Source organism: Puma concolor, chromosome E4 (assembly GCF_028749965.1).
Source record: "Puma concolor isolate L17-30 chromosome E4, mPumCon1.1.hap2, whole genome shotgun sequence".
Taxonomy (NCBI): domain Eukaryota; kingdom Metazoa; phylum Chordata; class Mammalia; order Carnivora; family Felidae; genus Puma; species Puma concolor.
In genome coordinates, this window is record NC_141683.1 from 57,986,255 (window position 1) to 58,129,607 (window position 143,353).

The window sequence follows — 143,353 nt, forward strand, 5'->3', positions numbered from 1 at the left end:
AACTTACATACTGAAGCCGGGGCAGGGAACTTCGCAAAACTAAGATAACTTTTCTAGCATTAAGCTACTCACACACCCTCAATCACTTAAAAAGGAAAAAAAAAAGTTTTATTTGGGCCCCTTGAACCCACGTTTTTGCTATGATTGTGTCTTCTTCCTTCTTAGTGGTCAGCATAGTACATGACACAGAAAAGGTATATGTTAAATATTTGTAGAATAAATATTAGTGTGTAACAACATGAAGTTTAAATTTTGCAACATTTGTATAGTGTTCACAGTTTCCAAAGCGATGCCAATATTCCTTAAAGCACGGGTGTCATGATGTCTGTTGGCGATTTAAATGATTTCCGCATTGACAGTGGAATATTCTGCGTGGGTTAATTGGTTGAAGCTATGCCCTAGACGCAGCATTCTAGTAATCAGGAATCTACACTCCAGAGGTTGCTAGCTGGAATCATTCCAGAAAGGCTACATTCCAGAGATGGAGCTACAAACACTTTAGCCAACTGGATCGCTGATGGCACTGGATGCTTTGCTAATTATCATGATGAGTGTCAGAAGTGAGTATTTATTGGCAAAAGTAACAACTTATTAATTATCATGATGACTAGTAGAAATGGGCTCTCAAAAGAATTCAAGCTGGGTGAATTGTTTAAAATATTTTAGAAAATGCTCTCCACATCTGAGTGAACAGGGTCTAAAAATTCAAGGTGTCCTCAGCCTTCGGAGATTCCATTTGAGGCTGCATCCCTAATGGTGCTGGCTCTACCACTGGTCTGTAAGATCTCTGGTTGCCAGATGGTGACTATGTGGCATCATCCACAGGTGGCCCAGAAATGTGATGTGCTGCCCAAGGAAGCCAAAGGGTGGAGGGAGGGAGGTGAACCCGTTTCTGCCTCTCAACTTTCTAGTGCAAGGTGGTGGTCACACGGCCTCGGGCTGTATTCTCCAAAATGGTGGTCACTACCCACAGGTGACTACTGAGCATTAAAATATGGTTAGTCCAAATTGTAAAATATACATAGCAGATTTTGAAGACAGTACAAAAAATGTCAGTAACACAGTATTTTTTTTTTTTTTTTTACTATTGAATGCATATTTAAATGACAATCTTCCGGATATACTGTGTTTAAATATATTAAAATTAACTTCACCTCATCTTTTTTTCTTTAGTAAAAGATTTAAAAGTTTTAAAGGCTTAAATCTTTAAAGATTAAAAAGTTTTAAAAACATGAAAAGTTTTTAAGGTGGCTTCTAGCGAAGTTAATATGTGGCTTGAATTCAGTTTCTATAGGCCAGTGCTGACCCAGAATAGACAGCTCAGCCATTGTCAAGCTTATCCGGCAGATTAAATACTGTATGTGCCTACCTCCCAATAAACATGCGTTTAATACATTTCTGAATATGGAGCAAAAGTAGGCCTAGTTGCTTTCTTTTAACCTCAGGAGGAAATTATGGTGTCCTTATCCATCTTAAACCTTTTCAGCGACCAGAAACTTTCAGCTCCAGAAAGAAACTACAAGTTTTGGATGATCAAATTATTGAGGTCAGCTGTCAACTGTGAGGTTGTATTAAGCAGTAGTGATGGCTGCCACTACTGCGATCATACAGATGAGAACAGGGAAACACACACAGAATCCTATTAAGTAGAAACCATTAACAGGTACCATTAACATGATTAAGCCCAATGTACGCTGAATTAAGCGTAACTTCAAACTTCCCGACTCAAAGGTTTAAGCTTGAACCACCATCACCTCCGCCAGCTTCAGCCGCAGTTCCGCACGACTTCAGCCCACGCGGCGCAACCAATCGCGGCTGCGGGGGTGAGTGACGTCACTCTCCTAAAAGTCCAGGCCAATTTCCATACTTCTTTTCTGCGACCAGCCCCTTTACTATTTGTTGGAGGCGACGGCGGCCATTTTGGATTCGGGCGGGTGTCAAATTAAAACCGCGCGGCTAAAAGCCTAAAACTTACAATCAAGACAAACTCGCGAGTTCAACTCAAACGCCAAGAGAGGAGACATCTTCACAAACCAGCCAGGCCGCTGGGAGCAGGGCGCGAGGTGCCGACCGGCACCGGCGCCCACACTCAAGATGGCGCCGGCCTGAGCGTCACCTGTGCCGCCTCTCTCTCTCTCGGTTCCGGGTTCGTTCGCCTCAGTGGTGGCGTCGGAGGGCTGAAGGCTGGCGTTCTGTCCGGTTTCCGGACCCGTCTCTATGGTGTCGGAGGGAGCATACCCCCCGAAGATTTGTGGGTGTAGTGGCCACAGCCTCACAGGGTAGGCGAGGGTGGCTGGTGTCAACAGGGGGCGAAGAGGGGACCGGAGCCAAGACCCTCGGCCGCCTCCCCCGCCGGCCTCCCGCAGGTAACAGGGAGCCCTGCGCCGCGTCCTCCGTCCGTGCGGGACCGGGCCGCGGGAGAGGGGCCGGGCCGGGCGCGAAGACGGTGGGCGCGCGCCCCGCTCGCGGGTCCGCGCTCGGCGCGGCGCCGCTGCCGGTTGAGATGTGCCCTCCGCCTCCGCGCAGCCTCCCCCTGCTTGGTGCGGGGCGCCCTTCGCCTCTGGGCTTCGGGGGCGACTCCCGCCCGGCGCGTTGCTGGCGGCCGGAGCCAGCGAAAGAAGCCGCGGAGCCGGGCCTCGCGGGCAGGTGTGGAAGGTTAGGGGCCAGCGAGCGGGAGCGCCGTCCCCGCCCACCCCGAGCCGGGTCGCGGTGGGACCCCGCTGGCCCCCGGGCAGCCCTCCCCGCCGCGGGTCGGGCGAGTGTGCGCGGTGCCGCCGGAGCGGTGGGAGCCGGGGGTCGCGCCCGCGCCGGGAAACCGCCTGCGTTCCTGCTCCAAGACGAGTGCCGGGCCCCCGGAGGCCCAGCCGGCTCTGTCCTTGCCTAGTGCCTTTTTTTTTTTTTTTTTTTTTTTAGAATAAAGATGAAACATTTCTCGGAAGAGCGTGTTTAGGAAACCATGTGAATACTGAGTCGGGTCCTGAATTCTGGAATCACCGTTACTGCTGTTTTTAAGGACCTGTGTGCGTACCCACGTAACATTTCAAATCCTAGCTGAAATCATACTTACTTGTTTTGGTCCGTAAAGGCGTCTTTACGTATTGCTGGTCAGCTAGCAATGCTGGACTGAGTTCATTACAGAGAACGTGTACTTGAAACAGATCACAGCAAAGGGCCCGTGTAATGTTAGCACCAGATAACAAAGTATCGATGAGTATAGGGCGTCCTTAGAACTCACGATGCAAGCCTTTGTCTTTGGAACCTCCAAGCTAAGAGAGCTAGAACCAAGATCATCTCGATTAATTGCTGTGGAAGAACAGAGGGAGAGAGAGTTCCCCAGATGACATCGATTTCTTAGTAGGAGTTGCCCGGTGACCTAGACAAGCGCTTGCATAATCCACAGGTGGCCCAGAAATGTGATGTGCTGCCCAAGGAAGCTAAAGGGTGGAGGAAGGTAGGTGAACCCATGTTTCAAGAGCAGACCTTGCCGACCCAACATCATATTATAGAGAGAGGGGATGGTAAATTCTGCAGAATATCCATGCTCTCCTTTTCTGTCTTCTTGTAACTTTTTTTTTTCTCGTGACTTCTTGACTTCAAAGCAGACAACAGCACATCTTTTTGTTGCCACCTGATGAAGTTTGCCCTGCACTTAGGCTGTAATCCTACTCTAATGTGAGCATTGCAGTCCTGATGTGGGAAGACTTCTGTCCACGTTAATCACGCTTTCCAAACAGTAAAATGGCAGCCTTTGTCCCAAGAAAGGGAGTCTCGTCTTGCCTTTTTTCTTTTCTTTCTCTTTTCTTGTTTTTAATGTCTGTCGATTTTCAGAGAGAGAGAGTGCGAGTGTGAGCAGCAGAGGGGCAGAGAGAGGGAGAGAGAATCCCAAGCAGGCCCCGTGCTGTTGGCGCAGAGCCTGACATGGCCTCGGTCCCACAAACCATGAGATCCATGACCTGAGCTGAAACCAGGAGTCAGAAGTTTAACTGACTGAGCCCGTCAGGCGCCCCCCCCCCTTTCTTTTTTTTAAGTTGTATTTCTTGGGGTCTTAGACCCAATATATCCACTGCTAAGAAAAACTGGTTTTAACCGCTTAAAGCTTTCCTAACTCTAGGTGTCGTTGGGCCCAGTGTTCTGGCAACGACGTAGTTTGCTATCGAGAAATGACTAAACTATATGTCCCTTGCTGTGCCTCTGCCGAGTGCCATTCAGTCAGCCAGAGCACCGCCCCTGCATCCTGGTGGCCGTCTCATCTCCTTTGAGGACGAATGCTAAAACTACACGAACACCGTGCTTTCCTCCCAAGAGGATTTTCATTTTCTTGCAGTTCCCCGTGTTGGTTTTGAAAAGCTGTATTTTGCGGCTAAGAGAGAAGGAAGTTAGACTGGCCTCCGTTACACACTCTTCAAAGTAACACTTCTCTGACTAATGCCTCCGTTCTCACAGAGGAGTTCTAGAGAAGTAGGCATTTTCTGCTGATGAAATGGCAGCTGGGGTCAAAGAACATGGACCACTCAAGCTGCCCCCTCATGCCAGCCCTGGTTGTAAGGCTGTCCACGTGGCGGTGAGGAAGTGCATTTCCAGCTGGGCTTCTGGAAGCCTCGAGATGGAGGGTAGTAATGCGCCCCTGCAGATCTGACGAAGCTATTCCCAGTGTTTGCTCTTCCTTCTGCCAGTTGCCTTCCTCTGTGCTTGCCAAGTTTCTGCTGCTTTGTGGCTTTGGCCGGCCATGGCCCTGACTCCACCTCGTGGCATCCTTTTATCTTCAGCAAATAGAAATATGTCTTGCGCGTTCAGATTCCCGAGGCGGATAAAGACCTGGCCGGGGGTCCTAGAGATGGCTAATGTGTGAATTGACTGCCCTTTGGCCCAGGGTAGGCACCTGACCCATTAACTGTGTCCTAGAGGAGAGGGGCAACGTCCAACTACTCAACGTGACCTTCGCTGTTCAGCAGGGGGTGTTGTCACAGGTACCATGCCGTCTCCAGAACAGGGGAGTTAACGGGAGCTGGTTTTCTCCGTGGGCCCGGGTAGACCCTTCATTTGTAGTCCCGGTAGAAAGGTGAGCGTTACACGTAGTTCGGATACTTGGCATTTTTAATACTGTTTATCCCCCTGCTGTTGTTAAGGTCAACTGCAGAATAGGGAGGAGCCCAGTGGATTTGTTACAAAGACGAGTTCGTTCTTATCCTCAGAAGTATTCTTGGATTTTTGAACAGTTTCAATTTTAGATAGTTTTAGCTTTGTCCATGTTGTGTTCTTTATATAACGATGTGTGTGGGTCTGTAGGCACTTGGAATTCTCTGTTTTAGGCATGTGTCTTCAGCAGCCCCTCATACTTTGGTAACACAGAAAGTGTTGTGTGGAACTTCTCTAAAGTGGAACAAAAAAATCTAAGTAGAGGGTCTATGTATAATGATTGTTGGGTGTGTGTTTGTTCAAAGGGTGCAGTTTTTAAACTGAAATTTTTAAAGGTCTCTAGAATTTTTGGCCATGTTATTTAGAACTGGCAACTTCTTACCACGTCCACCAGAGTTAGTAAGAACTCTTTTTATGTTTTATTTTTTCTATTATGGTAAAGCCAGAACTGCAGACTGACTGCCACAGATTTTTCAAACGTGTGTTATTTGGCCCGTACAGGTTTAAACACATTCGAGCCAGCACTGAAAAATACGGAGATTTCCACATAAATATTCAGGCTCTTGGATCCTTATGATAAATGACCTGATCTGGCAGGCCTGGCTGGGACATTGTGACGGCCACTCCCTGCAGAGTGCAGGCCTTGTCAGCAGGTGCCTGTCACACGCAGGGCCCTCTGCTCCTCCCCCAATACTGTGGGGCCACTTTGCAATGCCTGCTGTAGCCGTGGAAGTTTGTACCCCCGTTGTAAAGAAAGGTGTGTGCTTAGTGTAGAAGGTTTGGAAATGCAGGTGCATGTCTGTCTGTGACTTCCTCGTGATCCGACACAGACAGCAAACCTCTATTAATACTTGAGCATTTTTTCAGGCCTTTCTATGTCTGTGTGTATCTGTATGTATATAGACACATACACAGATACAACTTTATTGAGGTATAATTGATGTGCAATAAACTGAACATATTTAAACCCTACAATTAAAAGTTTCGGGGGCGCCTGGGTGGCGCAGTCGGTTGAGCATCCGACTTCAGCCAGGTCACGATCTCACGGTCTGTGGGTTCGAGCCCCGCGTCAGGCTCTGGGCTGACGGCTCGGAGCCTGGAGCCTGTTTCCGATTCTGTGTCTCCCTCTCTCTCTGCCCCTCCCCCGTTCATGCTCTGTCTCCCTCTGTCCCAAAAATAAATAAAAAACGTTGGAAAAAAAAAAAATTTAAAAAAAAAAATAAATAAATAAAAGTGTCGGTATTTGTTATCACCTTTAACCATAATCAAGTTAGTGAGTGAATCTATTCCCCCACAAGTCTCCTTACACCCCTTGCAATCCTTTCCCCTCTCCTGGTCCCTGTAACGGGGCTCCTACCCCAGGCAACCACTCATCTGTTTTCTATCACTGCGTTTTCTAGGTGTTCCTGTCTGTGTGGGTTTCTTAGCATCTGGGATGATACAGTTTTGCACTTTCCCCTTTTTACCTAGCCCGACTTTGAAGAGCAGTGGGAGCGCACCCTTCCTTCCTTCCTTCCTTCCTTCCTTCCTTCCTTCCTTCCTTCCTTCCTTCCTTTTTTTCTTTCCTTCCTTCCTTCTTCTTTCCTTCCTTCCTTCCTTTCCTTTCCTTCCTTCCTTCCTTTCTTTCTTTTTCTTTTTCTTTCTTTCCTTCTTCCTTCCTTCCTTCCTTCCTTCCTTCCTTTCTTTCTTTCTTTCTTTCCTTCCTTTCTTCCTTCCTTTCTTTTTCTTTCTTTCCTTCTTTCTTTCTTAGTTTCTTTTTTCCTTTCTTCCTTTCTTTCTTTTTCTTTCTTTCTTTCTTCCTTCCTTTCTTCCTTTCTTTCTTTCAGTTTATTTACTTATTTTGAGAGAGAGGAAAGGTGCAGAGAGTGAGGGAGAGAGAGAATCCCAGGCAGGCCCTACACTACCAGCACTGACACTGACTCCGTGCTCTAACCCACAAACCGGGAGATCACTACCTGAGCAGGAAATCAAGAGTCCCAAGACTGAGCCACCCAGGCACCCTCTTTCTTATGTTTATTGTCATCGTGTTCAGCGAGTTGTCTCTATCCCACTGTTTTCCTGGTGCTCCCGGGCCTTTGCCCAGCGCGTGAACTCTCCATTTGTTAACACGTTTTTCATCATTGAGAGAACTACTCTCCAGTTTGTTTGGTTCTTGTTCTAATTTTAAGTTATTATAGACATACAGCAGTTTTCTCATTGGTGAATAATGACGTTTTGCAACAGGCTCCTGTGAGGCAGGATATGCGAGCAGGTTAGGGAGCGCGGGTGATCTTATTCTGGTTTTGATCAGCTGGCGCTGTGAGCGTTCCGTGAGAGAGAGAGAGAGAGAGAGAGAGAGAGAGTGTGTGTGTGTGTGTGTGTGCGTGCGTGCGTGCGCGCGCACATGTGTGGGGGGAGGGTCGCGAGGGGCAGTAACTGCACGTGGCCTGGTAGGTGCGTTTTCTCGTAGAGCCTCAGTTGTTCCTTGACAGGCACCGCCGGTGACTTGGGGCGCACTTGGCCAGCATTTGGCGTCCTTGTTGTGGGCGGCCTGGCCGATGGGGACTGGAGGGCCGGGTGGGTGGGTGGGTGGGTGGGAGCGGCGGGGCCCCCGCACGCAGTGATCTCCCCTCCCCCCCCCGACCCCCTGCAGGTGGAGGCTTATGTGTGCAGGTGTTTTCCTCCTTCCTCAGCTGTGCCGGGCCTCCCGGCGGAAGGCATGGGCTCGGAGAGCAGCGCCCTGAAGAGCTACGCGCTGACGGAGCCCGCGTTCACCCTGCCGGCCGGCCTGGCCGTGCACCCCGCCGCACTGCAGGATGGCCGGCGCGCCTCGGTCTTCGTGTACCGGAGAGACCACGAGGACCGCGTGAACAAGGCAGCCAAGGTACCGCGTGCGCAGCGGCGCTCGCGTTTGTGGGGGGGGGGGGGGTCACTGGCTCGCTTCCTGTTAAGAAATACGAAGCGGAACTTAACGAGGGTCACAGGAGGGCGATCCTGAGGAATCGTGTTTTTGTTCATGATCTTCGTGGTTGTCCTGGGGCGCAGGGGTGGGGGGCGGGGAAGAGGGCTCAGTCGGTTACGCGTCGGACTCTTGACTTGGGCTCAGGTCATGATCTCCCGTTTCGTGGGTTCGAGCGCCACATCCGGCTCTGTGCTGACAGCTCGGAGCCTGGAGCCTGCTTTGGAGTCTGTGCTTCCCTCTCTCTCTGCCCCTCCCCTGCTCATGCTCTGTATCTCTCTCTCTCTCTCTCTCTCTCTCTCAAAAATAAACATTAAACAACAACAAAAAAAGAACATAGTTGTCCTCCCTCATGGGAAAATCTCCAACTTGCAGGACATGTTGGAACCAAAAAGCTTCGGAAAACGCAGGGTGAGAGCTTTTATCATATTGTTTTAGTGAGGAAGTTCGGAAGGTAATTTTCCATGGCTAAATTAAGGTAGAGTTTAATTGAGTTTAGCAAAAATCTGTAAGTGTTGACATTTTGGTAAGTATATGATTTAATTTGTAAAGTTTGTTTATATTTATTTTATGTCTTTTAACTTTTATTTTCATTTTTAGCTTTTTAGTTTTTGCATTTCAGGTTTTAAATTTGAGTATAGTTGTTGACACACAGTGTTAGTTTCAGGCGTACAACATACTGATCCACCTTCTCTATACAACATACTGTGCTCACCTTTAGTGTATTGATGACGGACCTAGAAATAAAGTAGTTTAGAAACTGCAGGTACTATTTTTTCTTTTCCAGGACTATTGTGATGTCCCAGAAAGAATGTTGGCCTGGGTTCTGGTTCTTGCCGAGGGACCTTAGTCGCTTCATTCACTTTTAGAGGCTTCAGTTTCCTCTTCAGGGAGGGGGTCCTCCTGGCTCACACCTTCCAGATGCTGATCCTGGAAGGGGACCAGTGTATTAGCAGGTGCTTGTGCACTGTCGGGGGACCCCAGCCTCTGATTAGAAAACGTGATTGTACCTCGGAATATAATTCAATAGAACAACCCTAAGTGTCTTTATTTTTTTTTTTTTTTAAGTTTATTTTATTTTGAGAGAACACAAGTGTGTATGAGCAGGGGAGGGGCAGAGAAGAGGGAGAGAGAGAATCCCACACAGGGTCCACACTGACCGCCCAGAGCCTGATGCAGGGCTTGAACCCACGAACTGCGAGATCATGACCTGAGCTGAAATCAAGAGTCAGACACCCAGCCACCTGAGCCACCCAGCTGCCCCTGTTAAAACTTTTTATTGTAATTTTGCAAAAGATAAAATGCCTTGCTTCACTGTCGTATTCTTACTTGCAGTTAATATCTGACATACTTCCTATTATCTTCATCTCATAAGGCAGCACGTTTTTTAAGTAAAAAAATGAGGGTGACTGTTATTAGTGAAGTACTAGAGATTTATCATCTTTCTTAGCTTTTTTTCCTAAATAAGTTCATAAGATTATTTAACATTGTTTTGTTTATTTATTTTTGAGAGAGAGAGAGCACAAGCAGAGAGGAGCAGAGAGGTGGGGGGGGACAGACGATCTGAAGCAGGCTCTGTGCTGACAGCACAGAACGTGATGTGGGGCTTGATCTCCTGGTTCGTGAGATCGTGACCTGAGCCGAAGTTGGACGCTTAGCCAACTGAGCCCCAAAGTTTTTTAGCACTATGTTATTCTTTATGATATGTGTGCCAAGAAAAAGTTGAACAACCCAGATCATGGTGTTTTTAAACGAGAAAAGTAAAGCTGCACTGTCGGTGTCTGAGGGCTCATATGCTGCAGGGACTGTGAGTTTGAGACAGAAGATTTCTCCCCCCCTTAGTACAGACCCTTCTAAACCAAGGCTGAGTCTTTTCCAGTACTTTATACTTGTCTCGTCTATTCTTCAGGCCATCTTGTGGCTTTAAATACCTGAGACCCGAACCTGAGAAATTTGAAATGTCTACAAAATGATAAATGATAAGGTTTCAGTGCAGGTCACAGTTCTTGAAAATGTGTCACGTTTCATTGGGTTATAGGACCTTGGTGTTCCTAGATTCCTGAAATAGTAGAACAGTATGTCCAGCTCACCTCACTTTCTCTAGAGTTCAGGCTCCCGGTCCTACCTTTGACGGTTTTGGTGGCCACTTCCGACAGATGGGCAGTGTTTTCCTCGTGTATACTGTTAGGTCGTGAGTGTAGTGTTCCTCTAGTATTATAAATAAACTACAGTCACAATGCAGGGCAGCCTGTGGAATAAGATGAAACATGGTATAACCTTTCTCTACAAAACGATACTAGACGTTCTTCAAGTCCATCAGATCCTATCATTTTATCTTGAAGTCACTAGCTATAATAGTATAATTTTCTCACCGGTGGTTAGGACTCATTTCTGAGGAATAGTGAGGAATGATAACTCCTAAATCAGAGTGTGGTTCCCGTAGTTTGCTCTAATCCCAGTGCTTAGGTGGGACCTCGTGGTGAGGACGAGCTCGTGAATGACCCTGAGTGTATTCATAACCAGGCAGCCACGTTAACTCGAGGAGTGCGTTTGTGGACGCTGTGCACCTGCCTTGGGAGACACTGTGCTCTTCTCCATGACTCAGGCCGCTTTCTGGAAGGGTTGGTCAATATATTTGGGGCTGCACAGTGTGTGGTCATGAGGAAGAAATAGAAGATCGCTTGCCTTCCCCTTGGGGAATGCTTTACTGCTCTTCCTTATATACTGACATGCTCTTTCTGTTCCTCTCCCCCTTCGCCCTTTTTTGTGCTGTTTACAACCCTTATTCTAATAAATCAACTGCCCTCCATTGTCGGCTGGTTCTCTTCCAAGGTTCCTGATCATCATCCATTCAGAAGAACTTAAGAAGTGCCCCCATCCCCCAGGTGTGTTGGGCCACCTCCAGATGGCGCAGGCTCCTTCCCAGCCTCTGCTCTCCCCGACAATATCCAGACTTCAGGTTCTCGTCCTTTCTCTTCTGGTGCTTATGTCTGGCCTTCTGCCCCTGACGAAGTAACTGCTGAGCCCTCTGGTCTCAGCTCCAGGTCCACATTCCCACTTGCCTGTGGAATATCTCTACCTGGATACTCCCTTAGCACCTCAGGTACAGGCTTTCCAACACAGGATTCTTTATCCCTTCCTCTTCCTGCGTTTTATTCCTAGTGTCTCATCTAACCTCTAGCTCGTGGGCATTCAAAGACAGAGTGTGCTTCTGTCTTTGTCTCAGATTTGCATCTCAGCAGAAGAAGCCAGAGTATTTCTCCCTGAGAGTTCTTGCTCTCTCGTTTTAGGCGTCCTGGTTACTTTGTTATATTTCTTTAACAGAATGAAACTATGGCTTGCTTCCTGTCGAAAAACTTGCAGGTGGACGTGAGCTGATAACTACTATGTTGTGCAGTTCCCAAAGTGAAATAGCGAACCAGAGATAGAACTTACAGTAATGAAAAGTTAAGCCGCTAAGGCTTGAATTAATTCTCTGGATAGCTGCGTCCTAACCTGTCCTAAAAAGTAGACGTAGTTTATATTCACGACTTGACTCTCACACCTAATGTCTCTGTGTGGGCCTGGATAAGTACAGATGTTGACAGGTTATCCAGTGCTGCTCCTGTTGAACGATAAAAGTCCTTGCTCGGAATCCTCTGTCTGAGAGGATTCGCCTGGAGCAGAATGGGCGGAACGGGGATGTGATGACGCAGGGGCAGGTACTTTCGGCCCCTCCACAAAGGGGACTCCTTCCACAAAGCCGCCTCCCTCCACCACAAGAGCCGTTGCTCTTTGGTCGATGCTCACTGAGAACATCTCCCAGTCACATCTTGTCACCCCCTCTGTTCTGGAGCAACAGAATCTTGAGTCAAGAAGTGTTTCTTTTTTTTTTTTTTTTTTTTTTTTTAATTTATTTATTTATTTTTAAATTTTTTTTTTCAACGTTTATTTATTTTTGGGACAGAGAGAGACAGAGCATGAACGGGGGAGGGGCAGAGAGAGAGGGAGACACAGAATCGGAAACAGGCTCCAGGCTCTGAGCCATCAGCCCAGAGCCTGACGCGGGGCTCGAACTCACGGACCGCGAGATCGTGACCTGGCTGAAGTCGGACGTTTAACCGACTGCGCCACCCAGGCGCCCCCAAGAAGTGTTTCTATTTGATTCGTAATTGCTGATTTCCCTGTGAGTCTGTATGCATAATTTATGCAAAATATCGTGTGTGCTGAAGGGGAGAGACACATGACGTTCTCGGCCAGTTAAGTGCCGTGTTCAGAATCACGCTATGAGTTATTCCTTTCTGCCTTTATTAAACACACAAGTCACTTTGGACTGAGAATTTTCCTGGGAATGTAGGGTTAAAAAAATAAGCAGATTGCAATTTATTATTTCATGTATTAATTAGGTGAAATTTACTGACTCTGTATTTAATGCCAGTACTCAGCCCGGTGATATTTCTTCTGACTTACTAGTCTGCCCTGACTACTAGAAGCATAAAACTTTTTTACGTACAACCAAAGGAAAATAGAGTCTTAAGAAATAAAAGCTGAATGAATAATTTTTCCTGAACAGGCAAAAGTAAAAACTCAAAAGTGTTCCATGCTGGGTTTGCAGATTACTTGAGATGATTCTTAAAATGAAAAAAATATGAAAGAGGTTGCATAATTTTATTCAGAAACCATAGTTCCAAAGACCCTTGCAAGCAGTTCTGTCCACTTAAGCTCAGACATTCAGCCAACTTGCTAGCATGACTCTTGGCTCATCTGGGTCTTTGTTGTATTTGCGTCTATATGTACTAATTAATAGTTCATATTTAAACTATTAGTTTAAGAATTAAAGAATTTTCTAAGTATGTATGTATGTATTTATTTAGAGAGAGAGAGAGAGAGAATCCCGAGCAGGCTTTGCACTGTCAGCTCAGAGCCTGATGTGGGGCTCGAACCCACAAACAGTGAGATCATGAGTTGAAACAAAGAGTTGACACTTAACCCACTGAGCCACCCAGGCACCCCAAGAGTTTTCTTAATTATTTGTTATTAGAGTGACTCAGGGAGGGTAACAGCTTTCTTCTTAAAAACAAACAAGAAATCCTACTGGAGCTATTCCTAGAGTTGTCAAAGTTTGGGAGTATTACAAGAAAAGAAAAGAAACTGGGCAAATTCATTTCCTCAGAAGATTCTCCTGTGGTCTCACCTAATAGGCTAGTTTGAAATGACTGATATAAGCCTTGAACCAGCACTGTGTTCCAGACTCTCATGGGAGCTCGCATTCTTCCAGAAGGTATTTTGGAATGTTCCATGCTGAGTGCTCATTTATGAGATGAAACCGAACATTATATTGAGGGTTTTTGTCCCAAGTGACGTCTTCCATGCGCCCCCCCCCCCCCCCCCAGTGTGATGACAGGTTTACAAGCCTTGCTCGGTGTCCTGCAGGTTGCACAGGCTTCTCCCTCTAGCTGCCTCCTGAGGTTTTTTATTTATCTGATCTTCACCAGTTTGATGATAACATGTACAGCTGTGGTTTTCTTTGCTTTTTCCTGTTTGGTGTTCATTGAACTTTTTAAATCTGTAAACTTTAGTATTTGGCTGAATTTGGAAAGTTCTCAGCCATTACAATTTTTATGCCCCCATTCTTTTTTTGGGGGGGGGGGTGGGGGAGTCCAGTTATATACATTAGACCTTTTGTTTTTGTCACATAGGTTCCCGAGGCTATGATTATTTTTAAAAAGAACAGTTGGGGCACCTGGGTGGCTCAGTCGGTTAAGCGTCCAACTTCGGCTCAGGTCATGATCTCGCGGTTCATGAGTTCGAGCCCCGCATCGAGCTCTGTACTGACAGCTCAGAGCCTGGAGCCTGCTTCGGATTCTGTGTCTCCCTCTCTCTCTGCCCCTCCCCTGCTCATGCTCTGTTTCTCTCTCGTTGAATTAGTTTCTAATATTTTATTTTTCCTTTCTAAAATTTCTACTTATTTTGGAGCACCTGGGTGGCTCAGTCGGTTAAGCGTCCGACTCCGGCTCACGTCATGATCTTACGGTTCGTGGGTTCGAGCCCTGCGTCAGCTGTCCACCCAGAGCCCGCTTGGGATCCTCTGTCCCCTTCTCTCTCTGCCCCTCCCCCCGCTCGTGTTCTTTCTCTTTCTCTCTCAAAAATAAACAGTTATTTTTAAAAAATAATAAAACTTCCACTTGTTTTAAATAACAGTTCTTTCTCTGCTGAGAACTTCTATTTATTTTGTAACTGTTTTCCTTTACCTCTAGGGGAGAATGGTTATAATATAATGGTTATGCTGTTTTAAATTCTTTGTGATAATTCTAATATCCGGTGTATTTTGGGGTTGATATTTGTTGATTGTCTTTTCACTTTTTTTGTTGTTGTTAAGTGAGAGCATTTTGGATTGCATACTGAACATTTTGAATGTCCTGTCGCATAGACTCTTGGTTCTGTTTTAATCCTCCGGAGATTGTTGGTGTTTCTAGTATTTGAGGTTTTAACTGCAGGCCGTCAGTCCCCTCAGGTTCGGGCTTCAAGTTTTCCGGCTACTCTCCACCCGCTCTTGCTGTGCGTGGTGCTCAGACCCCAGGTCGTTTCTCAAAACTCTGCTGCGCTGGTGTCGGCCCGCTTTGTCCGCGTCGGTTCAGGACTTGGTCTGAGACCTGTGCGCGGACAGACACCTCGAACGTCTCCTTCTCCAGTCCTTTCGCCTCTGGGATGTCCTCGGACTCAGGCTTGCCGTGGTTCCTTCCCGCCGTTCTTCTGGCCGGAAAGGTGGCAGGGTCTCTGTCAGAGTTCTAGCCACGTTTGCTGCACTGCTGTGCGAGCGGGGCCCGCCGTTGGTGCGCAGCTGCGAGAAATGCCATCCCTCACCCAGGACGTGGACCCCCACGATGTGTCTTCTCCTCATTTTGACTCCGCTCCAGAATCTGAGTGCTTTGTCGAGTTCTCCGGTCATTATTTTGGGCACCTGCTTCAGAGTCGATAGCAGTGATCTTTGGGAGGCCTGGGCTCCTGGGGGGCTCACACTGCCCTAAGGGAGCTGCAGGTCTCCGTAGAGTGACTTAAATGTTGGTAAAGTCAGAACAGGTCACAGATGTTCCTTCACCTTGTTTGGAATTTTGGGGGCAGGGGAGCTGGACAGGACCTTGACTACGAGGATACGTTTTCTGACTTTCACCCCGACTTATGTGAAACTGCCGTCAGTCTGGTCTTGAGTCATTAACTTCACCATCCCTTCTGTTTGTGTGTTTAAAGCATCTGAAGACACTTCGTCACCCTTGCCTGCTGAGATTTTTATCATGCACCGTGGAGGCGGATGGGATCCATCTGGTCACCGAGCGAGTGCAGCCTCTGGAAGTGGCTTTGGAAGTGCTGTCTTCTGCGGAGGTCTGTGCCGGCATCTACGACGTACTGCTGGCCCTCGTCTTCCTTCACGACAGAGTAAGCGGCCCACACGCAGTGTGCTCATAGGCTCTGGTATAGACCAGGTTGGGCGGGGCGGGGGCAGTCATGGGACGTGTTGAAATCCTAAGGCACCGTTCTGACTCAGAAGCTTCCTGATGGAAACCCGCACGTCGGAAGGCACGGGGGTGCCACAGACAGATGGTTTGTGGACGGGCGGTCAGCCCTCTGACCCTGCGCAGTGTTTCCTAGAACTTGACTCCCTTGACGATGGTCTCCCTCGAGTTTGGGGTAAGCCTTTCCCTAAAAATAGCTGCAGCTGTATGACTGTTCTTAAGACAGAGAGAAAGCCTTGACGCTAATGCCGCTGTGGGCATTTCCGGGAGTTTTGTTCCGTTTTAGATTTTGAAGAAAGAAATGACCATTTCTTCAGAAGAGACTTTCCCTTCTTTTCGAGTAGGTGGTGCCACTGAGAGCCAGCCTGTTAACACTGCAGTCAGGTTCACTGTCATGGGGATAAGTGTAGTTCCTCTGTTTACTTCTGGTCTGTTTCTGGACAGTATTATGGAGCTGTTTCTTAATGGAATTTGCATTCTGAAGTAAGAAAGCCTTTGGTCGTCCTCCAAGATTAAAATGACCAGTCACAGGTTAGAAACATTTGCATATGACTCATCTCAGTGTATGTTTTTGGGTTTTTTTCACTTTTCCTATTAATGGGGGACAGATTCCAAATATCACTTTGGATTTATCATCTCTTAAAAGCTTGTCTAAGATGCATATAAAGAATTGCAGGGGCGCCTGGGTGCCTCGGTCGGTTAAGTGTCTGATTTCAGCTCAGGTCATGATCTCACAGTCTGTGAGTTCGAGCCCTGTGTCGGGCTCTGTGCTGATGGCTCAGAGCCTGGAGCCTGTTTCGGATTCTGTGTCTCCCTCTCTCTCTGCCCTTCCCCTGCTCATGCTCTGTCTCTCTCTGTCTCAAAAAAAAAAAACAAAAAAAACAAAAAGCCAAACAAACATGAAAGAATTGTTAGGGCTTCATGTGGAGGTATATTTTCTTTGTTGGAAAAAGTGCGTGCACGTGGTGAAAAGCCTGGACAGTGTGGGAGCACATAGAGGGAAGAGCAAGCCCCCCACCGTGAGTCCAGGACCCCACCTCCGTCCAGGGGCGACCACGGTGATGAGCCTGGTCGTCTGGACATGTTCCGTGTGTGCATAAAGCAAATGTCCCTACGCCTGGTCTCCTTTATTTCTCAAATGCAAAAATACCATCCGTACTATTCTGAACCTTCCTTTAAAACGGATATATATATCTTGGAATGTTTTATATCAAAATATGTACACACTTTTCTGGCAAGTAGGATATTTAAAACGCACTTGTCTACTGAAATGATTTCCAGTTTGGGGGAAAAAACATACACGTACTTGAATTCTGTTCTCATTGCCTTCTTCCTTCTTACTTACTTGACTGTACTATGTTTTCTGGTCCCGTATTCTGTCACATCTGTGCTCTGTGAGATATTTCTAGTGGGCCTTACCATTAGTCCATTTTCCTCTTTTTCCGGCAGAAATTTTTAAGGCCTCCTGACAAGATTTCAGGGGAAGATTTCTGGGTTCGTGCTAGAATGTAGGTGAGAAAGAATTTAGAGGAGAAAGTTAGTACAGCAGCCTAGGGGAGCAAAGATAAACTTCACCTTTAAAGGGAGGCACACGCTCCGGGCCATGACGACGTGTACCTGTGTGCGTACCATCCCTCCTGCCTGGCCTGGAGGCGGGGACGTGCAGAATCTGCGCCCTGCTGTCATGCCTTTATTTCATTAACCTGCCTCACTGGGCAGGGGAGAGAACAGAAGCCTGTCCATCGCGTTTTTCCTTCCCTCCGACCTCGTAATGCATATGCAGGCTTGTTCGGTTTGTCCCTCCTTAAAGTTGTGCTTCGTTTATTATGCCACAGGTGGGCGGACTTGCCTTAGCTTCTTTCGGCGATCAGTTTTTAGTTCTTTAGAACTTCTGCCTCACAGATTCTAGCGGCAGCCTCTTCCTGTTCTTTTTCTCCAGGGGCACCTGACACACAACAACGTCTGCCTGTCATCTGTGTTTGTGAGTGAGGACGGCCACTGGAAGCTGGGGGGGATGGAGACCGTCTGCAAAGTTCCTCAGGCCACACCCGAGGTAAGCCAGGGGACAGGCCCTCTGTGGCACCCGGAATCGGATAGCATTTTAGTGGGCGGTTCTTACCTCGGGACCCTCCTTCGGTGTTCGGGTGATCCTAGCTTTGGACACTGGACTTTTTTGTCGATGCCAGATTCACAGAATTGTAGGAGTTTATTCTTTCAGAGGCTTCCTTTATTCTCGTCTCCTCGATTGGTAGCTCGGGAACTCAAGACCGAGGGGTAAAATGGCTCGGTCAGATTTTTAATTAAATGCTCTCCCCTTCTATTCCTATAATACCCTGTCCTTAATGACACCACTTAATGTTTAATATTGAAATTACCTTTGTGTGTCCGATTTCTTTCCCAGTATTTGAGCTTCTTGAGGGTGCGAGAGTCTCTTTGGCTTATTTTTACATCTCCACCCGGAATAGTGCCTGGCACGCATTAGGTAGTCAGGAAATGTTCATTAACAGCCGTCCAAGTTGTCCGAACCCCTCCATCGTGTGCTAACAGCCAGAGTTAGGACGCGAACATCTCAGCTCCTCGTGGGCTGTGTTGTTGCTGCTTCTGGTACCTCTTAATGGTTTTGCCTGACCAGGTTCTACACGTTGCCCTCCTAGGTTGATGAACCTTTCTGTTCTATTTCTTGTTTTTAATCGTTTTGCACATTGCCACTAGACTTGCTCTTTCTAAAAACAACAATAACAACAACAACAAACCCAGTCCCATCACGGTAGCCGTACTAAAGTGCTGGCTCGTTGGCATACTGACTCAGTCCGGTTCCCCGTTCTCTCGTGGGGCCTCCACAAGGGGGCCATGTTGAATGCGCACCTTCATGGGCTCTCGCCGAGGTCAGACGCTCCTTCTCCCCGCAAAGGTGTTCCTCCGATGATTTCTGCCCCAGGTGGTCCCTTTCTTTTCAGAAGTCACCTTACATCTCAGTACAATGGCTTGTAACTCACTCCTTGACTTCTCTTCCAAATTCTTTACCATGGCGTGTAAGGCCCTTCACAGGCTCTCCCCGAGCCTGCCTTCAGCTCGACCTACACTTACAGTCACTGAGCTCCTCTCGGGCCGCACCCGCACCCCGGTCTACGCAGCTCAGCTGTGCTCTTGGGTGGGCGGTGCCTTTCACCCGCTTCTTCCTGTGTGTGCCTTTCTGTCGCTGAGATGCTTTCTTCCCACGGGCTCTCTGTGGCATGTGAGATGAAGCTGAAGTCTGTGTTCTAGCTCAGTCTCTTTGTGAAGCCCTCCCCTGGGTACTACCCCCGCCCAACGAAATCAGTCTCTCCTTCTGTGCTTCCATATGGCACTCAGCACCTGTTACTGCGGTTCTCAGTTTACATTCTAGGTTGTGAGCACCTGGCTGGCGGCAGGGACTGTATCGTATTCCCTTTGTGGTCCTAGTGCCCTAAGTGGTGTGTGGGACATAGAAGCACTTGAAAACTAATCTTTGAATCGGTGAATGAATGTGCTTGTTCTGTGGATGTTATCTCCGTAGTTGACAAGGTCCTCAACTTTTATATCTCATGTGGCAGAAGGCCTTAAGATTGACCTAATTCAGCAGGAAGATTATTGATAGATTTGTTCTATGCTAGAAAAGGCTATTACTCCTTAATAACTCTGCAGGATGTGAAAGTATTCCTAATTATCAGTATAAGGAAAGCAGGTGCAGAGATGCCTCTGACCAGCAGAGGGCATCCTAAACCAGCTGCAGGGGAGAGGAAAGGGCACTTACAGGTGTTTTCTGCTGAGCCTCGTGCTGTGCCAGGTACTGTATTCACATTTTTTAAGTAGCGAGATTTTAAGTTTGTGTATTTAACATGTGCGTCAGTTAGAAGGCTTCATTGCTGCTTTTTGCATTGCTGGTTGCTTCTGTAACTTGGTGTAAGACATTGGTTCACCAAACCTGTGTATGAATTATTTTCCCTAATTTATTTCTCTGTCTAGTTTCTGAGGAGTATTCAGTCAGTAAGAGACCCAGCATCTATCCCTCCTGAAGAGATGGTAAGATGATATGCTTCAGCTGTAACGAAGGCTTCTTTGTATGAAACTTAAAAGAACCTTTCGTCTGCCCCCTCTTTCTTGGCTAAGTTGTAGATGCCTCATAATTCCTTTGGCCGTGACGGCGTCTGAGATTAATCTTATCACCACAGCAGGGAGCCTTTTTCTGGACAGTCTGCGTACATTTTTGGGTCGTACAGACCCCTGTGTTACCATTAAATACCTCCGTGTGAACAGGGTTGGTGCTTCATCCCCATTTCACGGTCTTGGTGTTCTGTTGGAAGCCCTAAGAGCTGGGGAAGCAGCAGCCCTAGCCGTCCCTGAGCTGCACCCAAGCCACTCGTCTGCCCGCCGGTCGTGAGGTAGGGCTCCAACGTGCACGCAAGCATGATTATTGACGTTAATGATCTTGTCTGACAAAGGTCCATCTACAGATCTCTCCCCTAGGTTGATGAACCTTTCTATTCTGTTTTTGTTTCTTATCTTCACCACCAGCTGCCGGTGAAGAAAGATTATATTTACCAGGACACGCGAAGGCCGTCGCTCCCTCTAAATTTTTTCTTACAATTACCGTAAAACAGACCACGATCCCCAGAGCCATACAGGAAATACCAACCCAACTATAACCTTGAATATAGACCTAAGACTTGAAATAAATCAGGTTGTTCCAAATCAGTACTATGTGTATGTACTAGTGTTTTTCAGACTGACTTGTGGGTTTTAAATCAAGTTAGAGGTCCTGACAGTTATTGGGGGGGGGGGAGGAATAAAATAGAAAATATCAGTAAGTCTGAGTATTGTTTTATAAAAGTTTTGTTACCATTATGTGTATTTATGTGTGTGTGTGTGTGTGTGTGTGTGTGTGTGTACTACCACCACTAACAATAATAATAATAATAAAATTTTTAAAAATGTGGGTTGCCGTCAAAAATATTTTTGAAAGCCACAGACATATATCATATTTAGGCCCTTTTTCTCTTTTGGCCCTTGTTTGATATTTTAAAATCTTTGATAAATTGCATTCCCTCATGGTTTTAAGAGCCTGTAAGCCAGTGTGTGGTACTCTATAGTTGGCTTTGAGTATAAAAATGGGAGAGAGTGCTTCAGAGAAAATGTAGATCGGGTTTCTAAGGCAGATTCTCTAGGTTTAATGATCTTTACTGCTTTTAGTCTCCAGAATTCACAACTCTGCCAGAGTCACATGGACATGCCCGGGATGCCTATTCATTTGGGACATTGGTGGAAAGTTTGCTCACAGTCTTAAGTGGACAGGGTGAGTTGTTGCACTATTACATCCACAGAATAAGCAGGAAGGTCATTCACAGCCTGTTCTGGGTGATTCAGAGGACCACAGTCTTTGACCATAGTAAGGAACCTGTTGCTTACCAGATAACTTGTGTATGGCAGATCTTAACAGCCCTGAGGAAAGAAGCTTTGATTTCTTTGCAGAGTTTTAAAGAATTTTAAGTAGGAACCACTTTCGACTCTGTTTATATCACGTGTTATAATGTTATCAATCGGTATTGGTACTTGTGGTCTAAAGACTCTGTTCCTTATTGAGTCAGCCAAGTAAATGAGTGCTGTTATCGATTTATATGTAACGATCTGAAGAAGAGAGGAGGATTCGGCACTTTTTATTTAATCTGAATCAAGCTGGACATTTCCTTATCTTTATTCTTTCCAAGTCCTTTTGAGTGTTTTCTTCTTGATGTAATTTACTCATTACCTTTTCTTTTGTTGCCCCGAAGAGCCCAGGCTCCTGAACACATTGTTTTCTTCTCTCTTTCGAGCTCTTTGATGGCGCGCCTGGTGGCCTGCTTCATTCTGGTCCAGCCACCCCAGGCCTTAGGTTGTCCGCCCGTTAACAGGCCTGGGGGGGGGTACATGCCTCGTTAGGCCCCTTCCCGGCCTGGCTCGCACTTTGCCGAAGCTTTGGGCACTTCTAACGCAACTTCTTTTACCAGGCTTCTGCAGCATCCTGAAGTTACAAGCACCCTTCGGCTGCTCGCTCTAAATTGTCTCAGCCTGAATACTTGAGAATTAAACCCCATTAAGGCCCTAAGGCATGCCCTGTGGGGAATGAACCCACTACTCCTCTGTGTCTAGAATGGTGGTAATTATGCACCATCCTGGAGAGAATAGAAAACACAGTCATTCAGATAACTTTTCTTGTTCTGTGGGTGAGGAACCCTGGTCCATAAGGCCCTCAGACCAGCCACTTCTTAAACTTCCTCTAGGCCCGAGCTGAGTTACACCTGCCGCTGGGAGATAAGGACACAGAGGTGAGGCCCGTGGGGGTGGGGCTGGATGTGTTGGCAGATGAATTTTCTACACCTGCCAAGGAGTGTGGCTTCAGGTGAGCCGGAAGCTGTTTAGCAACAGCCAGGGCTTTGTTTGTTTGGGCTTTTTACAGGTTGGTTTTTGCTCCCGTCAGTCTCCAGCTATAGAGGTCCTGAAAGGAGGGAGAAGGCTTGGAAACTAACTGTACCTCTGGATTTCAGTTTCAGCGGACGTTCTCTCCAGCTTCCAACAGACCTTGCACTCAACCCTGCTGAATCCCATCCCCACATGTCGGCCGCCGCTCCGCACCTTACTGTCCCATGACTTCTTCAGGTGAGGGCACCCGGCGGGCTTCCCCGGCCGCTCGCAGGTGCCGCGTCCCGTGGTGGGGTTTCGGGGCCCCCGGGTCACACAGTCCCTTCTGTTGGCATAGGAGAGGTCAAGTCACATCCGCATGGGAGGATAGGGGGCGAGAGTGGATTGCCTCTTGGGTTCCTACCACAGGAAGTTCTAGAAATCTTTAACTGTGGTGAAGGCCTGGGTCTGGAAGTTACAGCCAGAGCCCTTAAAAGCCACGCTGCATCTAGTGGGTGGCACCGGTCAGGTAATCGAGAAACTTCATAAACATGGCCGCTCCTTTCTGCTGCCATTGTGTTCTAGGAGTTTGTTGCTGTTGAAAAGTTTTCTTGTCGGGGGAGGGGGAAGGAGCTCGTTTGTCTTCAGGCAGAAGATTGTCGTGTTTGTTTGGTAATGCGTGATGGAAACGCAAGGAAGTCGATTTAGAGGGAGGGGCACAATATAAGGTTAATATTGCCGCTGGATTCAGAGATGGTTTTGGACCTCTCTTCAAGGTTAGTTTCAATTACGTGTCCTCCTTTTCTTCATTTCCGTGACCGCAGAAATTCCGCACGGGTTAATTTCACATTCATGACTTTTAGTAGCAAAACTGATGTTCTGTCCTTTTGAAACTAAGGATCCTTACGTGTCAGCGGTTGGAGAGCCTGAGACAAACCGGAGCGGAGGGAAAGCCGGTGCTCTCCTCCGAGGGGGTGAATTACCTCTCCCATAGGACTAGGGTCCATGTTATTAAATGGGGCACAGGTAGTTTCACTATAATTACTAGGATTTTATTGGCCACTCTGGTTTCAAAGAAACTGTTCAAAACCTTTCCCGTCACAGGAGTCTTTTAACCAAGGTGTTTCTGTGTCCTTTTAGAGGATTCATAGCAATATCTTACTTACCTTGATACAAGGTCTCTACAAAGACTCCTTCATAGCAAATAGATTCTCTCCACTGTTTGATAAAAGAGTTGTTTAGTAAGAATTGTATTTTTGTATTTTTTTTTAAACGTTTGTTTATTTTTGAGAGAGAAAGAGCACACAAGTGGGAGAGGGGCAGCGAGAGGGGGACAGAGGATCCGAAGCGGGCTCCACGCACACGGCACAGAGCCCTGACGCAGGGCTCAAACCCATGAACCATGAGATCGTGACCAGAGCCGAAGTCAGACGCTTGACCAACTGAGCCCTCCAGGTGCCCCCCAAGAATTGTGTTTTAAACAGAGCTGGGAGAGAAAGCCACAACGCACACCAGCTCCCCCTTCCTGAAATCTGACGGTTGCCCGTGAGGAGAAGCCAGCGGGAGGACCCGGGCCGGCATCTCTTGCCGAGGCAGCTGCGCGAACTCGATTAGGCTTCGGTTGTGACATTTGTGCTTTTCTTCTGCTACTAAAGCCAGAGGGAAAGGGGTGCAGGTGTAAATGGGGAGCCCCAGGTGGCTGGCCATGTGGTGGGGCCGTGTGCTGAAGCGTCGGCCCCCGGCCTGTCAGCCTCCTCCCGCCAGACTCGATGCAAGCCGCCCTCCCCCCGGGGGGCCCACAGGCCCCCCTCCCGCCCCCCCCACCTGGCTGAGGAGATGACTGCACGGCTTCCGGCAGGAGAAATGGGGAGCCTCCCGTGACTGGCACGGACATGCCGGTCTCCCCGGCCCCTTTGACGGCTCTCACCAGAGTGGCCTTGAGGTTCAGTGGCTGTTTTGCAATGCTTCACTGCATCGCTTCCATTTCTGCCAGGACGGCTCCGCTCACCACATCCTGTGGCAGAGCAGGTTCCCGTGACTGTGGTTGCAAAAACACCGCCGAGGTGGCGGGCGTCGGTGTGCCCACCATGTGTGCCGGAGCCTGAATCCTCTTCGCACATCTCTTTGCTTTTCTTAAGACGCCAGATGCTCCACGGGCTCATTCGCAGTATTTGTCTCTTGAGCGACTCAGTTATAATAGAGTCTTCTTTTTTTTAAGAGGTTTTTTTTTTTTTTAAACGTTCATTTATTTTTTTGGAGAGAGACAGCGTGCGCACGGCGGGGAGGGGCACAGAGAAGGAGAGGGAAGGAGAGAATCCCAGGCAGGCTGTGCTGCCAGCGCAGAGCCTGACGTAAGGCTCGAACTCACAAACCACAAGATCGTGACCCTGAGCAGAAATCAAGAATCCGATGCTTAACCAACTGAGCTACCCGGGCGCCCCTATATAATGGAGTCTTCGAACTGGCAGAGGAGAATGTTTCCTTGAGTATTTTTACAGCCCGGTCTGTGGTTATGGCTTCAGTATTGAATACACCTTCTCTAATTTGCCATCCTGCATGTTTTTTTTTTTTCCCTTTGGCATTTAGGAATGATTTTCTAGAAGTTGTGAATTTCTTGAAAAGTTTAACATTGAAGAGTGAAGAGGAAAAAACTGAATTCTTCAAGTAAGTCCAGAAAGTTAAGGGCTTAAAATTCAGTACCTTGGGTTAAGTCCGCGTAATGACTCATCTCCGGAGAGATGAGTCCGACGTTTACTTTCTTGGACAAAGTTTTTTGAACGTTGCCTGCGTGTCGGGCTTTCTGCTGGGCCCTGGGATGGCTAGTTAGTGCTTAAGCGGTGACCAAGCTCGCGGGGCGTCCCGACGGCCCAGAGGTCGAGGGAGGAGGTGGTTAGAGAAGAGGTGTGGCAGGCAGAGGGCACCGCGAAGTAACGCACGGAGGCGTTGTGCCTCGTGTACGGAGCAGCAGGCAGGCGGGTGAGTCCGCGCGTTCCCACACCGCAGTGGGTGAGAGGTGGGCACCCTCGGACGCGGCCGTGAGGAGCATTGCCGCTGTCTGTGAGCGGAGCACGCGGGCTGTGAAATGGTCGGTTCTCCCTGGAGGCGGCTCCCTCTGTTGCCCTTGGAGGGCGCAGAGTGATTTCTTACGGGACTTGGGTCGGCCGGTGGCCTGTGGTGGGCCTCGATGGGAGGCCCGAGGTGAGGCAGCGACGGTACGAGGAGGACGACACAGATGAGCCCCGCTTCTAATGCTGGCGAGGCCGTGGCGATCGTCACCAAGAGCGCCGGAGGATACCCGAGGAGAGGCCCTCGCGCGCAGGGAATGTGAGGAGCTGGGTGTTCAGGGCGTCGGCGTGAAGGGGTCGTGGGACTCTAGACAGAGATGCGCGTGGGCCTTTGACCAGGTGGCCCTGAAGCCGGGGCGAGACGCGCGCAGCCGATGAGCCGGAGAGGAGTATTGGGGTTCACTGGCCTGCCGTTGGTGACGGTTTCCCGGAGAAAGCGGTAGCATGGGGGTCACGGCACGCCCAAACTGACCCTGGGGCCCCCACCCAGCCTTCTAGGACGGTGGTCGAGGAATGAGACGGAGCGGCGATGGCCGGAGGAGGTGCGGGGGAGGCCGGGAAGGCTGGCGTCCTCGGCAGAGTAAAGCTCAGGAAGGGCAGGGGACGCCGGCAGGCGCCCAGAGAGCGCCCCGTCTGAGGAGCTATTTGAGGGCGTGGCGTGGGGAGCCCAGCCGCGCTGGCGGAGATGTGCTCGGAAGGCAGGCGAGAGCGCGGACACTGGGGAAGACCTGCGGGAAGGTTTGGAGAAGGGCCAGCGGAGAGTAGCCGAAGAAGGGGGTGGAGTCGGGAAGGATTTTTTTTTTTTTTCAACGTTTATTTATTTTTGGGACAGAGAGAGACAGAGCATGAACGGGGGAGGGGCAGAGAGAGAGGGAGACACAGAATCGGAAACAGGCTCCAGGCTCTGAGCCATCAGCCCAGAGCCCGACGCAGGGCTCCAACTCACGGACCGCGAGATCGTGACCTGGCTGAAGTCGGACGCTTAACCGACTGCGCCACCCAGGCGCCCTGGGAAGGATTTTTTTTAAGGGCAGAAGAGCCGTGAGCACGTTCGTGGGCCGGGGCACCGGGCTCGCAGAGGAGGGCAGCCCCACTGGGGGTCCTGGAAGGGGCCTGGATGCCAGGGCGACAGCTGCATGGGGGTGGCCATCGGAAGAGGTGGCGGGAACCGAACGAGCCCGGGGGAGCCCTGTTGACGGCCTCTCCGCGCAGCAGGAGCAGGACCATCCGCACAGGGTGGCTGTGCAGCGGCCGTGATACTGTCCCTCTCCCCCCCACCCCCCATTACCTGTGTGTTCTTGATAGAGGGCTTTGACGGGTGTGACGTTAGGGAGTTAGTAAGAAAAGCCTGAATTTTGTTTCCTATGGAAACTTCAGATAATCTAACATCCTGCATCCTTCGTAGCGTGGATGGGACCTTGTGTGTGCGCTGGCGGCCTTGTCTCGCACCCCTTGCGTTTTTTCTTAGATCCCCTGCATCGGCTGTTCACCTCCTCTGGCCACGTTTCCCTGTGCCTCCCTCTGACTGAAGTAGGGGAGGGCTGCGTGTGTCTACACTGGACGAGGAAGTGGCTACAGTGGCACCACCGGCTGCCCAGGCTTTTCTTCTTTCCCCTCAGATTCCTGCTGGACAGAGTCAGCTGCTTGTCCGAGGAGTTGATCGCCTCGCGGTTGGTGCCTCTTCTGCTTAATCAGTTGGTGTTTGCAGAGCCAGTAGCCGTTAAGAGTTTTCTGCCTCATCTGCTTGGCCCCAAAAAAGGTGAATTTTTTTCAGAGGATTATTGGTAATTAAGGACTTCGGGTGTTATTAGTCCTTATTTGAGCAGACTGAGATTACTGCATGGTGTAGTTAGAGTATGGCTCCAAAAGAGTCATTGATCCCTGAGGTGATTATCTTGACTCAAACCTGGGTACCAGAGCCCACGGGGTAAATAAGAAGCATCTTCTTGGAGAGTCAGATTTATTGTAGAAGGTGGTATATTGGGAAAACCATACATATACACATACACACACGCACACATAAACACGTAAGATTCAAGTATGCAACGCGCATGAAGTTTTAAGATAAGGCGTACGTCCTCACAGGGCTTTTGCATTTGCAGTTAGGCCTGTGCCTTCTTTTTTTTTAATGTATTTTTTTAACGTTTATTTTTGAGAGCGCGCACGTGAGTGGGGCAGAGCAGAGAGAGAGGGGAACAGAAGATCTGAGGCGGGCTCTGTGCTGACAGCAGAGAGCCCAGTGTGGGGCTCAAACTCACGAACCGTGAAATCATGACCTGAGCTGAAGTCAGAAGCTTAACTGACTGAGCCACCCAGGCGCCCCTTTAATTTTGTTTTTTTTTTTTTTAGAGAGAGTGTAAATGGGGGACGGGCAGAGGGAAGAAAACCTTAAGCAGGCTTCACGCTCAGCGCAGAGCCCAACACAGGGCTCAATCCATGACCCTGGGATCATGAGCTGAGCTGAAATCAAGAGCTGGACACTCAACTGACTGAGCCACCCAGGCACACCTAGGCCTGTGCCTTCTGGCTTCCCAAGAGCAACCCACTTATTTTATATTTTCAGTGGAAAGACTGAAAGGCAGGAGATGACTTTCCTACCTGGAGCTCCAGTTTTTTTCTGAATGTGCAATTAAGGTTATTATTCTGATACTCTGTAACTTCATAAGCACTGTAGATGGGAACGTACCAGGTTAGAGAATTTATTTTCTTAAAAGATCTCCACCCAACAAAGCAGCAGCATAGGTAACTGTTTTACAGCATAGAATTTTGTTACAGCCTTTGTTATTCCCTGAGGGTTTTTGTTTCTGTGTCTGTTTTCAGTTCAACTGTAGCCGACACACATGACATCCGTCTCAGGTCCTGGAGTTTTTCTTCCCAGCTGCCATCCCTTTACTCAGTAGATCTTAGATGGCGGTGTGCTTCTGAATCACCTGGTGACCTTTTTAAAAATGTGCCTGTATGGCCGATCCACTGATGGTGGGACAGCCGGGGCAGGACTATATATGTATTTATTTATTTGTAAAGGCCCCCACATGATTGTGACGGCGATCTCTGATCACCGCTACCATAACTGGCAGGAAGAGAGGACCGCCCGGCATCAAATCCCATTGTGACATTTAACACCTCCTGGTTCTGCAGATGAAATTGCAGCCACGGTCCTTGATCTACCCTAGTATATGAAATTCCTCACTGGTTAAACACAGATGTATAAAGAGTTACTGATTCAGGAGTCCCTTAAAATACGCAAGCTTTCTCTGTTGCAGGTTCAGCGTGGCACAGTATTTCACAAGGCAGAGCGTGTTTAAGGTCGTTGACCCTTGAGTAATCTGAGTCAACCAGAAAGGTGTCCTTTGCTTTGGGGCCTAGAATGTGTGGGAAGCTCTGGGCTCAGTTTCTAAATTATCCTTCATGCTCCTTTTGCTGAAATGAGCATTTGCTTCTTCACACGGAACCGCCTCTGATCGCGGGGTAGACAGCGCGCGGGGAGAAGTGCCTTGCCTGCTGTCGCCGGCCCTGTTCCGGTCGCGGGTGATCCCTGTGCTGCTGCAGCTGTTTGAGGTGCACGAGGAGCACGTGCGGATGGTGCTGCTGTCTCACCTGGAGGCCTACGTGGAGCACTTCACTCCGGAGCAGCTGAAGAAAGTCATCCTGCCACAGGTCAGAGACGGCCGGCGGGCGCGGGCTGGACGGCCGCTGCTAGTTTGGGGGCTGAAAGGAGGGGGCGGGTTCGCAGCACTGAGGTGATAGGTTAGGGGGTCGGGAGGCCCCCGTCGGGTTGAAAAGCTCCTCGGATACCCAGGGCTGAAATTCAGACTGCGTTCCCGTCCCATTCACATAGGCAGATCGATTAAGGTGTTTGGTCTTAAGCTGGGAAAAACCGTAGTTCTGTTTGCTAATTCTTTTGTTCGTTTGTTTTTTTAAGTTTATTTATTTATTTTGAGAGAGAGAGAGAGAGAGAGAGAGGGAGCACAAGCAGGGGAGGGGCAGAGAGAGAGGGAGAGACAATCCCAAGCAGGCTCTGCACTACCAGCACAGAGCCCGATGTGGAGCTCGAACTCACAAACTGTGAGATCGGGACCTGAGCTGAGGTCAAGAGACAGACGCTTAACCGGCTGAGCCGCCCAGGTGTGATTCCTTGGGGAAAGGACCAAGAACCCTTTGTGGATGTTTTGTGACAGAAAGTATACGTGTATACTTATAATTAAGTATAATTAAATACCATATACAATATGGTATAAATACCATATACCATATTTAATTATGGTATAATTGAATACCGTAAACAAATTAAAATATAACCGAGAGGAAGATGAGATTATTCCTACCAGTGGTTTTCAGACTGTCTATCAGCCTCTGGGGAACCAGGTAATGAGTCACCCACTCTGGGGCTCTGGTTTATGTCGGTTTGCCATGGCTGACCTAACAAATAACCACAAACTGCATGGCTTAAAGCCGTAGAAATTCTCTCCCGGGTCTGGAGGCCGGTCTGAACTCCAGGTGTCAGCTTGACTCCCGCCGGTCCCTGCTGTGTCTTGGCTCGTAACTCAGGCCCATCCACTTCGTGGGACTTAGGGCCCACTCTAACCCAGGGTGACCTCATTTTAAGGCCATATTCTGGGTTGCTGCAAACTTTTAGGAGATAATATTCGACTCAGTAGGAGTTCTTTATTTCTTTATTTTTTAAATTTATAGCCAAGTTAGCATATAGTGCAACAGTGATTTCAGGGGTAGATTCCTTAATGCCCCTGACCCATTTAGCCCATCCCCCCTCCCACAACCCCTGCAGCAACCCTCCGTTTGTTCTCCATATTTATGAGTCTCTTATGTTTTGTCCCCCTGCCTGTTTTTATATTAGTTTTGCTTCCCTTCCTGTATGTTCATCTGTTTTTTATCTTAAATCCCTTATATGAATGAAATCATATGATATTTGTCTTTTTCTGACTATTTCGCTTAGCATAATACTCTCTAGTTTCATCCACATAGTTGCAAATGGCAAGATTTCATTCTTTTTGATTGCCAGGTAATACTCCAGTATATGTATATACCACATCTTCTTTATCCATTCATCCATCGATGGACATTTGGGCACTTTCCATACTTTGGCTGTTGTCGATAGTGCTGCTGGGGGTGCCTGTGTCCCTTCGAAACAGCACACCTGTATCCCTTGGATAAATACCTAGTAGTGCAATTGCTGGGTCATAGGGTAGCTCTATTTTTAATTTTTTGAGGAACCTCCATACTGTTTTCCAGAGTGGCTGCATCAGTTTGCCTTCCCACCAGCAGTTCAAAAGAGATCCTCTTTCTCCGCATCCTCGCCAACATCTGTTGTTGCCTGAGTTGTTAATATTAGCCATTCTGACAGGTGTGAGGGGGTATCTCATGGTGGTTTTGATTTGTATTTCCCTGATGATGAGTGAAGTTGAGCATTTTTTCATGTGTCAGTTGGCCATCTGGATATCTTCTTTGGAGAAGTGCCTATTCATTTCTTTTGCCCATTTCTTCACTGGATTGTTTTTTGGGTGTTAAGTTTGATAAGTTCTTTATAGATTTTGGATACTAACCCTTTATCTGATACGTCATTTGCATATGTCTTCTCCCATTCTGTCAGTTGCCTTTCAGTTTTGCTGATTATTTCTTTCGCTGTGCAGAAGCTTTTTATTTTGATGAGGTCCCAGTAGTTCATTTTTGCTTTTGTTTCCCTTGCCTCCGGAGACGTGTTGAGTAAGAAGTTGCTGTGGCCAAGGTCCAAGAGGTTTCTCCTCTAGGATTTTGATGGCTTTCTGTCTTATGTTTAGGTTCTTTATCCATTTTGAGTTTATTTTCGTGTCTGGTGTGAGAAAGTGGTCCAGGTTCATTTTTCTGCATGTCGCTGTCCAGTTTCCCCAGCACCATTTGCTGAAGAGACTGTCTTTATTCCATTGGATATTCTTTCCTGCTTTGTCCAATATTAGTTGGCCACACATTTGATGGTCCGCTTGTGGGTTCTCTATTCTGTTCCATTGAGTTGAGTGTCTGTTTTTGTGCCAGTATCATACTGTCTCAATGATTGTAGCTTTGTAATACAGCTTGAAGTCTGGGCCTGTGATGCCTCCAGCTTCAGTTTTCTTTTTCAAGATTGCTTTGGCTATTCGGGTTTTTTCTGGTTCCATACAAATTTTAGCATTGTTTGTTCTAGCTCTGTGAAGAATGCTGGTGTTATTTTGAGAGGTATTGCATTGAATATGTAGATTGCTTTGGGTAGTATTGACACTTTAACGATATTTGTTCTTCCTATCCAGGAGCATGGAATCTTTTTCCATTTTTTTGTGTCTTCTTCAATTTCTTTCATAAGCTTTCTATAGTTTTCAGTATGTAGATTTTTCACCTCTTCGGTTAGATTTATTCCTAGGTATCTTAAGGGTTTTGGTGCAACTGTAAATGGGATCAATTCCTTGATTTCTCTTTCTGTTGCTTCATTCTTGGTGTATAGGAATGCAACCGATTTCTGCGCATTGATTTTATATCCTGCAACTTTGCTGAATATGGATCAGTTCTAGCAGTTTTTTGGTGGAATCTTAAGGGTTTTCCATATAGAGTATCATGTCACCTGCGAAGAGTTAAAGTTTGACTTCCTTCTGGCCAATTTGGATGCCTTTTATTCCTTTGTGTTCTCTGATTGCTGAGGCTAAGACTTCCAGTACTATGTTGAATAACAGTGGTGAGAGTGGACATCCCTGTCTTGTTCCTAACCTTAAGGGAAAAGTTCTCAGTTTCTCTTCCCATTGAGGATGATATTAGCGTTGGGTTTTTCATATATGGCATTTATGATCTTGAGGTATGATCCTTCTGTCCCTACTTTCTTGAGGGTTTTTATCAAGAAAGGATGCTATATTTTGTTGAATGCTTTCTCTGCATCTATTGAGAGGATCATGTGGTTATTGTCCTTTCTTTTATTGATGTGATGTATCACATTGATTGTTTTGCAAATATTGAACCAGCCCTGCATCCCAGGTATAAATCCCAATTGGTCGTGGTAAATAATTTTTTATTGTATTGTTGGATCCGGTTGGCTAATACCTTGTTGAGGATTTTTGCATCCATGTTCATCAGGGAAATTGGTCTGTAGTTCTCCTTTTTAGTGGGGTCTTTGTCTGGTTTTGGAATCAAGGTAATGCTGGCTCCATAGAAAAAGTTTGGAAGTTTTCCTTCCATTTCTATTTTTTTGGAACAGCTTCAAGAGAGTAGGTGTTAACTCTTCTTTAAATGTTTGGTAGGATTCCCTTGGAAAGCCATCTGGCCCCGGACTCTTGTTTTTTGGGAGATTTTTGATTACTAATTCGATTTCCTGACTGGTTATGGGTCTGTTCACATTTTCTATTTCTTCCTGTTTCAGTTTTGGTAGTGTATATATTTCTAGGAATTTGTTCATTTCTTCCAGATTGCCCATTTTATTGGTGTATAATTGCTCATAATATTCTGTTATTGTTTGTATTTCTGCTGTGTTAGTTGTGATCTCTCCTCTTTCATTCTTGATTTTATTTATTTGGTTCCTTTTTCTTTTTGATCAAACTGGCTAGGGGTTTATCAATTTTGTTAATTTTTTTAAAGAACCAGCTCCTGGTTTCATTGATCTGGTCTGTTTTTTGTTTGTTTTGTTTTCTTTTTCGATAACATTGATTTCTGTTCTAATCTTTATTATTTCCCGTCTTCTACTGGTTTTGGGTTTTATTTACTGTTCTTTTTCTAGCTCTTTTAGGTGTAAGGTTAGTTTGTGTATCTGAGACCTTTCTTCCTTCTTTAGGAAGGCCTGGATTGCTATATGCTACCCTCTTCTGACCGCCTTTGCTGTGTCCCAGAGGTTTTGGGCTGTGGTGTTACCATGTTCATTGGCTTCCATGTACTTTTTTAATTTCCTCTTCAACTTCTTGGTTAGCCCATTCATTCTTTAGTAGCATGTTCTTTAGTCTCCAAGTATTTGTTATCTTTCCACATTTTTTCTTGTGGTTGATTTCAAGTTTCATAGCGTTGTGGTCTGAAAATATGTATGGTATGATGTCGATCTTTTTGTATTTGTTGAGGCTGAAATGTGTCCCAGTATGTGGTCTATTCTGCAGAACGTTCCATGTGCACTGGAGAAGAATGTGTATTCCACTGCTTTAGGATGAAATGTTCTGAATATATCTGTTAAGTCCATCTGGTCCAGTGTGTCATTCAAAGCCATTATTTCCTTTTTGATTTTCTGTTTAGATTAGCTGTCCATTGTTGTAAGTGGGGTATTGAAGTCCCCTATTTTTATGGTATTATTATGAATGAGTTTATGTTTGTGATTAATTGATTTATGTATTTGTTTGCTTCCACATTTGGAGCATAAATGTTTACAATTGTTAGATCTTGGTGGATAGGCTCCTTGATGATATAATGCCCTTCTTCATTTCTTGTTACAGTCTTTATTTTAATGTCTAGATTTTCTGATATAAGTGTGGCTACTCCAGCTTTCTTTTGGCGACCATTAGCATGATAGATGGTTCTCTATCCCCTTACTTTCAATCTGAAGGTGTCTTTAGGTCTAAAGTGGGTGTCTTGTAAACAGCATATAGATGGGTCTTGTTTTCTTATCCATTCTGTTACCCTATGTCTTTTGATTGGAGCATTTAGTCCACTGACGTTTAGAGTGAGTACTGAAAGATATGAACTTATTGCCATTATCTTGTGTTCAGAGTTGGAGTTTCTGGTGGTGTTCTCTAGTCCTTTCTAGTCTGTTGTTTTTGGTCTTTTTGGTTTGTTTGTTTGTTTTTGTTTTTTGTTTCATCTTTTTTCCCTTCAAAAATGCTCCTCAAAATTTCTTGCAGGGCTGGTTTAGTGGTCACAAACTCCTTTAATATTTGTTTGTCTGGGACATGTTTTATCTCTCCTATTTTTTTTTTTTTTTTTTTTTTAATTTTTTTTTTTCAACGTTTATTTATTTTTGGGACAGAGAGAGACAGAGCATGAACGGGGGAGGAGCAGAGAGAGAGGGAGACACAGAATCGGAAACAGGCTCCAGGCTCTGAGCCATCAGCCCAGAGCCCGACACGGGGCTCGAACTCACGGACCGCAAGATCGTGACCTGGCTGAAGTCGGACGCTTAACCGACTGCGCCACCCAGGCGCCCCAAGAATTCTTTATCCAACAAGGCTGTCAGTCAAAATAGGAGAGATAAGGGGCGCCTGGGTGGCGCAGTCGGTTAAGCGTCCGACTTCAGCCAGGTCACGATCTTGCGGTCCGTGAGTTCGAGCCCCGTGTCGGGCTCTGGGCTGATGGCTCAGAGCCTGGAGCCTGTTTCCGATTCTGTGTCTCCCTCTCTCTCTGCTCCTCCCCCGTTCATGCTCTGTCTCTCTCTGTCCCAAAAATAAATAAACGTTGAAAAAAAAAATTTTTTTTTAAAAAAAAGAATTCTTGGCTGCATATTTTTCCAATTCAGCACATTGAATATATCCTGCCATTCCTCTCTGGCCTGCCTAGTTTTTGTGGATAGGTCTGCTGCAAACCTGATCTGTCTTCCCTTGTAAGTTAAGGACTTTTTTTTCCCTTGCTGCTTTCATGATTCTTTCCTTGTCTGAGTATTTTGTGAATTTGATTATGATATGCCTTGTTGATGGTTAGTTTTTTGTTGAATCTAATGGGAGCCCTTTGTGTTTCCTGGATTTTGATGTCTGTGTCTTTCCCCAGTTTAGGAAAGTTTTCCTCTATGATTTGCTCACATAAACCTTGTACCTAATTCTCTAATTCTTAAATTTTGCTTTTTTGCCTTAGTCTCCCTCTTTTTTCTGCTTCATTGTTCTCCATAAGTTTGTCCTCTATATCACTGATTCTCTGCTCTACTTCATCCATCCTTGCCACCGTGGCAACCATTCAAGATTGCAGCTCAGTTATAGCATTTTTTGTTTCATCCTGACTAGCTTTTACTGCTGTTATCTCTGCAGAAAGGGATTCTAATCTGTTTTCAACCCCAGCTAGTATTCTTATTATCGTGATTCTAAATTCTGGTTCAGACATCTTGCTGGTATCTTTGTTGATTAAGTCCCTGGTTGTCATTTCTTCCTATTCTTTCTTTTGGGGTAAATTCCTTCATTTCATCATTTTGAAGGAAGAAAAGGAATCAGTAAAAAAAATTTTTTTAAGTAAAAACAACACAAAAAAATCAAATAATGCTAGATCCTAAGTGTATTTTGGTCTGGTTGTTTAAAGGAGCTTGGTAGATTCAAGAAAAAAGGAAAAGAAAAGAAAAAGGAAAAAAGAAAACAAAAGGAAAACGTTTGAAAATTAGATATAATGAATACAGTGAAATAGAATAAAATGAAATGATGGAAGTAAAATAGAATTTAAAAAATTTTAAAAAACGTAGTAGGAAAAAGTTAAAAATCTTTTTAATAAAAATGGAAAACAAAAATGTTTTGTCTTTATTCAAAAATAAAAAAAATTGAATAGATGGATCAGTGAACAGACTGAAATATGATTGAAATTACATCCGTTTCCCCTAAAAGTCAAACAATGAAGTTTGTAGTGCATAAACTAAGCAGGCGGAGAGATTCTTGTTGTTCCTCAAATGTGCGGTTGCCTTTTGAGCAGGGCTTAGTGTAACAGCTCCATTCTCCACTAGGTAGCACTGCTTCACTTACTGGGGAGGATTGTTTTGGCGCACGTAGGCATGTATGCGCATGTGCGGGTGAGATGAAAATGGCATAACCCAGCTACCCGGTCTCACCCTGTCTCTAGTATCAGAACTCTGTGTTCTTCCCGACTGGCATTCAAGCCTCATTTGTCTCCAACTTCTGTCCACTCCCCGCTTTTATACTGTTCTTGACCAAGCCATCAGGCTGCCAAGCAGCACCTCCTCCTGAGTTTTATCTCAGATGGTGGCTGTGTTTCCCATCCCCTCACTTCTGAGGGACTTTGGCTTTGACCTGTTCCTGACCCTCTGGGGGAGGGTCTCACCAAGCAGTGGCCGGGTGCCCACCTGCCCCAGAAAAAGTTCACGTGATTGTGTAGCAGCGTTTCAGTGATTATGGAAAATCACAACGCACATCTGGCACCAGGCTTCCCCCTTATCATCCTTGTTCCAGTGAATGTGGTTCTTCAGGGTCCGGTGGCACCTTTGCCTGTGTGGGGGCCACACAGCCTCTACCAAATGTCCTCCCAGCAGGGGAACCACCTCTCCTTCTGTGGCCCGTGGCATCCTCAGGCCACACACTCTGCCCCTGGGGATTCGCCCTTCCCACCACAGCACCGCCAGGTATTGAGCTGTGGAGCCTCAGACTCTGCGCTCCCCCTTTTTAGAGCCTCAATGGAATTTAAACCCTCTCCTTTCTCCCCTTTTTTGTTCAGTCCCTTGTGTACTCTTCCTCTTCTCTCCACAAGCAAAAACAGCTCCCTGCCCTCTGCGGCTTCTCTCTCCCCCAGCTCACCTCTCTGCACCATGTACCTGCTGAGTTTTGTGGTTCAGGTTGTGTGTATCGTTTTGTTAACCCTCAAATCGGTTTTCTACATGTGCAAGATGTTTAGTGTTAATCTGGCTGCATTTCAGGGACAAGAGACACAAAAAAAACTTTCCTTGCTGTTCCGTCATCTTGGCCCCTCCCTCAGTATGAGGTTTTAACAGATTTTGTCAGCCATGTGGTATCTTTCAAATAATTTGTTTTCCTATGAGATTAATTTATTTATAAATTATTTGTAAGGCCTGGTTTTATGCCAGGTCTTGTACAAAGGTCCTGGGGCCATAGGGGTATATAACACACCTTGCTTTCAAGGAGCTGGGAGGTGGGAAAGATAGGTGTTTGTCACCTGTTGCTGTACAACCACCCCAAAACTTAGTACCTAAAACATTTTTTATTTAAAAAAATTTTTTTTAACATTTACTCATTTTTGAGAGGGAGAGACAGAGCATGAGCAGGGGAATGGCAGAGAGAGAGGGAAACACAGAATACAAAGCAGGCTCCAGGCTCTGAGCTGTCAGCACAGAGCCTGACGTGGGGCTGGAACTCATGAACCATGAGATCATGACCTGAGCTGAAGTCGGATGCGTAACCGACTGAGCCATGCACGTGCCCCAAAAGTCATTTTTTTTCTCGGAATTCTTTGCATTGACTGGGCTCAGGTTGGGAATTCTGTTGCTCCACATGATGTCAGCTGATGAGCAGTCCCCTGGGGCCCATTGAGGCCAACGCACGCAAAACGGTTCCTTGACACCTTGAAGGGGATGGCTGGGCCTCTCTCTCCACGTGGTCTCAGGATGTCTCGGGGCCTCTGTTCCCCTTCGTCCCATCTCCAGCGAGGGAGGTGGACTCCTTACAGGGCTGCCTGGGGCTACCAGAAGTGCCAGGGCAGCCTTCTGGAGGCATAGGTTAGGAGTGGACAGTGTCACTTCTGTTATGTTCTCCTGGTTCGAGCGAGTCACAGAAGTCAGCTGAGGTTCATTAAGAGTGGGTTTGCATAGGGCATGGATACTGGGGGACCACGGGGGCCTGGCGGGCTTTAGGGTCAAGCAGCACAACATGGCACTTGGTGCTTCCATTTGCAGCAGTAATTGTTACCCTGATGTAGTTGTCTCTGAACATATAGACGAGGGACGAAGCATCCTCCCTCTGAGAGGAGTCCTCCTACGTCTCAGAATTGGCCCTGAGCTGAGGTCAAAGAATGTGTAGGTTTTCAGTGTGTGAAAGACCGTGAAGACTCTTACTGGAGTTCTGTCCTATGTAGGGGAATAGCTTGGCCGATTTTTATGCGCTAGAAAGTTCCTTTTGGTAGTAGTGTGGAAGATGGACTGTAGGAGGGGAGAAGAGGTAGGAGGCTGTTAGAATAGTCCAGCTAAGAGAAGGCAATGTGTGGGGGACATATGACAGTGGTCATGGGAGAGGGACATATAAAGGGTAGAAGGGTAGGACGCAGCTGCTCACGAGAGAGGAGAGGCTTGAGGATGACTGAGGTTTGTGGCTTGGGTGGTTTGTTATTGTACAGTTAGCCTACTTGATGGAATTCTCATCATTTGTGAAAGAAACACTTTATTTGTACAGCTTTGTTCTGAGAACGTGCCTGATTTGTTAGCATTGGACCTGAACATCATCTTAGTCTTGTTGGAAGTCTGGATCTTAGATAAATGAGGAAACTAGAAACTAGAAAAATTAAACGATTGGTCAGTCTAGGTGTCTGCAGTTAGCCCCTCTGCCACAGTTACGGACTCTTGTCACTCGGCGTCTTTTGATTGGAGCATTTAGATTCTCCCAAGAATTTGGAAAATCCTCTACAGCAATACTACCCTGAACACCCCGTCTTAGCCGATCTGACACTGAGCAGAGTCAGGCCTGGTTGGTATTTGCTGGAGTCCTCCTGGGAGTACTGGGTGCTGTCGGCTTAAGAGACTGGAGATCTCCAGAGCACTCAGCTGCCTTTGTTCTGGGGCGGGAGCTGACAGGCATCATGAACAAGCCTAGAACCTTTCATAGCAATTCAACACAGTAATTTTATGCGATTTCCAATAGATTTATTTTTGCTTTTATTGTGTTTTCTACAACGTGTGGGTCTGTGATTGATTGGGAGGGGGACCTATTGGGCCTTGCCCACCAGTAGTTTGACAGCTGCCGACTCGGAGCACGCGTGTAAGAAATGAAGTCATCTGAACAAGCGCGGTCTGATTGCAGCCCAGGTGCTGGTTTATGGGGAAAAAGACAGGCCGTGTGGTCGTGTGCACTTACCACCTGATTTACTCCTAGGTCTTGCTGGGCCTGCGTGATACCAGTGATTCCATTGTGGCAATTACTCTTCATAGCCTAGCAGTGCTGGTGTCCTTACTTGGACCAGAGGTGGTTGTGGGAGGTGAAAGAACCAAGATCTTCAAACGCACAGCCCCAAGTTTTACTAAAATGGTGGACCTTTCCCCAGAAGGTAAGAATGATTAAATGGGCTTTTTATTTTAAATATTGTTGTTTTAATGAAATTTTTAACATTATACAAGTAAGGCAGGTGGGTTGTCTTCAGTCAGAGGATAGAAACAACTGTAAAGAAAGCATAATTTCCCTCTCCCGGTTCCTTCTGGGTGTATAAGGTAATCAATTTTAATAGTTTAGTGGGAATCTTTTCTTCCTTTTCTTAGGCCCATAAAGATACACAGGTATCTGTGTATACACACACACACCCACGTATCAGATTTTTTAACAAAACAATGAGAAAATACTGTGCCCAATTCTACAACTTAATTTTTTCGTGTAGTGCCTTTTCGGGGACTCATCTCCAGGTCAGTATGTAGAAATGTCACTTTTTTGACAGCTGCCTAATATTTCATTGAATATATTTCATTTAGTGATTTCCCTGTTGATGGATATTGCTTTCATTTCTGGATTTTTAGCCACTGCATTGCTGCAGTCGATGTCCTTGTACTTGTATCTTGATGTAGTTTGCCTTTTATTGCTAGAGGATAAGGTCCCACAAGTAGACTTACTGGGTCAAAGAATATATTTAAAATTTTCTGGATACTCTCTGTCAGTTTCTAAAGGTTGTAGCAGCTCTTAACAACACTAGATGTTTAAGTCCTTTTGATTTTGATGGCCTCTTAGGTAAGTAGCTGTTGACTTTTAAGAACTTCAAGAAATACTTATTTCTGGCATATTCCAATTGGATATTACATGGCACGTAGCAATAATTGCTGGTCTTTATAGGTTGTAAAAAGTCAAGAATAAAAATTTTGTATCAACGGCATTGCTTCTTTGCTCCTTGATACAACCCTGAATAGGATGGTGACCTTGTTAGGAAACACGGATCTCCGATTCAGTTCTCACGGATGGTGAATTAGCACAGAAACCGTTACAGTAGAAAAGAACTATCAGATAGACTTTTCTCTAATTCTCATGCCAGGAGAATTTTTTATTTTATTTTATTTTATTTTATTTTATTTTATTTTATTTTATTTTATTTATTTTTTAATTTTTTTATTATTTTTTTAATTTTTTTAATTTTTTTTATTATTTTTTTAATTTTTTAATTCAAATCCAAGTTAGTTAACATATGGTATAATGATAATTTCAGGAAGAGAATTTAGTGATTCATCACTTACATAGAACACCCAGTGCTCATCCCAACAAGTGCCATCCTTCATGCCCATCACCCATTTAGCCCCTCCCCCCACCCAACACCCTGGCAGCAACCCTGTTTGTTCTCTGTATTGAAGAGTCTCTAATGGTTTGTCTCCCTTTCTGTTTTTATCTTATTTTTCCTTCCCTTCCCTATGTTCATCTGTTTTATTTCTTAAATTCCACGAGTGGAATCATAGGATATTTGCCTTTCTCTGACTTATTTCACTTAGCATACTTTAGTTCCAAAAAGATTTCATTCTTTTGATCGCTGAGTAATATTCCGTTGTATATATTTACTACACCTTCTTTATCCATTCATCAGTCGATAGACATTTAAGACTCTTCCCGTACTTTGGCCATTGTCGATAGCGCTGCTGTAAACATGGAGGTGCATGTGCCCCTTTGAGTCAGCATTTTTGTGTCTTTTGGATAAATAACCTAGTAGTGCAGGTGCTGGATTGTAGGGTGGTTCTATTTTCAGCTTTTTGAGGCACCTCCACACTGTTTTCCAGAGCACTGCACCAGTTTGCATTCCCACTAGTGGTGCAAGAGGGCTTCCCCTTTCTCCGCATCCTCGCCAACATCTGTTGTTTCCGGAGTTGTTCATTTTAGCCATTCTGACAGGGGGGAGGTGGTGTCTCCTTGTGGTTCCAGGAGGGTTTTTAAAGCAACGCTGGCTTCCTCAGGTTTTGATAGGTCCAACTCTTCTTGGTGCTGATGAAATCATTGTCAGTCAGGAACTCGAAGAGGGTGACGAAGCTGCTCCCTCACTGACTAGGATATGTTTGGAGCACGTTGAGTGAATGGAGTCTGTGTGGTACCAGGTAGTTTTGTTTTGTTTTTTGTTTTCAAGCAGAGTACACCAAACAGCAAATGAGAGATTTATTTTATTTCATACCAGAGGAATCTGTAGGGGAGGAAGGGTTTTGGGATGCAGTTTTGGGATAAGGCTGGGGGCATCAGTCTCTGAGGGCAGCTTTGTTGCATGTTGAGTCCCCACTCCAATCTGTTTTATTTATTGGATGCAGTTTCCTAATTGTGGACTTTCTATAAACTGTTGACCTATAATCTTAGTAAGAAACCAAAAAGGCACCAAAGTAGAACAGATGAATTTTTTTTTTTTAATTTTTTTTTAACATTTTACTTATTTTTGAGACAGGGAGAGACAGAGCATGAACAGGGGAGGGTCAGAGAGAGGGAGACACAGAATCCGAACCAGGCTCCAGGCTCTGAGCTGTCAGCACAGAGCCCGACACGGGGCTAGAACTCACAGACCGTGAGATCATGACCTGAGCCGAAGTCGGCCACTTAACTGACTGAGCCACCCAGGTGCCCCGGGATGAATTTTTATTAAAATAGATTTTTCTAAAGACTTTCAGTGACTTAGCTAAGCTCTTCATCCATGATGGCTGCCGAGCCCTGGTGACTGCCTGCATTTCATTTTTTGACGCATTTCAAGTTTACAGTTAAGAGTGGACCTTCTTCTGAACAACATGGGGGAATGCTGGGGAGGAGCATGTCCATAGGAGGGTACCCTTGGACTTTTTTTTTTCCCTCCTTCTCCCTTGCAGTTTACCTATATGGTCAGACTTAAGAATATGGGATAATAGATTTATGAAAAGGGAAGAGAATTGGAGAAGGGAACATTGGTAAGAGACACTGGTAGGCCCTCGCGGGGAGGATGGTAAGCAGAAGCAAGCAAGAAGGTGCTGGGCTTGTAGAGGTCAGACCCTGCAGGGCCCGGCAGGCCTCACTGTGATGACTTACCCCAGGCCCTTCCAGGAAGAGGAGGTACTAAGCCAAAAATTTTGCTGGAAACTTTTTGACCAATGTCCACTGTGGAGTATGAACTTTTAGGTAAACTGTTAAAGACAGCATTTTCTGGAAACAACTTTTTTCCCCAATTGGAAGTTAAATGTCTATAGCATAAAATTTACCAATTTTAACTGTCTAGTTTTGTAGCGTTAAGTACATTCACGCTGGCGTTCTTGTACTCTCGGACTTTTATTCTTAGTAGAATCAATTATGGTTTTAAATCACCAAAGTGTTCAAGAGCCGTTAACTCTTATAAGCAGGTATCCTAAAGGTTCTGTCTAATCCAGCTTCTCAGCTAGCTCTTGAATCCTTTCGAGTCCCTTACCGCCACTTAGACACTCAGCCCGTCCGTAAACACCCGGAGGACAGGCGTCCATTCCGTAACAGGTGTTTCTTCAGATATTTGAAGATGCTCTCTTCCTGCAACTTCTCTTTTGTCTGTGTTAAATACACCCATTTCTCTTAACTGTTGCCCACCTACCCTGTTAGAACAAGAAGCAATTTCTTAGCCCTTTTACTTTGGGGAGTTTTTATGTATCTTTATACTGTCCCATGTACGTCGTCATCTGTAGCCAGCAGGCTCAGATGCGCCAATCTTGGAGAACCCCTCCTCTGGGGTTTTTCTGGCAGCACGCCCAGCAGCAAGAAGCATGTGCAGAGCGATTGTTCCAATACTCTTACACAGACAGGGAGAAATACTCCATTTATGTAGCTTTTCCACTGTTTGGATGAATGTTTTCCTGAGTATTAAGTTTTAAATTCTGAAAATTAAGGGCACCTTGGGAATACTGAGGCTGATTCCTCGTATCACTTCGGACTTTGTAGTCAGCTGGGGTCTCATCTGCTTTTCCTGGACTACAGGGTACCTACCGACCGTTTCTTCGTGACTGGTGAGGAGAGCTGGTGACGGGTCTTCGGTGCAGCATTCTCCAAATTGGGTCCGAGGAGGACAGTTTTGTTAGATGGCAGTAGGTTTTCTGTGAGAGACAGAGTGGCGTGGTTACGTTTGGGAAAGCGTTAGGAGTAGCGTCCGGCCGCGTTGCACCAGACTCCACGGCTTTGCCCACGTTTGAGAAATCTCTTTAAAATGAGGGTATGTCCGGTTGAGCACATGACACTTTTTGGGGGTGACACTGCCTGGCTTAGAACCTTTCTCTGTTTATAGACAGTTAGCCAACAAACGTTGAACATCTGGGAAAGGATCGGACGCTCCGCCTGCTGCTTGGTGTGCTTCCCTCAGAGTTCAGGTTAAGCATTTGAGTAACTCAGTTCTGTTACGTTCTGTGGGGATTCTTTTGTAGCTACAGTTTAGTAGCCTGGATATTTCTATGAAATGAGAGCCAGACCTTGTGTGCGTGTTAACCTTTTCCTAAATATATGGCTTGCTCTTAACATTTTATGAGGGTAACTTTTGTACTTACCCCCACAGGTGATCAATATTCTCAGCCTATCAAATTCCCCATGAACGGACTCTCCGATGTGAAAAGTACCTCAGGAGACCGTGAAAACTTCCCATCAAGTTCTAAGAAGTCTGAGGAGTGGCCCGACTGGAGCGAGCCGGAGGAGCCTGAAAACAAAGCTGTCAGCATACAGATTGGTCCCGCGGAACCCCGCGATGCCTCCACATCCCCGCTCCCTAACTTGAACACGGAGGAGGCGTCATGGGATGACTTTGAGCCCAGCAGCTTAGACAGTGAAACAAACGCAGGAGGAGGAGTCCCCGTTGTGAGACCTGGGGCCGCAGGGGGACCTGAGCCCATTCCTGCCTTGTTTTCACTCACTGAAGAGCCCAAGCCTTCGAAACCCGGCCTGTGCCAGAAGGCCGGTCTTGCGCCAAGCAGGGATGACCCGGGCCACACCGAGCCCCCAAAAGTGTCACCAGAAGGACGCCTTAAGGTTCCATCTGAACTGGGTTTAGGAGAGGAGTTCACCATTCAAGTGAAAAAGAAGCCAGTACGAGATCCCGAGTTGGACTGGTTTGCGGATATGATCCCAGAAATTAAGCCTTCGGCTGCTATTCTCATTTTGCCTGAACTGAGGACAGAAATGATGGTTTCCGGCAAGGATGACGTCCCACCAGTGATGCAGTTTTCCTCGAAATTCGCTGCAGCAGACCTTACCGAGGTGAGGATCGGTAAATCGCGTCGCTAGCGTCAGGGTGTCCTCGTCCGTGCCGGTTGCCCGGTCTCGTTTGTCACGCCTGCCGTTTTCCCAGGGAGGGAAGCGACTGACGCGCTCAGCTGCTTAAAATGAGGATACGGGCAGTTCCTGTACCCGAGGGCTTTCCTTCCCTAGAAGGATGTAGCGTGCTCAGCAAAGTGTTTAACTGGCCACTGGTTATGACCAGGATAATCTCTTTATGGGCAGAGGGATTAAGCCAAGAATAGGGTGTCTTCAGATTGATTTTGGATTGATACGGACCTCGGGAGGTTATCTTACAAAGCTGCGGCTTTATGATTCTGGAACCAAAGCGATCCTCCCCTCAGCTTCCTGTTCACAGGGAGGGAGGGAGTGTACTGAGCACGAGGAAGTCTGTTCTGGCGTCGAAAGGCAAGCGTTAGGCTCCTTTCGATTCGGAAATGACTGGTTTCAGCAGGCTGCCCTTGGTTTGCTTTATCTTGCTGCAGGGAGAGTCCGAAGGCTGGGGAGACGAAGGGGAGCTGAACTGGGAAGATCACAACTGGTGACAACGGGCGGAACTTTAAGGCAAAGGGTTTCTTTAAAAAATCCAACTAATACCTCAAAAGCGGGCTCTGCAGACCGGAAAACCCAGAAGCACCGTTTTCCCCACCTGTGCCAACTGAAGCGTGAGCTCCCGAGTGGCGGTCGGCGCCCCGGCACCGGTCCTGTGGAGGGGCCTGAGCGCGTCTGCCTGAGGCCAGTTTCTGTGAAGGGCAAGCAGCCGTGGAAAGGTTGAATTTACTGCTTGTTTTCCAGGACAATTCCAGAGGTAAAGAAAATAAATACAAAAATTCAAGCTGATTAGCTTAATTCTGTGCCATTTCTTTAACAGAAGAGTAAGCTTTACTACGAGATACAACTTACTGAAAAAGTTTTAGCTATAAAGTATATAAATGATTTTAGATTGCTGAGGTTTCCTTAGGCAGCTTATTTATTTGTTTACAGATGTACGAGTGAGGGGCCCTGTGGGGACCTGGGCAGTTCCTGACTGTTCCACATGTATCACGTTGTACCAAAGCTCTTCATGAGAAACCTCCCCCCTTGACCTGTTCTCTAAATAAATGTCCAATAAAGACTATTTTCGCTAGATTCAACTTTACAAAAGTTGTTTTATATGTGCTAGAAAACGCATAGTTCCATCAGTGCATTCATTTACAAAACACAGAGCAGGCTGACAAAGATGACTGGGGGGGGGGGGGGGTGGCCCAGTCCGTTCAGGGGCCACCTGAGAGTACAAGTCGTTTTAGCCTATCCATCCTTTCTTGGAGCATCTCCAGTTTCACTACAAGCCAGTCTGGAGCAGGAGACTTCTGGAGTAACAGTTCCACCGCCTCCAAGGCCACGGACGCCGCCTGTAGTGCTGACCCGCACTCTTCTTCCGCAGGGAGCTCACGACGGGCTCTTTTTGCGCAAGGCTGGCAAATGAGAAAAACCTGCGATAAGTAATGCCATGATACCCATCTCAAAGATGATAAAGAACTTTCTTTCTGGAGTTCTGAAACTGTCAAGTTTTATGTGCTAATTTTATTTAGTCATTGGTTCACCAGGGGAGGAGGGAACCACCACCCCTGCAATCACCTAGAAAACTCTGGGAAGGCATTTCTGGTTAGTTCCACCAACATTAGGGCCCAAGGAAAGTAAGAGAAACGCCTGCCCCATCCAGTCATTTCCAGTGAGTTTCTTTGGGATTATCTTGCAATCTGTCCTGACAAAAAAGCCCCAAGTATGAATTTTCTAAATGGTTCCAGTTTACTTTTTAATGCTAAGTTTATAAATGAGGAGCGCTGTGGTCTTTCGGAAACTTTTACGGCCAATTCCAGAAACCGTCAGGCTTTTAGCATCACCGCACTGGGGTGGGAACTGGGGCTGAGCCACCTTTTGTGATCACGGCCTTCCTAAGGAAGGTCATAATAAATTCGAGAGAGAAAAAAAAAAAACATGCACAAGCAGGGGAAGGGCAGAGAGAGAAATCCCAAGCAGACTCCGTCAGTGCAGAGCCCAATGTGGGGCTTGAACTCACAAACCATGAGGTCGTGACCTGAGCCAAAACCAAGAGTCGGACATCCAACTGAGTCATCCAGGGCCCCATGGTCATAATAAATTCTTGGGGGCTTATTTACACTGATATGTAACTTTCAGGCTTGAAATCTGTAAAACTAAGTCTTTCCTGAAAACTAGTTATAAACAAACTTTTCTTTTTACAAAAGTTACAACTAAACTCACCAGAATATCGTTCATTTGGACTGCGATTCTATATACATGTGTGTATCAGTGCTCAAAACAATATTCTGAATATCCTTAGGGGTATCAGATTTCTGCCTTTTAATAGGTAGATGTGATTTCTAGACACTGCCCAGAATTATCCGGCTGGGTTGATGAATGAAACAAGGGATCAGCCTAAGCATTTTGGAAGGTGAGTTCATTGGTTTTCCATGGTTCAGAAACTACTGTTTGTCACTTCACTGATAACAAATACAGAACTTTCCCAAAAGTTACTACAAACAATTGAAAGTCCTGTTGAAAGAGTAGGGATAGTATGATGTTAAAACTTATTTGCAAGGGTGCCTGGGAGGCTCAATTTGGTTATATGTCCGACTCTTGGTTTCGGCTCAGGTCATGATCTCACAGTTCGTGGGTTCAAACCCCACACCAGGCTCTGTGCTGACAGTGTGGAGCCTGCTAGGAAAGAAGAAATGTGATTTTTAAAAGAGCAGCTACTGTAAAACAGAATTTTACATTTCTAGATCTATTTGATTATATTTTAAAAATATTTTTGAGAGAGAGAGAGAGAGAGAGCGCTTGAGAGGGAGAGGGACAGAGAAAGAGAGGGAGACATAGGATCTAAAGCAGTCTCCAGGCTCTGAGCTGTCAGCACAGAGCCAATGGGGGCTCAAACCCACAAACTGTGAGATCATGACTTGAGCCAAAGTTGGTCGCTTAACCGACTAAGCCACCCAGGTGCCCCGATGTGATATTTTGATATTCAATAGGCCAGGAACCATCCTGTTTTTTTTTTTTCACTTTTATCAGTAAGAAGGGCAGAATTTCTCTTAAAGCTTGACCCATACTATAAAGTCCATACCTGTAAAGATGACCGCTTTGCTTCTTCTACAGCGACGTTAGCAAAGCGTTCCCAGAAAATGGCTTTTTCCTGTTTCACACGTTCCACCCTGGCAGCCGTGGTTTCATCTACAAACCCAGTCTGCCACAAATCGTGAAAAATCAAGTAAACACCAAGCATTCTCTAACAGAAAATGCTGTGATATTCAGAAAATGAGAAGATGCCGTGCATGTGTGTGTAAGCACCCAGTATTAAACTATTCTGGCTTAGCCTGTGAGCTAGGCAGGTTTTGGAAGGTGGACTCATCTGTAAATGCACCATCTTCGTGTGATTTGGATAAAATCACTCTCCAGTGTTCTCCTTCCCTACAGAAAAGCCAAAGTGTCTTCTTTCCAGGAAAAACTGATAGTCTGCGAACCTTCATTGTACAGGGTGAGAAACTGGTAAAAACAACATGTACGCACATACTTCACCAGCTGATGTGTGAGGTATACGTGCGTATAAACAGCCACATGGCCCAGTTTAATAATGGGCGTAGTACAAAAAAAAAAATCAGTAGTTGAGCATAATGCACTTTCTCTGGTCTTCTAAAATCCGTGGCTTAATGTTCTGCTGGTGTTGCAATTAGCCCCTTATGCCCCAGAACTGCCCCCATAGAAGTTCCAAGGTGTGCACAGACATGGGAGCCAAATGACTCAACAGTTGGGTTCTAACTATTAAAAACAGCTTTAGAAATGTCACAGTTTGGAAAACTAGGTCTTTGTTGGCGCAGGAAAGCCGTGTAAAATTCTACGTAAATGAGAGGAGTAAACGCGGCCTCTCAGGCTCCCGGTTCTCCATGCGAATCTAGGAGGGTAACGTTCGGGGTCCCTCGGTCCTCTCACTGCCTGAACTCACAGCGACTCCGCCCGGTCTCTGACCTGTCATCTGGCCCTGGCTGTTTAACTTGTGTCACCCGTGTGCTGAGCACTATGAACAATTTAAGAAGATACTTAAGTCGGTTACAATCATACAATTTTAAAAAATGACGAAATATGTGATCCCACTATTTTGATCTACATAAATAAATACCTTCTCCAGAAAGGATACAACTTTGTTCTTGGTTTCTTCGGAACTGAGACACTGTGGGACTATCTCTTCATGATTTGTTCCCTATCAAAAGATTGATAAACGAGATCGATTTTAATATATTTCAACAACTTGCAAAGACAAATACATGAGTTTTAAGAGCAACTTAAGAATGCATTTTAAAAGAAAACTATCCGAGGACACTCAGAAGACCATCAGCTCACAGTCCCTTCAGGGCGCCTCAGGACAACGCAGCGTTCTGCACGGGCACGGCACTGTGAGCTTTAGTCACCTCTGCCCGGTCTCTGGGCCCCTTATGAGCACAGGCGTGACTGCACAGCGACAGGCAAGAAGGCTCACCTTCTCCATGGACCTGAGCTCGCGGGGCTCTGTGTTTATCTCCCTAACTCCTACGATAGTTTGAGATGAAACGTGTTACTCATTTCAAACTCAGAAATACTGTCTGGAAGACAGTGTCCGAGTTAGTAGGCCTGGTCTGAATGCTCGGTTCTGGTTGTTACCACCCTTGACCTTAGGAAAGTCCCTTCATTTCTCTATGCTTCATTTTTAGATCCTGTAAAATAGATCGTTAGCAATACTTCCTCCAGCAGAAAATTTTAATGACCAAGATCAAAAGTAGCTCAATAAATGTTTCTAGAACATTTTAGAATATTGCAAATATTAAACTGTTTTGGAGGTCACTATGATAGGTTGGTCTTATAATTACCTGGGCAAACTGAGTAAACGCCTCTAACGTATGTTGTTCTAGGATCCAGTTCCTGTCAGCTAACAGTAAGGCAAAAATAGAAGATAGGTTGGGCAGAATTTTGTCCTACAAAGAGAACCAAACCTTATTAGAGGAAAATCTCAGTAGAGTACATTCACTCTTCTTTATTTATTTTGAGAGAGAGCACGAGTGAGCAGGGGAGGGGTAGAAGGGAGGGGAGAGAGAGAATCCCAAGCAGGCTCCATGCTGTCAGCAGGAAGCCCGATGAACTGTGAGATCATGACCTGAGCCAAAATCAAGAGTCAGACACTTAACCAACTGCACCATCCAGGTCCTCCAATATTCACTATTCTTAATGTCAGGTTTCCTTAATTCTGTCCCCGTTAGGTCATGTCACTCCTTTGTTCAAATGCTTCCAACAGCTTCTCATTTCCTTCGGAGTAAAGGCTGAAGTCCTTACAATGGCCCGGAAAGCCCCACTACCGGTGTGTTAGCTCTACTGGCTTCCCTCCATGTATCAGACACGCTCTCAAGAGGGATCAGGCTTACGATTTCCCCTGAGTGCAGGACGCTTCCCCCAGATACCCGCATGGCTTGCTCTCTCAGCTTCAGGATTTTACTCACAGCTCACCTCGGTGAGGACACCACTGCCAATAACCCGTTTAAAACTGTACCACATACACATTCTCTCTTTCCCACCCTTACTTTCTTTCTCTCCAGAGCACATACAATATTTCATATGCTACATCACTCCTTCTTAGTTGCCTTCCGACAGGCTGAGGGTGGATATTTATTAGTTTGTTCATTAATGAATCCCCAGTGATTAAAACAGCACCTGACACACAGCAAAAACTGAGCAATATTTTTCTTGAATAAAATGTCATCTCCTGGCTTTAAAGGCTCTTATATGCTGATCAATCCACAAATTTTTCAGGCCTTTGCTCTGGGGAATATATAATTTCTGCTAATAAACCATTTGTTCCACAGCATCTGGGCCCATCAGGGTGCATACCTATTCATGAATGAGACAGTATTTCGGAATTTATCTTATGCTAAAAAGACAGCTCGAATGCAAACATCTTTGGATACTTCTGTCCAGAGTTTAAAAGAAGCTGTCAATATCTACCTTTCTCTCATGAAACATAACCTTGTGTGTGAAAACAGTATGATACCATTTACTTGTGAGCAAATAAGAGCCCTTTAGAAACTAGCCAGTTAAATGTTTCTATTGCAAAGATTTTAATATCTACTGAGATAACATCCATCATATTTTTGCTCCAATTACATGACAAGGTTGTCATCACCCATGGACGTGAAAAAAGCCAACTATCTAGACTGACCACAGTAATAAGGAAGGCAAAATTCAGTTCAGGAGGTTGTATCTGGAAATGAAGTAGTATATTGTCAGACCCCTGCAGTATAATTTATACGTAAATATCCATTTGCCAATTATATATACTTTGCAACATTTTAAAAACATGGTCTTAACAAGTTCTTTTTCATGGATATAAAACCAAGAGTATATACAGTTTGATAAATTACCCAATTTCCTCATTATATACTATTCCCTAGAAGACAAATGTCTGCCTTCCTCAGAGACGTTGTGTACTAAAGGCCAACTGGAATGAGACTCTCAGGCTACCGCCAACTCTAAATTATCTGTATGTCAAAATGTATTTTTCTAAAAAGAAAAAAACTTACAATGAGTTCTATTTTGACAAAGTCATCCTCTCTTCACAAAATACATCCCCCCCCAACTTTCATTGTCAACAATCCACAGAATTTCAGACAGAAATCAGAAGCCTGAAAATTTTACTAATTCTTACAGAGATTTTGTTAACAAAAGAATTAAAGAATTTGGGGAACAAAAGCATGAAGAATATTACCTGGATAGCTTGAGGTATAAAAAAATTTCCCAGAGAAGATACAAAATCAAGCACTGCCAAACAAACATGGTCAGGAGGCTCTAATTTAAGCAGTGAGGTCTGCAAAGTTACTACCTAAAGTGGCAAAGACCAAAGAACAGTTAGAAATGAAAACAAGTATTTTGTAGAGACCTAATGAGTAAGATTTTGATGGATGTGTGGAAGGGAAAACACAACAAAACCCAAAACAGCTGAACACTCAACAAAGCCTACACTTCACAAGTGGAATTTGAAGAAAAACAAATGCCTGACCCAATTATTACAGTATTCATCCTCCCAATTGCTGTTAAAAATAAAAAAGTATCTTCCTGAAAAACTACATACCAGTGCTCTCCTTTCAAATCCTTAATAGTTGTTCTGTATTATAAATTATGGTGACGGAAATTCATTATTTAAAGCAGGGATCGGCAAACTTTCTACGAAGGGCCAGGTGGTAAATACTTTAGGCTTTGTAGGTAGTATGTTCCCTGCTGCATACTCCTTGTTTTTTTTTTGTTTTTTAGTTTTTATTTTACAAACCTTTAAAAATGTAAAAATCATCCTTAGCTCTTGTCCTATAAACAGGAAGCCATAGTTTGCCAATCCCTGGTTTAAAGGAACACAGAGATAAAGTCTCCTATAAAAGAAGCAACACCTAAATGAACAATTTACTTATGCTGAAATTTTAGAACTTTAGTCATGTGGGTTTTTTAAAGGTAGACACAATTCTATCAAAATTATCCATATTTGATTTTTCAAAAAAGATTAGAAACTTCAGAATCCACAAAGTCTGAGTCAATGATTTTACTGTATTCTCATTCTCTGTAATTTAGTTAATCCATGTTATGCATATAGAATTTGTAATTTACTTACTATAATACATATATACATATATTTAATATAATACATATACATATGTACATATATACACATATACATACACATATACATATTATGCATATATAAATATGTAATTTAAAACTGCACCTCATTAGTATGTATTTGTTAATGTCAAGTTGTGAATGTGCACAACCACTAACCAAGCTACTAAAAAACAAAGTGTTAGTAGTTCTGCTTTCCAGCATATACGGTCCTGTGATAAGCTATTATTCCTTCCATCCTCCTCCAAGGAATGATTAGTTTTACCTCGTAACTGTTTATTTCTTAATGTGCCTGTAAGCTTAAGCCAACTCTCGATTTGGGGGATCAGTTCTGTCCAAGATGGACTAATTCCAAAGCCTCTGAATCATTTCAGAGAAGATGGAGGCCTTTTGCCGTCTCCTCTCTGTATCGGCTTAGAAACGCCAAAGGCAGGCAGTGACTAGGCAGCATCAAAAGGATCCCCCCGACAGTGACCTCGTCCTGCCTGCTCCAGCCATGCAGGCTGGGGGCCAGAGAGAAAATTCAGTAGTCCTTTACGTCAGAATCATGCTTTCAAAGAGACTGTGAAGATGGTCCCTAAGTCCACATTGCTTATATTCTGCACTCCCACAGCTGCTGAAATACATTTGAGCACGGTCTGCATGCAAAGTTCACACATGAGCTAGGACTCCTGGCCTCAGAGATGTTCTGGGGCAGTTAAAGCTTGGACTATTTGGCATCAGGGAGACAGGGAAGAACAGATATGGGCTGAACCAACAGCCTGTATCCTAACCATACTCTACTGGATGAGTGAAAGAAATGAGGGGACCGCCCTAAGATAAAGCAAACCTGTGACGTCTACATTCAGTCCAGCAGGAAAGGGGGAACAAGCAAACTGAGCAACAAATCGCTAAAAAGGGCTGTTTCTACAAAGCTATTTTAGGTCATACCAGTTCAATAATTTCCTCAGCAAAGTATCAACAATTTGTTCACTGTTCTTACCTGACTTATCAGAGGAGGATCTAGAGTTTGAATGAAAAATCCCAACAGTGAAAGTAAAAGGCTAAGTGTCTGTCGAACATAAGGTTGACCTGTTACCTTAAATACGAAACACAAAATAATTTTGGTGAGAATTTTCAATTACATGAAAATAGCTACCTTTTAATGAACATTTGTTATACACTAGGCGATATGCTAAGTGTTTTATATTACCTCACATATACCTTCTAACTCTACGAAGTAGCTCTTACTACCCTCACTTTACCAAAAAATAAGAAAAAGGGGCAGAGAGGTTAAATAATTTGCTCAAGATCACATGACCAGAAATTCCATTTCTCTTCTCTGTAACTGTGGTTTCTATCATGATATGGTAAGCTAGATCACCAGCAGAGAGATCCTCAATGAATATTTACTGAATGATTTGTGAGGATTGGGGGAAAGCACTTCCTGAAGTTCAAATACTAAAGAAGGGAAATTTAACCATATGTAAATTTTAATGATAAAACATTATCTGCAAAACCATTTCTATTATTTACCAAAAGTGTGAATGTTGCCTTCAGCTTCCAGCAGCTGGCACTACTCAAAGAAAACAAATGTCCTATTTAGATTTTTAAACTAAATGTCATTTGGAAACCACAATCATCTGTGGGACACCCATCATCCCAATTCTAGCCTGTCACCTGGCCTCTGCCATCGCTGGGGAAGAGGAACACAAAGCAGCCATAGCCATCCACTTGTCCCTGCCGCCTTTAGGCCAGGTCACTCTCCACTGCCCAAAAGATTTCATGGAAGACCCCAGAACCACAGAAACAGGCTATACTAACCCAACAGAGAAGAGAAACAATACCAAGAAGGGTTTGATTTTTTTTAATAGGGTCCAAATGGTCATGAAAATAGTTAGCTGGACTGTCAGTCACTCTACTAGGCTCTAGTTTTACTACTGGAATCCTGTCACACTCAAAAAGAACTGGTTCAAAGAGCACAAATAGGTATTTTAAGTTCTGATTGCAAGTTCTATCAAGCACCTAAAGAAATTACATACATTTCACTCTACAGGGAAATTTTGGTGCTATTCTTTTTTCAGTGTTTCATTTGTTCTCCGGAGAAATTATCAGCTGCTTTCCTTACCAGCGTAGTGTTTAAAAATGCCCAAAGCTGACTCCCGATTTCCAGAATTGCAGTCTGCTGTGCAATATCCAAAGCTTCACTAGCAGAATTACACACAGCAAGCAAAGCAGAAAGCTGTGTGTTCTGTAAGTGGAGACAGAGGGAAAGAACTGAGGTTAGATCCCAGTCTAAAGGAGCCGAGGCCCCAGAGGTTATGGATAACTTGTAACTCTGCATAAAAACCTGTGGCCAATGTGTGTTCTAAGACCCAATGCCATCTTTTCAGCTACTTCATTAAAACATTTTATTAAAAATAATTTTCCTTATAGACAAACATCTGCTTCATTTTCTACATATTTTTTTCCTTTTAGGTTAAAGTTTAATATCAAAATGGAAACAGCATTGTATTTTAATACAATGATACAGACTGTCCATATAATCAAGCTAATTTTATAATATTCATCAACTAGAGTCTATTTTTTTCACATGACACACCTAGCAATCTTTTACCATTACTAGATTTTTATTATTGCTGTTGTTTCATAATTAATCTTTAAAATTCCTCAACAACACTCTGCATTCAATAAACAAAGACAATACTTGAGAAGTACACTATCTAGAACTTGAAACTAAAAACCGTCTTATCTGGATCTGCTCTTATCTATATATGGAATCTCTCTCTCTGACTGGCCAGGAGTGCAGTGGGCTGCACGTAATGATTAGTAACAATGCCTTTAACCCATCATACTTCAACAACATTTAAGTTTGAAGGATTAGCACACAGCTTTTTATTTAAGATTTACCTATTTCCTTCTACAAATAAGCATGTAAAATGACCTGCTGAAATAAAGTTTTGGTCAGGGCAAAGATATATTCAAGTTTAGAAAACAGGTGCATTATTTTGCCTACTCCAAAAAATGTTTTATCTTCAACTGCAAAGATCAGTGCACAATAAATGTAAAACCTGAACAATCTAAGTTACTCCTGTGTATTTCAAAGTTATCTCAAAATAAATGCAAATAAAAACTTGTATTTCCTTTAATATGTGTATATGTTTTAAATTATCCTGATAATTTAAAAAATTATTTTTAATAAAATTTTATTTTATTAAAATTATTTTTTAATAAAATGTATTAATGAAGTAGTTGAAAAGATGGCACTGGGTCTTAGAATACAAATTTGACACAGGTTTTTATGCAGAGTTGTAAGTTATTCGTAACCTCTGGGGCCTCAGCTCCTTTAGACTTAATTATCAAGAGCCATGAATAGAACAGAGTGTCAGAACACTTACACTCAGTGTGGAGATCTAAGCCTTGAAAAAACCCTGACCTCGTAATTTAAAATTGCAAATAGACCCCTAGCCCCTTGAATATCCTGTCCCCATCCCTGCTTGATTTTTCTCCACTTATCCCAAACTAATCTAAAACATTTACAAATATATTCATTACTTATTTTACTGTCCACACCTGAGCTAGAGTACAAGTTCATGAGAACAGGAATTTTTGTTTTGTTCCCTATTCTATCCCCAATGCCTAGAACAGTGCTTGGCACACAAGAGTGTTCAAAATATGTTTGCTGGATGAAATAAATGAAGGAGAAAATGATACTAAACTGGAAAACTGAACCACATGTAGTATAGTCAATTTTTCAATTTTAAAAAATCGTGTAGTTTTTACTTCTTCTAGATGAACTTCTTTTACGTTTCATTAAGAGGGAACATAAAGCTCGTAAGAACTACATAAAGACTCAGATGGGGCGCCTGGGTGGCGCAGTCGGTTAAGCGTCTGACTTCAGCCAGGTCACGATCTCGCGGTGGGTTCGAGCCCCGCGTCAGGCTCTGGGCTGATGGCTCAGAGCCTGGAGCCTGTTTCCGATTCTGTGTCTCCCTCTCTCTCTGCCCCTCCCCCGTTCATGCTCTGTCTGTGTCCCAAAAAAAAAATAAATAAACGTTGAAAAAAAAAAAATTTTTAAAGACTCAGAATAGGCGTGTCTAAAATGGGGGCTGCATTTTGTCAAACAGAAGAGTCATGTCTGCCTAATCTAATGATGTGTCAGCAAAATCACTGCAAATAAAATATTTCATACTGAGTTTCATCTTGGTCCAGTGTGTCTTGAACTGCAGACCCTCAGTCCCCAATGTAATTTACATCAAGATGGAGTAAGTTTCTCACAGACCCCTTTACAATGTAGAATCTGAAAGCTTGCTAGTTTCTAACCTGAGGGCAAGAGACTGTATCCTTCTTATTAACAACCCATCACTAGTACCTTAAGTAGTGCTCAATAAACAGTTACTAAATGAACCAAATCAATCAAAATTCTTTTCTTACCAGAGAGTCAAGCTCTCCCAAAGTACGACTATTGCTTAGCCACTCCGTACACCGTGCAATGCCTACTCCGACGACCTCTTGTGCGGCTTGTTTCCTAAGCTCGGCAGGTAATGCCTGGAAGGAAATATATTGCCACAGAGACAGATTTTCTGCTTCTCTGGGGGAAAATTTCTGGATAAACTCCACCTGAAAAAAATTGAAGAGTAACAGAAGACGATCTGATGAATGGATACACAAAAGCGGAGAACTGGCTCCCACTGTTTATATATTTTTTTTTTTTCCAACATTTATTTATTTATTTTTGGGACAGAGAGAGACAGAGCATGAACGGGGGAGGGGCAGCGAGAGAGGGAGACACAGAATCGGAAACAGGCTCCAGGCTCCGAGCCATCAGCCCAGAGCCTGACGCGGGGCTCGAACTCACGGACCGCGAAATCGTGACCTGGCTGAAGTCGGCCGCTTAACCGACTGCGCCACCCAGGCGCCCCACCACTGTTTATGTTTTTAAAAAGCTTTTAACTGACAAGGACCAGACCAAGGTAAATGACACAAACATGCATTATTGTATTTGCTGTTGTTGCATTTGTTTGCAAATGCAAAACGCAGTTTAAGTGGAACATGATATATAGGCACTGAGAGATGTTAAAAATAATCGATTTCATTATTAGTCAGGTAGCTATTTTATCCTACCCAGTAAGTCTATTATTTTCCTAAGAACATGTGTGCTCGTGACCTTGTTAAGTCAAAAGTAATATTCCAAGGTATGCCAAAAGAGCGATTCGGCCAACCCTGGCGGCTTACTGTTATCTCAGCTGATTAGAACAAAGGACCTACAGAAAGAAGCAAAGCTCATCGGTTTGATTATTCCACTAGGCTAGTTGGCTTTGCTCTCAGAGGACACACAGAATTTGTTTCACAAACGTAAGCCACCAGTTCAGAATCATGTGGCTAGCAAATCCATTCTACCACTGAAATAATTCAAAGCCTTTGCCAAGTTAACAGAAAAACAGCACTAGTTTGTTAAAAATGAGGCATCAGCAGACTAGCTAAAAACAGAACACAAACATTAAAAAAACAAAAAGTTAAAATAATAGTTTCCAGTGGAAAAATAATGGTGCACTGAATTTCTAAATTAAATATAACCTAGGAAGTATATTAATATAATTTTTTAAGAAGAATAATTCAATTTGTAGTATCTCAAATCTACTTGATGAAAACTTCCTATATTAAAAAAAAAAACCCTACCATGTTAAATTTGACAGAGTAATTTTCTCACATTGTGTATCATATTTATATTTGGATTTTGTTTGCAGACAACATTTAGCTGTCAAAACAAGGGAGAAATTGTGTGGCTATCTTCTGGGACAGCTGATAAAGCCAGAAAAATGGACGCTGTGATGAGCTATGTGTCTATTATAATAAGCAGCTTTATTCATGAAACCAAACTGCATCAGGAGGGCCAAGAGAAATGTGCCAACTGATAGACATCAGCTGAACATGACCTTTCTTTATAATAAAATCCAGTGAGTGAATGAACTAGTTCCCTTGCCAAAATAGAAATTACAAATAATAATGCCCTGGACAACATAAAAGGGTAGGTGTTGACAAAATTTATTACATAGAAAAAGTGATTTATTTACTATTTTGAGTTTGAAAACCTCAGTCTCAATACAATTTTAAATATTCAGGGGCACTGGGGTGGCTCAGTCAGTTAAGTGTCTGACTCTTGATTTCGGCTCAGGTCATGATCTTGTGGTTGTGGGTTTGAGCCCCACATTGGGCTCTGCACTGACAATGTGGAACCTGCTTGGGATCTCTCTCTCTCTCTCTCTCTCTCTCTCTCTCTCTCTCTCTCTCTTCTCTGCCCCTCCCCCATGCTCTCTTTCCCAAAATAAATAAATAAAACTTAAAAAATATATTTAAAACTGCCAGTGCTAACAACAGTTCATAAGGAGTGAAGTAGAAGTGAATAATTTGCAGAGACTTAGGACTTCCCTTGTTAAAATTGAGAAGAGAGGAAAAATACAACAGTGGGCTTAAAATGCAAATACTGACAGTACTTTTTTCCTTTTCATAGTACTTTTTATTTTAGATAAAAATGGCAACACAACTATCAGTCTACTTAAACCAGGTATATTAAATCCTTTGCTCTCAGTAACCTTGTACTTTTGCTCGTTTCTATAAAACAGAAATATTATTAACAGTTACACACTGAAAGAGATAATAGGATATCAATAATTACTCTCCATATTGAAACAGAAACACATTTTAATCTCCCTATTTACTGGCAGTTCCCCCCAAATTATTGCCACACTTTTTTTTTTTTTTAAGTAAAACATCACTGAACTGGGATCAACTATTTTCACTATGTTAATGCTGCACCACTAATACAAAATCTGGGTTTTTATTTCACCTTTTAAAAAGATACCATCCTGTGTGCAAACAGTAATTACTTCCAGCTTCGCTGCTTGTCTCTCCTTTTCCCCAGTGCGTGCTCTCCCCCCTTCACCCCTGTCCCAGCCGCCTTTCCTCCCCCATCCTTTAGCCTATGTCACAAATGCCTCCATCTCCAACAGCTTCCCCTATTCCCCCCGTTCCCACCCATACCCCCCCACAAATGATCTTCTAAGTTATGAACACCCAACAAAACCTGATTTGTGCCGGTTTTGGTACTCCTTACGTAGCACCTTTCACCATGAGCACTTTAATAAATTTGTAGTTTCTACCAGATTATATGTTCTTTCTGGTATCATGATATATAGCACAGTGGTTTCCAAGTTTTTTCTTTTAAACAAAGCGCTATTAAAAATTAATGAGCGAGCTTTACACACCTCAACAAGAAAAGCAGATTTCACAGCTACAGGGATAAGGAGGCAGACCGGCACCCTGCGAACAGGAAGCCCCGGAACAGCCGCCTGCAGAAGAGCTGAGAGAGGAGCCGGGGCCGGGGCGATACAGGCACAGCTTTTGGATGGAGTAAGACGGATCTGGCACAGATCCCGGCCCAGCCGTTCGTCATGGTGAGTTTCCCTGAGCTACTGTGTCTTCACGTGCAGAATGAACGTTAACACCACGGATCCCACCCACAGGCTGACGCGGGAACTCCAAGAACTGAAGTGCCCAGAACGCAGCCCAGTCCATCTCAAAGAAGGCCCGTTCCCTCCCTCCTTCCTTCGGGAGGAGGGATCACGTCCTCAGGGAAAAGGAGACAGAGCAGAGCCTGGCAGGAGAAGGAACACTTGTGAAGGTTCCCTTCGAGCAGCTCGCGTTTCGAATCTCAAGTCTCAGCTCTGTCCAGGGAAGGTTAGTACCTCAGTTTTAGGATTAGCTAAATGCCACGGACTCTCAGACAAGAATTCAAATTCAGACATGTCCCTTTAAATTTAAGCACAGTAAGCTGACCAGGAAACCAGTATTTGATAACTGAGGGAAAAAGTTAAAAGTAACCTCTCAAATATTCCTAACTTCCAAATCTGATAGCCTCAATTATTTGGAAAAACTTAGACAATTGAGGAGTGTCTAAGATGTCTCTAAACATTAACTAGAGTTTATTTACAACCACATTTCTAGACCTCGCTTAGATCATTCATCCTGAGTTGTAGTATTCTACAAGTTAAAATTTCACAACACTGGGAAAAGGACAATTTTATTCCCATTTAATAAATGAGAAAACTGAGGTTAAACGGACCCTCAGGAAGGGCTTCCCAGTTCACGGGGCCCCTGTGAAGAACAGTGTCCCAGAAACCAAGAGAAAGACCCCTGAGAGGGGAATAAAAGGGATTAAAATCTGAAGGGACGTGGAGCAGACAACTCTTTGGGGGTTCTGGAGAGGAGAAGAGCAACACTTCTGTGTTTTCTAGAAGGCTAGCAGGTGGGCCCGGTGTGCTTTCGGCTTCGGCACCACCTGCAAGGAAGGGGGCTAGGAGGCCAGCATGGCTCCTCTGGTGCCTGTCCAGCTTCTCTCAGGCAGGAAAGTAGACATGGACTTGAGGCAAATACTCTATTCAGAAACGACTCCCAATATTTACTGAGCACCCTTGTAAGCACGGCACTATGCTAAGTGTTTCGCCTGTATTACGTCTGGGTCGTTACAAAATTTTTCAAAATAGTTAACACATATCCGCCATTCTATAGACAGGGAAAGAGGTTTGGAAAGGATGCTGTGCCCAAGGTCACAGTTAGACAGGATTCAAACCCCCTTCACTGACCTAGTGGTTCCCAAGCTCGTATCCATGTCAGAATCATGTAGGAATTCCAACGACAATAATAACACAAATGCCTGGGCCTCACTGTACTGCCTCCACTCTGCACCCACCCCATTCACAGGAGAAGGTCCAGGAGCCTAGGTGTTTCAAAAAGCCCTAAGCAGCTCCTGAAACAGCTGCAAAGCGCTAGTCCAAGGGACTGCACTGGCCGACACAGGTGTCCGTGGTCAGGGACTCTCCTTTATCGTGGCAAAGCTGGCTTTCCTCACAAGAGCAATCAACTAAGGCTCATCGTACTTTCCGTTTTCCCAAAAAAGTTCAGCTTATTTGCCGTAAAAAATAAGAGACATCATTAAGGGCATACAGATATTCTCGGTCTTCACAATAAATTAAAAGGGGAAGAAGGGCATACAGAACTTTCTCATGTCAATATCTTAAATGGCTGAGAAACAAGGGGAAAGATATATTTTGGGAAGACAATGACTGTCTGTAACTTGCAGCAAAGACAGCGACAAAGGCTCTCTCCTGACCAAACTTAAGTCAGGCTCTTCTTCCAAGCCTCTTCTCAACTCGTCTTCCATCTGGGATTGTGTCCATCCCTGGGCTTGCAGCATCCAGGTTTAGCAAGAATTCTGCTAAGTCCTTTTAGGAAGCATCCTCAGCCTTGATATTTTATCACCTTGGTCTGTGTTTAGCAAGAATCACCACTTCCTCTCAGCAGTTTTCACCTCCTGACCTACACCTTGCTCCCTGAACGTGAATCCCTCCCAGTCTGTGCTGTATTCAGACTCGAGCCCAGTTCTACACTGAGGCCTCTTTTTCCCTATAGCAACAATCCCAAAATAAAATCCACTTTTATCACTTTGACTACACTGGATGGCTCTGATTTTTCTTTAACAACATCAAAATCTAAACCCACCTAAAAGCGATAAGCAAAGCAATCAATACGTTAAAAATTTATACTCAGATCATGTCAACAGTCAAATGTACCATAAATGGGGCAATGGGAAGCTTTCAGAGAGTCTGAATCCAATTCTCAGCAGCTACCCAAAGACAGTGACTAAGATCATATCCTTGCCTGCTGGGGTGGGGCCATGAAGAAAAAGAGCCGCCTGAATAGTATCGATAGGTTGGTGAGCTGGTAACATTCTCCAGGACAAGATTTTATCTGGGAAAAGACAGGAGAGGAGAGTAGACTTAAAATCATAGTTTTTATAAGCTTTCATATGCCCAAATATTAGCAGCAGCTCTTTTGGAATATAAGATTATAAATAATTCAGATTTTTTATTTAGAGCTTTTCTTAAATAAGTTGTTTTTCTTTCATTAACCTAGATTATTTTTATGAGAAAAGGGTTTTGACACCATATTTAAAAACAACCCTTTGGTGTTGACCATTGGATGTTATATGTAAGTGACGAGTCACTAAATTCTACTCCTGAAAATATTACGCCACATGCTCGCTAACTAGAATTTAAATAAAAATCTGAAGGAAAAATAAAGAAAAATAAAAACAACCCTTTGGGATTTCTATTTTGAATCACTGTTTTGATGATAACTTGATATGTTAATCCCCTACTCAATGACAGTTCATGGAATTTTGTACGATCTAAGCACAACAGTGCAGAGACAGGTATAACTCTAAGACAGAAGCTCCATTAAAAGATTTCTAAGATCAATGTCCTGGCAATCAATTCCTATCATAATGTACTAGAGCTTTTATTTGATTTGAAAAATAATATACATAACATAAAAACTACTATGGATCTGCTTTGTACAAGACGTGCTAAGGATTCAGAAGTGGGTAAGTGCTCCAGACCACTAGCCATGGAGACATACACACCAGCTGTTCAGGTCACTGGACCTCACTGGATTTAGTCTACAACATCTTTCAACAGTAAACTAAGAAATATATGGCATAATAGCTACTAAGAAATGAAAGACACATGGACCCACATAAGATCTTTATCACAGGTCAGGGACAAAAAACCCAAAATAACAAACAAATCATGACCATATCATATGGAATATATCAAACATCTCAAAATCTGAAAACAAAAAAAGATCAACACTGAAAAGATTAAATCATCACTACATCATTTTCTCTTTATATCCGTTCACAAAGCATGATTTCTTTCCCAAAAGGCGTAAGTTTCTGTCACATTAGTTCCTCTCAAATCATTCTGACCGAGAGACAATAAAATCAAGAGGCACCTTGTCTAAGTCATATTAAAGGGAGAAAGAAAAGAATAACTCTCAGTAAGCAATATTACAACTATATTTTCGACTTTGCATTCAATTTTAAATTTATTCTCAGTTAACCTAGTCTTTCTTTCTCAGACCAATTAATGAAATCCTGTAAGATTTTGAAAATATGAGACAATTTCCGCAGTTTTACAGTTTCTGATACACCTTTCTCAATAACGTCAGAATTAAAGCACAGCAAAGAAACTGCCAAAACAATTTAGCAATCAAACTATTTCTCCTTTTGATATTCACATTCTTTAAGATTATCGTATCCTTAAAGGAACTGCATGGAAAGTAGGTGTTTTAGACCTTGTAATTCTCCTCACCAGATGAGCCACTATGGTGACATGGTGTGCACAGAGTTCAGCAGTCCCATACCTGTGATTTAAGAGAAGACAATCTTTATGAAATAATTCATACAATCATTCAGAAAAGCAAGGAGATGAACTTCTAAAAAGCACTAAATATTCTAACCTGCAATTTTATCCATGGCCAAGGAACAGCACAATATACAAAACTACCTAGGCAACAGTTATCTATCAGCTTGAACCGCAGAAACGAAAATGGGAACCTAGTTCCTAATTAGTGCTATGCTATGAATCAAACCATTTGGGGCAGCTGGTAAAGGGTTATTGAGACAGAAATTTTCTTTAAGCTTACATTATAACATCATTTACTCTCAGTTACTACTATAAATCAATCCAAAAACCAAAAAAATACATCGTACCGTGAAAGGAAGCACCATGTATCCATAGCTAACAAAGAGGTGATCAGATTAGCACTAAGCACAGCATTCAACAGAGCAACATCCTAATGAAAAACAGAAAGTTCATGATAAATTATGATTACTATTACATTTCTCAAAATAAAACAACAAAACACCATCACAATCCAAATAACAACAGATCCTCAATGGGAAGGTTCAACTCTCTAGTATCTGAAAGAACCTATAGCACCATTGCCTCAACACTGATGAGCACCTACTGTATGTTAAGCATTATGCTGGGCTATGGAGATTCCAAAGTGATTTTAAATGTGTTTACTCAATCATTAGGATCCACAAAGATTCTAGTGCTAGATATTAACCACTGTAAAACATCTTAAAGGATACTGATCCTTATGTAAATCCTAAGAATTTCTTCCCCACAATTGTCTCAACATCTTTTCTAATTTAATTCCGTTAAAGAAACTCAACATTATGCCTAAGATCTACAGACTTGGTACTACAATCTACTACTTACTTCTCCTTCTCTTTATGGAACAGAATTAGGTAAAGTTCGAACATTTTTTCTCTTTTCACTCCATATTTCCATATCTTGCCACCTAAAATGTTTTCTCAAATGTTCTGGCTGACCATTACATCTGAATACCACAGGGCTCTAGGATTACCATTTCCTAAGACACAACTGAATCATAGGGTGAAATGTGCAAACTCAGAGAATGACATCTGAAAACATGAACTGTTCCTTTCTTCTGCATATAAATCAAAACTTCAGTGAAAAGAAAGTAGAAGGGTAGTCTCAGTGTAGCCCAGCAGGTAGCAAACTTACCAGCTCAGGAAACAGTGAGGGATGAAAGGAAGCGACAAATGTGCACAGATGAACACAAACATGCTGATACAAGGTGACAGCAACCTCCGCTTGCCCTTTACTCTTTACTCCTTGTAGGTGAACAGGGAGAGAGAGTTCACCAGAACACTGCTCAAAACTGTAGAAAATGGCTTTAAATAGAGATACCCTGCAGGGACATTGAGAGCACTGAACGTTATGAACATTTTAATAATTAGCAGGTATAATAATAATATGACATAAGGAGGGTTATTTTAGCAAAGCAAAATGTCTCAAGAGGTATGTATCAACAACAGTTTCCACTGTGTGTGAATACATAACCATAAAAATAAAATATAATCATTGTTTGACAAATTTCTTTTTTTTTATAATGTTTATTTATTTTTGAGACAGAGAGAGACAGAGCATGAACAGGGGAGGGTCAGAGAGAGAAGGAGACACAGAATTCGAAACAGGCCCCAGGCTGAGCCGTCAGCACAGAGCCCGACGCGGGGTTTGAACTCACAGACCGCGAAATCATGATCTGAGATGAAGTTGGACACTTAACCGACTGAGCCACCCAGGTGCCCCTGTTCGACAAATTTCTTAAAGGAAAAGAATTTTCTGTACCTTTTTTTCCTTTTTTTTCTAACCAAATGTTTATCACAGTACTGAACTACACAAAGTCACAGACAAAAGTCATCAAAGAACCTGAAATTTAAATATGGATTAGATACTCTATATAAAATAGAAAATAGGTATAAGAAAGGGGTCATTCTGAGGCGCCTGGGTGGCTCAGTCAGGTAAGCGTCCGACTTCGGCTCAGGTCATGATCTTGTGGTTTGTGAGTTCGAGCCCCGCGTCAGGCTCTGTGCTGACAGCTCAGAGCCTGAAGCCTGCTTCGGATTCTGTGTCTCCCTCTCTCTCTGCCCCTCCCTCGCTCACACTGTGTCTCTTGCTCTCTCAAAAATAAATACACATTAAAATAAAAAGATAGAGGGGTCATTGTAAGATTGAAATGGTTTAAGAAATCTTCATAGAGGATTTAAATAACAAGTTAGAAATAGGCAAAATATAAACAGGCAGAGAAGACAAAGTACGAGGAAAAGGCAGGCAGGAGTAACCAGCATGACAAGAGCAAGCAAGCGACAGGACGAGCAGCAAAAATGGGTGATGGCGGCAGAATGCGATGGACTTAAGATGCAAAGCTAAGCGGTTCCGCCATCACGCTTTTGTTTTTGAGGAGAACAGGAGGCTCACAGTTGGGCTTCAGGGGGACTAACCGGGTGGGTGGCACGCGGCACGGGCTAGAGGAGAGGGCAGACACTGCAGCAGGTATAACCCAGGGAGTAAGACTACTGCCTGGCGGTGGCAAGGGGGACAAATACGCGTGAAATCTCCCGGGAGGGAACTTACAGCATAGAGCATTGTTTCTCAGAGCTCAGTTTTAAATGTTAGTAAACGCATCTGCCCTATTACTCTCAGCGTTTATAACACTGAGTATTAGTCAAAACCTTCTAAAACACTGCAAATATTTTTAGCATCTGTTACAGGTTTATATATTTTGAATCTATATTTATAAGTAGCAGTATAGATGAGGTCTACACAGGAGTAATTAACTGGAAGACCTTAACTTCAAATTCATTCCCAATGGCGGACATTCGAAACCCTCTCTAGCATGACTGAACATCACCACCACCGTGTCAGCTACCTGGTTTTCGCTTCCAGGAGCTGGCGTTCTGTGCACCACAGGGCCTGCACATCCTCGGGCTGAGAGGGCAGCTTGTCCATGATGACAACCAGCAGAAGACACTGTGGGAACTGCAGTTCACATGGCAGCTCTCACACGTAATAAGAACACGTTCGTTAAGTTACAACCAATTGGTAAAAACATACTCTACGTAATTTCAACAGAAATCTGCTCGTGATGTGTAAAGGAAGGCAGAGGCATAATTGTTTTCTTGGAACATATTTTTCATTTAAAAAAAAATAGAAGGAATTTTAAATAAAATTTTTAAAAGGGATGATTGATTATGTAAGGGAAATGACCCTACCTCTAACATGCAATAATTACTGAAGGGTTTAAAAGTAAATCTGTTTTGAAGCTTACCTAACTTACTATCCAAAACCACCTGCACGAAAGGTTGACATGTGAGAAGCTGACTGATGAGCGGATCCAGTGTAACTAGGAAAGTCCCTGCTATTTCCTCCTGTTGTGCTTTAGAAATCCTGGCAGCATATAGGCTTGGAGGAAACTTGCTGGAAAGGCAGGGAAAAAATGCATCCATTAATAGGTCTCTCCTAATTTTAGGTAGACATGAGTATTGTAAATTCATCTTCTAGCAGTGAAAATATAGAAAAAATAAGTAGCATGTATTTTATAACAAAATTCAAGGTACTAAATTGATACCACAATTGTATGAGGACCTCCAAACTAAATAACATGACTATAATTCCACAAAATTAAGTTTTATAACCTTATAGAAATCTTTGGTATTGTTTTGATGCATTTTGATACCATTTTGACAGCAGTGTCCTTAAAAAAAGACCATGAAAATATGAATTATCAAATAACCAGTAAAAACATTACATATAGAAAGGTATTTCTGATAAATACTGGCTTACACACTTCTATTAAAAGTTGTTTTAAACTAATGCAGAATGCTGAATTTACTAGGAAATAATGCTCAGAAACAAGGGCTTTGTGAGAATTAAATGGTATACTAGTCCTGAAGGAAGATGCAAAGACTTTTTCATGGAAGATGTTTCAGGAGGTACAGTTAAAACGAAACTTCAGCCAAACTTATGTGAAATAAGATGTGTATTCAGTACTTTCTGCCATGTTATTTTAATTGTGGCAAACTTGAGGGTACTTGAGAAAACCCTGTCTAGCAGGAGATAACAGCATTTGAAGGGATGCACTTAAGATACACATTTGAGGCCTTTGAAGTGTGATGGAAAAAGCAACAGTCTGTCAATTATTAGTTGCTTGAGTTTGGTTCATTCATTTGACCTCCTTGAACCTCAGTTTCTTCATTTGTGGTGTTGATTCAGAGTGGCTGTGAAGATTAAATTATAAGTAAGGTGAAAGATATACATAAATAAAAGGTAATGAAACTCCACAGACTTGAACTATAGCTACTAAGCATCAAAGCAAGTACTTGTTTTTCAATCAAAAATTTTTTTAATGTTTACTTATTTTGAGAGAGAGAGAGAGAGACAGAGAGAGATTGTAAGTAGGGGAGGGACAGAGAGAGAGGGAGACACAGAATCTGAAGCAGGCTCCAGGCTCTGAGCTGTCAGCACAGAGCCTGATGCGGGGCTTGAACTCATGAACTGCCTGACCTGAGCTGAAGTCAGATGCTTAACCGACTGAGCCACCCAAGTGCCCCTCAATCAAATGGTGTATTTTTAAATTGATTTATGTGACAGCTGTTTATTAAATGCCTGTCTATACGCTCCATGCACTGTTCCAGAAGCAGGTAACACAGTGGTAAACAGAACGTACCAGATCACTGCCTTTACAAAGTTCACATGCTAACGAAGGGGGGCAGTTAGCAAACAAGGAAGCAAGTAAATCCATAATATAACAAATATTAATCATTTGAAGGTTTGTACAGCAAAGTCCCATGATCTCCTTAATGTCTTATCGCTCACTTTGACTATGGTACGGACGAAAGACTAGAGGGAGGCAAGGGAGGAGGGAGACAGTGGGTGGGATGCTCTCCGTGGAAACCCAGGTAAGAAACAATAATGCGTGACATCAGATGTGAGCAGTTCTGGTGGTGAGAACTGGCTGGGTCCTGTATACATACATACTGAACCCATATACTAGGTATATCTATTTATACTGGAGGGGACACTGACAATTTGTTATTGGGCGAGATGTGGATACGAAAACAAGGAAAAGTGTCAGAGATGACCAGGTATTTCGGCCTGATGAGTTTGAAGAACGAAGTTGCCTGGGGACTGGCTGCTCAGGCCACCCAGCTGAAGCCGAGAAGAGGACCTGCTGAGAAGGCACAGCCATGAGGTCAGAAGAGAACAAGAGGGAGAGGTACCTACAAGCCAACGGAAGGAAGTGCAAAAGGGAGGGTCAAGCGCTGTGAACAGGTTACATACGCGGAGGCTTAAAACTGACCACCAGATGTAGCAACGTGGACGTCACTGATGAGCTTGACAAGAGCTGTTTTGGCGAAGTGGTGGCATCGACAGCCTGACTAGAATGGCCCCAAGAAAAAAGGTAGAGACAACGGTATAGACAGACAACTCCTGGGACTTTTGCTGTAAACAGAGGCAGAGAAATGGGAAGGCATTGGAGGAGGCTGTGGACTCGAGAGGTGTTGTTCTGTATTCTTACGATGTCGACCATGGGGAAAGTAACCGCATGCTGGTATCCAGATGAGAAAGGCCTAGTAGGAGGGAAGACTGGTGATGCAAGAGGGAAGGGAACAACTGCTAGAGAGAGACCCCTGAGCAGGCGAGTTCAGGGGACCAGCGCGTACAGGCCGGCCTTAGGCGGGCGCGGACACTCACTCACGGGTCAGCGACCACATGGACCGAGACACAGGCGCGACAGTCAATGAGCGGAGGAAGCCATGCCTTCTCAGTGACATACTCAGTGAGGACGTTAACTGGCAACGGGGAATGGGGAGGAGGTGTCAGAGACGTGGGAAATTTGAGGAGGGAGAGGTATGAAAAAGGGGTATAGAAGACTAGAAAGCACTGCTGGACAAATGAGATGACAGAGTATCTTAATGCCAAACGGAGGGCTCTTTGGAGGGTCTGTCAATTTCACATGTCGCTCAGCCCCTACCTAAATAATACTTTTCTGGATTTCAATGTTTTCCCTCAGATGGAGTTAACTACTACACATCTTAAATCTCACAGAAGTTAAAATAAAAATTTACAACGATAAAGAACAATACATCCATGTACACAGAGGCTTTTTTTTTTTTTTTTTTTTTTTTGCCTTTAGTATTTATCACCATACCAATTATTCATCACTCGGGTACGAGATACTAGTTAAGAGTAAGTAAAACTCACATGGAATCTGTTCTTTAAAAGCTTCCACATCTAATTATTTTAAGCAAGCAGTTAAAAGTTTACTGAAACAGTAAAAAAAAAATTACTTTCATGTTTTATTTTGAATGGCATATGCTTGATCTCTGCACAGTTCAAATGGCACTGTTACATTTTAATGATCACATGGCATTCTTCTTACCTGTGTATCTGAAGATAAAGCTGGTGCAATGTGCAGCAAGAATCAGAGAGTAAAGGAAGAAATTCCTAAAATAAAACAACTCTAGTCATTCTTTGAATGCGCTGTGGTTTTCTAATACACAGCCCCTCACAAAGACATGCAAAATAAAATAAAATCCTGGATGTGCCGCATTAAAGAAAAAAAGAGGTTCTTGCACGAGGACAACAAGGAGGATGAGGCTAATCAGCACCTAATTTGCTGTTAAAACTGTCACTACAACCACAATTAGCAGAGATCGCTTCCTGAGAACCTACTAAGCGCTCAGTACACATGTAGCAAGGGACTTTGTATCACTTTATTTAATTTTAGTCCTCTCAAAAATCTTAGATTCAATTCACAGAACAGAAAGCTAAAGCTAAAGTATCAAGTAACTCAATCAAGTCTCACAGCTAAAAACCAGCATGGCTAGGATTCAAGCACAGTTGTGCAGCTCCATTATGGTTAGGCTACCTCTCAGGAAGTAAAATAAATAGTTCCTGGTGTAATACAGGGTACAGAAAAAAGCTGATTTTTCTTTTTTAAAAATTAAAAATTCCTGAGAGAAAAGAAATGATTAAAAACGGCATGATTAGGTGTAATTTTGCCTCCTACACACAGAGCAAATTATCAGATGGGTAACCACCCATGAAGTGCCATTGGTGCCAGGACCCTCCCACCACGGGCCCTGCCAGCTGCAGGGAACCCAGGGTGCGAGCAGCCAACCGGGAAGTGGCACATGCCCAGACCAGCTCGGGCAGCACACCCAAAAGGAGGGCAATGTGCTGGTAGTCTGTGTGCCTGCACGGGAGTCCCAACTACAAGAAACAGTCACTGGAGACCCTCATCTTCTCCTCCAAAGAGAGGAAGACAAAGTTAAAGACAAATTCTACACAGACAACCAACAGTTGTTTTTTTTTTTAAATCACCAATATGTATTAGTGACGTTTCCTGGACCGGGTGCTATAAGCATTCTCTGCTCTTCTCTCCAAATAATCTTCCTTGATAACTTATCTACTCCATCCAGATATCTCCAACTATCACTACTATCTTAAGGACTCCCAAATATGCAAGTCTACTTTAAATTATTATACAGCTTTACAACTTTGAACATTTCAACTTTAATAATTAAAAAATTCAGAAATATAGTAAAAGTAATTTATGAACAGTATTTAAAGCCAAATTGAATTATCTTCTGATAACTGACTTGTGCTTATAGAAGTAATTTTATTTGTATTTATACTTAAAGAACTGATTTTTCCAGAGAATTGAATAAAAATAGTAACATGATGGTAGCAACTTAAATGATATAACAGGTGCTCAACATTTAATAACAGTATTTTTAAAAAACCTATAAAACATATTCTTCACAAAATAACTTCAACAGATTGATCTTTTGGCAGGAATGATAAAAACAGGATAATTTATAATTTATTATAGATTTCACATTTACACATTCAACAAAATAAGCCTTACCTTAGTATAGTGCAAAAGGGAGTTGGCAAAGAAGCGACACAATTTGAGTGTTTTCTGAAATAATCTATAGTCAGCATTATCCTGTTCCAAAAAAGGAAAAAAGCATAATAAATAAGAAAAGAGTAAGAAATTAGCTAAGCTTGTAAATGAGACAGTATTTTCTAAGAAGATTTCTTAATAAACAGAATATAAGCATTTTCCAAGTAAACATAACTCTCTGAATTGTTAGGAGCAACATAAACATTAAATGATAGAGAGATTTCAAAAAATTAAACTCTACTGAAAATAAATTTTACTTTATAATAGCAAAAGGGGTGGTCATCCCTGGTTGATCTGAAAGTAAAAGAAATTTAACTACCTTATTATGTTTTGCTATATGGAGAGCAAACAGATGATCAAAAAAGTCTCCAACCAATAAAAGAATGATATATGAAAGAAAACAGATAAAAAACTTCTCATGTCAGTTCAAAGAAAAGAAAATACAAGTTGCCAATAAACTAACATTGAAAGAATTCAATTTACAACCTAATTAGATATCTTTTAAAGGGAAAGGGGGCGGGCTATTAGCAAACATAAAAAAGACTGATAATATCGAAAAGTTGCTGAAGAAGTGGGGTAACACCCACTTTATCGTTCATGGGAGCATAAAATACAGTCTTTGCATTATTATTTTTAAAAGCTAAAGTATTGAATTCCCTTGACACATTAGTAGTTCCACTTAGATCCTACAGAAATACTAGCTTGCACAGGGGCGCCTAAGTGGCTCAGTCAGTTGAGTGTCCAATTCTTGGTTTTGGTTGAGGTCATGATCCCACAGTCATGGGATGGAGTTCTGTATCGGGCTCCACAATGAGCATGGAGCCTGCTTAAGATTCATATTCCCTCTCTCTCTCTCTCTCAGGGCACCTGGGTGGCTCAGTTAAGCCTGACTCTTGGCTCAGGTCATGATCTCACGGTGTGAGTTCAAACCTGGTGTTGGGCTTTGCACTGACAGCGCGGCACCTGCCTGGGTTTCTTTCTTGCCCCTCCCTTGCTCCTGCTCTTTCTCTCTCTCTCAAAACGGATAAACAAAACAAGAATTAAAAGACAACAACTCGGGGCGCCTGGGTGGCGCAGTCGGTTAAGCGTCCGACTTCAGCCAGGTCACGATCTCGCGGTCCGTGAGTTCGAGCCCCGCATCAGGCTGTGGGCTGATGGCTCAGAGCCTGGAGCCTGTTTCCGATTCTGTCTCCCTCTCTCTCTGCCCCTCCCCCGTTCATGCTCTGTCTCTCTCTGTCCCAAAAATAAATAAAAGACAACAACTCTCTCTTCCCCTGACATTTTCCCCCACTCAGGCTCTCTCTCTTTCAAAAAAAGAAAAAAAGAAAACACAAGAAATACATACTAGCTACCACAGAAATGCAATGCAACATTTTTATATAGTGAAAACTGAAATGAACCAAGTATCCATCAACTAGAGAATGGGTAAATAAATTCAAGGTATTTTCATAAATAATTGCATAAAGCTATTAATAAAAGAATTGGGGGTAGGGCGCCTGGGTGGCTCAGTCAAGTAAAACGGCCAACTCTTGGTTTCAGCTCAGCTGATGATCTCCCAGGTCAGGAGTTCGAGTCCTGTGTAGGGCTCTACGCTAACAGTGCGGAGCCTGCATGGAGTCCTCTCTCTCCCTCACTCTCTGCTCCACTCCCACTCGCTCTCTCTTAAAAATGAATTCATTAAAAAAAAAAAGAATTGGGTAGGTTTATCTTCACAGACATACAAAGCCCTGAGGTAATTAAGTAAAATTTCAAGTTGCAAAACAATATGTATATAATCCTATTATTATTGTAAAATGCATTATAAAATGTTAATATTTGCTTCTTCTTAACCCCACAAAAATAAATCAAAACTTTACCTACGGTTCTCTCTAGAAGATGAAAGTAGGATTTCACTTTCCATGTTAAATATTTCTGTAACATGTGAGGATTTTGTGAGTATATATTACATTTGTAAAATGATACAACAGTGGGCGATGCCAAGTTAGCTATGTGCTTGCAGGGGAGGTAGAGACTATGGAGTCATCCTGCCTGGATTGAAATCCTGGCCCTATCACAACTGCTACATACCCTGAGAAGGTTATTAAACCTCTCTATGAGGCTGCGATGTGTGGCTTATACCATAGTTTAAAGTGAGGTTTACACAGTGCCTGACACTTTGGGCAACTTAACTCAATAAACGTGGGTTGCTTTGTCACTCCAATGTGTAATACACAGTATAATCCAAAAAGCTTTAATCAGTACCATAAACTTAAGCCAAACAGATTCCTTATTGTCTTTAATTCTGAGAATAATTTCATATGAAATAGCATATACTAACTTTAATGTTAATCGATTACGCTGGATTCCTTTCCAATACAGCAAAACCTTAAATAAACCAATCAAAACAGAAATGGATGATTCATTAATTAAATATGACCCTTCATTTTGACCTTTATTAAAAATATCTGGAAACAGTAAACAGTCCTCAGCAGAAATAGGTTAGATGAAAATTCACCTTCCTGATAATAACAAACATGAATTTTCTTAACAGAGTGCTATGAATCTACACTGACCTTATAATACACTTAATAAATCTTTTTTTTAAAGTTTTATTTAAGTTGAGATATAGAGAGGGAAAGTGGGGAGGGGCAGAGGGAGACAGAGACGGGGAGGGAGGGAGAGAGAGAAAAAGAGAGAGAATGAATCCCAAGCAGGCTCTGCACTATCAGCACAGAATCCAATGTGGGGCTCGAACTCACAAACTGTGAGATCATGACCTGAGCAGAAGTCAGACATTTAACTGACTGAGCCACCCAGTACCCCTACACTCAATGAGAAATCTTAAGCTTAAGGGCTTAAGTGTCTCTTGATTTCGGCTCAGGTCATGCGCTCAAGGTCGAAAGACTGGGTGTGAGATGGAGCCCTGTGACATGCTCCACACTCCTGCTTGGGATTCTCTCTCCCCCTTTCTCTCTGCTCCTCCCCCAAAGTTGCACACACTCTCTCTCTCTCTCAAAATAAATAAACATTAAAAAAAGAAAAAAGAAATGTTAACCTTAGATGTCATTCACAAGAAATCTTCCCTGACTTCATGACTGGATTCCTACCTTTACTACCACAAGCCAACACCCAGTTCTCCAAAGATAATTATTCTATAACTATCTGTTTATTTTTCTGCTGCCCTAGACTATAAATTGTTGAAGGCAGAAAATCTAACTTACACAGAATAAGCACTCTGGAAATGCTTATGAAATGAATGGCCAGTGACACACTGCTTATTATGTTTGCCTACTTTCAATTTTTCTTTCTCATTGAAGGAGACATTGTACAGATTTGGTTGAAGGATCTAGTTTTCCTTCATTACTAAGCAAGCATACTAGTTAAATATAGAGCTTTTATTCTGACATTTTTAAAAGTGAGTGTACAACTGATTATCCCATCTCGATTTACTGAATAGTTCAAAACAAAAAGTTTGCATCCCACTGTCAACGAAAAGGGGTGAAGATATAAGCAAGGAAGATCATTTTCAGTGTTTCAAAATACTGAGCATCCTTTCTTTAAATAAAACAAAAATACTAATAAAATCTAAATGCAGCATGCAATAAAGTTAAGCATAGGCATATAGATATAAAAGTACACGTCTATTACCAACAAAATGAAAGGCAACCTACTGAATGGGAGAAGATAGGTGCAAGTGATATAACCAATAAGGGGTTAATATCTAAAACACATAAAGAACTACAACTCAACACCAAAAAAAAAAAACAAACAAACTGATTAAGAATGGGTAGAGGACCTGAATAGATAACTTTTCCAAAGAAGACATACAGATGATCAACAGGCACATGAAAAGATGCTCAGCATCACACATCATCAGGAAAATGTAAATCAAAACCACAATGAGATATCATCTCACACCTGTCAGAAACGCTAGTATTAAAAAAAAAAAAAAAAAAGAAATAAGAGCTGGTGAAGATACAGAGAAAAGGGAATCCTCATGCACTGTTGGTGGGAACACAAACTGACCAACAGTGTGTGTTGGTCAGAATGTAAATCAGTACAGACACTATGGAAAATAGTACGGTGGTTCTTCAAAAAATTAAAAATAGAAGCCATACAATCAAAATCCCATGTCTGGGTTTTTGATGAAAACAAAAATGTTAATTCAAAAAGATACATGCGCCCTGATGTTTATAGCAGTATTATTTATAATAGCCCAGATATAGAAGGAACCTAAGTTTCCAACTACAGATGAATGGATAAAGAAGATGTAGTATATAAATATATATACCACAGAATATTACTCAGCCACAAAAAAGAACGAAATTTTGCCCTTTGGGACAACATGGATGGACTAGAGAATATTATGCTAAGTGAAGTCACAGAAAGACAAATACCATATGATGTCACTTATATGTGGAATCTAAAAAACAAAACAAACAAAATAAAACCGAAACAGGCTCATAAGTGTAAAGAACAAACTGGTGGTTGCCAGAGGTGGGGGTGGGGAGGGGGAGTAGGAGGATGACGGAACAGGGTGAAGGTCAGTGGGAGGCACAGGCTTCCAGTTATGGAATGAAAAGTTATAGGGATGAAAGGTGCAGCATAGGAAATATAATCAATGGCATTGTAATAACGCTGCATGGCAACAAATGGTAACTCTATTGTGCTGAGCACTTCATAATGTATACACAAATGTCAAGTCACTGTTGTACATCTGAAACTAAACAGTAAGTCAACGATACTTCATTTAAAAATAAGGTGTTTTGGGGTGCCTGGGTGGCACAGTCAGTTAAGCGTCCGACTTCAGTCAGGTCATGATCTCGCGGTCCGTGAGTTCGAGCCCCGTGTCAGGCTCTGGGCTGATGGCTCGGAGCCTGGAGCCTGTTTCCGATTCTGTGTCTCCCTCTCTCTCTGCCCCTCCCCCCGTTCATGCTCTGTCTCTCTCTGTCCCAAAAATAAATTTAAAAAAGTTGAAAAAAATAAATAAATAAATAAATAAAATAAAAATAAGGTGTTTTATATTTACATATTTAGAGTAAGCCATATATTTATATGTAAAAAAGTATATTTATTCTCTAAATACAAATTTTACAAGCATTATATAGACAAAAGTAGCATTTACAGTGGAAATTAAATTTATATTTAAGAGCTTTACAAATAAATTTCCTTATCTTTACAGAAAAACTAAATCATTTGTGGTTAAAAAACTGTATGTTAGGGGCGCCTGGGTGGCGCAGTCGGTTAAGCGTCCGACTTCAGCCAGGTCACGATCTCACGGTCCGTGAGTTCGAGCCCCGCGTCAGGCTCTGGGCTGATGGCTCGGAGCCTGGAGCCTGTTTCCGATTCTGTGTCTCCCTCTCTCTCTGCCCCTCCCCCGTTCATGCTCTGTCTCTCTCTGTCCCAAAAAAAAAAAAAAAAAAAAAAAAAAAGTTGAAAAAAAAAAACTGTATGTTAAAAAATCTAATATGACATTCTCTTTTTGAACCTGTTCAAGACTTACCAGAAAATAAATATCAATCTTAGGCACTGTTATAGGTTGAACTGTGTCCCCTAAAAAGATATGTTGAAGCTTAATCTCCAGTACCTAAGAATGTGACTTTATTTAGAAACAGGGTCATCACAGATATAATCCGTTAAGATGAGGTTACACTGGAGTAGGGTGTACCCTCAATTCTGAATGACTGGTGTCCTTACATGAAGATGAGGTGAAGACACAGGGGGAGAACACCACATGACGATGGCAGGCGGAGCATGGAGTTCTACAGCTGCGAGCCAAGGAATGTCAGTGACACCAGAAACTAAGAGATGGAGCAGACTCTACCCTAGAGCCTTCGAGAGAACATGGTCCTCCTGCTATATCTCAGACTTCTCTCCTCCAGAACTATGGGAGAATAAATTCCTGCTGTTTCAAGGCACCCAGTTTGTGGTTTGTTATGGCAGCGCAGGGAACCTGATACAGGGACTGATACATCTGTATGCTTCCAAAAGTAGTATATTAGCTATTAAATCTGGTGGTTTTATTTTGATGTTTTTGAAAACGAAGTGAGAAAACTGCTTCAGGACTTTAATATAAATCGGTCAATTCCTCAATAAATATCAATAGTGAACAGCAGAGGGCGCTGCTGACCAGAATTATGAGTTCAAAACGGACCACCTACACAGACCATCTCAAAGCTCCCTTTCAGGCAGTGGACAGTCAGTAGTGTTAGTCACTTTATCAGTCCCAAATTTTCACAAGGGAATACATGAAAATTTCCTTGGGCAGTTAGGAAAGTTTATAATTTAAATTCTTTAAAAAAAGTTTTTTTTCATGTTTGTTTATTTTTGAGAGAGACAGAAACAGAGCATGAGCAGGGGAGGGGCAGAGAGACAGGGAGACACAGAGTCTGAAACAGGCTCCAGGCTCCGAGCTGTCAGCACAGAGCCCGACGCAGGGCTTGAACTCACGGACCTTAAGATAATGACCTGAGCCAAAGTCAGACGCCCAATCAACTGAGCCACCCAAGCACTCCATATAATTTAAATTCTTTGATTTCTATATACAAGCCGTTTCTAACAAGCTGAACTTAAATACTTTGTGTACAAAGAGCCACCCTAGTCAGGCCTCAGGACTTCTTTTCTCTTCCACTATACTGTTGCTTGGGCTCTCCCTGTCTCTCTCCTGTCCCGCAATCTCTGTCTAATCTTACTTTCCCAGCACTAGCTGGAGAGTCTGTGGGGTCAAGTTAAGCAAGAAGGAAACTGGGAAAAGAGAAGGTCGGGGTTGAGGATAAAGGTGGAGAAGAAAACAGCCTTCCTGCCACTGACACAAGATACCCAACCAAATGTCTCCTCCTCACAGGAAGGTGAGGGGAATTGGCAAGGGCAGTAGGAGGACAGAAGTGGGGATGGAAAACAACAGGGGAAAACAGATGTAAGGGGAGAACAGATAAGAGAAAGAGAAGCAAGAAGGAAAAGGTTAGCCCCTTCCTAAAGCCACTCCTCAGTTCGTTCTTACCAACCTCAGTTTCAAACTCCCATCCTCCCCTAGGGTCTGTCTTTCCAGATCATCTCTGCCCCAGGAATTGCAACCAGTGCTTAGGAAAGGGATGAATCCTTACATGCCCACCCGCCTGAAGGCAAGGCAGGAAGGAGCACAGGTACAAAGGAATTGCCTGTATCAGTTAGCAAGTCTACAGCAGGAAAGGAGGTTACGGTTACTTTAAGGAAGAAATATTTAACTCATTTTCCCACTGAAGTTATTACATACAACTCTTAGGTCCTGACCACTATCAGTCCTATAATTTCGGGTCATTATGAGTTAAATAAAATTTAAAGGGCTAGTCTGAGAACAAAAGGCACTATGTATAAATCGATTTAGGAAAATGAACTATAATTCCCAATAAGCTTATTACAAATTTTTAGAGTACAGTATGTTTCATGAATGGGATGTCCATTCAACGCTGTAACTTTCTGAAATCAAAATAAACGTAAGCGCGCATCAATCTGAAAACACCGATACATACATATGCCCAGGAAAGTTATATATCACATCATTACAGGTTGCGATAGATTGGTGAAAAAAAGGCTGACTGTGGCTGTATCAAGACGACCTTAAGTGAACACAGGACTAAGGAGTTAGATTTTTGTCCGAGGGTAGAAAAGAATCAAAGGATTCTGAGGGGAGTGCCTCAACCAACCAGTCATTGTGTATAAAGGGAACAACTAGTCTCTAGAGGGAATAAGAGCTGGCAGAGTCTAATGCAATGTTTGGGGTGAAAAGTAATCACGGGCTATAAATAATCCTAGATTGAAAAAAACAAAAACAAAATAAGTGAAGATCCTTTAAGGTAAACCGATCCATAGATTCAAATGAGATTTAGTTAACTGCCAAAGGAAAAAAGAACGACTGTTCAACGTGCTGTTTAGACTCTATTTTACCTGTGCATCTGACTGCGTCATCTGCTCAGCTAACTGTAAGCATGAATGGAAGGAGAAAAGAATGTCTTCACACAAGCGGGTAATTATATCTTTGTGTTTCAGCTGACTCTTTATAACCGACTGGTGCTTAAGGCTCTGCCTAAATGAATAAAAAGAAACAATCACAAGTAATACATCAAGTAACATAGGACCATAGAAACAGGACTTGAGGGGCACCTGGGTGGCTCAGTTGGTTGAGCGTCCGACTTCAGCTCAGGTCATGATCTCACGGTTTGTGAGTTTGAGCCCCGCGTTGGACTCTGTGCTGACAGCTCGGAGCCTGGAGCCTGCTTCGGATTGTGGGTCTCCCCCTCTCTCTGCCCCTCCCATGCTCATGCTCTCTGTCTTTCAATAATAAACGTGAAAAAATTAAAAAAAAAAAAAAAAAAGAAGTAGGACTTGAAGTAACATGTAAAAATCACAATGGATCATATATATATTAGACATGGCATAATTAAGATATGCTGATGCTACTTCTGAAGGTGTCATGTTAGCTTAGTAAGGGGCTATTTTTTTTATTGCTCCTTATAAAATGTTAATTGAATTTAATGCTCCAGATATTCTGCTAGGCCCTGGGGATGGAGAAGTGAATGAAAACACAATCTCTGCCCTGCCTGCATGGAACTTCTGGTCTAGCACAAGAGAGAACATCACATAATTTTAAGAATAATTACAGTTGTGATAAATGCTGAGATAGAAAAGTCCAGGGTGCTACAATAGACAGACCTGAAATAACTTATTCTCAGGGTGAGAATATCAAAGTTATCTTGAGGATGTAACGCTGAAGCTGCGAACTGAAAAGATAAGCAGGAGTCAGCTAGGTGTGGACTATGGGAGAGGAACATCCCAGGCAGAGGGAAAGAGCATGGGGAGGCCCCAGGATTGGAGAGTTTGGTATGTTTGAGGAAGTAAGAGCAGGGAGAGAGCAGCAGAGACGAGCTGGTGAAGAAGGCAGAGGCTGGAGAGGATGAAGTTGTATCTCTTAGTAAACTGGGATGGATTTTAAGCAGTAGAGTGACATGATCTAATTTACATTTTCAAAAGATCAGACTGAACACTGGCTAGCAAATTAACTGGAAGGGTCCAGGAGTAGAAAATACTTGATAATGATGATAATGTGGTATTTCTTTAGGCACTTGCTACGTGCCATGCACAGCTGTAAGCATTTCATATCGATACACTCAAATTAACTCTCACTATAAACCCACCAAGAAGGTGCTATTGTTATTACTCCCATTTTCATATAAGCAAACTAAGGCTCAGAGAAGTTAACCATCTTGTCCGAGTGCTCAGGAAGAGGAAGTGATTTCAGAATGGACTCAAACACATGCAGTATGGGCTCTGGGTTGACACTTTCAACCACTGCACCTTTACTTGTTGGCAAATTAGTAACCTCCTGGTGGTGCAAGAGAAGTATCTAAGACCTAAAAATACTACACTGGCCTTTAATGTTTTATGCGTGTGTATAAAGTAGAGATTCTTAGCCATTTTACATCTCAAGTCTACCTCTTCCCACCCCTGAGAATCTGATGGGTACTCTCCCTGGTAACCCTTCGTAACACTCTAGCTAAAATTACTTTATAAGTGAAATTAAACTTCAACAACTCAAAGTCATATAACAAAGGGATTATATTTAGCTCTAATTATGACTATTTATCTAAGCCTGGAAACAAAACACTTGATGGGTTACATTACAGTAGCAGTAGTCAAGTGGTTAAGGCCCATGACCCATTATTTCGGAAGTACTAGTAACAAAGTCTAAATATTTTTTTAATTTTAGAAGTAGCACAGTGGAGAAGTCCAATTCGGTCTGGGAGCTACATGTACAATATGTGAATTACCAGACAGCAGCGTCAGTAAACATTATTTATACATACCCATACAAAAATGTTTTAAAATGCAACCTACAAAAACTTACAAATAATTAAGAATTGGAATATAGAAAATACATTACAAAAAGTAAAAGCAAAGAAAAACAACTTACTTAATTATAAATTTCCAAGTATTAGCATGAAATGCATGGTCCATGCTGGAAATAACAGAGCAGATATCCAACAATGAATGAATAACTACAAAAAAAAAAGATAACAGAACTCTTAGGACATTCAAATGTCATATGGGGTGAGTTTGCCCTATATTTAAACATATCTACTGAAGAATTTTGACATCTGTTAAATTAGGTAATGCAATTAGAAAAAAACTGATTCAGAATAATTATTAAAAAGTATCACACTTTTGTTTTTATAAATACAGAAAATTAATTTCTGACATTTACAACTACCTAAATAAAACTAAATGATCTAAATAAAACTAAAATGTTCGGTGGAATAAAAGTTGTGCCCTGTTATGACTGAAATATTCTATAGATATTCTAATCCAAAATGACAAAATAAGCTGCAAAGGAAAGAACTCCCAACAGGGAAGAATGAAAGTAAATCTGCACAGTGTTTAAGGAAAGCTTCTACTCTTCCATTTTATTTGTAAAAATGGCCAGTGACTTCCCCTTCTGTGTCCACACTCTTGGGCAGTTTCCTTCTACACTGATCTGGGGCTTAGCCACATGACTTGCTTTTGTTCAACAGGACAATAACTATAAGGACAGCAAAGACTTAAAAAGTGCTTGCACACTGGGGCTTATTCTCTCTTGATGACCGAGCCTGGGCTGGTCTCCTGGACGATGTGCCACACAGGGCTGGCTCAGTGCTTCTGCCTCTGCCAAAAGCCAGATACGCGTGAGGTCACTGACCACAAAAACACAAGTGAGACAGGTGCACCATGTGAAGCAGAGAAAGCTGTCCAAGCTGAACCCAGCCTAAACTGCTGACTCACAGAACCGTGAATAAATACAGCAGTAGCTGTTTTAATCCACTAGATTTTGGGGTGGTCTGTTACAGACCAAGAGGTACTCCTGACATACTGCACAAAACCAATTTATCTCTTTATGCTGAAGCTATGTATGCAATTTTTTTCCTGATATTACTGTTTTTCAAACTCTGGATGGTAGAATTATGAGGTAGCAATCAGCAATTCTTTAAAAATGAAACATGTAAAACAGGTTATTATTTTACGTATAATAAATGAACGTGCATACATACACGTTTAGAAACATGTACATATACATGTAACTAGATGTGTTCTGGGAAGAAATGCAAACTTCATTTCCTACTGAGCTAATGCTTTAAACACTCTAAGAACTACTGCCTCAAAATCTAAATTATTTTACAAGGTATACAGTTGCACAACTTTCTTGGAAAAATCATGTATGGCGAACACTGACAATACACAAATCTATGTTAAGGCATCACATAGCAATTTTATAAGTTCTAAAAGTTAGAAGACTAAAAACTTATCAGGTAGTGTTTAATTTTTTTTATACATAATAAGATACCATGAATCATTCGAAACAACGTTTCAGTACCATTCGGTTCGGTAACTGAATGGATATGCAGTTTAGTCAATATATGTCATATACTAAGTAGGAAGTTTTCTTCACTTACCTATCACCATATTCAAAATATCATCATTGTCATCTAATAAAGGGTCCATGCAAACCATATCCAGTAGTTCCATTAGCTGCTTTTGAAGAGAATAGGCCTCCTTGAAAAGAGCCTGGAGAAGGTCTGAAACTAGGTGTAAATGCCCAGAATAGACAGATTCGCTATCCTGATCACAAATAAAAATAAAAGAAACAGCAAATCATGAAAAGCTCAAGAGCCAAATTTACTTTAACTCATTCCATCAGAGCTCATAACTTTAGTGCTTTTTACTGAACCACGTATTTATTCATTAAACAAATGACCATTCATTATGAACAGTGTACTTCAAGAGATGCAGGCACATATAAAATAGGGTTTTTTTTAAACATTTATTCATTTTTGAGAGAGTGCGAGCGAGGGAGGGGCAGAGAGAGAGGGAGACACAGAATCCGAAGCAGGCTCCAGGCTCTGAGCTGTCAGCACAGAGTCTAACGCAGGGCTCCAACTCATGGATCGCGAGATCATGACCTGAGCTGAAGTCGGACGCTTAACCAACTGAACCACCCAGGTGCCCCTAAAATAGGATTTCTGACTTCTGAGACCTTGCAAATATAAAAAAAACTAAAAGGGAGATACACAACATTCGGTCAGGTGCAGACTTTTAGCCCTGTCACCAAAGAGAAGTGTTAAACTAGCGATTTTTATTCACTGAACCATACCAGTATCAAAACTGCCTGAGACCCACAAATTGTAGGCCAGCTTTGGTCCTTTAAAACTGCCTCAGGAATGTAGAGATGGACTGAAAAAGGGCTGGTGTCCTTTCAGAGGCACCCAATCATTAAGGAATTCATCTCATCCACCAATGCCATGACAGAACAACTTCAGGATTCCTGTGATTCAACACAAATCCATCTCTCTTCTTTCTTTATAGTAAGGAAATAGAATAAAACAACAAATATAAAACCGCAAAAGCCCATTTTTAATCACTTCCTTGTAACCACTTATTTTGAAGCAAATATTTACATATGGGCATACTTCAGAAATATTGCAGGTTCAGTTCCAAACTACTGCAATAAAATGAGTTAAATAAAGTTTTTGGTTTCCCAGTGGATATAAAAATTATGTTTACACTACACTGTAGTCTATTAAGTGTGAAATAGCATTATGTCCAAAAAAAACAATGTATGTACCTTAATCAAAAATTATTTATTGCTAAAAAATGCTAACCATCATCAGAGCTTTCAGCAAGTTATAATCACTAATCAGAGATTACCATAACAAATATAATAATGAAAATGTTTGAAATATTGGAAAAATTACCAGAATGTGACACAGAGACACGAAACAAGCAAATGTTGGAAAAATGGCACCAACAGACTGGCTAAACATAGGGTTGTCACAAACCTCCAATTTGCAAAAATGCGCACTATTTGCAACGTGCAATAAAACAAAGTATGCCTGTTCGTGGTTCTTTGTTCTATGGAAAAGTTTATTCCAATAATATAGGCTAATATGTAAAATCTTATGTACAAACACTATTTTCTTCAGCCCTTTTGCCTGCGGATTCTAGGCCATTTAAAATACACTTACACTCATTACTCACCTTACAATGTACAAATGTACTTTTGATTACATGTAGGACTGTGGAAGGAAGACTATGAATATTTTCTAGAATGATGGACTCCTGTGTGGCACAGATATGCTGAACACATCCTGTAAGAGCTGCTAAGAGCTGCACCATTGTCTGGAAATAAGGGAAGAGGTTTCATTCAGTTATGTTTTTGTGCACAAACATACAAAGGTATCAGATGATACGCTGGGTACTAGGGATACAGCAGTGAACACAATGGACACTCTGTTCCTTCTTTCATTGAACTTCAATCTATCAGAACTACGTTATCACGACAACTAGCTAGCCATTTGGTTAAAAAACAAAAGTTGGAATACTAACCCACACATCAAAGCATATGGTAGGTGTTCTCCATATACACTTGGAAATTACAGGTAGGGCATGCTATCTTGATTATTTGCTGTCTTATACTCAGCATGAAACTGTATTAAAAAATTCAAGATTTATTTTTTTGCATTCGTATCTTTAATTCTATAAGTTTAACTCCAGCACTGGACCACTACACAAAGGATATATCACTTAATTAACATCAGTACAAAAATTCTTACACTGTTTAAGCTCCTCCTCTATACCCTTTCTAATATATTTGACATACTTGTAAAATATTCCTCAGCGTGGTCTGGATTTCTAAATTATGGCTTGACAGTCCTCTGGCTTGACTGGTTAACTCGTACATCATGTCATCAAATAATTTCACAGTCTGTGAAAACAAAGCACATTATAAATAGGAGTAACAGAAAACACAAGAAAGGGAAAGACATATTTTTAAAGTGAAAAAAATGACAGGCAATTTTTCATTACTAACAGCCATGGGATATTATCTAGCTTAACAACTGCACTTATTAAAGTAAAAATATACGTTTTTATATATATAAAGTATTCATATGATATTATCTCTCTAAAAAAGCCTCAGACAGAAATTTATTTGTTTTCCATTTCTGTGGTTTGAATCTATTTAATAAAATCCATTAAAGGTAAGTGCTCCTCTACACAGTAAAAGTTGATGGTCTTAACCAATCAACACTCATATGGGTATTTACAAGAGTATTTTCTATTAGTGATGAATTGGTGAACTACTTGTTCACTTGTATTCTAAGCAGCTCCTCCTTTTGAGCAACTCAAAATACCATTCCTGGGTTAGGGCTACAGTACGTGACCTCAGAACTAAGTTTTTTGGTCTGTGAGAAGTTAGCTATCCTAAGATCTTAATACTCAGATTTTTCTGAACAATTTAAATGGTCTAAACATTGCAAGAATAACAAGAGAGTGTAATTAAAGAGGATGTTATTTCCCAAAGGCAAGTTAACACTCAACTTCCTTATTTTAACCTATACAACAGCTGGATCTTTTTCTGGTGGGCAAGAACAAATTCTAAGAAACTTTTAGATAGAGAACAATCAAGTGAATATGAGTAACAGGAATTTTGATGATTATCTGCTTCAAAGGTAAATTTAGAAAACCATTCTAATAAGAGATAAGGTACCATTCAAAAAATGTTTAATTTTGGAACCAAGATACCTTTAATTTCCTAAGTTAAAAAAAAAGAAAATTGCCTGTGCTTTTCAAAGAAAAAGTACACTATATCTGTATCTATAACTATATCTGTATCTAAAAGGTAATAATGTAGATGGTGAACTTAGTGTTTTCTCTTGGTTATTCTAAGCCTTCCTGAATAAAATTTGGCTCCATTTTTCTAGGCAATAAAATTTAACAATTATTAATAAACTCCACAGAGAAGATACTTAGCTAACTTCATCATTCATCCCCAAATTTTCACAGAATAGCTTTATTTTTTTTATTTTGACCTGCACACAATAAAGCAGCTTCATTCATAATTGCCCAAAGTTGGAAGCACCCAAGATGACTTTTAATATGTGAATGAATAAACAAACCAAGGTACATGCAGGCAATGTAGGCTATCTTGCATTCTGTCGAACACAACTGCAATCTGGCCTCGTGATATTTTAGGAATATTCTCGTTTATTTCAGAGTAAGCGTGTTTCTGGAGCCTCAGATCAACATCCATTTTCCGGCCATCGGTCCTCAAGTTAAATTGCTGGCACCAGCTCCGCAATGTGTCCCAACATACTTTATTAACCGGAGGCAAACTGGTTGGCAAGGGAAGGATCGGTGTATTATAACAGCTATGTTTTGGATAAGACTTGAATTGTTCACTCATTTGAGGATGACAAACTTTATCGTTTGTCCCAGGCACCTCCATGCCAACTTCTGAGGTGGAAGAAACACTTGGCTCCATTTAATGTTCTTCCTTGTTCCTCATTAACTGGAACCAACGTGAGCACCACAGTTTCTCCCTCTAATGCCTCCTCAGATATATTCTGCTCGTTGTTTTCATAAATTGAGTATGCCATTTCCAGGAATACTCAGGGGAAGGCCTCACTGAATAGCTTTAAAATACAAGAGTGTTTAAAGTAGCTACAAATAGGGGCGCCTGGGTGGCGCAGTCGGTTGAGCGTCCGACTTCAGCCAGGTCACGATCTCGCGGTCCGTGAGTTCGAGCCCCGCATCGGGCTCTGGGCTGATGGCTCGGAGCCTGGAGCCTGTTTCGGATTCTGTGTCTCCCTCTCTCTCTGCCCCTCCCCCGTTCATGCTCTGTCTCTCTCTGTCCCAAAAATAAATAAACGTTGAAAAAAAAAATTTAAAAAAAAAAATAAATAAAAAAAAAATAAATAAAGTAGCTACAAATAATATAAATTCAATTAATGAAAGATCTATACTATTTGAAAATAGAAGTTTTTAATCACCTAATGATCACCCTAACACCATGTTCTCACATGAGATCTATTTCTTACTACCTTATTTGTATTTCAAATATGTGTGATACATTTGGAAAAATGGAGCCACAGTTAAGAATAAATTATCTAAAATTGAGGCTAGATATAAACGGCCTTTATAACATGTACATTGATTAAAATAATAATAGTACTATACCTTTGGCAACACTTGTGAGAAGAAAGTCTGTTCCAATGTCAGGTGGTTCATATGAGGTAAAAACATTTCCACGATAATTTTTAGAATTTCTATAAAGTGAAATAGCAACATATTTTGTAAGAAAATTAAGTTGTATCAGCCAACAAAGATCACTGCTCCTTCCCCAAATCCAAGAATCTGTAAGTACTACTAATCCAGAACTCTGTACAGTTTCAAAATGCCACATTCTATGTAGAGAAACTATTAAGTAGCTGAAATAATAACACAAAAACAAAAACCCCAAAAAACAAAAAAAACAACCCTGTATGTCCAGCCACTGAGGACCACTTAATGGATGTGCATACATCTATTGAATAGGATTTGGTATCTTTAAATTATTAAAAATAAATAAATAAAATTATTATTAGAGATTATCTGAAACCATAAAAAAAAATTCACAATACTTTAAGGTTAAGTGAAAAGTTTCCAAAATAGTATAATCCCAATCTTAATACATATAAACATGAATAACAGATAGCCTGGGAAGAATATACAGAACCAAGATGAGAACGTTCTATACCAAAATCTTATTGACCACTTCAAATTAATGGGTGTTCCATTATCTTTTCTGTTTTTATGCATGTTTCAAATTTTCTACAATGAATAACTCTTATACTCAGGATAAAAAGTAATTATTACTTTAAAAAATTAAACCCAACAGGCTACATAGATTGAAAATTATAAATATTCCACAACCAAGTGAAATGTAAATAAGGTAACTCAAATGAGTAAACTGTGGAGTCTAGACTTTAATTCATCCCTTCTCCCAGCTAAATAAGTAAATAAGCCAACTAAGATTAAGAACAGAGATGAAGATGAGAAAGTCACCCTGAAAGCAGACCGCAAATTATGTTTTATATAAGTCTGAACGGTGTCACAACTAACATTTAAAATTTACAACGTGCTTCTTACATGTGCATTATCAATACATTTGGTATCCACCCAAAATAGAATTTAAATAATTTGAAGGAATTGGTCATTTTAAGTAACTGAAATTTACAGAGCCTGGAGCACTACAAGAAGAAGACATTTGAAGGGAATATGAAACTGTTATTGAGATACATACGACTCAGACCTTAATGACATCAAGGTAAATCAAACAATTAAGATAATTTTACTTACGAATATGCTCGATCCAATTGTCAGAATGCTGATACATAGAGTAAAAAAATTAAGGAAGATACGAGTATCACAGTAAGAGAATATTCACTACTAAGAATCAATCTAAAAAGTAGCCTTCTTGAAGTTTAAGCAATGATCAGTAAGAAATTGAAATTAGACTCAAACTGAAATTAGACTGGCGTAATTTTGCCTTTTTTTTTTAAATTTTTTTTAACGTTTTTATTTTATTTTTGAGACAGAGAGAGACAGAGCATGAACAGGGGAGGGGCAGAGAGAGAAGGAGACACAGAATCTGAAACAGGCTCCAGGCTCTGAGCAGTCAGCACAGAGCCCGACGCGGGGCTCGAACTCACGGACCGCGAGATCGTGACCTGAGCCGAAGTCGGGCGCTCAACCGACTGAGCCACCCAGGTGCCCCTAATTTTGCTTTTAAAAATGTAATGTTATTAGGTAAATAAACTACAATATAATGAATATACCCAAGGAAATATTTTCAAAATTGCTCAGGGATAAAACTGTCTTTTCCAACTACGTGTAGTCGACATACCTTTGACAGATGAGGAACAATACTATACTAATCCATAGGCTCCTGGTTTCTAACACAGGAAAGAAATTTCTTCTCCTGAGCACCTCTCCAGTACTTTATTTGCACCTGTCTAAAGCCACTCAACACGTTCTACCTTCTTTTCATATTACTTGTGGACCTATCTTACCAACCTGATCAGTCTGAGATTCTTTTGCACACAGCAGATGCTTACAAATAAGTGACCAAAAATTACTCTATGTTCATTACAAAAGTGAACAATAATCGCATTATGAACTGTACACTTATATACCATCAAGAATTGTTGGAAATGTTTTACTGCGTAATAATAAAGAATATGTCAGCAAGAAAAATGAATAAAGTATAATCCCATCACACTAATACAAGAATGGATTCTTCTGACACCTTACTTTGTATATATGGATTTTACCGCAGCAATCAAAATGAGGCATAACTCATCTTAAATCTTTCTTGCTTCAACGTTTGTTTTGAGTGATATAGAGCGAGCAGGGGAGGGACAGAGAGAGAGGGAGACAGAGAATCCAAGCAGGCACTGTGAGCGCAGAGCCAGAGGTGGGGTTCAAATGCACAAACCACAAGATCATGACCCCAGCTGGAACCAAGAGTCGGATGCTCCACCGACTGAGCCACCCAGGCACCCCCTAACTCATTTTAGTTCAGTAGTGTTGGATTTGTTTTATGGAAAAATTTCAGTAAAGGTCCAAAATTTCTGGCCTCTTCCAAAATTAAACATAAGTTATGCTTACCTGGACATGCAAGTAAAGACTGGAAAATAAATGTAAAACGCAAAACATGAAAATAATTAGGTTTGGATGATGGGACTATAGATTAAAAACTTAACTTTCATTTGCTGAAAAGTGTTAAAAACTGGGGCGCCTGGGTGGCTCAATCGGTTGAGCGTCCGACTTCGGCTCAGGTCATGATCTCACGGTCCATGAGTTCAAGCCCTGCATCAGGCTCTGTGCTGACAGCTCGGAGCCCGGAGCCTGCTTCAGATTCTGTGTCTCCCTCTCTCTCTCTGACCCTCCCCATTCATGCTATGTCTCTCTCTGTCTCAAAAATAACCAAACATTAAAAAAAAATTTAATAAAAAAAAAAGAAGAGAAGTATTGAAAACTGGGGGAAGAACAAACAGGTTTAGGTTCTTTTGAACATTAAGTTTGAGAAGCAAAACCAAGTGGGAATGCTGACTTTCAATTACTGATGTCATCCATAAACCTGAGGGGGAAAAGAGGAGCCGTGTTCCTTATCTTTGTTCCCCCAAAGCATAACACCCTGGCGGGGTATGTGTTATGTGCCCAGATGTTCTGGGGTGGGAGGATGGCTATATTTCCCAAGTCAACATCCTTGAGGATGGCAATGCACAATGACTAAGAAAGATCTCTGGCACCTAAGTGGGATTTTGCCACTGCCTATGTGAATGACTTCTGCGTAACGGTAATACATTACATTTGGCTTTAGTTGTAAAAAAATTATTTGAGACTCTCTAAAGTGAAGCCCCTTTTTTTCTTTTCAGTGTGGCTTTATGTTGAAGGTGAGCTCAAAGATGTTAAAAAAAAAAAAAAAATTACCTTTCAACACGGAGGGATAGGATTCCAGGCGCCATTTACAACAGCAGGACGACTACAAAACAGTATGCACCTGCGCAAGGGAGGCATTAAACTAATTCGAACCCGGCAGATGAAAGCCAATTACAAAAGGAAGCAACTCCTAACCAGCAATAATGGAACAGAGTTCTGAGAAGAAGAGTAACATTTTTAGTGACTGGAACTCTGCACCATGGCAGAACTACATCTTTTAATTCTCCTAATACTGGGAAAGGTATTCCGATGCCCCATCCATTCGAGACAGGAGGTCAGAGTATCTACCTCTTAGGGAGTCAGCGCTCACCTTACAGCTCAGGTCTGAGCACTTGCCCTACCCCGCCCCCCGTTACCCCAAGGAAAGGTATTTACATTTAATTACACGTGACGAGCACAGAAAAACCCAAAGGCACAAACGCCCGGAAAAAAACCCGCCACATCCACTGCCAAAATCATCGGGTCCACTGCGAGCCCTTCCAGTGCCGGAGGGAGGCGTGCCTTCGGCCTGGGCAGCCCCGGTCCCCTGGGCTCCCCCTCCTTCACTCATCTCTCCAATCGACGAGGAGAGGGTTCAGGCCGCAGGAATACAACACGGCCCGGCGGCGAACGTGACGAGGCCGGAGAAAGGCTGGAAGGGCTGCCCCACATCCCATTCCAGGTGGAGGTGACAAAGGATATAAGGAGCCGGGGCAGGACAGACGGCAGTTCCCGGCGGCATAGCTCCTGCGACCAGCTACTTAACTCTTCCAGCCGGACGGCGCTCGCCGCGACCGCGCGTTCCTGCGACATCTTTCGCCCAGGAACACGCCTTCAAACCCGTCCCGCCAAGGCCAAGACCGGAAACCGCCGCCGTCCCGGCGGGCCTTGCGAGCTCTCCGCCGGCACCAGGACCATAGAGAGGAGGCGGGTTGCTACCGTTCCGCGGTGAGCTCGGGCCGCGCCCGGCCGGGAACAGAGCCGGGCTTGTCTGGCCCGCGGAGGACTCGACTCACAGGTGTCCGCTCTCGGTCCCGAGGGTCTGCGTCGCGAGCTGGGCCCTTCCTGGGCGGCGAGCGTTCTCAGGGCTGCGATGCCGGAAACGTTGCACTGAGGCGCTTTGGGGAGGTGAGGGCGGAAGCCCCCAGATTTGCTCGCGTCTGTCCCCCGGGGGCGTGGAGACAGCGCACCTGCGGCCGGGGTGCCGTGGGCCCTGAAATGAATCCAAGCCCCAGGGCGCGGTGGGGTTGAAACAGGCACCTTTTTACCCGCTTCGCGGGGCAGCCCGACTTTGTACATCTTGTGTTAAGGGGGACAGAGACCCCGCCTGCCAGAGTTGTCCAAATTGAAGCGGAGGGTGTATAAAGTACCCAGCGCGGTAGATACCGTGAGGGGGCTCAGTACGTTGCTTCCACTTTCGAGGGGCCTCTCCGGTCAGTGCCCTTACTTTGTGTTTCTCTACCACCAAACGAATCTTTACTAACTACTCCAAAATTCTCCTACTCCCGTACACCCAGGGCTGCTGGTCCTTGCTAAATGTTTGTAGGCGGGGGTCATTTGGGGGAATTGACACACACCAGAGCCTCCCTGTGCGTGTTCTTATAAGAGATGCTCATTTGCCAAAATCAAATCTTGAAGACCTGTTACTTGAAACAGTTACAGACTGAAGTGAAGAGATTCTGGCGGCTTAGGAGGTAAACATGTTTGGGCAAGGTCATGATTAAGTGGAAGACTCAATCAGGCGTGTCATTTCCTGCCCGAGAATTTTGGACTTTTTTTCCCCCCCCAGTTGTTGATCTGTTGTCCTTTAGTTTTTACAGTGTATTCTCTTCTCCATTTTTTGGACCCTGAAGGGTTTGTGTCTGTGTTTTCAAACCTTTTTAAATATTCATTCATTCATTCATTCATTCATTCATTCATTCATGAGAGGGACAGCATGCGAGCCGCGGAGGGGCAGAGAGAGAGGGAGACACAGAATCCGAAGTAGGCTTCAGGCTTCCAGCTGTCAGCACAGAGCCTCACACCGGGCTCGATGTCAGGCATGGTGAAATCATGACCTGAGCTGAAGTTGGATGCTTAACCACTGAGCCATCCGGGCACCCCTGTGTTTCCAAATCATTTTATCTCCCTCACCATTCACAGCTTTTACAGCAAAAGCAGCTGTATGGTGGAAAGAGGGGCTGTTTAATGTTAAATTTTAGCGAAATATGGCATTTTACCTTTTCTTAGTCTTTTTGTTTGTTCATTTTAAAGTGAGCAAGCTCTATGTGTGGCTTGAACCCAAGACCCCAATGTCAAGAGTCACGTGCTCTATGGACTGAGCCAGCCAGGCACTCCTCATTTTACTTTTTAATTTTCTTTTTTTTCTGCAGACCTAATTCAAAAGAAGAGCAGAGATCGCTAAGAAGTCATTTGGAAACATCTCTAAATATTTGTAACTGTGTATAAGCAGCTAAAGAAAACTTAACCCACAGCAAAACTAATTGAATAATTGAGGCAGGTTTATGTATGTGTCATCAGTTCTATCCAGAAGCTGAAGAATCTTCCTTTGAATTTAAGGATTGTGTACATTTAGTGAGAGAATGACTTTTCAATTTAATTTCACTATAGAAAACAATCTGGAAAATGAATTAACACCCGTTGGACATGGAGTTTTGGCCCTGGATTCCTCCAAAGAGTCTTCAGTCTCAGAAAGTAAAAAAGATAGGGACAAAAAATGTTATACCGAACAGTTTGACTTGCCTCAGGATCATGTGTTGGAACATAAGCCAGTGGGAAATGCAGCTCCCTCTCAAGACACAGAGAACTCACTCAGCGCAGCTAACAGTTCAAGTAACTTAGAACCATGTGAAAAACATCCCTGCATGAGAGTTGCCAAAGAGCATGCTATGCCCGAAGATTTCAAGAAAGTGTTAGAAAATAAAGTCATAGAAAGGTTACCAGGTCTCCCCCATGTTAATGTATCGGTAGTGAAAACCGTCTTGTTGAGAGAGAACTGCCCTGGAGAAAACATAGTTTCACAAAGTTGTTCTTCTCACTCTGATCTGATTACAGGTGTTTATGAAGGAGGCTTAAAAATCTGGGAATGTACCTTTGACCTGCTGGCTTATTGCAAAAAGGCCCAAGTGAAATTTGCTGGGAAAAAAGTGTTGGATCTTGGCTGTGGAGCAGGGTTGCTGGGTATAAGTGCATTCAAGGGAGGGGCCAAAGAAATTCATTTTCAAGATTACAACAGTATGGTGATTGATGAAGTAACCTTACCTAATGTAGTGGCTAACTCTACTTTGGAAGAAGAAGGAAATGATGTCAGCGAACCAGATGTGAAAAGATGCAGGAAATCCAAAGTAGCACAAGAATTATGTAAATGCCGGTTCTTTTCAGGGGAGTGGTCTGAGTTTTGTAAGCTTGTACTAAGTAGTGAAGAATTCTTTGAAAAATATGATCTCATTCTTACCTCAGAAACCATTTACAACCCAGATTACTATGGTTCTTTGCACCAGACATTCCTCAGATTATTAGATAAAAACGGACGGGTGCTTTTGGCCAGCAAAGCACATTATTTTGGTGTAGGTGGAGGTATTCATCTCTTTCAGAAATTTGTAGAAGAAAGGAATGTATTTGAGACTAGAACACTCGAAATAATTGAAGAAGGACTAAAGAGACACCTAATTGAAATGACTTTTAAGTAACCCAGTTAATACCCACTGAGTGTCCTAAGTGAAATAAAGAGAATAATCAAAAACTTGTCTTGAATGTTTGATTTCTGCTTCGCTATTATTTTTTCTGAAAGTATATTTGTTTGCTTATCCAAGTAATATACCAGCAATCTACTAACTATAGTCACTAAGTGAGACAAGAAATAGTGTCCCGAGCATTTGATGAGATCTAGGAGGTTATTTCGTGGGAAAGTTTTCTGTCCCCACCTTCATTCTATTTGACCTTTCTACCACCTTTCACGTTACATAAATTTGTTTTCAGAGAAAACTGACACTTCTTATTTCAAGTTTGAGTTTCTTCCCAGGCTTCATTAGTGTCTGTTTACATGAAGTGCCTGGTCAGATCACCATGCCCTTCATTCTAAGGGCATACATACACATCACCAAATGCTAGTGGACCTAAATATGAGCCTGAAGGCCTTAGGTAACTAGGAAGAAGTTTTTGTTTTGTTTTTATATTCATTTATCTCATATAATAACAATGCTGAGCAGTTTAATTCACACTAAGGTGGAGGAAATAAAGGGGAATCACGGTAGTATTAAAGTGACACAGAAAACTAAAAAAAAAAAAAAATTTTTTTAAAGACAAAAGATCACAAGTTGATGACCAAAACTTTCACCTTAAAACAGAAAAAGAAGGGGCGCCTGGGTGGCTTAGCCAGTTAAGCGTCCGACTACGTCCCACGGTTTGTGAGTTGGAGCCCTGCATCGGGCTCTGTGCTGTCAGCTTGGAGCCTGGAGCCTGCTTTGAATTCTGTCTCCGTCTGTCTCTGCCCCTCCCCCACTTGTTCTCTGTCTCTGTCTCTCAAAAACAAATGCAAAAAAAAAATTTTAAGAAAACAAAAAGAAGAGCAAACTAAACAGAGGCAGAAAGAAGGAACTAAAGATTAGAACAGAGATAAGTAGAGAATAGAAACACAATAGGAAAAAATCAACAAAGCCAAAAGTGGGGTCTTTGAAAAGATCAACACACCGGATAAATCTTTAGCTAGACCAATCAACAAAAAGAAGTCTCAAATTATTAAAATCCATGATGAAAGAGGGGATATTACTAAGGACCTTATAGTAATGAAACATTTTTTAAAGAAATTACACAAGATCTAACTAAACGAAAAGACACTGTGCTCAGGGTTGGGAGACATACTATTGTTAATTCCCCAAATTGACCAATTCAATACAGTCCCTAACAAACCCTCACCACACACACTTACCAACTTTTGTTATCTCTTGTCTTTTTCTTGATAGCTGCTCTAACATCCATGCATTTGAAAAGCATCTTACAACCTTAAAAGGCATAAAAACAAATATTGAAATATATTGAACTTAGAGGGGCACCTGGGTGGCTCAGTTGGTTAAGTGTCTGACTTTAGCGCAGGTCAAGGTCAAGATCTCACAGTTCGTGAGTTTGAGCCCCGCATCTGGCTCTCTGTTGTCAGCACTGAGCCTGCTTCAGATCCTCTGTCCCCTTCTCTCTCTACCCCTTCCCCCCACCACTTGCTTGCTCTCTCTCTCAAAAATAAACATTAAAAAAAGGGGGGGGTTCCTGAATCGCTCAGTCAGTTAGGTGTCTGACTTCGGCTCAGGTCATGATCTCCAACTTGTGGTTCAAGCCCCATGTCAGGCTCTGTGCTGACAGCTCAGAGCCCGGAGACTGCTTTGGATTCTGTGTCTCCCTCTCTCTCTGCCCCTCCCTTGCTCACACTCTGTCTCTCTCTCTCTCTCTCTCTCTCAAAAATAAATAAATAAATAAATAAATAAATAAATAAACATTAAGAAAAAAATTTTTAAAAAGAAAAAGAAATATATTGAACTTAGAATTAGGCCTTTGAATCTCTGTATCACGGTGTTAAAGCAAGATTTTGAAAATCAAACTTTTTAATTTTGATACCTATGCATTCATATGCAAGAAATATACGTGAAAAATAATACAAAGAGATCTCGTAGAACCTTCACCTGTTCCCCCATTTTCTCCCAATGTTAACATCTTGCAAAACTGTAGTACAATATCCAAACTAGAAAATTGACATTAATCCTGTCAAGACATAAAAGAGTATCGTCACCACAGAGATTCCTTCCGTTGCCCTTTTAAAGCCACACCCACTTTCCTCTCTGGTTCCTTCCTTAAACTTCTTGAAACCTTTCAGAACCTTTCAGAATTGGCTTTATTTCAGTCAATATAATATTCTACAGATTCATGCAGGCTATTGCGTGCATCCATAGTTTGTTCCTTTTTTTTCCTTTTTGTTGTTAAATAGTGTTTAAAAAAAACTTGTAATGCTTATGAGTAACCCCGTATAGCCAAATAAGTAGGAGACCCGAGAGAAAAAGACTAGCAAAGGAAAACCCCAGATTCTGGGGAGCATGGTCTACTAGTTAAGCAGGAAAGAAGAGACAAACACATTTTGGTCCTAGTGTGAAAATTTTCACATTCGACATTCCGGAAGTTGGGATCTGCCTTCCTATCTATAACTATACCATAAGTGTTTTTTTTTTTTTTTTCTTGGCTGTACCTAAAATAAAACTACAACTTGGACTCAATGAAATGTGATATTCACCGGACATCAGGTAGGCACTTTATATATCATCTTGCTTCATATAACCTTGTGAAGTATATTATCATCCCCAGTTTGGTAAGATCACAATAGCAAATAGTTTTCAGCATTTACTATATGCTGGGCTGAAGAACTTTACATAGACTAACACTTCATATTCATAACATCCCTGAATTAGGTTATAATTACTATCTGCATTTTATAAAGGAATCGAGACTCATGGAAATAGGTGATTTGATCCCAATCATTCCTCACCTTGAGCCAGAATTTTAACTGAAATCTTTTATTTATTTATTTATTTATTTTTGAAAGAGCTAGAGAGAGCACAAGCAGGGGAGGGACAGAGAGAGAAGGAGAGAGAGAATCTGAAGCAGGCTCCACACTCAGCACAGAGCCCGACCAGGAGCTCGATCTCACACCCCTGAGATCATGACCCGAGCAGAAATCAAGAGTTGGTCACTCAACTGACTAAGCCACCCAGGTGCCCCGTAACTGAAATCTTCTTCAAAGCTTTTCTCTTTTCACCAACCCAGTGCTCTTAACCTTCCCAATGCCTGTTTTTCATCACAAATGTTCCTTAGCACCCTTTTATTATCCTGAAACAGAAGTCATAGTTAAGCGTATTTACACACATCATTAAAAATTAAGAGACTCTCTGGGGCGCCTGGGTGGCTCAATCAGTTGAGCGTCTGACTTCGGCTCAGGTCGTGATCTCACGGTCCGTGAGTTCGAGCCCCGTGTCAGGCTCTGTGCTGACAGCTCAGAGCCTGGAGCCTGTTTTGGATTCTGTGTCTCCCTCTCTCTCTGACGCTCCCCCATTCATGCTCTGTCTCAAAAATAAATAAATGTTAAGAGAAAAAAAAAATTAAGAGGCTCTCAAATACAGAGAACAAACAGGGTTGCTGGAAGGGTGTTGGGGCCCCCCAACACTTAAGTGCCCAACACTTAAGGAGGGCATTAAGGATGAGCACTGGGTGTCATACGTAAGAGATGAATCATATATGTAAGCGGTTCTAATCCTGAAACCAATACTATACTACATGTTAACTAACTTGAATGTAAATAAATAAATCAGATAATCAGATTTACATAAATCCCTATGTATATGTAACCATACACACACACACACACACACACACACACACACACACACATATGTATGTATATAAAACAATAATGAAGAAAGTCATAAATAATTTTTATCTTATCAGGTCAATACACAGGTGTAGTGACGGAGAAGACAGGTGGTAGATACTTGTGCCTGGGGTACCATTACCGTAAATATCACAACAAAAAAGACTTAAGATATAAATTACGGCTACTAATTCAGGAGAAGGATGCATAACAAGCTTTCTAATCTAAATAGTTTAACTTAATCATCCAAAGAGGCATATACATTAAGACAATGAGTCTTGGAGTCCAATACCTTGGGTTAAAATTCAGTTTCCTCATCTGTAAAGCAGGGTTTATAATAGTGTCTCCCTAACAGAGTTCTTTTTAAAAGTAATAGTTAATATTGAGCACTTATCGTGGTTCCTTCCAAATGGTTCCCTGTATAAACGGAAATTATTATTTTGAAAAATTCTCATAATATTTAGTCATCCCGTTTTCTCAAATATGAGGCCTTGTTCTTGTTTTGTTTTTCTTTTTTTTTTAACTGGGTTTGTGCCTTTACAGTTTACAAATCCCAGTTCAGAACTTGGAGAAACTAGTAAATTCCAGACCTTGCACTAAGCATTCCAACCCCCATTTTCTCCCTTCACCCCTCACCCCCTCACCTTGCAGTTTCTAAGTTCCTGTCTTCGGATGCTTTGGCACTGCAGATCTTTAAGGATGAAGAAAAATACATTTTGTGCAGTTGTTTCTAAAAACTCAGCCCCACATAATCTGTGTCTGCCTTTAAATTTCCCATTTCTCAGACATGTCTGGATCCTTAGCTCCATTTCCACAGCGGCACAGATGGCTTTCGGCCCTTGCTCAGAATCTGAAATATTTGAACCGGTGGTTAGAGCTACAGAGACAAGTATTCCCATGTGACTTCCCCCTGGACACTGGACACTGTAGTGCTGATCATCGAAGGGGCACTGCAGTCAGGTGGCTACTGAAACCCGTCCTTATTGCCCTGGCGCACAATTCTGGAAACCTAACATCTCCAGCTAGCCATAAAGGACACGTATAGGTCTGGCAATTTCCTCAGCCCACTCTGACATCTCCAACAGGCTGCCACCAGCGAGGGCCAACTCCTGCTCCCAGTGTAACAGACATTCATCATTCAGCCATCGCTCAATCTGAGGCTACAAAGGACAGGTCAATATGCCTTAGAACGTGACAATAAACTCACCGCTCTGAGAAATTTACTTAGTCAAAGAGATACATAGGAAAAAATATTATCCTCATTCTGCTGGTGTAAATCTGAGGTGGGAAAGGTCTTGGCTCATTCAGATTCTTTATTTGTGTCTAAAATGTCTAGAACTCAAAATTCTTCTAGGTCTCTGCTGGCCTAGCCTAAATAACTTCTGGTGGATCTCTATCAACTTGATTCTGAACTTGTTTTTAATAGCATGAAGAAGACTGTTTGGGGTAGGGGGCATTTTTTAGGGGAGAATTTGTGTGAAAAGTTAGAATAAAGCCTACAAACTCAAACCATACCCAATTGGTCACTGGCACACCACATTCTCATTAACCCATCTCTATGCCAGCTTTTTTTATTATCCAGCCTCTGTGTTTTAAGAATCTTCAGAGGGAGTCGCATTTTCAGTGATTTGCTTTTCTCTCCAGAGCTTTCCACAAATTGAACTGTGTTTCCTGTTTCCTTTGCTGTTTTCAAGCTTCTCCAGGAGTTTTTATAATAAGAACCAGAAAGATTTTCTGTTCTAAGGAAACTACCCCAGAGAAACATTTTCTAGGAAGAGTGGCACAGATGTTTCTAATGCTCTCAATTTTAGTTCCTTTAACAGGAAATATGTTCAAACCTGTATTTTAAACATTAAGCCACCACTCTCTTCACTTTGCGATTATTTTTTATTTTTCCAGAGTGGGAAAGAGATCACATTCTGTGACCTCCCAACATTATAAATTCTCCTTCCCTGTCTCTGCAGTCCTGTAGTTTAGCATAAAGAGAAATAACCTTAGTTAAAGTGAAAATCATTAGAGATTTTCATGGCTCGAGATTTTACTTTGCTGTCATCCATTTTATCACATAGACATTTTACTCAATTGCTTAAAATAAATGACAAAGCCAAATGTGAAAGCCTGAATAAAAATTAGTTTACCCAAAATGGTTTAAAAAGACATCCTGGGGGCGCCTGGATGGCGCAGTCGGTTCAGCGTCCGACTTCAGCTCAGGTCACGATCTCGCGGTCCGTGAGTTGGAGCCCCGCGTCGGGCTCTGGGCTGATGGCTCGGAGCCTGGAGCCTGTTTCCGATTCTGTGTCTCCCTCTCTCTCTCTCTGCCCCTCGCCCGTCCATGCTCTGTCTCTCTCTGTCCCAAAAATAAATAAACGTTGAAAAAAAAATTAAAAAAAAAAAGACATCCTGAATGGGCCCACTATTTGGTCATATATAAACATGTATGCACAAGTTTTCTATCTCTTGGAAATATTTTAGCAAGAGGAAGAATTGACCCCTCCTGGGTGCCAACCCCTTCATGTTGAATTTTCTCCAACACTTGCAAATCACAGAGCATTCTGCCCTACTCTAAAGCCTTAATGTGTTCTCATTCCAACAAGAATTCACCAAGTACTTACTTTGTACAGAGAAGACAATTTGTGTCTTTAATAATTCCTGTTAAAGAAATGCAATGCTTGGAAGAAAAGTTGCATGTCGTGTAGTAACTGAACACATTTCCAGTTACACCCCATTTCTCCTGGATCTTTATAGAAGTGATGCGATGAAGAGACAAATCCCCAAATATATTTGACTTCTGTGTACCTCTTTTACTGTGACTTGTGCATTTCCTTTGTTAATTAAGGGACTTTGTCAAATTTAACCAATGAGGGATCAGAGATGAACTAACAGGAAACAGAACAATCTAGATAACTGGTAGCTTTGGACTCAAGACTCAGAAGAAGAGAGATGTATGACAGCAGGCAAGCAAATAAGCAAACAAAGCCAGGGAAGGTAGGAAGGAGAGGGGAGAAATTAAGAATGATAGTGAGACAAACAGGGAATTATATGAATTAAAATTTAGAGTAGCAGAAAGAGTTCTGGAAGAGGTAAGATGGCGGAACTCAAGGAAAAAGTTCACACGATCAGGGAGTCAAGAGTTGCCTGGAATTTGCTCAGTAGTTGAACTTTTAAATGAATGACTAGAGGAGAAATTGCTGGTGACTCATGGCAGAGGAGCCAGTCAAGGGACAGGGTTGGGTTGTGGGACTAAGGTAAGAAGCCAATGAGAAGCATTGAATGCCAGCCCAAATGACCTTGCAGTGGCCACAGCATTTCATCCTAGCCAGTGTTGGTTTATGGGACTACACTGCTGAGCTTTATACATAGAATGACCATACACCCCAGGATGCTTGAAGCAGTCCTGGGTTATGCCTGTTGTCCCGTCTGGTTTAAAGTTCCAGCACTCTCAGGGGCGCCTGGGTGGCTCAGTCAGTTAAGTGTCCGACTCCAGCTCAGGTTATGATATCGTGGTCCATGAGTTCAAGCCCTGTGTCGGGCCCTGTGCTGACAGCTCAGAGCCTGGAGCCTGCTTGGGATTCTGTGTCTCCCTCTCTCTCTGTCCCTACCCTGCTCGTGCTCTGTCTCTCTCTGTCTCAAAAATAAATAAACATTAAAAAAAAATTTTTAAATAAATAAAAAATAAAATAAAATTCCTGCACTCTCAAAAGTTTACCGATTTGGGTGAGCCTATTTCTATCAACCCACTGCAACACTACCCTTAACTTTACAATTGTGTGGAATAAGTTGTAATTGAAAGAAAAATCACTCCGTAAGTATTAGCCTCCAGTTATGTGTTAGGCATTAAGCTTGAAAATGGCACCGAGCTTGAAAATGAGATAAAATGATATGTTACTTGCTTCTAGCGAGCTTCCAATCTAGGGTGGAAATAGTGACATGATTACTGAACCTCTTGTGTAGATGTTATACATTCTGGGTAGGCTCCTGACAGGCTTGTCCTTTGAGCTGTAGAGGAAGACCATATGCCTGTAATGGGGTGTACAAGGGAGACGATGGAAGGGGGAAAGGATGGATACTGATTCTTTCCCAATATCAATCAGCTGGTGGCAACTTGGTAGATTTTCAGACAGAAACAGAAGTTGGAAGATTGATCACAGAGTTAGAAAATTTTGCCTTTCTTCTTTTGGCTCTGAACTTCAAGAATTAAGACAGTCCTGGGGCGCCTGGGTGGCGCAGTCGGTTAAGCGTCCGACTTCAGCCAGGTCACGATCTCGCGGTCCGTGAGTTCGAGCCCCGCGTCGGGCTCTGGGCTGATGGCTCAGAGCCTGGAGCCTGTTTCCGATTCTGTGTCTCCCTCTCTCTCTGCCCCTCCCCTGTTCATGCTCTGTCTCTCTCTGTCCCAAAAATAAATAAACGTTGGAAAAAAAAAATTAAAAAAAAAAAAAAAAAGAATTAAGACAGTCCTGAAGGGGCAGACGACCTCTGCCAAGTGGGGGTAGGCTATGGGGAGCCAGAAGCGGAAGACGACTAACCTATATCTAATAAGGGGAATGCTAGAACACTCCCCTCCTCTCTCTAGTTAGAGTCTTTCTCTAGCTAGATCATAACAATCTCCCGATCTAGAGTCTTTCTCTAGCTAGATCGTAACAACCTCTTGATCTAGAGTCTTTGTCTAACTAGATCGTAACAATCTCTCAATCTGGAGTCTTTCTCTAGCTAGATCGTAACAACCTCTTGATCTAGAGTCTTTTTCTAGCTAGATCGTAACAATCTCTCCATCTAGAGTCTTTCTCTCGCTAGATCGTAACAACCTCTTGATCTAGAGTCTTTGTCTAACTAGATCGTAACAATCTCTCAATCTGGAGTCTTTCTCTAACTAGATCGTAACAATCTCTCAATCTGGAGTCTTTCTCTAACTAGATCGTAACAATCTCCCAATCTAGAGTCTTTGTCTAGATCGTAACAATCTCTAGATCTAGAGTCTTTCTCTAACTAGGTTGTAACTAGATCTCTAACAGTCGTAAAGGCCAGGGGTTTTATTTTCTTAGGGGGAATTACCAGTTCCCTTACATAAATATGCAAGCAAACTAGTCACATGCAACAGGAGAGTGGCAAGAAGGGCAGTCAGTGTTGAGCTAGTGCCAGCATAGTGGAAAAATTCTTCCGGGCTGGTGAGGGAAGACTTCTCATGAGAGATAACACTTGACCTCGGGCTCAAAGATAAGTGGATTTTCAACAGACTCATTGAGGAGTGGGGTTGGAATTGCAGAGAGGTGAGTGCTAACAGGAAGGACTAGTCTGTGAAAAAGCACTGGACCCTGGGAGCATGTTAATTCATTAATTCATTGAATATTTATTGAGCACCTGCTCTGCCATTTCTAGGTGCTGGGGCAGAAGAGTCTGCATTTCTAACAAGTCTCAGGTGATGCTGATGCTGCTGGATTATGGACGGTACCCGCAAGAAGCAGAGCTCCAAATCATGGAGCTACATGACCTAGCCAGAGGTGAAGCTGGCTCAGAAACTGATAAAAGCTTTGAAAGTCAATATTTTTCCTGTTAAAGGTTGCCATCAGTTAAATTTCTTTGAAACTTCATTTTACCAACGTAAACCATATGCTCTACGCACACTTTTAAAAAATGGCATCCTTTTAAAATAATCTCATGCAGGTTAGTACTTTAGTTTTATTTTATTTTTTTTAATTTTTTTTTTCAACGTTTTATTTATTTTTGGGACAGAGAGAGACAGAGCATGAACGGGGGAGGGGCAGAGAGAGAGGGAGACACAGAATCGGAAACAGGCTCCAGGCTCTGAGCCATCAGCCCAGAGCCTGACGCGGGGCTCGAACTCACGGACCGCGAGATCGTGACCTGGCTGAAGTCGGACGCTTAACCGACTGCGCCACCCAGGTGCCCCAGTACTTTAGTTTTAAATTGTATGATTGAGACTGAATTCTCTTTTTTTTTTTTTTTTTTTTTTTTTTTTTTTTTTTATATTTTTTTTCAACGTTTTTTATTTATTTTTGGGACAGAGAGAGACAGAGCATGAACAGGGGAGGGGCAGAGAGAGAGGGAGACACAGAATCGGAAACAGGCTCCAGGCTCCGAGCCATCAGCCCAGAGCCCGACGCGGGGCTCGAACTCACGGACCGCGAGATCGTGACCTGGCTGAAGTCGGACGCTTAACCGACTGCGCCACCCAGGTGCCCCAGTACTTTAGTTTTAAATTGTATGATTGAGACTGAATTCTCTAAAGAGTGAGTTCAGTCTTTTAACAACCTACACCCAAGATTCAAGGAAAATGCCACCCATCCTATCTGTTAAGTCAGTAACAGATCCCTGATCATAAACCTTTGGGTTTCACTTACCACAGGTAATGATCAATCTGTAGAGTGCGTTTATTTCTTGCAAGGAGGTGACCGTGATGTATTCCGAGTGAAACTTAGCCTCAGGCTCTTAATTTAGTCTGGTTGACTGAGAGATTTGCTATGTCTGTAAAACCCTCAGGGAAAGCAACAGAAACCTTACTGACATTTTCACACCAGTATGTTGTGACTTTCTATTGTTCCCTAATCACTAAGCACATCTCAGAACCAGCAGCACAGAGCCAAGATAAGCATCCAAGAAAGCAACAGGCTGGGTGGTGTGGTAGAAAGGCCACTGGAATAGAAGTCAGACAGACCTGAGTCCTAGACCTGACTCGTGCCCTTGGTAACTGTGGCCATGCCTTTCATCAAATGACTAAGATCTAATAGTTTTGTCCTCCATCAGATACTGGTATTTGTTCTGTTTATCCCCCCACTGAGTTTCAAATGTAATATTGTATATTAAAGTTTCCTATAAATTTGTGACCTTAGTCTTTAAAACCACTGGTCTTGGGGCGCCTGGGTGGTGCAGTCGGTTAAGCGTCCAACTTCAGCCAGGTCACGATCTCGCGGTCCGTGAGTTCGAGCCCCGCGTCGGGCTCTGGGCTGATGGCTCAGAGCCTGGAGCCTGTTTCTGATTCTGTGTCTCCCTCTCTCTCTGCCCCTCCCCCGTTCATGCTCTGTCTCTCTGTGTCCCAAAAATAAATAAACGTTAAAAAAAAAAATTTATAAAAAAAATAAAATAAAATAAAACCACTGGTCTTGACTCATGTTTCCTTATTGTTCTCATATTTGACTAAAACAAACTTTACTAGTGCTGCCACTGCCTTTATTTAGTTAATTGCTTCCTTTGTTTATCTCTCTCTGTAATCTAGGATTTCCCAATTCACCCAATGCAAATTCAACCAATGCTAATCCATTCAACCCATACCACACACAATAGTTTTCACAGCACACTAATTTCATCTCTTCTCTTCCTTGATTAAAATCTTTAATCGCTTCCCATTTTCAAAGACCATGATCTCCAAATGGGGTGATATAAGACACCATGTTGTAATACCGGAAGAAAATACTGGACCGTAACACGTGTATTCATTTTTTTATGTAAAACATAAAAAGAAATTAATTCTTGATTTATCTCCATGGTATAAGACACACCAGGAGGTTAGTACCATCTCTGAATACTCCCCTAATAACTGTCTCTGTCTTTATTTATATAACATCAGGACCATGAAGACCATGTCTCTAAGAAAGAGCGCTCATGAAGCCTTCATGAAGAACGATGAAAGTGGCGCCATCATGGAAGACTTTCCAGGGAAATTGTTAAAGGGTACCACTGATTATTCCCAGGGCAAACTGCCTGACAGACTTCTGGAAAAATGCTCTAAGTGCCTGAAAAAGGGGCCAGTGTCTTACCACATCACTCTTTTATCTAAGAAATTTTAGAAGCTCTCTATTATCTCAAGGATAAAGTTGTAATCACTTAGTCTGCATTCAAGATTCTGCTTAATGTAGCCAAACACTACCATTGCTGTCCTGTCTCTAAAATATTGGTATACCTATTCCACCCAAAGCAATCTTTCATTATCAAAGGTTACTCACCCCATTGTGACTACCTGCTCTTCTTTTCACTCTTAATTTTATTTTTTCTTTCAGTTTTATTGAGATATAATTGACATACAGCCCTGCGTGAGTTTCAGGTGCACAGCATGACTTGATTCACGTGCCTTGAAAATTGATTGTCACAAGTTAATATTCATCATCTCATATAGATACCAAAAGAGGAAGAAACAAAAGGAAAAGCGTATTTTTTCTTGTGATGAGAACTTTTAGGATTTATGCTCTTAGCAACTTTTTTTTTTAATTTTTTTTTCAACGTTTCTTATTTATTTTTGGGACAGAGAGAGACAGAGCATGAAGGGGGAGGGGCAGAGAGAGAGTGAGACACAGAATCGGAAACAGGCTCCAGGCTCTGAGCCATCAGCCCAGAGCCCAACGCGGGGCTCGAACTCACGGACCGCTAGATCGTGACCTGGCTGAAGTTGGATGCTTAACCGACTGCGCCACCCAGGCGCCCCGCTCTTAGCAACTTTTAAACATACCATACATCAGAATTAACTATAGGTATCATGTTGTATATGACACCCCCAGTACTTAACTTATCTTATGACTAGGAGTTTGTACCTTTTGACCTTCTTCATCCAATTCTCTCACTCCCTACCAATCTGATCTCTTTTTCTATGAGGTTTTTTTTTTTAATTCCACATAGGAGATCTTATAGTACTTGTCTTTTCCTGTCCAACTTATTTTGCTTAGTGTGATGCCCTTAAGATCCATACTGGAAGGATCCATTGTCATAATGGAAGGATTCCCTTTCTTTTTGTGGCTGCATACTATTCCATTATGTGTGTGTGTGTGTGTGTGTGTGTGTGTGTGTGAGTGTGTATGTGTGTACAACATATTTTCTTCTATTTATCTGTTGATGGACACTTAAACTGTTTCCGTATCATAGCTATTGTGAATAATGCTGCAACAAATATGGGAGTACAGATATCTCTCTGACATAGTGATTTTGTTTCCTTCGTATGTATATACCCAGAATTGGAATTGCTAGATTGTATGGTGGTTCTATTTTTCCTTTTTTGAGGAACCTCCACACTGTTTCCCCATTTTTCTCTTTGATTTTAACATTTTACCCCTCATTTGAGGTCTACCTTAAGCCCTCCCTCTGTGAAGCCTATCCTAATCTTTTGATCCACTATACTGGCTCTTTTGTCTGAACTTTTCTGTAATATGGCTGCGTAACTCCAAGTGAAAATGGTCATATAATTTATCACCCACACTGGGACACTTGAGAGTAAAATGAAGCAGCTTTAATAACAGGCTATCAGATATAAACAGGTATAAACTAGGACATCAAGTATAAACTAGGACTGTTGTGTGCAAAACAGTGCCCCCTGGTCACAATAATGCTCATTACTCCCCCAGTGATGGGAGAGCACAGAAAAAAATCCTCCAGCCACCTGAATGCCAAATTTTGCTCTGAAGTTAGCAAAAGGCTATAATATATGAAAAACTGGTAAGTGGAATTTTAAATAATTTTTTAATTTTATTTTATGTTTTACTTGGGGCTGGCTTGCTTGTATTTTCAGGGAAGTATAGGGCAGTCACACTGTAACCAACCATGATCCTTCATCTCAAGCCGATAGACACAGGCACATGATGCAGCAATTCGTGCCTTGGTACCCTCTGGGTCTTTGACCTTCAGATTAGTCAGTTGTGCCCGGTGTAGACCATCCACACACTCTTTTCGCTGTCAGTTCTCAGAAGATTATTTCCAAGCCTGAAACAAAGGAAATCTGACCTATTCTTCATGACGTCCCTTGATTGTTATTTTATGCTGAATCAAATAAAGCATCCTCTTTAAGGAACTGCCATATCTTACTGGGCACCATTGTTTCCTTTAAGGCCCTACTCTCTTTAGTGGGTACTGACAGGGCTTCCATTGGGCACCACTGGTTCCAGTATCTCTTGCCAAGCACCAACACTTTCCAGAGGGCACAGCTCCAAGATACCAAAGCTGTTCTGATGTGAATGCACACAGAACTTTCTGCCCCACCCCCCCACTTTTTTGACTATATCCTGTTAGTGCAAAAGCTTCTTCAGGTATATTGAGAGGTTTTTTCTTCCCTCTAGCAAGGCATTCACCTCCACCCCCTCTGGACTCTGTTACGAGTTCATTACAGATATGGGCAGGTGCAGAACTGGGAGGAAGTTGTCGTAGTGAGAAAACAAACCTTCTTCCCATCACCTAAGGATCTGCTACAGAACCAAGCTCTTTCTTGAAAATGGAGTAGTCCTGTCCCAGGTAGGATTGTCAGAAAAAATACAAATATTTTACTGGACATATGCATACTAAAAAAGAATTTGTTGCTTATCTGATACCCAAATTTAGCTGTATGTCCTGTGTTTGTTATACCTGCTAATTCTAATAAACCTACACCCAGGGGACTCCTCAGTCCTTCATAGTTGTCTGTTGGTGAATCCAGTTAAGACTCAAGCCAAAAGTCCACCTACGTTTGTTTATACCAATGCAAATGTTTGTCTAGTTTCCTTCATGGTAGATCAACTGACATAAAGGTCAAGAATACGAAGAATGACATAGAAGAATCACATTGGAAGTACAAATATGCCCTGTGTTGGGAAGGAAATCACCTTTATGCTAAAAAGGAACTGACCACTTACTGTCTTAAGTGACCGTGGCCAGTCCTCATTCACGAGGTAGCAATATGCCTGAGCTTGTAAAAAAAGCCAGAGCGTGGGCAAGTATGTTAGAGAGCCTGTAAAAAAAAAAAAAAAAGCCTGTAAAAAAAAAAGCCTGAGCTTGGGCAAGTATGTTAGAGAGGTAAGAGGGAAAGCAGGGGAGTATGATATCTTGGAAATGGACAGATGAGTGGAGGGAGAGATTACCAGTGTCAAGTGCTATAGGTTGGCCAAGTAAGATGAGTGCCGTTGAATTTAGCAATGTGAAGGTCATTGGTGATATTAATAGGAGCAGTTTTGGTGGAGTGATTGTGATGAAAGGGAAGCATAAATGGAGTATGTTCAAAGGAAATCAAGAGGAGGGCAACTAGGGACAGAAATCATGTATGACTAGTTTGAGGAGAAGAGAAATAAGGTGATGGCTGGAAGGAGAGGTGGGATTTGGGGAAGAGTTGCCTAAGCTGGGGAAAAATAAAACACCGGATGACTTGATGGAAGAGAAGGAAAGAAAGAAGGGAAATGCGGGAGCAATGGCCCTGGTTGACAAGAGATTATATTCAAAGCCATGTGGAAGGGTTGGCCTTCGAACACAGAGAGTCATCCATGGTAACAAGAGGAAATGCAAAGTATATGGTACGGGGAAGAACTTTGTAGAACTTTGTAGAAATCTTCATTCGGGGGTGCCTGGGTGGCTCAGTCGGTTGGGCGTCCGACTTTGGCTCAGGTCATGACCTTGTGGCCCGTGAGTTCGAGCCCAGCATCGGGCTCTGTGCTGACAGCTCAGAGCCTGGAACCTGTTTCGGATTCTGTGTCTCCCTCTCTCTCTGACTCTCCCCTGCTCATGCTCTGTCTCTCTCTGTCTCAAAAATAAATAAATGTTAAAAAAAAAATTAAAAAAAAAAGAAACCTTCATTCGATTGTTCCTATTTTTTCAGTGAAAATAGCAATGTTATCCGTTAAGACTGAGGGCAGGGAAGAAGATACTAGAAGTCTGAGGAGAGAGGGAATGGTGTGAGCAGTGATCTAGACAGTAGGGGAATGACTAGAACTTGGGAAATGTACTCTGATTAGCAGGTGACAGTGTAGGGACCACTTGAAGTTCATACTTATGAATCTAAAGGAAGACCAGTGAGTAAGGTTTTGTGGCTTTTCTCCACCCATGACCAGCCACACGGGTGGAGACAGAGTAATAGCCAGAGAATGAGATTTACATAGCTTTGGGATTTAGCCAAGAGAAACCAATGGCACAGAGTTCAGCGACTCATCTGTAAAGTAACAATGGCAAGTTGTTATACTTGTTGTATACTATATACAAGTTATACTTGGAATAGGTCTCCTCTCCAGTGCAAAGAAACAGCCCTGGAACTGTGAACTGCCCAGCAGACCCTTGATAGTAACACTTAGCAGAATCCTTGCACGGTGTGCATTGCCTGAGATAAAAGATCAGTGTGAACACACACGTACGGTGCCTCCAACTGTGCTAAGAAGGTGATCTGGTCGAGATATAGTCCTTCATAAGAAACGCTTCTAGTCTTTCCCACTCATTGGCATTTCATATCTTTTTTGCATCTCGCCGACTTGGATCAAGATGAAAAATGTAGGTTGGTTTCATCTGGGGGGATTTTTCCGTGCACATTTCAATGCTTCGGGCTTTCCTATATTAGAGCATTGCTGTTTCCTCAGTTTTGATTGCTGATGAGGATAGAAATAACGTATGATCTCTGGCGGCTCTGAAAAGTTCTGCACATTGACTAACCCATCAACTACCTTTGCCAAACTTCCACTCTGTCAAGTCCCTGTCTGATATGAGTGTAAGTCACATACTTTGTATGACTTTGTATTGGGTAGGTACTAAGCACTAAAAACCTTTATATCTAGCTGGTGAATGAGAGAAAACATTTTTCTAGGAATCTAGAAAAAAGCTAGAGTCTGGGTGGTTAGGGCAGGCTTCACAGAGGTAGGTCTTGAGGTGTAGAAGCAGCTAGATTGAAAAAGAAAGGGAAGCCACTTTCTAGAAGGTACTGCTATAAAGAAGATTTGTTAAAGAAAGGCTGAAGGTAGTGTTCTTGAAAACGGTTGAGCCAGGGGCGCCTGGGTGGCGCAGTCGGTTAAGCATCCGACTTCAGCCAGGTCACGATCTCGCGGTCCGGGAGTTCGAGCCCCACGTCAGGCTCTGGGCTGATGGCTCAGAGCCTGGAGCCTGTTTCCGATTCTGTGTCTCCCTCTCTCTCTGCCCCTCCCTCGCTCATGCTCTGTCTCTCTCTGTCCGAAAAATAAATAAAAACGTTAAAAAAAAATTAAAAAAAAAAAAAAAAAGAAAACGGTTGAGCCAAATCCTAAAATCTTAAGACACTTTACCTTTGTCTTTGAGACGATGGAAAACAACTTAAGGTTTTAGCAAAGTGTTGGGAAACACTGACTCTATTGCTCTCTTGATATAAATTAATTTTTAAAAATCCTGATGCTAGAGCATTCTTACAGAAAGCTGTTAGGGCAGGCTGTAGTTTGAAGAGGGGTTGGAAAGTTAAAAACAGTCTTGTAAAATAAATTGTGTGATGGTGCCACAATTTATAGTCTCAATCCATATTTTTAAAGCATTTGTATCCTCAGTATTAAAAACAATTCCACAACAGATGTTCTTGTGTATAAACCTTTGTGCACACTCCTAATGATGTTGGCCAGATTATCAGGTCTAACTGTATAAATATTTTTTTAAGATTTCTGATCCATATTGAAAAATTACCATCCAGAAAATTTGCACCAATTACCTGCCCAACATTTGTGTGTGAAATGTTTTATTTTCTTCCCCCAGAAAGACAGCTTAGTATTTTTACATATTTTGCCTCTTTCTGGGGGAAAAAAGGGATATTTCCTTCTTTCAGAGCTTATTGATTTGAGAGTGAGATGAAGCTTTTCACTTATGTATATGATAATTTGGATTTTAAAAACTTTTTTTGTTGCGAATTGCATTTTCCACCATTTTTCTTTTCTTACTTTCAAAGTGAATTTATTTTGAGAGAGTGAGAGAGAGCATGAGTGGGGGAAGGGAAGAGGGAAGAGAAAGAGAATCCCAAGCAGGCTCCACACTCAACAGCACACAAAACCCCACGCAGGGTTTGATCCCACAAACCATGAGATCATGACTGAGCCTAAACCAAGAGTTGGACACTTAACCAACTGAGCCACCCGGGCACCCCCACAGTTTATTTTTCTATTGGGAATATTCATTGTTTTCCAATTGTATATATTTATGTTCATACGTATTTACAAATATATATATGTCACAAATACTTCAGTTCTTTTTCTATTTGCTGCTTACCTTTTAACTTGGTCTATAGAAATTCTTGATATAAATTAATTTTTAAAAATCAGTATTTTAAAAACTTCTCCGGGCACCTGGGTGGCTCAGTCAGTTAAATGTCCAACTTTGGCTCAGGTCATGATCTCACGGTTGGTGAGTTCCCTGTTGGGCTCTGGGCTGACAGCTCAGAGCCCAAAGCCTGCTTCGGAGTCTGTGTCTCCCTCTCTCTCTGCCCCTTCCCTGCTCTCACTCTCAATCTCTCTCTCTCTCTCTTTCTCAAAAATAAACATTAAAAAATTGAAAAAAAACCTTCTCATTTATGACAACTGGCGTGATGTCAAAAAAAAAAGTCCCATCAAAGATTATATGTCTAATCATCCATATTTTTTTCAAGTACTTGGTGATTTCCCTTTTTTAAAAAAAATTAGGGGCGCCTGGGTGGCGCAGTCGGTTAAGCGTCCGACTTCAGCCAGGTCACGACCTCGCGGTCCGTGAGTTCGAGCCCCGCGTCAGGCTCTGGGCTGATGGCTCAGAGCCTGGAGCCTGTTTCCGATTCTGTGTCTTCCTCTTTCTCTGCCCCTCCCCCGTTCATGCTCTGTCTCTCTCTGTCCCAAAAATAAATAAACGTTGAAAAAAAAAATTAAAAAAAAAAAATTAAAGGTAATCCATCTGGAATTTATCTTAGTGTAGAATGTGAGGTAGGAATCTACTTTTATTCTTCTTCTTCCCCTCCCATATTAGCTAGTTATCTTAACCCTATTTAGGGCTACTCTTTCATTGATGGTTTGAAATGTCATGTTTATCATAATTTAAATCCCTATGCATACTTTAGTATGCTTCCAGATTTTCTATTTGGCTTTATTGTTTTGGCTTATTTTGGCAAAGGTATCAAACTGTTTTCATCAGTGTACCCTTATAATGCAATTTTATATCTGGCAGGAAAGTCTTTCCTTACACTTTCCTTTTCAACTCTTTCCTTTTGCAGGGTGGGGTAGGGTGTTATTCACTATTCACATATGTTTATTTTTTTCCAGGTAAACTCTACAATCATTCTGACCATTTATAAACTATTCCTTTGGTATATTGGCTGATGTTATATTAAGTATACAGATTCATTTGGTAAGAGTTGGAAGACTTAGAATATTAAATATTCTAATCCAGTATTATGGCACACCTCCCCAGTTATCCAGATTTTTCTCTTAAGGCCCTATGTCTTCATAAGCCCTAAAAATTTATTGAACTTATTCCTACATATTTTCTATATTTTGTAATTGTTAAACTTTATGGAATTATTTCCCTTATATCTTAAGCTAGTAGATTCTGGGAAGTAGAAAACCTATTTATTTTAGACATTTCCCTTTTCTTGAGAATTTGTCTTCTTTTGGCTTTATCTCACTTCTCTTTACTGAAATACCTCAGATCTCATTCACCTAGAGAAGCAGCTCAGAGAAGCAGAAAAAGCTTTGGGTCGAAACCATGCTTTCACTCTTACTTCTGTACCTTAGTAACTGCATAACCTTGAACCAGTTAGGTAGCTGGATCTGAGCACCGGTTTCTTCATCTGTAAAATGGGGATAATGAAACTGATCTCATGGGTTTTTTGTGAGGATTAAATGAAGTAATATGTGCTACACATTTACCAGGTTCTTGTCCCTAGAAAGATGCACTCAGCACCTGTTAAGTAAACATTGGTTGGGCAAATATTATCAACACAGAGCCATAATCCCCTTAAAGTCAACTGCGAGTGGTTTTCCCTTGCACTTTTCCAGAGAAGGTAATCCAATAATAGATGAAGCGCTACCCAGTAAGTTTTGGTCTAAAATCTGATGTCATGGAGATGCCCGCACAGATGGTATGATTGGAGGGGGCCCAGGAACCGTCATTCATGCATACTTCCCAACCCAAGGTCCAAAACATTTGTAATGGAGTAGAGAGCCTGCTGTTGCATCAGTGTTTTCTTCTTGGGATTCCTTTGAAAATAGAATTACATTAGGACACTAATAGTTTCATTTGAATTATTTTATTGAACCACTTTTTAGTGTGTATGTGTAGAGGTGAGCCCTAGGGACAGTGACAACTGTGGAGGCTATGAAGGGAGAAGACACACACACCCAAAGAGGGACACCAAATATTAATTTGGCTTGCGTGACATTTTCTGCAGTAATTGCTCTGAGAAAGGGACTCCATTTGCAAATGAAAAACCCTCATTTTCAGTTCAGGATATTTCCTATTAGTCACTTACCATCATGGCTTATAAATCTGCCCATTGTAGGTTTGCTGACTATACAGCAATTCTCCAGAGGCTGTTCAGCCCTTGGTAAGTTTATGATTTTCACAATTTCGGGAACAAAGGGCAGAGAGGTAAGATACATAAGGCAAGAGGTTGGGGGAAACAGCTTACATCCTTTGTCTTGCCATGTTAGTCACTGAGGACTATCGTCTGATTGCTATGGAAAGTGTCTTCTTAAACCAGGTCTTGTTTGAGGATTGTTTTTCCGTTGTCTAGACGAATCAAGTAAATTAGCAATTTTCTTGTTACTGACAGAATTCTGGAAACAGTTAATGCTAAGGACCCCAGTGAACCTTGGACCTTTCTAAATGGGACTTCAAGCTTTCTATCCTGAACAGGAAACAACTTTGTAAGATATTAGCCACTATCAATGAAACACCAAACATTTTCCTCCAAAAACATGTCAATTTCAATGATCACATTTTAAAATTCTAAGCAAACAATGTATTCAAATTTCAGGGACCCGCCCAATGTCTTACTTTCATGTTTTACTGACATGGAAGTTAGAACAAAGCCCTAAAGCCTCCTGTCTACAATGTTTATTTATTCTGTTACCAGTGTCCTTTTTTGTGGCAAATCACAAGTTATTCATCCACCCACCCATCCTATCATTCAGCCAGTAAGACTTGAGAATATACTTAAGAGCATAGGTGTATGCTAGGTAGTATAGATGTCCCAAACTGTTTACATTTCCAATGGACAAAGAAGATATGTTAAGACTCCATGTCTCTATTCCCTTGTACAAAAGAGTCTCTATTGTAGCTACTTACAGTTCATTTGTTCTCATGTTTCATTACTTCCTTCTGTTCCACCATTTCAATGGACTTCTGTCTCACCATTTCACTCAATGGACTGATCACTTCATATTTCCAAATCCAATGGTACTTTTCTGTCCTTACATTACACAACTGCCCAGGAGTTGATGACTGCCTTGTTAAAACCCTCTCTTCCTTTGCCTTCTATGATGCTACACCTTCTGGCTTTTCTCCCGTCTCATTCCCTGCTCGATTTCAATCTCCTTTCTCAGTTCATATTGCTCTGATAACTGTCTAAATGCACCCAGAGCTCTAAAGCCTTCATCACCTCTTTATCTTCACTACTCTGAGTATCTCATCTACTCCTACCGCTTTAAATACTATGCATAAGCCAATGACTCTCAAGGTATTTTCTTTGGCTCTTTCCTTTCTACCGAGCTCTGCTCATATGCAAGTACCTGATCAAAATCTTCACTTGTATGTCTAAACGTCCTCTTAAGATATATTTGGCAAAACAAAGCTTGTGATCCTCATTCTCCTTCTCAACCTCCTTATCTCAGTTCATAGCACGCATTCATTCGGTTGCTTGGGCACAGACATAGGAATCACTGTTATTTTCCCCCCTTTCCTTACTTCCACATATGACCCATAAACAAGTTGTATTAGCTCTACCTCCAAAAGAGATCTTAAATATGTGCCATTTTAATTTATTTCCACTGCTACAATCTTAATCCAATTCCAATATGGCCCCTTATTTATTTCATTCCTGTCTCTTCATAATTGATTCTGCATAATTATCTTTTTAAAATATAAATCAAACCTCCCACTCTAGCTGAAAACCTCTAATGGTTTTCAAACGCTCCTGGAAAATAATCTATGATAAATTTGTATAAATTTTCCTATGCCCTATAAGGGACTATATTATCCTGCCCTGTTTATAATTGCAACCTCAGCATATCCCATTTTTTTCCCCTCTTTGCTCACTGCATACGCTACAGGCACACTGTCATTCTTTTTGTTGCTTGAACAAGGAGTGTGCGCTTAACTTTTCACTCTAAACTCCTGTCCCCGTATCTTTACACACCTAGCTTCTTGGTGTCCTTCAGGTCTTAGCTCAAATGTGCTCACCTTCTCAAAGAGACCTTTTCCAACCATTCCAAGCTAAGTCGACTTTCTTCCCTCACCTTGTCAGTGTCCATGACCTGTATTTTCTTCGCAAGAAATATCATTGTCTGAAATCACCTTGTGCAATTATATGTTTGCTTGTTTATTGTCTACTTTTCCCTCTCTGGAATGTCAGGTCCATGAGGTCTTGGGACTTTAGTTGTCTTATTCACTGCTATATGCTTTGTGCTTATAATAGTATCTTGCACATAAAAGGCTCTTAATCTGCGTGTGTTGAATAGATGAGCAAAGGACCTTTTAGCTGTTTGCCGCTGCATGGATAATAATGCCCAGGATACTTACCACCTGGGGCTTACAAGCTTCTCACTGCTTCCTTATCTGTCTAGCTTTATCCTTCACTATTCAGATTCCCTCTGGACTCTTCTTGGCTTTGACTTGTATTTTCACCATTTACCGCTCTGTATATATGGCTCTCTGTCCTCGGGCACTCTTCCCCCTCTGTATCCATCTTCGCCTGGCTCATTCCTTCTTCCATTTTAAGTCTGAGCTGGGACTCCATTTGCTGTGTGGCCATGGTTGGTAATCTTGCCAAACTGCTTCCGTTCAGACCAGAACGCTCCGAGTCCACATTTAGAAAGTTCAGAGGTCTCTTTGCCTTCTTGGAATTGGGTGTTTCCCTGAGTGTCAATAATAAGACAAACATTGGTGGTTTTGACTGAGACAATGGTGTGACAATTCCTAATAAAGCCTTGTTTGTTTATTTACTTACTTTTAAGTCAGCTTTATGCCCAATGTGGGGCTTGAACTCATGACCTTGAGATCAAGAGTCGCATGCTCTACTGACTGAGCCAGCCAGGCGCCCCAAAGCCTTGTTTTAAATGGTCTGTTACCATAGCAATCAGAAAATAGTCCTAGTGACTAATATAGTAAAAAATAATAATAATAATTTAAAGGTTAGGTTAGACAGGGTGTTTCCTATACAAACTGACGGTTTTTGATTTCTTACTTTTCTGCCCATGGGCCCCTCAGCTCTTTTCTGCGTGTTTTCTAAGTGATCATGTTGGGGAATTGATCTCTAATCACCAAATTTCATGAGCATATTTCTAAGTCAAAGTCAGATATCTGATTAATTTAAGCTGGGCAATAGCCTTGAAATTGAGAATGGGAATTTGTCATTTGTAAAAGATATTTCTTTCTCCAGGGCAGACAACTGAGGCAGAAAAAAAAAAAAAAAAAAAAAAAAAACCAAGCAGGTATCATCATAAATACATGCTCACTCTGATCTGCAGGTTATCTTTCCTGGACTTCCAGATTAGAATAAGTGTCTCCTGCTCTGTGTACTAATGCTTCTTCTATCACAAAACTTAGTACGTTATAGTTATTTTTCTACTTGTCAATTAGCAAATACAATCTCAAACATGACCATACTCTACTTAAAGGCAATCATCTTATTCTGACTTGGCATTTAATAAATACTTGTTGAATCTGTTGAATGGGTGGATGATTGAATGAAGATTCAAAGTAAGTCAGTCAACGTGGAATATCACAAGATCATCTATGAGTAAGTGTGAATTACAGAGTCAGAGGAATGTCTTCAAGTTCAGAATAGGTAAAAATCCCTGGGCTGAGGTAGTTGTGGGATGCTTTGTACGGGATGGGACAAGAACATGGCTTTGGAGGGTAGATACAGTTGAGTGACTGGATGAGTAGAGAGAGAGGATACTACTCCAGAAACAGTCAGTGGCAGAGAAGACTTAGGCAAGAGGCACAGGGCCAGTGAGTGGACAAGCACTGCGGTGGCATTGGTCCCAGGCTGTCAGGTTGAGGTCTCACGAGGGAGAGCTTTGATGCCCAGGCTAGGGAGTCAGAGCCTTTTTCCTATAGATAATAGGAGCACATTAAAAATCTTTAGTTGTACAAGTGATAGGCTGCAAATTCAATTTAAGGAAAATGTATCTTGTTTTGGAAGGAAGAAGAACCGGAGATAGAGAAACTAGTTTGGAGTCTCCCATTCGGTGCAAAGGGAAGGCTTAGATTTGGCAAGTAGCTTGGCAAGGCATATTTAGAGGAGAAGGATGGCAGCCAATGGTGTTGATACAACATGGTAGGGAATTGGTGAGCCACACGTCCTTTTCCTCAAAGAGTAAGTGTGCTTGAATTCCTGGTGGCCTTTGTGGACTCCTCTCCCTATATTCTTTATGTGCACCGAGTCTCAACGCCCGTCGTCAATTCTAAACGAAGACCCTAAAATCCTTAAGATTGGGAGTTTCCTTCCACCCTTCCTCCCTCCCTCCCTCCCTCTCTCCTTCCTTCCAGTATAATAGATATATTCAAGCAGGCTGGAAACTCAGGCAGGACCTGATGCTGCAGTCTTGAAGCAGAATTTGAAGAAATTTTGGGAAACCACAGTGTTTGCTCTTAAGACCTTCAACCGGGGCGCCTGGGTGGCTCAGTCGGTTGAGCGTCCGACTTCAGCTCAGGTCACGATCTCACGGTCCGTGAGTTCGAGCCCCGCGTTGGGCTCTGGGCTGATGGCTCAGAGCCTGGAGCCTGCTTCCGATTCTGTGTCTCCCTCTCTCTCTGCCCCTCCCCCGTTCATGCTCTGTCTCTCTCTGTCTCAAAAATAAAATAAAACGTTAAAAAAAAAAATTAAAAAAAAAAAGACCTTCAACCGATTGGATGAATTTCATCCACATTATTGAAGGTAGTTTACTTCAAGTCAACCGATTTTGTATAAAACTATAGCCCAGTTTTTAAAAAGTTGGATTTTGACATTGGTACAATACACAGAGCTTTACCAGGTTGCATCAGTTTTATAGGCGTGTGTGTGTGTGTGTGTGTGTGTGTGTGTGTGTTTCTATGCAATTTTGTCACATGAGTAGATTCATGTAACCACCACCACAGTTGAGATAGAGAAATCTTCAACCACACAGCTCTCTTTTGCTACCACTTAATAGTTACATCACACCCTTATTCCACTCTCCATCCCAAATCATAGGCAACCACTGGTGTTCTCTATTTGTATTACGTGTTATATTTTAAAATGTTACATAAATAAAATCGTACACTATGTACTTTTTTATTTCACTCAGCATTAATTCTCTTGAGATCATCCATGTTATTTCACATATCAATCAAATTATATAGCTCGTAACTATGTTTCTTTTTATTTCTGAGTAGCATGCCATTGAATGGATGCACCACATTTGTTTAAGCATTCACCTGTTCAAGAACATTTGGGCTGTTTCCAGGTCTTTATAAATGAAGTTTCTACAAATTTTCATATACGAGTTGTTCTAAAAACAGACTTTTTTTTTTTTTTTTTCATTTCTCTGGATAAGTGCTCAAAGTTCAGTTGCTGGGCTGCATGGTGAGTATATGGTTAGTTTAAGAAACTGCCCAACTATTTTCCAGAATGTCTGTACCATTTTACAGTCCCACCAGCTTTAGGCTATGCTTCTCTCCTAAGCTCCAGACCTTTGCTTCCAATTGCCTATTTAGTAAATTGACCTGGATGTCTCAAATCCTCGAACTTAGCTTGTTAAAGCTTGAGCTCATTATCTTCCCTTACACACCAATAGTCCTGTATTTTTTTGCGTGGACTAAGATAACCCTTTAGTACACAAACCAAACACTGAGAGCCGCCTAGATGCCTCTCCCATGGACTCTCTCTTTCTCTCTTTCAAAATAAATAAACATTAAAGAAAATTATTTTTAAAAAACCCTATATCCATCACTTGGGTTGGTGCATTTTATCTTCTATCTCTCAAAACAGAGGGGAAGACTTTTTAATGTTTATTCATCTTTGAGAGACGGAGAGAGACAGAGCATGAGTGGGGGGGGGGGCCAGAGGGAGAGGGAGACACAGAATCCTATGCAGGCTCCAGGCTCTGAGCTGCCAACACAGAGCCCGACGCAAGGCTTGAACCCACGAACTGTGAGATCATGACCTGAGCCGAAGTCCAACGCTTAGCTGACTGAGCCACCCAGGCGCCCCAGGAATAGGCATTTTAGAGTTGGTAGTTATATTAATGCTTGAAGCATAGAGATGTGAAAAAGACTAGCTGGTCCCCTATAAGTAGGTCCGAGTTGCCAAATGAACTCAAATCCCTCTATGTGGTAGCAGACTGGAAAAGAGAGACCTATTCTTGGCAAAGCTCTAGCCTCAGATTTCGGCAGAAACTGCAAATGAATTCTACCAAACGTATTAAACAACTTATTTTAGCAGTGTGGACAGTCAATCGTATATAGCATCATCTGCTGCCTTAGATCCCCTGCCAGGTACACTAATTTGTAAAATAGTCCCTAAAATAGTCACCTAGGAGTTTAGTTAATAATAATTGTACCTTGGTGACACAGTTAGATTCCTGAAGGAGGTTTTCAAGTTGTCTGTGGGATGGACCAGAGCATACTTGCTCCTGCTCAGCACAGGGCATTCAATAGAAGCTGAGAGTCATTACTCGCTGGCGTTACCAGCTGCACTTATCTGAAGTCAACCACGTGAGTCTAGGCACCCAACTAGATCTTTCTTGTCCGAGCCACAATTACCTTTGGATCAATCCCCAGAGACACGACTTAACGCAAATCACACTGATGTTCTGAAATAACGTCCTGCTGAGAAGTAAAATAAGGAAATATACGACGGAGTCAGGTGGCAATCTACTCTGCGGCCCCCTCTTCCAGTCTTCCCTTCCAGTTGGATAGCCAATTTGACTTCTAGTGGAAAAGCCATTGACTCTTTTGCTCTGAGTACTCAAGTCTATTAAGAAGTCGCTTATGTGGAAAGAAATCAGCACTATCACGTCCCTAGGGGCTGTGCAGTGTGACTGTTTGGCATAATTGTGGGTGAGGAAGCCAACTCAGCTTTGTAACAATAGGGAATATGTTCAGGAAATCCCCCATTTAAGCTCATTTCCAAGCGGTTTTGTGCAACTAGTGCGATGGGACATTGGAGTCCTTGCAAGTCAGAGCCATTATTACTGTTATATCCTTAATTATGACCAGGTTCCAACAGGCTACTGTGACTGCAGCCAGAGACATGTGAGAAAAGAATCCAGGGTCCTATCCCTTGTCCTCCCTTGGAACACAACTCATTTCTAATCCCGTTTTTCTTCCCAGCTACTCAGGGTCCAGCTTTGGTTTTCCTTTGGATACACTGGCCATAGAGTGAGCCTAAGAAAGTGAGGCTGGAGGTCTGGGCATAATGGTTTGCCGTAGAGCTAGCTAATCTTCTGAGAAGCTTGTCCAGCATAGGCCCAGATACCTGCAAGATTTTCAGGCAAGAGCTCACTGTCTGAATTCTTTCTATATTAGCGTTCCATTGCTGCAGTAATAAATTATCACAAATGTAGCAGCTTATAACACAAACGTATTATCCTACAGTTGTGTAGGTGGGAAGTCTGACACGGGCCTTACCTGGTTAAAATCAAGATGTCACAGCGTTTCATTCCCTGTCTGAAGGCTCGAGGGGGGAGATCTGTGTCCTTGCTCATTTGAGTTGTAGGCAGAATTTGGTTCCTGGCGGTTTTAGGGTGGCGTTCCGGGCTTTCTTGCTTATCAGCTGAGTGCTTTTCCCAGTTTCTCAAAACGGGACCCACATTTCTTGGCTTGTGATCCCCTCCCTAGTGGGTATACTCATTCTCTCAATGCGAATGTCCCGTCGTTTTTCCTCTGTCTCATCTCTTTACAATGTAGCTGGGAAAGGTTTTCTGCTTTTAAGGTCTCATGTGATTAGATTGGGTTCACATTGGCAATCTGGGGTAACCTCACCATCTCAGGGTCTGTACCCTTTTTTTGGTTATTTGTATATATATATATATATATATATTTTTTTTTTTAAATATAACTTATTGTCAAATTGGTTTCCATACAACACCCAGTGCTCATCCCAACAGATGACCTCCTCAATGCCCACCACCTACTTTCCCCTCTCCACCACCCCCCCATCAACCCTCAGTTTGTTCTCAGTATTTAAGAGTCTCTTATGGTTTGCCTTCCTCCCTCTCTGTAACTTTTTTCCCCCCTTCCCCTCCCCCCGGTCTTCTGTTAAGTTTCTCAGGATCCACATATGAGTGAAAACATATGGTAACTGTCTTTCTCTGCCTGACTTATTTCACTTAGCATAATACCCTCCAGTTCATCCACGTTGCTGCAAATGGCCAGATTTCATTCTTTCTTATTGTCAAGTAGTATTCCATTGTATTTATAAACTACATCTTCTGTATCCATTCATCAGTTGATGGACATTTAGGCTCTTTCCATAATTTGGCTATTGTTGAAAGTGCTGCTATAAACATTGGGGTACAAGTGCCCCTATGCATCAGCACTCCCGTATCCCTTGGGTAAGTTCCTAGCAGTGCTATTGCTGGGCCATAGGATAGATCTATTTTTAATTTTTTGAGGAACCTCCACACCATTTTCCAGAGCGGCTGCACCAGTTTGCATTCCCACCAACAGTGCAAGAGGGTTCTGTTTCTCCACATCCTTGCCAGCATCTATAGTTTCCTGATTTATTCATTTTAGCCACTCTGATCAGCACGAGGTGGCATCTCAGTGTGGTTTTGATTTGTATTTCCCTGATGAGGAGTGACGTTGAGCATCTTTTCATGTGCCTGTTGGCCATCTGGATGTCTTCTTTAGAGAAGTGTCTATTCATGTCTTCTGTCCATTTCTTCACTGGATTATTTGTTTTCCAGGTGTGGAGTCATATCAGCAAAGTCCCTCTTGCCATGCAATGTAACATACAAGATTCAAAGATTAGAGTTTGGGCGTTTGGGGAGAGGGGTGTCGATTACTCTGCCTCCTACATTATCTAAAGGTAAGGATTCATTATTGATTTATTGAACACATATTCATTTAGTGCCTACTATACACAAGACAATCTACAAGGCACTGGATGCTCTATCCTGTTTCACTTGTGAACTGTGAGAGGTGATGGAAAATTTATGCATTGAGCAAATTTACCTACTGAATTTTCTCTTGAGCCACACACTCATTGTCCATAGGGAGAAGAGGACTGGGAAGGAGCTGATGACAGAGGAGACTCTCAGACAACCATAGTAGTTGTGTGTGCTCATCTGTCTCTAACTCCCAGGCTGATCCAGTTCACTTTTCACAGTTTAGGGGCTGGGTGTGAAGTGTGGAATTAATGATTTGGAGGTACTGCTGTGAAAGTTATCTTTAATTCAGAAAGAATCAATTGATGTAACAATACATAAAAACTTCAATGTGTGGGTCGTCTGGGCGGCTCAGTTGGTTAAGCGTCTGACTTTGGCTCAGGTTATGATCTCGCAGCTGGTGAGTTCGAGCCCCGCGTCGGGCTCCGTGCTGACAGCTCGGAGCCCGGAGGCTGCTTCGGATTCTGTGTCTCCCTCTCTTTCTGCTCCTTCCCCACTCATGCTCTGTCTCTCTCTCAAAAATAAGTAAACACTAAAGAAAAAAAAAGCTTCGATGCATGCTATGGTGTCATGCTAGCATGCATACATACAGGTTTTGCTCTATGAGAGCTAGCAATGCAGGTCAGGAGATGTGCACTTCAAACAGTCTGATACCAGTGCAGAGCAATCGTTCATTTAATTAGAGCAAAAGTCATGCTTCAGCTCACTGGGAGACTGAAAAGACACAACCAGTGTGAGCTAGTGAAACTGAAAAGTTTCTTTACTTCTTGTGCATGTCAGAGGTGGGGGGGGGAGAGGAGGATCGGAGTTAAAAATACCAATTGTGGCCAAAGAATCTCATGGATTCATGGATTCTACACTTGATCTTAGCCAAAAGGCTGAGACTCGATCATCAATTAATGGATTCTAAAGAAAAGACGGCCCTGTCATTATATATCCTTTCCCTGTTATCTGTCACTTCTTTGAAAAATAAAATCTAGGAAAAATTACTTCAAAATGTAACTGACATCAAACACTGACAATGCCAAATGCTGGTGAAGACGTGGAACAACAGGAACTCTCATCATTGCTGGTGGGAGTGTCAATGGTACAGCCACTTTGGAAGGCGGTTTGGAAGGCCGTTTCTTAAAGTCGAAATATACCCTTACCATATGATGCAGCAATCACACTTTTACATGAATTAAAAACTCATATCCACATAAAATTCTGCACATGGATGTTTACAGCAGCTTTATTCATAACTGCCAAACTTGGAAATAACCAAGGTGTCATCACTAGGTAAATGGATAAGTGAACTGGAGTACCTCCATACAATGGAATATTATTCAGTGTTAAAAAGAACTGAGATATCAAGCCATGAAAGCATATGAAGGAGACTTAAATTATTAACTGAAAGAGGCCATCTGAGAAGGCTACATACCGTATGATTCCAGCCGTATGGCATTCTGGAAAAGTCAAAACTAAGGGGACCATGGTGGCCAGGAGTTGAGAGGAGGGAGTGACAAGTAGGTGGGGCACAGAGAATTTTTAGGACGATCGAGCTAATCTGTATGCTACTATAAGGCTGGATATATAGCATTATAAATTTGTCTGAATCCACAGAATGCACAACACAAAGAGTGAACCCTAATGTCAAGTATGCACTTTGGGCAAGGATATATCACTGTAGATTCATTGATTGTAACAGGTGCACAAATGTATGGAGAATGTAGATAATGGCCATACACAAGGAGCGGTAAGGAATTATAGGGAGCTCGGTACTTTCTGCTCAGTTTTGTTACGCACCTAAGACTTCTCTAAAAATAAGGTCTATTTAAAAACATCCTATTGCTACTATTGGGGGCTTGTATTTAACAGTATAGGGGACACTTGGGAACAATCAGTCAATTTAGAAGTACAGACATATGTGACTCAGGAAGTAAGAAAATAAAAAGCACGTGGCTGAGAAAAACAGGAAACGAGGAAGTGTACAGGAAGTAGCTGAAAGTCCTTTCCAAAGAAAAATGCTGTTCAGAAACCAGTTATATTTAGAGGCTTCCAGCTTCCAGTTACGGAGCAGTAGTTCCTCTGAGACCAACTCTCCCACAGACAAGAGCCATAAATTCTGGACTCTGGAGAGCAACTTGCAGCCGGGGACGTTGGAAGGGTGTCCACATTCGGAAGAAGGGAATAGCACAAAGATGAAAAAATTTCCCATTTTTTCAGGTTTTTACCTCAGAACAAGCTAAAACTTAGAAAGTCCAAAATCTTATCGATCTGAAGAATCAGAAGGCAGAATTCAGGGCAGTCATGGGAGCTAGAAGGAGGGAATCCAGAAAATGAGACATCTGGAGAAAGGGGGCCCCAAATTCTGTATATATTGTATCCAAATCTTCAGCCTACATGTATACATGGCAGATGTCAAGCATATGACTAAGGGTTAAAGAACTGAACAAAGATATCTGCTGCTGCCTATTGTAGAGGGGCTAACATCTCAAGTTTGAATTCAATTAAGTTACCTGCCTGGTAGAAAAAAATCATACCCTTTGGAAAACCCAGAGTCTCCACAATAAATAGTTCAAAATACCCAGGTGGCAACCAAAAATTATCCCACATATGCATAAACAAGAAAATGTGACTCATACTTGACAAAAGGCCATGCAATAGAGACCCAGGTGTTCAAACCTGAGACAGTGACTTCAGAGTATCTATTATAATCATGCTCAGTAATGTAGAGGAAAATATGGGCATAATTAATGACCAAATAGGAAACCTCAGCAGAGAAATGGAAACTACAAAAAAAAAATGGGGAAATTCTAGAACGAAAAAATAGAGCACCTAAAATTAAAAAAAAAATTCACTGGCTGGACTCCACAGAAAGTAGAGAAGACAGAATAGAGTTAATGAACTTGCGGTTAGTTACATAAGAATTATTCAATCTGAAGAACAGGAAGGTTGGGCACAACAGAAAAAAGAAAGAGCAAAGCATCAGAGACCTGTAGAATTGATAACGTGGATGGTAAGAGGAGGCACAGATGCTATTCTTTTTACTGGCTATTACCCCCATTTTCTACACTGTAAGTGCAGGCTTCCAGCCTATAGTAAATCTGCTTTCAGGAAGATGTCACATATTTGGCTCATAGTTTTCTTTCTATGGGGTCTGCTGTTCCTATCCTCGGTGGTTCATTCCCAGCTTTTACCGAGCCTTTTTTCCCCCCTCATACTAACCACTGTACTAATTGCTCTGTTCCTTGTTCTCTTCTGCTCTCTTTCCCCGTGACTGACAACTTTCTGTAGTGTTACACTTGGCTTTCTACTTTTTTGTTTATCTATCCTAGGTTTGGGGTTTGTGGTTACCATGAGGTTCCCATATGACACCCGAGGTATAGAGCGGTTTATTTTGGGTTGATGGCTACTTAAGTTGGAACACGTTCTAAATAAAAGAACTTCTTTTTTACTCCCCCAACTTCACATTTTATGTACATTGTTACATTTTTTTGTCTTTTGGCTATTATGAGCAGTACGGCAATGAACAACTTTTTATATGTTTATCTACACGGGTATTTCTGGGTCAATAGGTAAAATTCTGATAGCTATTGACATTTCTCCCACAGCACACTGTCACGATTTTTACACTTAACCAACATTTCACAACCTCTTACCTCTTCATTTGGACCCTGTGCCTGTCCTCACTCAGGCTGGTAGGAGCTCCATTTTGACTCCCATATCCATCCACGTCTCAGTATGGTTAGCAGTCGTCAATCACTGGGGGCTTATCTACCGTCTAGGACATCCTGTGAAAGACAAAATATTTACTGAAAAATGTGTAGTCCTCTAGCTCCTTAATAATACCTCCCTAATTTATATACAGAAAACACAAATAGAACCAGTTTTCCAGAATATGGTGTGAACATGTGTATGTCAGACACCAAGCAAGATTTATTTCTAACCATGTAAATTTCAGCATTTCCTGAGGGCTGGTGGTGGAGGATGGAGATAAAAAAAAAAAAATAGAATGGAAGTCATTTTTCAGGATAAACCCTTTTAAGTCCATACTCTCTGAGCCCGGAACGTGCCAGCGGAGTTAATGACACTCCTGCTATCATCTGTCAGAATAATGCTAATAGCAATTTCCTGTGTTTGGGTTATAGACCTTACAAAACCCTTGAGAGGCAGGCGGGGTATAGATTAATATTCTCATTTTCCCAATGAAGAAACTGAGGTTCAGAGAACATAAGAGTCTTGCCCAGAGTCACACTGTAAATGGCAGAACAGGAATTTAAATGCACATCTACATTCCAGTGGAATGGACAAGAAAGACTGAAGGCAGATTAAACAGCACACTAAACAGATAGGAGCAAGCCTGGCTATCTTCCCTCTGCCTCCATTCACAGAAGGGTGAGCAAAGTGCGGTGAATAAGGGAAGCCCTGAACGAAGGTAATTAGCAAATAGCTGTTTCTAAGGGAGGCGCCAGCTCCTGAAATCTCACCTTGTTGTCTGCTCTGGAACCGCCATCTTGCCTAAGGTCTTCTCTCTGGGGGGACAGTGCTCTTCCCTCCACGCTGGACCTCCCAGGGGGAGGTCTTTGCCTCACCATGCGTGGGTATGAGGAACAAAAAAAGTTGATAACCATTTATTAACTATCTTCCATATGCCAGTCACTGAGCTAGATTCCTTAATACCACCTCATCCAAACTGGAATGAGCGTCCTCATTTTACACATGAGGAGACTGCCAAGGCTCCGGGAAGAACAGAATAACCAACCACGTCTCTATTCCCCTCGAAGTGGCAAAACTCTTTTGCGTTTTAAAATTCAAATGGTGCCTCAAGTGTGAAAGGAAAAAACAAAATCACAGCGGCAAAATCAACCATAATTCTTCAATCTAACAACCACCTTTCGTGTATCATCTCCTCCTTATGTGCCCGTACTTTGCTAGAAGTTGCGGTTGGTGAACAAATTTGAGAACAACTTCTACAGCTCGCTTTTAAAATTTAGCATCAGGATGACCTTCCAACTTGCCACGATACTCATAACAAGCATTTTACTGGTCGCAGTAAATTTAAATTTACTGATTTCCGTAATGGGCATTTAGGTTGTTTCCAGTACTTGGTCGCCCAAATCAAATTGTTAGGTCGTGTGCTAATAGTCTTTTGTTACTATTAAATTATTTCCTTAGAATAAATTCTCAAGAGTCATATCATTGAGCAAAAGGGTATAAACATTTTTATAGCCCTCCTGCATTACTAGGCAAAAGGCCTGTATGACTCTAAGTGGCACACACAAATAAGGGCAGAAGCAGACATTTTCCAAAGAAACCATGCTGCTTTCCATTTCCGGCAATGCAATGAACATCCAAGTTAAAACTACCAAGATACTGAATTAAATATAAAAACTATCTTCTTAGGGGAGTGTGGGCGGCTCCGTCAGTTAAGCGGCCATCTCTTGGTGTCGGCTCAGGACATGAGCTCACGGTTCGCGGGTTCCAGCCCCACATAGGGCTCCACACTGCTTGGGATTTTTCTCTCTTCCCCTCTCTCTGTTCCTCCCATTTAGTCTCTCCCTCTCTCTCAAAACAAACAAGAAAACAAAAACAAACAAATAAACAAATAAATGCCATTTCCCCAAGGAAACCTTGTTCCCTTTAAGTGGAAAAATGTACTTAGAAATCAAGCGCTGGGCAATTGATGTGCTTATTTCCACTAGGATATCACTGAGTCTAGGCCCTATCAGTGGATAGAGCTAGGAGATGTTTTATTAATTAATTAATTAATTAATTTATTTATTTATTTATTTTTAATGACTTTGTACAGATACCTCACCACAGGGCCTTTCTGTCATTTGTCAAATACACATTTATATTTCTCATCTCCGGCAGTGATAATCTTAGTTTCTGATACCATCAATATATTTATTCGCTTACTCAATCTTATAAGACACAAAACATAGCTCATCAATGTTACTACCAATGAAATCCTACGAGCTAAAGTCCAAGATATTTTTGCAATTCTTTTTGTTCTTAGAATCTATCCACTGAGCATGGACAGTCAGAGTACTGTGTCACTGGTATTTGGATTGGCTCTTTTTGCCTTCTCTGAGTTCATGTTAGTTTATTTTTATTTTTGAATACATAAACGTAAATATGGTCTCAAAGTCAAAACCATCTGTAGACACATACTCAGAGAAGCCTCACTCTCTTCCACCCTGTCCCTACTAACACCAAGAGATAACCAATCTCATAAGTTTCTGATTTATTCTTCTTAAAAAAATTTTTTTTAATGTTTACATAGTTTTGAGAGAGATGAAGACAGAATGTGAGTGGGTTAGGGGCAGAGAGAGAGGGAGACACAGAGTCCGAAGAAGGCTCCAGGCTCTGAGCCGTCAGCACAGAGCCTGACACGGGGCTCAAACTCACAAACCGCGAGACCATGACCTGAGCCGAAGTCAGATGCCCAACCGACTGAGCCACCCAGGCGCCCCTCTGATTTATCCTTCTTATGCTTACTATTGCAAATAAGCAGATGACCACATATTTTTCTTCCTTCCCTTCTTCCATACTGAAGGGGGCACACTATATACCCCTTGGTACCTTGATTTTTTTTAATGAACAACAGAATTGAACAGCACTCCATTGTCAAGATGTATCATAGTCTATTCATTGTTTCCTATTTTGTCCATTTGGAATGTTCCCAATATTTTGCTATTAAAATTTTACCATCATGTATAAGCTTGTGCATATATACTTTGATATTGTTGGAGGGTATCTTCACCCCAAATTCCTAGAAGTGGGATTGCTTGGTCAAAGAATAAATGCATGAGTGGTTTTGCTAGATATTGCCAAATTCCCCTCTATAATGGTGGTTACCATCCTTACCAGCAATGTACGAAAGCAATGTTTTCCCTCAGCCTCACCAAAAGAGTGTGCTGTCTAGCTTTTGAAGAGATCCCCTCTTCCAATAGCTTTCCTCATCTGGTCCCTATTTGCCTTCCTCCCACCTTCCATAATTTTTGTAATTTTTTTCTTTGCTTTGTTGGGACTTCCTTTGATTCTGTTAAGTCTCCAGAAATAGCATAAACTAGGCGTATATCATATTTGCCTTGGAATTTTTATATTTACAACATTTTGAGAGAATCTGCTTATTAGTAACCAGTCTGTTCTAAGGCAGGAAGGCTCTGCCGCAATAGTCTTGGAACACCTAACCAAATAAAAAATAGTTCTAAAAACGATTAGCTCTGAAAAATTCACATGCTATTATGCTGAACTTTGCAAAAGCAAAGCCAAATTTCTTCTGGGATCAATCACTCAGCAAAACCAATCTCAAAACAAGTTTTTGCTACCCTGAACTTTTGCATGACTATGTGCAAAAGGAAAAATGAGTGTCCAGACCAGCACGAAAGTTATAAGATAGATGGAAAAAATGATAGGAAAACATCTTATATGTCTGTTCATGTAGGTAGGAGGCTGAGAAAGTTAGTCTTGTACAAAACGTTTTCCTTATTTTTTTTTTTTTTTTATTTAAAAAAATTTTTTTTTCAACGTTTATTTATTATTTTTGGGACAGAGAGAGACAGAGCATGAACGGGGGAGGGGCAGAGAGAGGGAGACACAGAATCGGAAACAGGCTCCAGGCTCTGAGCCATCAGCCCAGAGCCCGACACGGGGCTCGAACCCACGGACCGCGAGATCGTGACCTGGCTGAAGTCGGAGGCTTAACCGACTGCGCCACCCAGGCGCCCCTTCCTTATTTTTATCAACAGGACTATTTTTGTTAGAGGAGAACCAATGTTTATAGAAACACTTGTCTGTAAGTGGGCCCTTGGCTTACAAAGATCATTTATTTGCAGATTTGAGTATCGAATGGACACGACGTTTGGTAATTGGTAATTTCGCTAAGACTGGGATTTGAATAGTTGACACAGCACACAAGAAGGGCAAGGATACATTGGTAGAATCTCCCCTAGCTAGCGGGTGAGTCATTTTCTCTAGGACTTTGTGAGTTTTAATCATATACACATAGTTTATGGAGAAAGGGTAAATGCTATGCATTTTCATTTAGACTGTTCTCAATATTCTGTTATTAAAAGTCATGGCCAGAACGATTAACTGTGTGGATATTTTTTCCATACCATTACAGGTACATCCGAGAATGGTATTGTAGGGTAAAGGTATCCATAATCAAGTCGATTGGGAAAACACTGAGTTAGACAGACATGAAACACATTTCTATTCTGGAGGACTTCTCAGAACCTTTAACATGCTAAGGTGTATCAAGACTCTTCAAGAAAGGAGCTATACTATGCAGGGTTTCCAAGCTTATTTGCCTGTGATATTTTTTTCACACCTCTGGAAAGTAGCGTTCCTTGGAACAGATTTTGGGAACCGTTGCCGCGGTGATGGTTATACACGTTGGGGGCTCTCGTAGGCCTTGGTACCTTTCACAGGAAGGTCAAGTGCTTTTCCTACTTCACCTTCCAGAGGTTCAATCCATCCTCTCCAGACTTTCTAGAGGGCTTTATTGCTTTACCATGGGAGGTCTTTCCTATTTCTTCTCTCTCATTCCATCCAGGCCCTGTTTCTCAAGGAAAAGACTTCACAACATTAGCCTGGAAATCTCCCACCTGCCCAGGCCGATAGGGCCTATTTTAGGATTCAGGCATTTGCTAACAATTGTTTAGTCCTGATCCAAAGGCCGGGCAAATTCTCAATTGCCGTCTGGCCTACCCAGCTCAGCCCACCTCTGAATAGCGAAGTCTAAAATCAGCATTCGAATGGCATTTTACGTGATACTATTTATTGAGTGACTCTATATGCCAAGTGCTCTATTCATGTTATCTCATCTATTTTTAGTTCTTTTAAAAACCACAGCTTGACAAAGTAGAAAGAATTCCCATTTCACAGATCCTTATTATTTTACAGATGATGAACCTGACGTTCGGAGAGATTTAACGCATTGCGGAAGGTCACATAGCCAATTTGTGGCAGCACCCACAATGTTCTTTGGCTTTGCTGATTTGCATAACTGCAGCGACCAGACTTTTCTTCTATTTCATGCTGCTTCCCAGTACTTCGGCAAAGTGAAGCCATTAGTCAGTTGTCTATTAGATAAAGAAAACTCAGAAGAATGTACTTTTGCTTCAATTTTCCGAATATTTCAAAGCAGGAAAGTGACTCATTTCTGACCACTCCAGATAATCGCCTCATTTCTCCTGAGGGTTCTATCAGTGGGAATTACGGCCCGCTCATGTTGGAGAAAGTGTTTCATTTCCCCGAGTCAGACAAGGCTCTCTTAATTAAGGGAAACATTCCACTTGTCAGAATCATAAAGACGCTCCCGTGCTGATTGCCGTTAGCCAGACTGGCTGGAGGCATCTCTCCGTAAGATAAAGTGATAAAATTGAGCTTCTTAAAAGGGTATTGTTCATCTCTTCCTGTCTTCCTATCTGTTAGAAGCAGAGAGAAGGCCTTGCCGGCTTCGTGAAACTGCCCTCTGTATTCCTGTAACATTCCCCAGGGAGTGGGTTTTTGAACTCTTGTGCTCTCTCCAAAATCAACATCGTTGAACAACGAAAGGAACCTCTGACCTTCAAAGGTCGAGGAAGCCAACATCCAGAGAGCAAAAAAATTCTACTTTGAAAGCCAGCCCCGAATCTTCCTCCGCAGTCCTCGTGCTGCACGATGCCTGCATGCTCCTCGTTGCCGGATTTATCTTGTCATCACCCCAGATGCTCTGCGCCCCATAAACATCCACTTGGCCTCAACTTGCCAAACAGTGAACGGGATGCGGCTGGCTACCTGGACTCCTACATCACACGTAGGTGGCCCTTGTCTGTGGACACAGAGGCTGCGCTGGGGTGGCTGACTCGGTGGGGGAGGGGTCCAGACCAGGACTCTTCCTCCTCGACGTCCTCATCATAAAAGAGATTGGTTTCCTCCGTTTGTGCTAGCACTGTCCAGCTTTGATATGAAGGTTATAACTTCCCAGAATTCGTTGGGAAGGTTCCAGATATTCTAGTAGAATTTGAAGATATTTTAAAAATATTTTTAAAGTTCGTTTCTTTATTTTTGAGAGAGAGAGAGAGCACAAACAGCAGAGGGCAGAGAGAGAGAGGGAGACAGAGCATGAGCGGGGCGAGGGGCAGAGAGAGAGGGAGACACAGAATCCGAAGCAGGCTCCAGGCTCCGAGCTATCAGCACAGAGTCCCAATGCGGGGCTCGAACCCAAGAACCGTGAGATCATGACCTGAGCCGAAGTGGGGAGCTTAACCAACTGAAACACCCAGGCGCCCCATAGTAGAATTTTAAGATATTTTTAAAAGGGTTTGCAAATGCTACGGGTCAGAACAATTCCTTATTGAGAAAAATCTTCTACTGCTTTCAAATATAAAAACACATAATATTTGAGCCTCATTATTTTCAGCGTGACGCATCCCCCGTAAGAACTGTTCCTTGCTCTTCTGTGATCTGACTATAGGCAGGCACTCAGCATGAACAGGGTTGTGGAAAAGGCTCCTCAAACTTCTCACTTAGCTTCTCCAAGTTGGCACTCAGGTTGGTACTAGGAGATATTGAGGCGGGTAGCTTTTTCCCATATGGTTTTCTGTCTTTACACCGCACAAAATTAAAGTAGAAAGAACACTTCCTCCCTGGGACACCCACTGTTGTGAAATGCACAATTAGGACACAAGAGCAAACGTTTTACAGTTCGAGTGAATTCGTTCATTTATTAATTCAACACATATCTGTGACCATTTACTAAAAGCCGGGCTGAGTTGGGGGCTGGGGATGCAACAGAAAATACAATGCTGTATGAGAAGTCATCATTACGAGGTCCAGAATGACCCCCATTTTTCAGTAAAAATTTGACACCAGCAACTAATGGACAGGAAATAAAACAGGATGATGGCAAACATCAACCTATTGGCAAAGGACCCCACGTAATAAATCAGTCCTTCCATACCTCTCTTTTTTAGGACCATGAAGTTCCAATTTATCATTGGCCAACAGTGATTCACATATACAACACACACGCCAAAAGATAAGCAGCCAGTTTATATCAAAAACAAAAGAAGAAGAAGAAGAAGAGGAAGAAGAGGAAAAGGAAGAAGAAGAAGAGGAAGAGGAAGAGGAAGAGGAAGAGGAAGAAGAGGAAGAGGAAGAGGAAGAGGAAGAGGAAGAAGAAGAAGAAGAAGAAGAAGAAGAAGAAGAAGAAGAGGAAAGCTTTCTCTTTGGCCTCATTAACCACTTTATACCAACCAACTACTGATAGTACCACTAGGTATAAACACACAAAAATTTCCTGGAATACTCGGAACAGGATTTGTTGCTGTTGCCTTTTTTTTTTTTTTTTTACAAGTTTTATTTTTCTACTTCGAGATTACAGCAAACGTGGTCACACCATAGGTAGAGTCGGAAGTAGGACAGAAAACACGCTGAAGGCGGGTTAGATCATCCCAGATCCTTAAAAATGGCTGACCCCTCACAACAGGTACAAAACTATAAAAAAAAAAAACTATAAGACTACAAATTGCAAACCATTTCCCTTTTTAAAGCACCTTCAAGAGAAAAAGCAGGGCCCTGGGAATATTGGTTCTTCTGTCCTCCCCTGGTGCCCACGTTCGGATCCTGACATGGGGCATCCACGCGGAAGGGGTCATGGCAGCTTTCCCGTCATTTATTTATTTACTTATTTTTCATTTATTTTTAGTTTAACTTTCCCTTTGTGCAGACTAGTCCTCCTCATCGGTCTTCTGCTTCATGGTATCAGGCATCATCATCCTCAGCACCCTTAGTGCCCGCTTGCCCATAACTACCTCTCATTTCTCATCTTCCTCTCCTTCCCCTTCCTCTCTATGCCCTTCCTCTCCATCGCCTTCCTCCTCCATCACCTACCTCCTCCATCACCTACCTCCTCCCCTTTCTTCCTCTCTATCCCCTTCCTCTCTATCGCTTTCCTCCTCTTCTTCCTCTCCATCTACGTTCTGCCCCTACTTTCTTCATTAGCGCTCCCACCAGCAGGCACATCTCCTCATTCCACCGCCTCCTCCGCAACTTGCTACTTCCCCTTTAGATCCTTGGTGGTGATCTCGGACCTAGCATCCACTGCCACATCTGACATAGCAGGGCTCCCCAGTGATCCCGTGCAGCAGGGTTTTTAAAACAGCAATCATCGGGGTAATTACAGCAGAGGCAGAGTGGTAGCCAAGAACATACACGTAGAAGTTGGATAGGCCTGGTTTGGGTGTTAGTTCTACCGCTCACAGGCTATGAGATCTTAGGCAAGTTATCTATCATCTATCTATCTATCTATCTATCTATCTATCTATCTATCTATCTATCCATCCATCTATCCATCTATCCATCCATCTATCCATCTATCCATCCATCTATCCATCTATCCATCCATCTATCCATCTAATTACTATGTAGTTAACATACAGGGTTATCTTAGTTTCAAATGTATAAGATAGGGATTCAACATTTCCATACATCACCCAGTGCTTATCATAACAAGTGTACTTCTTCATCCCCATCACCTATTTCCCCCATCCCCTCACCCATCTCCCCTCTGCTAACCATCAGTTTATTCTCTATAGTTAAGGGTCTGTTTCTTGGTTTCTTGCTCTCTCTTTTTTCCCTTTGCTCCTTTCAGTTCTTAAATTCCACATTTGAGTGAATCATATGGTATTTGTCTTTCTCTGACTGACTTATTTTGTTTAGCATTATACTCTCTAGCTTCATCCGTGTCCTTGCAAATGGTAAGAGGTCATTCTTCTTTATGACTGAATAATATTCCATTGTATATATGTACCACTTCTTTATCCATTCAACTACCGATGGACACTTGGGCTGCTTCTATAATTTGGCTATTGTAAATAATGCTGCTATAAATATTGGGGTGCATGTATCCCTTTGAATTAGTGTTTTTACATTTTTTGGGTAAATACCCAGTAGTGTGATTATTGGATGTAGGGTAGTTCTATTTTTTACGTTTTGAGGAATCTCCATAGTGTTTTTCAGAGTGGCTGCACCAGTTTGCATTCCCACCAACAGTACAAAGGCTTTCCTTTTCCTCCACATCCTTGCCAACACTTACTGTTTCTTGTGTCTTTGATTTTACCCATTCCGACAGGTGTGAGGTGATATCTCATTGTGGTTTTGATTTGCATTTCCCTGATGGTGAGTGATGTTGAGCATCTTTCCATGTGTCTGTTGGCCATCTGGATATCTTCTTTGGAGAAATGTCTGTTCATTTCTTCTACCCATTTTTAAAATGGATTATTTGGTTTTGTGGTGTTGAGTTGCGTAAGTTCTTTGTAAATTTTGGATACTAACCCTTTATCACATATGTCACTTGCAAATATCTTCTCCCATTCAGCAGACTGCCTTTTCATTTCATTGATTATTTCCTTCACTGTGCAGAAGCTTTTTATTTTGATGAAGTCCCAACAGTTTATTTTTGCTTTTATTTCCCTTGTTTGGGCAAGTTATTTAAACCGTCTAAGCCTTAACGTCCTCAGCTGTAAAACGGGGACAGTACTACCTAATTCCTGATGTTATGATGATCACATGACATGGTATATTTAAAGTTCTTAGTGCTGCCTCTGGTGTGAAGTGACCAAGTAACAGGGTTACTGGGTGCATGATCATAATTTTTATTCAAGTAGTAGGGCGGACAAAACGAAGTGTCTGTGGACGGGACATCAGTTCGCAGAGTGAAGAAGTGAGTGTGATATAAGAACTCCCGGGGTTGTGTGATTCAGGAAAGATGACTGCCAAGGGCACATGGTGGGGGACACAACAGTATCTGCTGTACTTTGTATCTTTAATTCCTACTTAAAGGTCTGGACCATCCATGGATTCAGGGGATTAGTCCAACTTCTAAGCAGAGGAGATGTAATAAGCACCAAACCAGACAGCATCACCACAGAATTAACTTCAGCCCACTGGTGCTAATTTAGGCTAGCCATTCACCTACTTCCCAGGTTGCATCTCTGTGATTTAGTCCCTACTGTGGTAGGTAGAATGCTGAAGGTGTCCTCATCCCCCGATTACTGTCCCCTCACTATCCAATCAAACACTAACCGAGGTACTGCTGGGAAAGGTTTTCGCAGATGGAATTGAGGTTATGAACAAACAGAACCTAAACTAGGGAAATTATCCCGGATTATCTGCTCTGCAGAAGCAGAAACAGCAGAGAGAGGCAGCAGAGTGGTGGCCAGAAGAGCAATGAGGCAGAAGAAGAAGTCGGAGGGATTTGAAGCGATGGGCTCAGCCACCGCCGGGTTTGGAAGGTGAAGGGGTCATGAGCCCGGTGATGCAGGTGGCCCCTAGAAGCTGAGGAGGACTCCTGACTGACAGCCGGCAAGGAAACAGAGACCTCTGTTCCTCAACCCCCCCAAAACTGGATTCTGTCAACCGTCTGAATGACCATGGAAATAGATTCTTCCCAAGATTTCCCAAGATGAGCCCAACTGGCTACATTTTGATTTTGACAGTGTGAAACCCAGAGCAGAGAAACCATCAACCATACTTGTGACCTACAGAAACGATGCAAAATAAATTTGTAGTCACTTGTTACAGCAGTGATAGGAAACGAACACACCCATCTTGTCCCAACGCAGCATACAGAAGATCATGTCATTTCCACCTGCAAGCACCTGCCACTCTTTGTGGGAGACTTTGTGTGGCCTCAGGAATCCCCTTGGAAGTGCAGGGGAATTAACCCCGTCCTCCCGGGATCAGCCCTCAGCCAATGACAAAGTGGAATTGGTGGGTCCACCCCAGCTCCATCACCCCTCCTTAGCGCTATTCTTAGGTATGTCCCAGAGTTCACTGGTGGGGTGAGGCCTTGTTCACACAGTGATAACCTGCTCATTAGCCCACCCTGCACTAGGCTCCTTCCTTTCCCTGTCTTACTTCCTCACTCATCTACTATGCTTCCTGGGATCACCTCCCAAATAAATGACTTTCACCCACATCCTTGTCTTAGGGTCTACCTTGAAAGGAACCCAACCTAAGACACTGAACTCACAGGGCCAGCTAAGGGTATAGGAAGTGAAAAAGGTTGCTTTAACGTATTTTTCACATGAGAACTAAAGTAGATTTCCCTCTGGGGTTGCAGTCTGAGCAGGCAAGGAATGAACACAAAAGACTTGGTCTTTAGAGTAACACAGACATGGATTTGAATCCCTGCTGACCATTTAGTAACTGAGAAAAAACACAGGCATGTTGTCTAACCTCTCTGGGTCTGTGTTTCATCCTCTGTAAAATGAACTTGATAATGCCTGCCTTTTATCTTGTGAACTCTGTGTGGAGTAAAGCACCTGGTACACAGTAGGCACTTTATATGTGGCATCGTTATTAATTATTAGCTAAGAATAATGAGCATTCGGATGTCAATTTAAGTTTGGATTCAGATTTTAAATTTAAGTTAAATAAATATAGAAAGACTTAAATCTGAGGTTTACATTTAATTAAACTGAAATTATAACATTACGTGATACTATAGCCAGCAGGGATGGTCGCCAAACACCTTTGGTTCTCAGATGGGAAACCTGAGGCTTAAAGAGACAAAGAGCTTGCTTCAAGTCACAGAGCTAACTAGCATCGAACAGCAATCTCTTGCCAGTCAAAAAGTGACCCGACCCCAACTTTTCTGATGTGAAACACCGAGTGCCAAGCTAAGAATAGTCCTTTAGGAAACCTCTGTGTCACAAAACAAGCAGCATGGTGGCCAAGGAAAACAAGCAAGGGGACTTTTCTAAACTCCAGGGGCATTTTCCTCGGTCTCTTAACCAGCGTCGGCAAACAGTCTGGCTACACTCAGGAAAAGCTCTGTCAATTCACCAGGCTGCCTACACTTGTTCCTTTCCGCTTTGGAAATTCACCAGGGTTGGCTCATTTTGAAGATATTCCCATTAGTTCGTTCTTAGATCCCAAAACAGTAAGCGGAAACCTCAAGATAAAGCGTTGCCAAATAGGAAGCAAGGAAACACATTAAAATTGTAAGTCTCAGAATCGTGTAGGAAGTTCCAAGGGGGGGAATCAGTAGAATTACAGGGTCCTTTGGAACAAGAGGAGGAGAATAAGTGAAGATCTATATTACTCACGTTATTTCTTTAGCAGCGTTCTCTTTCCTTGGTGAAAGCCCACCGATTTTCCACGTATAAGAATTCCAAGCATTCACTCATCCCAGATATTCCTCGTTTTTGCCCAGCACTGTTACAAACGGGGCCTCTAGCCTTCCAGCAGAGAAGGTGTCTGAACTACAGTGACACTCCGGTCAAGATTCTGGTACCTAACAACTGAGCACCAGCCATAAGACTTTCTTGATATTCTCTCCTGAATTAGGTGGCCCTGGGCCATTATATCTCTAAGTGGGGTGGGGTTTGGGCGTCTGCATCAAAATCACCTGAGATGTTCATTGAAAGTGCAGGTTCCTGGGTCCCATCCAGACCCAATGAGTCGGTGTCTCTGAATGTTGGACCTGAAGGCGTGCATTTTAGACAAACTACGCGGTGAGCCTCCTTCCTATGAAAGAAGTCTCCGAGCCCCACTCTCCTCCCAGGTGCGGGAGCTCAGGCGGAGAGAGAGCCCAGGGCTCCTGCCTGACCCAGCTGTTCTAAGAGAGCTATAAACTGCAATTGAGTGAACGTGCCCTCCCGGGGAACCAATTTGGAGGGAGCCTGACCAACTTTCCATCAAATAGGCTTATGTTTGGATCAAACAAGAAATGCCATTTTGTGCCATGATCTTCTTAATTTCGTTTAGCAATTTTGGGTGTGCAAGAAACATCACATTTGAATTCTGTAAACAGAACTGTATCTATATTGGGATCTCTCCTCCCTGACTTAGACTGTATGGAAGCACACCAGGTGTTGGCAGAGTAGAACGTGGGAAGAGAAGTCGGCAAGGTTTTTGAAAAAATCAGTGTTCAGCAATAGGGCTCAGCAGGGAGGGAACCAACCCAAAGTGTCAGGGAGGCCGCTGCCCTTGCCTGGCGGTTCACTTCAGCAGTGAGGACCCAAAGCTAAAGCCACGCCTTGAAAGTTGGTCTTGTCCCATGTGGTTCTGGCCGGTGCTGCCTTCTATTAAGCCCAATAGTCTCCTGCCCGTAGTTTTTATCTGTCCCCAGCTATTGATAGTGTACAGGATGGCTCTGGATGAAATTGGAACATTGGTCTCAGGAACCCCCATATCATTTTTCTGGCTCTCTCTCTCGCTCCCTCAGGGATGCCTCTTTTCCATAAAAGTGAGAACGAGTCTGGGCACAGAAGGAAAAGTGGGTAAAGTCCTTGATGCCCATTAAAGGCTGGAGAGCAGAGGACAAGCAACTTCCAGGAAAAGGGATGAAGAAGCCAAGTGTGGCACCTCACAGACGACAGAGCTGTGGTGGTGCAGCCTGGGGTGTGCCCGTGTTTGCACTGCCTTCTTTCCCCTTCTCTCAGCCTCCCCAGTGTGGAGGCTGTAAAGGAGCCAGAGTTGGAACCGAGAAGTCTCTGGACAGCAACAGCATCTTCAGAGCCTGGGAGACTCGATGGGGCCTAGAGGCACCTCTAATAAGCCTGTTGCTCAGAGAAATTAGGTTTATTTGTGTGTGTGTGTGGGGTGGGATAATACCCAACAACCCTGGCTACTCAACTCTCCCCCAATTCCTTCAACTCGTCTTCCATCTCCAGCAAGTGGGCGCCCTCATGAGATCCTGACAGTCGCCGTCACCCCCCTCCTGCCCCTCACTGTGCTGAGGTCTCTCCATGAGAGGGAGGCTGGGTCTGCTCACGGCCTCTGCAGCAACCCTCTGAGCCTGAGGAGAGCCTCTTAGCCCCCAGTACTCAGGTGCCCGGTTTGCTCGCCCAACCTCAGGGGCATATTCTGGGTGGATGCAAGATAACCATAGGGGTGAGTAGGTTTGGAATATCAGGCCTCTGGGGATCAATTACCTTTCCTGCCAAATTTATTCCCCTTTTTATGTCTCTTATCCCCCCTTCTGCTATTGGGGCTCTCTCTCCGGAAGTTCTCTCGATGTAAATTAAGCCACAGAGAGAATTTGCTTTGAAATTGGGATCTTCTGGAAAGTGGGTGTAGAGGTCAACAAGTTTTCCTATGGAAATTCAAGTGATCCCCACTTACCGTCTCCAGCATTTAAATTAGACAAGATGCGGAGCTGGGGGCATTCCGTCACCCCCAGAGAAATGTCAGTATGGAAAGCAGAATAAATGATATCATTTATGTCTCCTTCATTTGCATTTGGACACAGGATTCTTTAAACGGTGCTATACTTACTGTAAAAGTAATAGAGGGCCATTGCAAAAATTGTTGAAAATAGTCATGAAGAATATCAAACTTCCTCCCAATCTTGCCATCCAGAGATAGTCACTGTTAACATTTTGGTACAGTTTTGTTATTTTTGGCACATTCATAGCTTAAAAGTTTTAAACAAAATTTGAGTCAATTAAATACGAGTACATATAGCTTTCATCTTCTTTTTTTTTTTTCACTGAAGAAATCATGAATAAATGTTTTCCAGACATGGACATCGAAATCTGTTTCCCATTCATCTTATTTTTTTTTTTAATTTTTTTTTCCAACGTTTATTTATTTTTGGGACAGAGAGAGACAGAGCATGAACGGGGGAGAGGCAGAGAGAGAGGGAGACACAGAATCGGAAGCAGGCTCCAGGCTCTGAGCCATCAGCCCAGAGCCTGATGCGGGGCTCGAACTCCCAGACCGCGAGATCATGACCTGGCTGAAGTCGGATGCTTAACCGACTGCGCCACCCAGGCGCCCCCATTCATCTTATTTTTAAGAAACAAAATATGTCAAACATTTATTTCTAGTAATTTAGCTATACTAGCTAATTTATTAGGAGATATTATTTCTAGTAATTTAGCTATAACTATGCACAGAATTAGGTTAACAGATACCTTGTGACAGGTACCTCCGTGAGACAGGTACCTTAAAATGAGTTGAATTGGTAGGTGAGAGAGAGAGAGAGAAAAAACATTGGTGGCCCACTACTGACAGCCACACGTGAGAAAATTAAGAATAGTGGTCCACAGATCATAAAACTAAGTCTGAGTTTGCCTGCGTTTGTGAAATCCTGGTTACTACCACAATTACACGAGAGATGCTGCTGATAGCAAAGTTTTTAAACTTTTTAAAGACATCAGTTTATGTTATTAGAATTAATTCCTCCCCATTTGTGCCATATTAATAGGATTCACATAAAATAAAAAAGCATGAGGGGCGTCTGGGTGGCTCAGTCGGTTATGCCTCCGAGTTGGCTCAGGTCATGATCTCACGGTTCACGGGTTCGAGCCCCGCGTCGGGCTTTGTGCTGACAGCTCAGAGCCCGGAGCCTGCTTCGGATTCTGTGTCTCCCTCTCTCTCTGGCCCTCCCCCGCTCATGCTTCCTCTCCCTCTCTCAAAAATAAATACACGTTAAAAAAAATGTTTTAAAAATGGTATGAACAGAGGCGAATTAGCTTGGAGGCCCAGGGTTTCTGACATCACTGTAATTTTTTGGCGTTATGGACATTCCCGGGAAACTTTTTGGATGCTACTGGGGAATTCCTGTCTCCTGGGTTTGGATACATCCTCCTATTACTCACAGGAAGCCAGCGCCCCTATAAAGGGCCTGCCGCAGGAGCACTGCTCTGCTGTTCTTGGCTGACTTCACCCAGAACTGCCAAGTGGCACAAGACAGAAGCAGCCAGCGACACGAGGAGTCAGACGCGGACGCCACCGCCTCACAAAACAGTAAGTGCAGCGTAAGGCCATGAAACAAGATTATCCATATGAACAGATAGGCAGAGAGCCTTTGGATAAACGGCCTGGGCAGGTTCTTGTTGTATTCAGACTTCGTTAAAATCTGGCTTTTCTCTTGCACCTAAACGATGAAAATCTTAACTTGCGTAGGCATTCATTCCCATCGACTTCTTTGAAACAAAGATGGGAGCGCTGTTATCTTTTACCTAAAATCTGCTGCTGCTGAAAACATCATTGTAGAATGAGCTCAGTGACTGGCTACCTAAGATTTCTTTCTGTAATGAATGTTGTACTTTTTCGCCCAGCAAGGCATTTCAAGACTCATCTTTTGATGACAAGAACCCTGGAAGTCATGACTGCTTCACGACTTCTCCCTGCTCTCGCTCTTGGTAAGTCAATGTCATTCGTTAGACCAAGGTTTCTCATCCTTGACATTATTGGCAGTTTGGACAGGACAATTTCTCCCCATGGTGGGGAGGGGGGGGCTGTGCATTGTAGGGTGTTTTGCAGCATCCCGGTCTCTCCGCCCAGGGTGTTCTGCCCCGGGCTAAGGGCAATTTACTTTACCCCTTAGTGCCTCCCAATGTGTCAAGTGCTGATCATAAATGGCCTGCTTCCCAGAGGAATTGTGAGGCTCCAGTAGCATGGAGAGGACCTCGGACAGTGCTTAGTGGCGCATATTCAGTACTCAAGAAAGCTCAGTTATTCTGATTATTATTCTACTGTAGTGGATATACTGGTAGATGGTGGTGGGCAAGTGCAGGGAGAGCATCAAGCGGGGGGCTCAGTCCCCAAAGATATGCACAGTGAATGGCAGTTTCTCCATCTCTCCCCTTTCTTACTTTGGAAAAGAGGAAAAAAACTTGAGTCATCCCCAAGGCTACCGCATGATGAAAATAAGAGTGCAAAGCCCAGTTAAAAGAGTCAAACCACAGCAGGACTAAACATTCCATGCCTTTCACGCTTTCCTCTTTAGTGCTTCTCCTGCTTAAAGGGAGCAGAGCCTGGTCTTACAACGCCTCCACAGAAATCATG

At 42.6% G+C, this 143,353-nt stretch overlaps 4 protein-coding genes, 1 long non-coding RNA gene and 1 pseudogene across 22 annotated transcripts in view; 4 read left to right on the forward strand and 2 right to left on the reverse strand.

Annotated features, from left to right (window-relative positions):
• The first annotated feature begins 2,146 nt into the window (after positions 1-2,146).
• On the forward strand, positions 2,147-45,187 carry SCYL3 (SCY1 like pseudokinase 3). 10 transcript variants are annotated; one of them, XM_086693562.1, is made up of 14 exons: positions 2,228-2,366; positions 2,914-3,451; positions 7,769-7,999; positions 15,302-15,487; positions 17,504-17,617; positions 19,549-19,605; positions 20,773-20,875; positions 22,104-22,215; positions 24,544-24,621; positions 26,642-26,781; positions 28,495-28,679; positions 38,747-38,918; positions 43,347-44,041; positions 44,545-45,187. In XM_086693562.1, the coding sequence occupies exons 3-14, from the start codon at positions 7,835-7,837 to the stop codon at positions 44,602-44,604; spliced, it is 2,067 nt and encodes a 688-aa protein (XP_086549688.1). In that variant the 5' UTR covers positions 2,228-2,366; positions 2,914-3,451; positions 7,769-7,834; the 3' UTR covers positions 44,605-45,187. The 10 variants fall into 10 exon arrangements, with proteins under 10 accessions (XP_086549694.1, XP_086549696.1, XP_086549687.1 ...); XM_086693564.1 differs by having other exon boundaries at positions 7,809-7,999; XM_086693565.1 differs by having other exon boundaries at positions 2,914-3,020.
• Positions 45,012-91,052, reverse strand: FIRRM (FIGNL1 interacting regulator of recombination and mitosis). 8 transcript variants are annotated; one of them, XM_086693557.1, is made up of 25 exons: positions 90,954-91,052; positions 90,200-90,269; positions 88,064-88,091; positions 86,903-86,991; positions 84,546-84,650; positions 83,924-84,064; positions 82,342-82,507; positions 80,829-80,913; positions 78,806-78,944; positions 70,865-70,945; positions 69,374-69,438; positions 66,260-66,408; positions 65,861-65,990; positions 64,153-64,339; positions 63,330-63,412; positions 62,929-62,980; positions 61,436-61,525; positions 56,153-56,338; positions 53,847-53,969; positions 52,722-52,817; positions 50,841-50,954; positions 48,955-49,059; positions 48,231-48,311; positions 47,181-47,300; positions 45,012-45,513 (listed from the first exon to the last, which is right to left on the reverse strand). In XM_086693557.1, exons 4-25 carry the CDS (start codon positions 86,966-86,968, stop codon positions 45,313-45,315), a joined length of 2,565 nt encoding a protein of 854 aa, XP_086549683.1. In that variant the 5' UTR covers positions 86,969-86,991; positions 88,064-88,091; positions 90,200-90,269; positions 90,954-91,052; the 3' UTR covers positions 45,012-45,312. The 8 variants fall into 8 exon arrangements, 7 of the variants coding, with proteins under 7 accessions (XP_086549683.1, XP_086549684.1, XP_025782093.1 ...); XM_086693558.1 differs by lacking the exon at positions 88,064-88,091 and having other exon boundaries at positions 90,954-91,050; XM_025926308.2 differs by lacking the exon at positions 90,200-90,269 and having other exon boundaries at positions 88,064-88,103; positions 90,890-91,029.
• Positions 56,648-61,229, forward strand: LOC147572707 (uncharacterized). The gene is made up of 2 exons (XR_015245929.1): positions 56,648-57,675; positions 58,230-61,229. It is a non-coding gene; the product is annotated as an uncharacterized LOC147572707 (long non-coding RNA).
• Positions 91,053-91,074: 22 nt separating the features above from the next.
• METTL18 (methyltransferase 18, RPL3 N3(tau)-histidine) lies at positions 91,075-93,933 on the forward strand. Its single transcript, XM_025926311.2, has 2 exons — positions 91,075-91,205; positions 92,560-93,933. Exon 2 carries the CDS (start codon positions 92,770-92,772, stop codon positions 93,874-93,876), a length of 1,107 nt encoding a protein of 368 aa, XP_025782096.1. The 5' UTR covers positions 91,075-91,205; positions 92,560-92,769; the 3' UTR covers positions 93,877-93,933.
• A 40,301-nt stretch (positions 93,934-134,234) lies between these two features.
• Positions 134,235-134,666, reverse strand: LOC112863105 (prothymosin alpha-like; annotated as a pseudogene).
• Positions 134,667-142,223: 7,557 nt separating this feature from the next.
• SELE (selectin E) overlaps positions 142,224-143,353 on the forward strand; it is a 9,979-nt gene continuing 8,849 nt past the window's right edge. Inside the window, exons 1-3 of one of the 2 annotated variants that reach the window (XM_086693284.1) lie at positions 142,224-142,309; positions 142,624-142,707; positions 143,295-143,353. The exon at positions 143,295-143,353 is cut by the window's right edge and continues 328 nt beyond it. In XM_086693284.1, the coding sequence (XP_086549410.1) occupies positions 142,650-142,707; positions 143,295-143,353 (117 nt within the window). In that variant the 5' untranslated portion in view covers positions 142,224-142,309; positions 142,624-142,649. The remainder of the gene's footprint in view (positions 142,310-142,623; positions 142,708-143,294) is intronic. The other variant, XM_025926219.2, reaches the window with a different exon arrangement.

Coding starts and splice junctions, on each gene's coding strand:
- SCYL3 (XM_086693568.1), top strand. CDS start 7,835: ATGGGCTCGGAGAGCAGCGCCCTGAAGAGCTACGCGCTGACGGAGCCC. Junction 17,618..19,548: donor TTCCTCAGGCCACACCCGAG/GTAAGCCAGGGG, acceptor TTCTCTGTCTAG/TTTCTGAGGAGTATTCAGTC. Junction 44,042..44,544: donor CTGCAGCAGACCTTACCGAG/GTGAGGATCGGT, acceptor ATCTTGCTGCAG/GGAGAGTCCGAAGGCTGGGG.
- FIRRM (XM_025926308.2), bottom strand. CDS start 91,000: ATGTCGCAGGAACGCGCGGTCGCGGCGAGCGCCGTCCGGCTGGAAGAG. Junction 88,104..90,889: donor CTGTCCTGCCCCGGCTCCTT/ATATCCTTTGTC, acceptor TAATTTTTTTAC/TCTATGTATCAGCATTCTGA. Junction 78,945..80,828: donor ACTTGGAAATTTATAATTAA/GTAAGTTGTTTT, acceptor TTATTCATTTAG/GCAGAGCCTTAAGCACCAGT.
- METTL18 (XM_025926311.2), top strand. CDS start 92,770: ATGACTTTTCAATTTAATTTCACTATAGAAAACAATCTGGAAAATGAA.